The sequence below is a fragment of the Haliotis cracherodii genome, unplaced genomic scaffold (assembly GCF_022045235.1).
Source record: "Haliotis cracherodii isolate W230 unplaced genomic scaffold, xgHalCrac1.p SCAF_4, whole genome shotgun sequence".
Taxonomy (NCBI): domain Eukaryota; kingdom Metazoa; phylum Mollusca; class Gastropoda; order Lepetellida; family Haliotidae; genus Haliotis; species Haliotis cracherodii.
The window spans coordinates 34,122,956-34,267,134 of NW_027266297.1; the positions used below are offsets into that span (position 1 = coordinate 34,122,956).

The 144,179-nt window shown below is 40.8% G+C and overlaps 3 protein-coding genes across 3 annotated transcripts; 1 reads left to right on the forward strand and 2 right to left on the reverse strand.

Annotated features, from left to right (window-relative positions):
• Positions 1-13,175: 13,175 nt before the first annotated feature.
• Positions 13,176-13,694, reverse strand: LOC139479388 (angiopoietin-related protein 1-like). The gene has a single exon (XM_071262242.1). It carries the CDS (start codon positions 13,692-13,694, stop codon positions 13,176-13,178), a length of 519 nt encoding a protein of 172 aa, XP_071118343.1.
• A 23,535-nt stretch (positions 13,695-37,229) lies between these two features.
• LOC139479389 (serine-rich adhesin for platelets-like) lies at positions 37,230-48,530 on the forward strand. The gene is made up of 10 exons (XM_071262243.1): positions 37,230-37,240; positions 38,520-38,643; positions 40,848-41,017; positions 42,010-42,124; positions 42,982-43,145; positions 44,095-44,294; positions 45,329-45,634; positions 46,031-46,111; positions 47,213-47,494; positions 48,475-48,530. Exons 1-10 carry the CDS (start codon positions 37,230-37,232, stop codon positions 48,528-48,530), a joined length of 1,509 nt encoding a protein of 502 aa, XP_071118344.1.
• A 6,071-nt stretch (positions 48,531-54,601) lies between these two features.
• LOC139479264 (histone acetyltransferase KAT6B-like) lies at positions 54,602-86,199 on the reverse strand. Its single transcript, XM_071262130.1, has 8 exons — positions 85,482-86,199; positions 65,278-65,446; positions 62,641-62,753; positions 61,706-61,787; positions 61,461-61,565; positions 60,833-60,932; positions 59,195-59,366; positions 54,602-58,169 (listed from the first exon to the last, which is right to left on the reverse strand). The coding sequence occupies exons 1-8, from the start codon at positions 86,079-86,081 to the stop codon at positions 58,029-58,031; spliced, it is 1,482 nt and encodes a 493-aa protein (XP_071118231.1). The 5' UTR covers positions 86,082-86,199; the 3' UTR covers positions 54,602-58,028.
• Positions 86,200-144,179: the final 57,980 nt, after the last annotated feature.

Sequence of the window (144,179 nt, forward strand, 5' to 3'; positions counted from 1 at the left end):
GATCAGCCATATGTTGGACGGGATAGGTGTGGGGTTCTGGTCCGCAGCTGGTGCTGCCTCTCGGAAGCGTTTGAGAGAGAGCATCGGCAATAGTGTTAGCAGTGGAAAAGACAAACTTTGCCTTAAACAGAATATTATATCGGAGGCACTGCAGGATTAGGCGGCGGAGTAGGCTTATCACTCTGGGGGCCTTGGTAGACTGTTTGTTGATTATTGCTACGACAGCTTGGTTGTCGCAGTAGAAGAGGACCTTTTTGTTTGCAAGTTGCTTGCACCAGAGTTGGATGGCCAGTGTGATGGGGAACAGCTCCAGGAGCGTCAAGTCCCATATTGTTCCATCCGTCACTCACTGGGTTGGCCATGCGCCATTAAACCATTTGCCCTGCATGTAGGCCCTTAAGCTGGCACCACCCACTGCGTCTGAAAACAGCTGGAGGAAATCGCTGTCTACCCATAGTTGGTCCTGAAACACTGAAATGCCGTTATAACTCATGAGAAATGTTAACCACAATTGTAGGTCTTCATTGACCCAGCTGGTAATCCGAATGTGGTGAAATGGTTGCTTACCTTTGCTAAGTAGATCGATTAGCCTTCTGCTGAATGCCCTTGCCATTGGTATAGCCCTGCACATAAAGTTAAGCTTGCCTATGAGGGACTGAAGGGCCCTTGTTGTGACCTTGATGTTACCTGTTGACAGGATGTCTTGGATTTCCATTGTCGCCTCCTTGATCTTGGACTCTGGGATTCTTATCTGCATTGCATTGGTGTCGATTTCCAGCCCTAAGAATGTCAGTTTGGTCGTGGGGCCCACCGTCTTGTCATGCGCAATAGGGACCCCAAGCTGTTCTGGTGTATTCACGCATCCGTCGATCTGACACGTTGGTAGATGTGGTTGCATGCACCATTGCAAGAAGGTTCTAAACGTTTCAAATATGGCGCAAGTTATGGAGCAGCCAAATGGTAAGCATTTATCAAAATAGAACTCACCTTCGAATCTGATGCCTAGCAGCTCGAAATCGGATGGATGGGTTGGTATAATTGTAAAGGCCGACTGAATGTCGACTTTTGCTAGTAGTGCTCCCTTTCCCAGTTGTTGAACCATATGAGTAGCTTCATCAAATCTGGCATACACAGCGGAGCAGGCCTCTGTGTCTATGAAGTCGTTTATAGATTTACCCCTGGGATAGGATAGATGGTGAATTAGACGGAATTCCTCCGCATGCTTACGCAGATGCTGACCATAGCCTGGCTGCTTCTTGGGCACCATGCCCATTAGGGATACTTGGAGGTTGTCCAGTGGGGTGTCCTTGAAGGGGCCCGCCATCCTGCCAAGGTCGACTTCCTTTTGTAGTTTTTGTTTGACCACCAGTGAGGCTTCCCTAGAACTCGAGCTTAAAACCAAAGCTAAAACCTACCCCTAAATAATTTGCATCTCTGTAATTGACCTTAGCATATCGGTGTAACCAGGGTACCATTTCATTGAGATCCACGGGGGAAGGGGCCTTGGCGGCTGGTTTCCTGTTAGGGAAAGGCTGATTGGGCTTGTGTGGGGTCGGTTGGACCCCATTCCCTCGAAAGCAGGTCCTAGAGCTGTGGGAATTTTTGCCACACTTATCGCATTTGTGAGTGTACTTACAGTTGACCCTGCTACAGCCAAATTTATTGAAATCCCAGCATACCTGACTGGCGATGTCCCCCTGTACGCGTGTCATTGCGCCCCGTCCGCCTGACTCTGGTTGTCGTACCGGCTGTGTGACCATGTACTTCAGCCACAGCTCCCGTCAATGTTGTCCCAGCGTCGTTAGGGGTCCCTTGACATTCTGTGTCAGAATTGTTGGTCGTAGGTTGACCAGGCATCCCCCCCGAATCGAAGTGCCGCCGTTCTTATGGTTTCCATGTAGGACAGCAACCCCTGGGTTGTGCGAACCTCGGAGTGCCTACTAACATAGATATATATTATTTTTCTTATAATGTGGAACGCTGAAGTCCAGCTTACCAGGGACAGGCGCTTTGGTTGCTGCTTTATTTGTTTAAAAATTACCTTCCATGAGGAATCGTACGCCATGTCAATCGTACCATCCTCGTGGCTTTCCTCGGTGTTTGGTAGGATTGTGCCGAGGTCGACAAACTCGCCACGCCAGATTTTTTTCCCGCACCTTCGATATTTCCGTAATTGGAAGACTCACCATCAGCTGTTGCCTCCTGTATAATGTGTACTCCCGGGGTTTGTCTCCTGGTTGTCCTGGCCAGCTTGGCTCCCCTCACAAGCTTGTGGTTGACGGCATCACGGAAGGTCGAGGTGGTGAGTTGGTATTCCACAAGAGTAAAATGTCCCGACGATGAAGTTCGGGAGTAGAACGAAATAAATGCGATACGGCGAGTGCTGAAATAGGTGGTATTCGAAGCGTAATCGACGAAACGGTCGCGATTGAGTAAATGCGATAAGGCCAGTGTTGAAATAGATGTTATTCGAAGCTTAATCGGCGAAACGGTCGCGATTGCGTACAAAGGAAACGTTCAAAGCGAAAGCGATTAGATACAGCGAAACACGCTTGTACTTGAAGAGAGACGGTGCGCGAATGATGGACTATAACAAAGGCGGGATGATGCTTGGGCGGGATTATTGCCCCGGCACGGTGCAGGATGCTGACCCGGGGGTGATTCAGTTACAAGGGGTGATTGGGTTACGGGCATAATTAGCCAATGGTTTGGATACGCGCGATAAAGTCATTTAGTAGTTAGTACTAAATGTAAATATTTGGAAAGAATGCATAAAAGAGTAGACTATTAGTGTGGGTATTCCACTGTACGCATGTTTAAAGATTTCGAATAGCCTCAGCATTATTTGGATGCAGCTCTTAACGACTAATGATTGAAGTAGGCATTTGTAAGCAATGTGATTTAATTGTAATTGAAGATGACTTTCATTTTCTGTTAGTCTATCCAGGAACAACTATCCAGGAACAACAATATGTGGAACTGCTCTTTTATGTACATCCCACTCACCCCAAAAATATATCTATCATGTCAACAACAGTTAATTGTACCCTTAAAGAAACAATCAGTGTTCATTATTTATGATATGTTAATTAGAATATAAACTGTAAAAACAATTGCAACCACTCCCCAAAATAGAATTATACTTTGGGTCTGTGACCTTTCAGTGTGGAATAAAAGGTATCCTTATCCTACCCCTATGCTTATCCTAACAGCGCATCAATTTAACATTGTCCTAATGTAGATGATATAGCCTTACTTTGGTAGACAGAACAGTCTGGTTCGGATCCTGGTATGAGTTCCGTGCAGGTGGGCCCCCTCCATCCATTATTACAGACAAAGTCGCCGGTGTCCTTGCTGCATGTGTAGTGGCCTTTACAGTTGTCTGCCGGTATACAGTACTTCGTACAGTTGGCCAGGTAGTAGTACCGGTCACACGACGTCTCCACGGACAGAGTAATTCTACAAAACATTGTATGTGGAACACATATAACTCAATGAGACGACAATAGTCCAATGGTATTGTGTTCAAAATGGAGAAAATAGTTAATGGCTATATTAGAAGATTTAACCTACATTCAACATTCTAATGTAATAGGAAATCGAATAGATTTAAAGATTATGTTCAAGAACAAATCAGTTCTGGAACATCTAATAAGAAGAGCCATATTTACGTGGTTGGATTCTTCTGTCTATTGCCCAGTGTTGTAAAGTTCAGTCTGATGTCGTCTCTCTTTATGTCGACGTTGATGATGTCTACAGGAACTTTGCCTTTGGTGTTCATATCAGTCACGTTTATTGTTAACGTATAATATTCCTAAAAGTAAAAGACATGATTTAAAAAGCAAAAAATACTCTCTCTTTCTCTGTCTGTCTGTCTGTCTCTCTCTCTCTCTCTCTCACTCTCTCTCTCTCTCTCTCTCTCTCTCTCTCTTTCTCTCTCTCTCCCCCAGTTCATTACATTATTCAACACCCTGCCATATACGTGTAAGACATACGATGTAGTAATAAGAAAACTGCATGAATCCCTACCTCACGAACATCAAGAGGAACCGTTTCTGCATAATCATATGTTATGCTGTTACGATCTGGAGGTCCGTCAACTGTGAAGCACTTGATCTGTTTTCTGTAAAATTAACAGTTCAATAATAAGCCATCGACTTTTGCAGTTGGCGTAAAATGGCTGCATTCTGCATTCTTACAATTATGCATTTAATTTAATAATTTGTTTGTATTAAGCTTAAAAATAATCTGACTAGATGTTATTGGTTTTCTCAATATTAAGCTTTTTACCAAAATATTTCACCTGGTGTGTTTTTCTCATTGTTTTTATTTTTGTCAAATCAAGCTAAAAGGATTCAAAGCAAATGTTATCGGATGTTTACTGAGAAAAGAATATGTGAAATGCTGGACTTCCTCGTAGATAACATTTGTGTGGAATTTGGGGACGGTACATCCCCATGAGCACAATTGTGCTCACCTCTATGTTGATCTGGTTTTTTTATGCATGCTAGACACATTGCTCGGATTGGCAAAATCAAAATAAGGGTATTTGCCAAGACGTTTATCTTAAGCTACATATACATCGATTATCTAAAATCGTTTATCCGCCTGAGCTAGAAATAAAAAAGATCAAGGAAACCGCCTCAACCGTTTCGAGTTTAGATCTTAAAACATCGTCAAAAATGTATGACAAGAGGGGTGACTTCAATTTGTCAATACTTAACTATTCCTTTTTCTCTTTTTCTCGAGCACTGTTCCAGCTACTTCAGCCTTTGGCGTCATATGCCTGTTGTTCAGTTGGGGTGTTTAATTAGGGTTACAACATTCAAACCCTCTGTAAAGCTTTCAAAACCTTTTGAGGTTGTCAAGTGGAGTACATTTCTACATTTGATGCATCAGTGACAAAAAGGATGTCTGATGTAATGCACTATTTTATCATATCTTCCCGTGTGTTGTCTTCTTTTAGGTGAACAATTGACATCCGTTTCGGTGTTGTTGTCACCGACGGGGCAGGGTAAGCACATCTGATATCATCACTATTTGATAGTGATTTATTATTAATTTTCAAGATACAACTATCAAGTTACAGCCAATGATCTCCTGGCGTTGTGACAGCAGATAACATTCCAATGTTACCAGATTGGTTGCACATTTTGGGGCAATGGTATTTGTGAACTATCAAATCGTGTACAGGGTGTGCTGACGCCAACAAGATAACACAGAGTTTTACACAGCCTATGCTGGTACTGCCTGTTTAAAGCCGCACTCAGCAATAGTCCAGCAACATGAATGTGATGACGTCAGGTAAACAGTCGAGTCTGGACCAGTCAGTACAGTATTACTAAGAGCTATCAGCCAAATCATCGAGCCATACGGTCATCACCTGACCCTTCTCGTACGACTAGCATACATGTGGGTTGCTGGGTACTTATTCTAACTCCGAGTTTCCACCTGGTAATCGTTAATACAACTCCACAGGAAAAAAGGATCTTTGTGAATGAGAAAAAATATTATTTGGTGATCTGGTGATTATTTCTTTGATGCGCTTTGATGTTTATGCAAATGCAAGTGTGCAGTTAGAGGTTAACTCGAACCATGTTACAATGTTAATTAATATACATGTGCAATTGATAGTAAGTTTTCATTTTGTTGGGTGACTTATATAAACATGGTTTGTAATTTGTGTCATCACTAATTTTCATATTCATAAATTGTTCACCACTATGTAGCCTTTTACGCCGGATGAAATGTTTCGGCAGATACTCGAGACTGACAATTTTCTGGCGTTGGAGTTTTATCTTTTGTAGATCTTAAAAAGATAATTTTCAACTGGTAATGTTATTGAGTTTTAACAGTTTTGAACTGTAAAGAGAAAACATTTCAACCCGAAATAAAGGAAATATCAACTGGTAACATTTGACTTTCAGTTATTATTAGTTTTTAAAGTTTTCCTGTGACTAATACGTCTATTGTATATTTGTGTATTTCATTACCCTTGCATGTCTGTAATACAGAACTCAAAGCTATGATCACACTTTCCAACTGGGCAGCCTGGTCTGTCTATCCCGTCACAACAGCCGCCATCTTGTTCCTGTCCACTCGGGTTGTCATATCCCAAAAAGGTCACCTTGATCTTCGCTGTACTCCATACCGTAGTGGTCTGTTAATCACAAATTACGCATTAACTAAAGCACGCCATACGTTTACTAAAGTCAAATATTCATCTTAATATTCTTTGCAAGATTAAGTGAGTATTGTTTTACTCCTCTTTTAGCAATATACCAGCAATATCACTGCTGTGAACACTAAAAATGGGCTTCACACATTGTACCCATCTGGAGAATCGAACCCAGGGTTTCGGCGTGTCGAGCGACCGCTTTAAACACTAGGCTACCTCACTGTCCCGATGCAGGTCAGTGATATGTACGACATTGGTATAACCCACGAGCCTGGGTATGATGCCACCGAAACGATGGTCGTAATCAAGTCTAATCTTAGATTCGAACCCACCGTCAGCGCATCCTGACACGACTAAGGGAATGCAAACATCTCTGCAGTAAAACATATCGACAGTCTTCGAGTCGACTTGACTCGAACAATGAATAGAAGACTGTTATGTCTTGTGTTGCCGCTTTAGGCAGCCAGAGGAAGAAAACAAAGGATGAGGAGTGATAAAGACCCGTTTTAGCCCACTAGATATAGATGATTTAAGTAATGAGCTAAACTATTAGACATTTTTATCAGGTTTGTTTTTCATGTGAATAAGAATTAGAAGGTATTCTTTTCAACACCAGTTGAACTGTTTTAGGACCAAAAGTGGATGTATGGATCAAATGCTCTACTTTCCGTTTTATTGTTTCTTTAAACAACCTTTAAAATCTAAATAACGTGTCATTCTTACTATTCATTTTTGTGCGAAAACAGTAAAACAAACACAGTAATAGACAAGACAATTAAGTATCTTCATTTTACAAAAAAACCTCAACTAATGATAAACTTGTGGACTAAACAAAATACGTAAATGTGAAACAGTAAGCAATTCCACACATGAATTTTCAGTAGAACATTCGAGAAATACTTGCATATTCACATGTGTACGTGTCTAGTACCTACATGCCGTCTTGATGATAACAGAAATCATGACTCCTAAAATAACTCGTGATTGTAATACGTAACACTGACAACTTAGTTCATGTCATTTCAAAAAGGACTGCCCTACGACCCACACGTTGTATGGTGCACTTGAAAAGTACATGTACTACACTATGAAGGCAAGAATCCTAGATACTGTCTTCCGACGTTATAAATTGCTTGTTTCTACTGGGTGGGTATTGATTGGTCAATATTGATTCTGTCAAAGTCGTTGTGTGATTGATAACTCACAAGCAAACACCGCGTTTCATTTTCCTAATTGACTTCTCTGAGTCCATTTCACATTCTGAGAAAATATGTTTTATGTTCCTATTTTGTATCGATGTCGTGTGATTATTTCATACAAAGCCCCGATACAATATTTTTATTTTAGTGGATATATCATGAAACACTAAACACGTTAATAATGACATAACCAATCCTACATGTACGTTGATCTGTTACTTTCTGTTTGCCTGATTCAAATCAAGTCTCAACAACATGTCCTCAACAATAGCGACTTGTAGCCTATCGGCAAAACGGTCGTTTAGACAAATGTCTAAAAGGTTGTTTAGGCGTTAGGCAAAAAACATAGACTTACTTATTATGCAAAAAGAGTCTGCTCCCGCAGAGCAGGGCATTCACAGCCTTTTGCTAACCTATTTTCAGTGATCCATCCATATCATTTTCACTACTGATTATTAAAATATTCCTCTGGCCCTGCACCATGAACGTGATCATTTCGTTGAAAATGTCTGCCTGTGAAGGCTATACGCCAGGTGCATGTTCCTAAACCTAGCCTCCATTTCAACTGCACAATTGTATCTGTACCTGATTACCATTGTATTTGTACCTGATTACCATTGTATTTGTACCTGAAGACTCACTGAAGTATTCGTCAATATAACCTAGAAGTTCCCACAAAGGCATCATTGTCACTATGATAACATTATCATTATATAAACAAAATTGAAATTAAAGCTAAAGATTAAAAGAAATAACTATATAAATGTCCAATACTTACACACGAAACCAGAAGAAAAAAACATAATCCCAATGCTGGTGTCATTCTAAATACCATCCATGAAATGTAAAAAATAATCCCCAGAAAGGCGTGCGTTCCGACCTTCTATCCAGAAACCTCTACACCGTTATCAGTAACTCTTGCTTGCACGAACAACAAAGTATGAAATGTCTTTGAATATTCCCCTCGAAGGATTGCTATGTTTACCCCACCCAAGATAAGTGGCTGGGGTGTGTCGCTGGTGAGTAAGGGGTACCCAACAGAGTAGGTGATAAGGTTCTTTATCCCGGGGATTATATCGTCAATGTACAACTGCATTGCGACATAGAAAGTGCGAGGCATACTGCAAATTGTGGTGACTGATTTCGAAAGGTTATATGGTTTCTGCGTTTCTGTGTGTGACAATAATGAAATATGTATAGTGTTCAGTTGTTCAAATATGGTTTTCGTTATGGGATAGGTCATTGTTTTATCATATAAGGACATGGATCAATTTATCATGTTTTGATCTTGCGACAAACGTACCACCTCCGTTATGTTCAATGTTAAATCGGATACACATGAAAACAGTCTCGGTTACAAACAATAGATTTACCTTCAGTTAATGGGCAATGGTACAATTATGTATTCTTTTCTTGAAATGTTATTATATTCTAATCTATTTCGTTATGATCAGATCCTAATCGCTATTGATTTTCTTCTAAATAGCCATATTGATTGAGTCTCTACTCCGATACATGCTCTCTGCTCAAAGTCCACCTGATTAGGTGAACCGTCCAGCATAGATACACATGCATTGTGGCATGTGGAGAAGACTGCACCATACTTCTTTTAAGGTACAGGCGAGTGGATCAGAAAATCAAATTAAAACTACTCATATATTTAGAGGGTAATAACTATTGCACAAGGCATGTTGAAATGAATGTCAAAGTAAACACGCTTGAAGTGTTGTGCTCTTTGGTTTACCAGTTCGTGGTCGCACTGCGTATTAATGTGGTCGCACTGCGTATTAAATGTTTCAATAAATATACAAAGGCGGAGTTTGTCTCTCCTTATCCGCACCTAGTTGACATGCAGGATATCAGAGGCATACATTATTGGTAACGGCGTCCCCTAAGCCTTGGAAAACATTTTTTATGACATCATTTTGTGTAGGTTGCCTTGGATACGGCGCGAAACTATGTACTGACGCATTGACACACCGACTCAGTTGTGCAGGGACGCACTGACACACTGACACATTGACGCATTGACGCATTGACGCACTGACACACTGGCGCACTGTAACATCATCACACTGACGCACTGGCGCACTAACTCCTTGACAAACTGACACACTCTCTCGTGTTGACTAATGCCCAATGACAAGCGATCTAACGTCAATATGATTATAGTCATGTTGGGGTCCTATGGGTATATAATGCTAAATTGCGACAGAAAAACTCAGTCACTGTCACCCTCATTCTTGTCAGAGTGCAGAGCTCCAAATTGTCTCATGGTTACTTTCGCATTGACACATCTCTGATAATTATAAAGTAACTGTCAGCACATTCATGCCTCAGTTACGCCCTAAGCATTACATCAGTATAATATAACACTTTCATAATTTGGACAAACACTGAAGATGAGTGAATGAGTGAGTTTGGTTTAACGCCCACTGTAACAGTACTACAGTACTGACGTGGGAGCAAAACTCGAAGTGATGCACGTCTTTGACTTGCAAGTCAACTGTCACGGGTATGGTGCTGACAAACCCAGAACCACAATCAGTGCGAACCTGGAATTGGGCCCACGAACATAGGCTTCTGATTAGCCCAAGGGACGCCGCTGTGTGTGTTTGAGTTGCGGCGCCTTGCTGATTGGGCCTCAGTGAAGAGGAAAAATTAAACCCAACTTCCTGGATCTAAAAAGTACTCTATTGCCTTGATCTTAAAGTCTAAAGGAGCTGTAATTCCTTCACACAAGGATCCACTGGAATGTAACTCTCTCACTGGATGATGTGATATGCTTTCGTGACATCCAAACAACCCGGCTTAACCGAAGTTTGAGGAAAATGTACGATTGTAGTTTTTCTGTCAAATATTAACCAAGCTGTCTAGGTGATGAACACAATATGCATGTTGGCAAGAAAACAGAGAATAAAAATTATCCTCTTTGGTGACCAAGTTAGTTTGGAATAAAGCCGCTTTGAACAGTATTTCAGTTCCATCACAGCGTGCCAGGTTCATGTGGGAGGAAATCTCGATGTCCGAAGGCCTTAGATGCTTACCACTTTAGGGAAACCCTTTAAGAATAGTCATGTTGCTGAAAAACGGATTGTCGGAGCGAATCTGAGCGAATATGGTACTCAAACCCACGATCACAGGTGACGCAACTATACACAGCGAATTCCGACGTCTTGGGCAATTGGCCTCCCGTGCCACCTTAAATGAATCCAAATTAACAAATGTTTTTCAACCAATCATATTGCGGCACACCTTTCGTTTAATAATTTATTGTTAACCACATATGAAACCAAATGGAATAACACATTCATTTTTTACGCATCATGGTGTCATTTTGATGTTTGAAACACAAACATCGAACATATCAATGATAACACAAGCCGACGGCCAATAACACTTTACCATAGTTTAAAATCACTCTAGCTTACAAAACACCAAAGATAGATGTATGAAGTAAACTTATTGAAAAGATCAAAATTTCAACGAAATCAACATTTAAAATGACAGATATTTGCATGACAGCAAATGCAAGCTTTCAACGAAATGGACAAAGGGCACACACATCGATATCTAAAATCGCTCAAGTGCGATGACACGTCACATTAATAGCGTGTATGACCACCCACTCCTACAAGACACACAAAAACTTTCCGGCGCACAAAAAAAGTCAGTCGTCTGATGACGTCACGTGGGATACGTCGCCGTTCATCTTGGAAGGGTGTGGAGGGTGTGGTCGGTGTCGAACACGAGGATCCATGACATCCCAGAGGTCTCCTATGGGGGACATGTCTGTGGAGCGTGCTTGCCACGGCAACAAGTTGACGTTGTTGGCTGCAAGGAAGTTCTGTACGATTCGGGCTGTATGGGGTTGTCATGCTGATAAAGGACACACGACGTGGCAGCTGTTGTAGAAGAGTGTCACCCATGATATACGGAGCTGTTAAATTTCCTTTAACGATGACAGTGGTGTTCTCTCCTGCCCACAAATTCCTCCCCACACCATAACACCCCCTCCAGCATAAGGCACGACCTCCTGATCGCAACATGTCGCCGTTCGTTCTCCCCTTGGCGGTAAACACGGTGTCTTCCATCAGCTCTGAACAGGCCGAACCGGCTTTCATTAGTGCAGACGGCCCTCTTCCGGTCACGTCGCATACAGTCCGGACCCATCTCAATCTCTGACGACGCTCTGTTGTACTGTCAATAACTGTGCGTCTGCAAGGTGTGTGAGCACTAATTCCTTGAGCTCTGAGTCGCCTGGCCACTGTCTGTCGACTAACCATATCCCCTGAGGTATTCGTCGCTGATGACGTCACTATCAGGAATCGATTCCGGAGATGCAAAGTACGCAAGTACCGGTCTTCATTGGGCATAGTTACCCTGGGTCTGCTGTTCCTGACATGTCTGATGTCTGCCCAGTCAGTCTGTAACGTGCATCAGGTTAGTTACAGCAACACGAGAGCGAGGGAAAGCTCGAGCATTGTGAACATGGGTGGCTCCCATTTGTATCACAGCCAGGGACCGCTCGCGTTGTTCGAGTGGCATTTCGTGGCATTTCTGTGGTGGGTTTTGGTCAGTGTGAGTGTCTGGCATGCCGTCCGTATCATTTATATACCCGTATTGTACGTGTATCCCAATCGGCACGTATTTTTAACTTTTTCTCATTTTCTAAAAAGAAAACGTGCTGTGACGTGTATCACTTTCTGCATAGGTCATTGTTGTGTTTGGATGGAGTGGTTCGCATTAATTTACTTTGAACTTTTGTACTTACTGATTTTTTTTTGGATTTTTTTTTTTGGCCGTCATTGTTTTATAGATAATCTCTTTTCATAAACGTCGATATTACTTCTTTCAGTGGCATTTAGAAGTTGGTGTGATGAAGAAAGACAAGTTCTAAGGATGAACAACTTCTTTATTACAATCATCTTAATCAGCTCTCTGTGTCCATCAATCAATTTACTGTATAAACATTGATGTTAATAAGTATATATACCTATGTTGTCCAGCACTATCCATCACTTGCTTGATAAAGGTGTTAGGATCTACATCGAAACGTCGCACTAATTGTAATAAAGAAGTTGTTCATCCATAAAACTGGTCTTTCTTCAACGTCGATATTGTAGAACAAAGAAATGTCATTAACTAAGCCTAATAAGGAAAACATGTCTTATCAGAAACATCCCCTTTACATTTTGTGTCTTTAAGGTATTTAATAACCACTTTACTCGTCTTTAAGTCTAGTAATGATTGGCCACTCGAACTAAAATTACTATTCAATTACATACAAGTTAGTATTAATCCTTATTCAAAACGTCAACGCCAGAGAATAACCAGTCTCGGTTATCTGCCGAAACAAATTCCACTGGGAGAAAAGGGCAAAATAGAAGTGAAAATTATATGAATGGATCACTGAAAATCAATGACGACACCGGGAGTTTGCGAAAAAGGTAAGCATGTCCTACTCTACCGGTTACACCACCACTCACACATTTTTATAGTATAAAAGTAAGTGTTTGTTGTTCCCTAACTACACACCCAGCAACAGTCCTGTAAACAACCGAGTCTGGACCAGACAATGTAGTGATCAGTTCCATGAGCAATGATCCACGTCGTGATATGACGCCACGCGGTCAACAAAGTCACAAACCTGACAACCAGAACAATTAAAGTTAGTGTTAGTGTTTAAGGAGCGGTGCTCAGGCTTAGACAAGAAATGGGCATCAGAAACTCGAGAAGGAAGCCATCGTTATTTCAGAAAATCCGAAGAAACGTTCTTTATTTAATATCAGGGAAGATTAGATCAACCACATGCCATTGCTAAATGACCCTTCGTCGATATCTCTGAAGAATATTTCTGCGTTAATGAAGTCATGTGTTCCACCTGTCGGCTTTGTCATTGGCCCGTTAGGATTACAAGAAGGGCACGATCCATTCCACACACCCCCAGGCATCATGGTACAGTGGGTGCAAGAGCCAAACCACCAACCACTCTGAAATATAGCAGCACAGTTTCCACCAACATCATCGTCGTTGTCTCGGTCGAAGGCGCTGAAGGACCTCCCGACGGTTTCCGACATGCACGCACCTTTCTCGTTCCTCACAATTTGCACGGTGTAGTTGGAGTCGTGGTTGCCGATTCGGAACAGATCGGTGACTTGCCGTGTGAAAAGTCTTTTGTTGTTATTGGCCTCGTACAGCAGCTGTTTAGGTTCACTGTTGGTGAGGTAGTAGATCTTCTCAAGTCCGAGCCAGTGGCTGCTGTGGATATGGCCGAAACCGTATCGATACTCGTCCCAACTCCGATTGAAGTTCATGAATTTCCTACCACGTTGTTGTATGTAGGTTCTTCCGCCTTGCACGAACCAACATAAGACTTGGAATGGGGTTGGGGATGAGGTGGGGTGGATGTTCATGGGGACACTCCCTCCGTGTCGATAGTAATGGTACTTGAAACCCTCAGCGCAGTCTGAAACCAAGAGGAATTAATTGTTATATCGATGCGTGGATTATTGTCTAAATTCGCTTCTCGCGCGTCCAGGGTGTTTTGTCTTTAAAACATTTTTGTCAGTTTTATCGAAAGTTACTTCTTCAAAAAGGAAGAACCTGCTAAACTGAAAATGGTCAATTCCAATGGGGTTTAAAAAAAATATTTATCACTATATTTGCTTGTTGATATGTGATAACGCTATGTGATTTAGTTCTATAGATATGAAATACACTCCTTGATATATTATTGAGCGAGTGAGTGAGTGAGTGAGTGAGTGAGTTTGGTTGAACAGTATGCCAGTTATATCACGACGTGTCAGCTTGATGTGGGAGGAAAGACTGAAGTGATGCAGGTGACAGATGTTTACCACTTTGGTGAAACCCACGAGCAAGGTTCTGGTGCTGACATACCTAGAAACATAATCTAGGCGAACCAGGATTCGAACCCATGACCATAGGTTTCTGGTTTTCCCAAGGGACACAACCCTGCACAGCGAATTGCGGCGCCTGGGACGACTGGGCCACCTACCCACCCTTGATAAAAGTAATTTTGATTCAACAATCGATTAGCAAAACCCGAAAAGTATCGATACACCGAAACCAGAGATCCTTGACAAATCGCTATAACCACGAACCGTTGACTGCACATGAAGAGAACCTACTGATATTGGCTTACTTCCAACAAACACCACGCCCATTCGCGTATCATGACGTTAACCAACTGCCATGTTATTGGACAAAAGTAAGAAGTCAGGACACGTAAATACCAACTCAACCTTAAAATTCCAAAACCTATCCCAGTTTAAACAAAGATTGAACTTTTGAATCTTATCAGGTATCGGGTCACAATGTTCACACACATACTGTCCGGGGCAACGTCCGGTATAGAGGGGAACATTTTTATTGATACTATAGTTGCTGCGGTGACAACATCTGTGATATGAAGGAAGATATCTAAAGAAAATGACCACATGTTCAGCGTTGTCTGTTATTGACATTGAAAGTGACATCTTTGAAACACCTTTTGTCAAATGAAGGGGGGAGGGGTTAGGATATATGCGCCCGACTCAATTAATCTGTGTCTTGCCGTTTCGATGTTTTGTATCACTGGAAATATGCCCTGATTAGTGCTTTTGATGTCCTTTTGTCCACAATGACCACGACGAAGTATTATAATCATTAGCGTCAAAACATTTTTCAGAACAATGAGGAATCTCTACCTACAGCAGCGTCCATTGTACGAGTCCGTAGAGGGGGGTGTCCGAATAAATAAGTTTTTAATAGAATGAGGAGTAACGAGGATATTCCTCTGCTTAAAAAAACATCTCTACTCATACTTTGACAAAACATTCTAAAGATCCGTGTCCCAAGCATTAAGATCATCTCGCGACGGAGCACGTGCAAGAGCGGTATAGAACTCAATCAACTGTCCATTCCGGAATCTGTTCCAAATATTGGAGCTCTCAAACAATAGATTGACGTCACAGAAATGTTTAAGACCAGCATGGGACTGACTTCACCCCTTCTTGTCTGTAGCCGCATTACTTCTGGACAAGTAACATGCATGCATGGTAACAGTCATCCCGCATGTACATTCAGCAATCAACATAGATTTCAATCGTAGTCAGCTTTGCAACAAGGCTTAAATTCTTCTCTTGATTAATAACTCGGGTCTATTCTGACACCTCATTTCAGCCAACACGGACAGGGATCCAAATAACATCCTGAGAAATATCTTTGGAATTCAGGTTAGAATCTATTCCCATGACATTAAAATAAACTTCACTTGACCCAGCTGCTCCCGACTTGGAACTTCAAACAGCAGGCATTGAGTTCCATCAACGTGCCCCGAGGAAGGATAATGGCTCTGCTGCCACTAGTACAGGTTACCGGAAGCGTAGAGGAGACCATAGCTTCAGAGAACTCAGGTATTCATTCATTCATTCATTCATTCATTCATTCATTCATTCATTCAGTCCATGGCTTCAGAGAACTCCGGTATCACAATGCTTCAGAAGTCTGATTGCTCGAGAAAGGCTTAGACGTATCAGTGTACATGTATATGATAAGGATAGTTTTCAGGAATAGTCACTGGCTACGGTTTAAAAACATTAAGACTCACGATGTTTTAACAATGCTGTTCTGTTCTTGACCCACTTGCACAAAGCGATCTCAGCGCTAAGACTATCGTAAGTTTATGTGAAAGTATGGGAGTTACTATCATCTTAGCGCTAAGATAGCTTTGTGCATATGGGCCCCTCGTTATATAAGAAGTCATCAAGTAGAAACTGTTTTTAGGGCTGCTGGTCCGCCAGATTAGGATTCCAACATTGTATTACTAGACCTTGAACATCTAGTCCAAAAGGGACTTAACCAAATAGTATATTCCAAATACTCATTGAAGACATCATCAGGAAATGTTTTAAAATTTGGAGATTTGAGCTAGAGATGGTTTCTTAAAGACTTCTGACGGCGGAGGCATAACGTCATGATAATAGAACATCATATATTAGCAATGAAATTAGAATTGTTTGAAAGTATCCTGTACATACTCTCGATGCCTTGTGATTGTGTAACGCCACGTTTTGACGGATGTCACCCTGTCGTAAAGCAGGTATTTAGATACTAAACACAAACCTAGGCACGCCCTTCGTACCATAATTTTAACTTGTATCAAATATTGGCCATGGCACGTGCTTTGGTTTGTCCACAAACCTAAAATTATGGGACAAGGGACGTTCTAAGGTGTGTGTTTAGGATCTAAACGTACATTTCACAAACATGTATATAAGGGGAAATAATAATGGTAAAAGTATTACTGTACTAAGAACCAAAATATCAGAATAATTAATGTCCATTATGAGAATGGTTTGTGATCTGCTCCGTAAGTTTACCGCTGTTTTATAGAAATTAACTTTTAAGCCCCACTTTGAACAAAATTTCCATAATATATGTATTTTGTTTTGCAAACCAATAACACTATGAGAAAACAGACCTCTTTAACCATGATACCGACACTCCATCAAACACTGACCTCTTTAACCATGATACCGACACTCCATCAAACACTGACCTCTTTAACCATGATACCGACTCTCCATTAAACACTGGCCTCTTTAACCATGATACCGACTCTCCATTAAACACTGACCTCTTTAACCATGATACCGACGCTCCATTAAACACTGACCTCTTTTACATGATACCGACACTCCATCAAACACTGACCACTTTTACCATGATACCGACAATCTATTAAACACTGACCTCTTTTACCATGTTACCGACACTCCATTAAACACTGGCCTCTTTAACCATGATACCGACACTCCATTAAACACTGACCTCTTTTACCATGCTACCGACACTCCATTAAACACTGACCTCTTTTACCATGTTACCGACACTCCATTAAACACTGACCTCTTTTACCATGATACCGACGCTCCATCAAACACTGACCTCTTTTACATGATACCGACACTCCATTAAACACTGACCTCTTTTACCATGATACCGACGCTCCATCAAACACTGACCTCTTTTACATGATACCGACACTCCATCAAACACTGACCTCTTTTACATGATACCGGGGGTACAACGTGTGTACAACAGGTACAACGTGTGAAGCCCATTTCTTGTGTCCCCCGTCGTGATATTGCTGGAATAGTGCTATAGCGGCGTAAAACCATACTCACTCACTCACTACAGGATACCGACGTTCCATCAAACTCTGACCTCTTTTACGTGATACCGACACTCCATCAAACACAGACCTCTTTAACCATGATACCGATTTGGTCTTTCGACGTTGTAACATTGTTTTGTCATAATGGAAACAACTAGTAAATTAAAGTAAAAGTGTTTAAAATAGACTTTACTAAAACTATCACCTTGGTATAATATGACAAGGTCATTAACGATTAGGAATAATTTTCTTCACCCAAATATAAATTCTATCAATGCCCCTAACTTTGGTCCTCATGGTCATAACCTGCGACCCTGGGTCTTTAGTCAATGACGTGGTTGGGGGTAGCCAAATGGTTAAAGTGTTCGTTCATCACGCCGGGGTCTCAGGTTCCACATGGGTACAATGTGTGACCCCCATATCTTGTGTGCCCCGCCGTGACATCACTTGAATAGGGGCGGTCGGGTAGCCTAGTGGTTAAAGCGTTTGCTCGTCACGCCGAAGACCCGGGTTCGATTCCCGACATAGGTACAATGTGTGAAGCCCATTTCTGGTGTCCCCCGCCGTGATATTGCAGGAATATTGCTAAAAGCGGCGTAAAACCAAACTCACTCACTCACTCACTCATCACTTGAATATTGAGAAAAGTAACTTTATACTTACTCACTCCCATGGTTACATGTAACAAGGGATCAGATTGTGTATATTTTTTGTCCTTGGGGTATCTATCTACCTCAAATTGTGGTGTGTTTTTATCACTCTCCTATCTATCCATATAAACTATGCATGAATATCACGTTTAGTTCCGATAAAACCCTTCCCTTATTCTTTTAAATAATGTATATATGAGTATATCTGATACAAAACTCTTCTATCTATCCATCTTAAATATGAATGAATATCACATCTTAGTTCCGATACAAACCCTCCCAACTGTTCTTCTCAATATAGTATTTTAAATATGTCTAATCATCTTTTATTTAAGAAATAAACGACCAGTGGGAGTTTTATGGTTTTATTGTTCCATAAACAACGACCACGAATCGTTTATTTCTTATATGAGATATTATAAGTTGAAGCAGAATCACACGGGATACATGGGGTTTTATTCGTCCCTGGATAGGTTTTACACTTCTCGCCTCACGCTCATGGTATAAAACCTCGCGCGGGACGCATAAAACCCTATGTACCAGAGTGATCCTGCTACAACGAATTTATCTAACCGACATGTTTTAATATGACTTTGTAAAATTATTCAAACAAATTCAAAATTGATCGAAAACAGCTGTTCGATTTAGCTGAGGTTAACCTGCGTTATGTTACGTGACTTTCATTGACTCGGAAAAAGCGCGCGGTTTTTTGCATCGAAGCGGGGTATAAAGGATTTATTCTGCCTCTCAGAAATCCACGTGCAGCCTGTTTTGCTCGTGGCGGGAAATTAGGGATTTATTCCCCGCTGAGAAATGTATTCCATTCCAAGGAGGGATACACAGTATTTTCTCAAGATCACGTGGACCACTCAGATCTCATCATTGTGACATGGAGATATGATAACATCATTTTGTACAGCTTCTTTAAGGGTGTTAATAAACTGTACAAGCTTTTACAAAATCTTTACTCGTATTTAAATAGTGATGACTCCCTGAATACAACCCGACCTCCTCGGCAGTGTCAGACAAGTCTACTGTATGAACAAGGGCTGGGGAGGGGGGTGGCGGGAAGGGTTGGTGGTTTTTCTCGTTTTTTCTCAAAATGTTTACGTCGATTACCTGTACCTTTTCCCCAAAATACCGATTGTCACACCTCTCACTTTTGAATGAGATCGTTCGGCCATCGCGTTCATCTACCTTACCCAGCTACATCTATTCCAAACAACTCACTGGAAACTCCCTTCTCAAAAATAACGTCGTCCAATTTACGACGTCATCAAGTTGCGAGCGTATGTTCGAACTTCCAGAAATGACGTCATGATAGAACAATGTTTTATCCAGAAATAAACCGCGCTTTATTCTTCATTCTTCTTTGCGATTTATCGCGTATCTCTCTCATATATTTCCTATACAAACACTTCATTGTCCTTCATTCCTAACGGTTATATATAAGAGACAAACCAAACCTCGCCCCCATAGTCCCTAGTTTAAGTTATGATATACGAATGTCGTTTACAATCGATACTTTCTACCGGGGTAGAGTATTTTCAATACACAAGCCAAGACTCGATTATTTAAGCCATTCCGTGAAATACAATGTAGTTTAAAAATTACTGAGTGCCAAGCAAATTATTAACACTCACTCCAACATCGAACTCATCATGAATGATCAATGCATGGCAGGTGATGTTTTTATTACTCCATTATGCCAGATAACTCTAATGTAGAGCGACCGCCTCCATGGTCTAGTGGTAGAGCGTCCGCCCGGAGAGCGAAAGGTCCGGGGTTCGATTCCCGGCCGCGTCATACCAAAAGACGTTAAAAGATGGTACTTGTTGTTACCCTGTCTGGCGCTCGGCATTTAGGGGCTAAAACAAGGCCTGGTTGGCTCGGAGTATACTGTGTCTGAGTGGGGTATTCATGTTAAACTGCGGCATGGTATCTCAGTGAGCTAGCACTATAAATCGGCATCAGTCCGGACTAGTACAAGCAGCCACACAACCAAACACGTACATGCACGTCGCTGTATAAGTGCAATAATCTTGGATGCGACGTTAAATCCCATTTCACCTCACCTCTAATGCAGAGCAACGAGGAATATCACATTACAGAAACCATGCGAAGAACCTTATCGCACCCCTCTTCCCACAGAGGGTATAACGCCCTTCCCACCCGACGCGTTCTTATGTATCCAGCTTGAAATAGATCGACACATGATTGGACGGCTTTGAACCACATGCAAGGTGTCTCAATGTAACCTCGTTTGCCTGTACCATACCACGTCAAACACAGGATCAATATTGACTCGGTTCATGACGTGAAGAAAAATGACCTATTCTTTATCTTTGGTCTTACGACTCTCTGGATTGTTACTGCTATGACTGACGGCCATCACGTGATTTACTGTTACCGTCTAAGTATTAGTTGGCATGACAGATGTATCGCTTAATCACAGAACACGTATTTCAGGACATAACAACAGATATATATTTGTTAAGCCGAAAAGATATCTGGACATACACCAGCATGAACGGTACCGATAAGGGCGAAGGCTGCACGGGTTAACCGTCTATAGGAATATGTACCGCTCGTACGGCGCATACCACATGCGCTGCCAGTTTAAGGTCAGACCGAGTCGATCAGCGCACTGAGCGGATTGGTGAAGGGAAGAAAAATTGAAAAAGATCTTCCATTGTACTTTTAATGCCCATCGTACCGCGTCTTTCAGCCGTGTCTAGTTCTCATGTATCCGTTTTCGTCCAGGTGGAAAACTAGAGTATCAAACTTCTTAATGAACCAGACAGTTCCTCCATAGATTATTAATGAAAACGATTGTTTCCCATTATAACTCTATAAAATTGAGTGAATATGGTTCTACGCCGTTTGAGCAATATTTATTTAGCTTGACGAGCGAACTTTGTAGCCACTAGGCTACCCCACCGCCCAAAATCTATGATAAAATATATATTTTGCCTAATTTGTAACAACACTCTCCAACAAGGTAGGGGATATTTGAAAAGAACAGATGATTACAGTAAATACGATTGTTTGTTTGTTGTTTCATGCCGCACTCAACAATATTCCAACTATATGACGGCGGTCTGTAAATAATCGAATCTGGACTTGACAACACAATTGAGATACAATGACATGCATCAACCAAGTCAGCGAGCCTGACCACCCGATCCTGTTAGTCGCCTCTTACGACAAGCATAGTCGTCTTTTACGGCAAGCATGGGTTGGTATTCTACACCGGATCTTCACGGGGCCTGTTAATACGAAGAGATAAAGGATTGACTAGGTGTAACATGACAATCAACAGAACATTGCATTGTACGATATAAACAACCATGGATGACGACAGGGGTGTGTAGTATAACATGAACGTTTGAGATGACTTGATCAATACTGAGTCGTTCCCCCACGATTCGGTTATAGGGCGTGGCATGGTCCGAGTCCATCTGCCAATGACAACTTGATGGAATCTTGTCCATTCCTCTTGTGGGGGCTTAAATGTTCCAAGCAACTTTTGAGTAAGGGTCATATGACGTTCTTTGAAACTTTCGTAGAAACAGCATGCTCAATTTTGCCACAAAAGCTATGGAAAGAAGATACCAAAGGTTGGAGCTGAAAATTGCTTGACGTAAAGTCAGCCCGCTTGTCATACAGTCTTGTGGAGACATGTTTTTTACTGTGAATCTTTATATAAATCTAAAATATGAAACAGATGAGGTGGTGTCACTTGTCTCTTCTATTTCTCCTTCAGATTGGCAAATCAATGGAAGGGAATTTGCTATTTGACCGTTATTGAACGATATAAGATCATCGATATACCTGAAACTCAAGTGAAACGTCTTGGCCAAAATTTCCTGCTTTATTTCTTGTCCCATCTTTAACACAGTGTCATGCAAATAAAAGCGACAATAAACACTTTTATGATAGTAAGCAATCTCTACTAGAACCAAACTACGAACTTTCATTGGACGATTCCGATATTATCATGAGCATGTGTTCATGAATCACTATCAAATAATGATGATGCTAGGTGTTTCCTAAATGGTGAGCGTATCTTGGCCCCCTCACCCAAACCCCACCCCCACCCCCACACACCGCTCCCCACCCCCCACTCCCACCCACTGCCACCCGTCACAAACAGTTCAAGGACAAGTCAATTGTTCACCTGAACAAAAAACCGGGAATATATGGTACACATCGATCTTGTGAATTGCATCAGACATCATTATGATCCCTGGTGCGTCAAATTTGAAAAGTCCTAATAATTGAGTCTGTTGGCAAACCGAGGGTTGACAGCTTGATCAACTTCCCAAACCGTTCGGGTACGATGACACACAATCAGCCACGTCTGGCCGACATTGGTCGTAATCTTATTTTGTACAGATTATGTGACACACATTACTGGCACTTAAGTTCGATAGGGTAAAGTCGCTTGAAGTGCCTTCCTCTGTCCACATAACGTCTGGGCAGTACTTGAATATTCACGCCCGTGTCTCTCATCGATTGGATCTGTTAAGTATGGAATACTGTTAGGGACATTCTTCGCATTCTCGGGATCTCGACCTTTGGAAACGAGCTAAATGCAAAAAAACACGAGAATGCGAGATCGCGAGAACGTCCCTTACAGTAATCCATAGTTAAGTGTCCGAATTCCTATAACATCTTCTCAATAACAATCGCTTCTCGCATCCACCTGTAATTCGTGGACCTACTTCGATTCATGTCAATCCTCTAAGTAGATTTGACAGCTGTTGTATCCTCGTTATTCCGAAGGTAAACTGCCCGGTGAAGGAAAGTATGCGCTGGAAAACTAGATTTGACTAAAACATAACGAGCATTATCAAAACGTTACTTTGAAGCGAAACACTGCAAACATTTATAATACAACTATGACACCCGTATCAAATACATCACCATCGAATAACAATTTCTTGTTTGTTTCGTTTTAATAATGGATGCCTGGCAATGTAGTTCGTTTTATTTTGAGGTGAGGTGATATGGGGTTTAACGTGGCGTCCAAGATTGTTGCACTTTTGTGTGTGTGTGTGTGTGTGTGTGTGTGTGTGTGTGTGTGTCTGCTTGGTTTAGTCCGGACTACCGATTTATAGCGTACTGTGATACCATGCCGCAGTTTAACATGAATACCCACTCAGACACATTATTCTGACTCCGAGCCGAGCCTTGTTTTAACTCCTTTTTTTAGTTCTTGTTTAAGCCAAGCGCCAGACAAGGTAACAACAAGTACCATCTTTTAACGTCTTTTAGTATGACGCGGTCGGGGCTCGATCCCCGGACCTTCCGCTCTCCCGGGTGGACACTCTACCACTAGACCACGGAGGCGGTCCGTTCTATTTTGAATTCAGCAAACGTCACATCCTGCTCGTTAATACATTATTTGATAAGGAGTAGAATTCTTTATGGATACTATCTGTAAATTTCACAACCGCGGGGAAAGTAAAATGTTAAATTCCATAGCCTCGGGAACGAATTTCTATGGTTCGGGCGAAAAACTGACGTTCTATATTTTAGTGGTTGCACACCTTTCTTCGAAGGTTACTGCCATGACAGGAAGAAGGGGACCCATGAAGATCCGGTTAGAATAGGTCTTCAGCAACCCATGCTTGTCATAAGAGGTGACTATGCCTGTTAGAGGCGACAAACGGGATCGGGTGGTCAGGTTCGCTGACTTGGTTGATGCATGTCATCGTATCCCAATTGCGTGGATCGATGCTCATCTTATAAATCACTGGATTATCTGGTCCAGAGTCGATTATATGGCTGGAATATTGCTGAGTGCGGCGTTAAATAACAAACAAAGAAAGAAGGGCGGTGGCCATCTGATTTCTAAAGTGATCACTGCGCTGTTGTACAAAGAGAACCTTAGCGCTTAGACTGTCGTAGGTCTATGATAAGGTATGGGAGTTACGATCACCTTAGTGCTAAGATCGCTTTGTACAACGGCACCCAGCTCTTCTGAGAACGTTGCCTTCCTGGGTACCCGTTTGACCGCTTGTCATCTAAGGCGCCCCCATTCGCTGTGCTGAGTTGCGTCCCTTAGGCGTGCAAGGAACCTACAATCGCGGATGTCACATCATACTCGACTGGATTATATTTACAGGTCTGTCAGAACCATGTCACTGCTCGTGGTTTTCACCAGTGTAGTTAACTTGCATTACATCAGGCTTACCGCCCACACGCAATGATATAACTGAAATATTCCCCCCAGGGCATAAGCCGGACTCGTTCACTCACTCTTGAAGTATGCTCTATCAACACAACATAGGAATACACACAAAAAATAACATGCTGACTTGCAAGTCAATTCCTCGAGACAAAAAAAAGTTTTGCAGACTTGTAAAGTGTCACGTGGACACTGCGTAATTACACAACATCTACAACAGGTGCTTGCGGCGGACAGGAGATGCTCGCCTATTTTCATAAAATCAACGCCAGAGAATAATGAGTCTCGATTATCAGCCGAAACAGATTCCAATTGGTGTAAAAGGGAAAAGAGTAATAAAAACATATGAGCGGATCACTGAAAATCAGGCGTTCACGGTAAGCGTGTCCCGCTCAATAACACCATCCCTGTAAGTTAACAACGAATTGACCGCCTCTGTGGTAGAGCGTCCGCCCGGAGAGCGTAATACCACAAGACGTTAAAAGATGGTTCTTGTTTCTCTGTCTGGCGCTCGGCATTAAGGGGCTAAAACAAGGACTGGTCGGCTCGGAGTCTATACTGTGTCTGAGTGGGGTATTCATGTTAAACTGCGGCATGGTATCTCAGTGTGATAGCACTATTAATCACTATAAATCGGCATCAGTCCGGACTATTACGAGCAGCCACACACATACACACATACATACGTACATGCACGTCGCTATATAAGTGCAATAATCATGGACGCGACGTTAAATCCAATTACTCCTTACCTCACCTACAACGAAGTGTGATTTTAGGTTTATCGATTCCATATTGCGACCACATAACAGAGACACACTGGAATAGTTCAATGGTTTGGACGTTTTAATTTGCCTTATTTGCATAGTAAAGAATAATCCCCTCCTTTTAATACACAATGGATAATATTCTCATGGGGCATTGTGTCTTTCTCCAAAGTGGCTCAGTGCTTCATCACTTCGGAATAACCTCGAGCCACCCACGATCCCAAGCTCCTTCCCAGCGCGTGACACCTTCGTTACACTCTCGGTAACATCGCTGCCATCAGTGTGGGCGCGGCCATTACAAGAATCTTGAAATTTGCCCTCTAACCCCATACATAGTAACGTTTATACTTTTGTTTATGTCTTTGGGAATGCCATCATATTTCGTTTTGAAAAGGTTAACGACTGACCATGTTTTCCAGATGAATTTACTTTGTTGTTTTAATAATCAGATTGGTTCGAAGTTGCAGTCTAACGGAAAATCAACTTCTCCCTTACATTCTTACTATATCAGTTAAAGATGATACTTTTAATGACAGTCGTTGTTTGTAAACATAACGGCCATTCGGTTGCGAGTTCAACTCCAAGCATGGTTTGGGCCACCTATCGCAGTGGGGAGTTTTGACTGGTTGCAGCGATATGTAGAGAGTGCTCCGTGAACGGACTATCGCTGTGAGGAGCTTGTTACAATCCTTTGAAATATGTCAACGTTCATGCGATTTAGGGTAACACGACATACATTATTTGACGCAACAAGGGCATCCTTCCCTAGCCGAAATGGAACAATCCAGTTTGAAACGCCTCAGAATATGTTGATCACGTGTGATACATAAATGTTAACAATTATAGGTTTTCCTTGGCAATCTTTCACACATGGACCCGAGAGAAATAAAGGTGTGCTACAAGGGCGTGCCCTCACTAAGAATAATTTTCAATAGTCAACATGATCTTGCTCTTGAGATAATGACCTGAAGCTCTTGTGCAATTCTGTTACGCCCACAAGAAACAGTTCCACAAGACATATTTAATGAGTAGATATTTATGACAGCCCCTTCAAGAAGAAGGAGGTGCTGTTCTGATACATTTTGTGCTTGTTGCTTGGCATATTTGCGCAGACAGGCTGGTTAGCCTCATCAGCTCAGGGGGCGGTCGGGTAGCCTAGTGGTTAGAGCGTGTGCTCGTCACGCCGAAGACCCGGGTTCGATTCCCGACATGGTTACAATGTGTGAAGCCCATTTCTGGTATCCCCCGCCGTGATATTGCTGGAATGTTGCTAAAAGCGGCGTAAAATCACAATTAAGATCTCTTTATTGTCTTTGGTAATTTATACAGAAATACAGATTTTTTTCGAAATAAAAGGGGGGGGGGGGCGGGGGTGCGCACCCCGCACCCCACACCCCACACCCCCCTCTGTATTCACCCATGCTCAATGTCAGAACACGCCACAGACACGTTTACAGACACGCGTTACAAGCCACAGACACGCGTTACAAGCAGAATGGCGCGGAATTCCGCGGGACAAAATTCGTACACTTATCCAGTCAGTGCCGAGGAGATGCAGAGCCGTGATTGCTGCCTGAGTTCAGCGCAACCTTGTGGCCTTATGTGACATGACAATGAACAGTTTTCAATGCCTTTGTACAACGACAACATGTGACTATCGAGCTCTAAATTTTCATATATGTATCTATTATATTAAATTAATTATATCGGCTTTATTTGGTACAATAAATTTACTAAAAATCTACCTGTGCGTTTCTTTTTTGACTCTAGAGTGTATGTTAAAACGGTGAGATTTCAGAGTAGGTATTAAGAAACACGTTACTGCAACCATGCCTGTCATGTACCATTTATTTGACAGCTCTCGTGTAATAATCTCTATTTCTAATTTAAAAAGACTCTCAAAAGACCTTATTGATTACCTGTAAAAAAATGCTATCTAATTACCAATTTGCAATATGTTTTTTGGTAAATGTTTTTTTTGTTTTTTATATTTACTTGACCTTCATCTTGTCGTCGAAAGCGTTCCAGTAATGCAGATATGGCTGAAACATTGCCGATGTGACGTAAAGCATTAACTCACTCACTCACTCCAGTAATGCAGTAACATCTGTGAACGGCGTCCACATGCACAACGGACCCTTCTACTGTGGCGACGGCTACGTGGGGGCTACTTGTGAACGTCTGATGCACGCTGCACAGGCTATGAACCGGAGAACTATTTTGTCGTTAATATTACCCGGATACACATGGTTTAGATACGAGAGGTGGCTTAGCAATTTCAAGCCTAACAACGAAGGATGTGTAGTATACCCTTAACAATTTGCATGTATTAAAATATAGGCGAAAACCTTTCCATTTTCACTGAAAAAAATATCTGACAAAAGCGAGGTCCATTGTACGATTCCGACTGTATCATGAGCATGTGTCTATGAATCACTGGTGATGATATCAGGTGTTAACGAAAAAGGTTAGCGTATCCTGCACCAACGCTGGCACCAGTCATAAACACTTGCAAAAGCAAGTTAAATGTTCACATGAAATATCACCAGAACATATGGCACAAGTCAAAACAGGAATTGCATCGGACATTATTTTTGTCACTGATGCGTCAAATTTGGACGTGCCCTCCACAAGTCTACCTTTTGAAAGCTTTACTGAGGCCTTCACTGTTGTAACCTTGATCAAACGACATCTGATCAAGAATTGTATGATCCTCTTTGAAATCTTGGTAGAAGGAGTATGCTCGATTGTACCTCTAAAGTTGTGAAATGTACTGGTATATTTCTTGACATTTAGGATAAGTTGCCCATTGGAAAGTTGAAGTCATCCCTCTTGTCATACAACCCCAAACCAAAAACCAACACAACCACCAGGTGAAGCCATAGGGTGTTCTCTTTTAATGAATAAAGACAAAATTGGCTAACACGCTGTCGTCAATTATCTTCAATTAAAAGGGCTATAACATGAACTTTAGGGTATGATGTTCCTTTGCCTCTGTTAAGAGGTGAGGCCGGGGAACTTTAAGATGATCCAATATCAAGAAGACCTTCAACTGCAACCACAAAGAAAAATGTTGATAAAATACATGATATGATTATGGATGGATGATCGCCACAACGGCACATAGCCAATACAGTTGGCATCTCTCATGAGGGACTTGAGAACATTCTGAGAAATGAGCTGGGCATGACAAAGGTTTCAGCACGCTTGGTTCTAAGGCTTCTGGCTCCTGATCAGAGTTCATCATCTGTTGTCTGAATTTTAAAAAGTTCTGAAGCTGACCCAGCTGATTACGTTGATCGGTCGGTAACCATGGACTGAATACCGCCATGGCTTTGGTAAAGTCCTACGTAGGACTTACTATCTCCTACATACGACTTACTATCTCCTACGTAAGACTTACTATCTCCTACATACGACTTACTATCTCCAACGTAGGACTTACTATCTCCTACATACGACTTAGTATCTCCTACGTAGGAGATTTTTCACGGGTATTTTTTCCAGGGTATTTTTTCCAGGATATTTTTTCCAAGGTATTTTCCAGGCTTCTTGAATTAATGAACCTGTGACTAAAGTTCACAACATGCTGGCAGAATGTGTCTATAGGGTTTCATCCTGACACAGCATTAGTTACACGTCTTACACATTACACGTTACCGATTGATCACGAGAGATTACATTTCTGACATGTAATCAATAATACTCCTTCAACTCTTAAATCTCGATCGATCAGTTGGTTAATCACACGCCCACACCCCTGTTGATTCGTGACGAATCTCCTTCACATATTTTCATGCATTTTTCATATTCACAGTGGAATATGTACGCTTAGAACTCCGTTAATCCGGACACCTTCGTTACGCAAATAATAGAAATGTCTAGATTGCCGAGGTTTATACTTACCTGATTTAAGGAATGAATGTAACATTTATTTAATAATGTCCATGTTGTAATTTCCTTTTCTAATACATATAACATTTCATGGATGTTTGTACTTTATATACGCAATCAGCACACGAAAGCTCTGTGAGCAAAATATATCTTCACATAACGTCATGCTTACAAGTGTCGCGATGCATCCATATCATATTGCGAGGAGATCTTACATTTCCGGAGCAATATGTAGTCATGTATTATATTTACTTGATTTAAATGTATATTTGACTTCTAAAACCGAATCCTGATTGGATAAAATAACTTTTAATTATTTAAGTGTTTGTGATATAAAACGTCAACACCAGAGAACAATCAGTCTCGATTATCCGCCGAAACAGCTTCCATTGGACGTAAAGGTGAAATAGCGGTGAGAATCATAAGACTGGGTGGATCATGACACCGGATGTTTCTGACTTAATGTGTAACACAGGCCAGAAGTGAATTTACTGTCTTGCATGCCGTGGAGAGAAGGGGTATCCTATGCAGTGAGTGAGTGAGTGAGTTGGGTTTAACGCCGCTTTTAACAGTATTCCAGTTATATCGCGGCGTGTCAGCTTAATGTGGGAGGAAAGCCCGAAGTGATGCAGGTCTCAGACGTTTACCACTTCGGTGAAACCCACGAGCACGGGTATGGTGCTGACAAACCTAGAAACATAATCGGGGCGAACCGGGATTCGAACCCACAATCATAGGTTTCTGGCATGCCCAAGGGACGCAACTCTGCACAGCGAATTGCGGCGCCTTAGGCGACTGGGCCACCCGTGCCCCCGTATCCTATGCAGAGGGGAATGTCCAAGTAACTCTCCATTCCTTAACAATAATGGAGCCGCGGCTCCCCGTATAATCTTTTAAAGCTTAAAACAATAATATGTATCTTGTGGTGAGTTACAGAAGGTTACTACGGAAGGATTAGGGCCATTTATTTTGTCTTGAAATGTTAAGATACTAAGTGGACATTTTAAGATACTAAGTTGAATTTTTTAAGATCATGAAATGTCCACTTATAATCTTGAAAGTTCATCTAAGTATATATCCTGAAATTTCAAGGAAAGAAAAATGGTTCTAAAGGACTACCATAGTTCTGGTTTATTTTCAACAAGACAATGTTTCGCCAAAGTGTAAAAGTAGGGGCCTCGGTTTCATTATTTTTAAGGAATGGAGAGAATGACGTTACAGACATGTTTTAATTCGGTGCCATTCCTCACTTCCGCCTTGGTCCCCGTCCGGCTCGCCATTATGAGACAACAAGTAGATTATTAGTCAGAGTGTTAGGTATATATTGGCCTTGTAATTTTTGAATGTAATTTTTGTATGACTCACAAAATTTAGGACTTTATCGCGTGTACTTAATGGACAAGAAGTGGGGTTTATTAGGTGTACTAGTGTGATACAATATTTGTCTTTTTTTATTTACATGTCGGTTACTTTTTCGTGGTATTGTGTAAAATAAAATAAAAATATCACTGCAAATCATTATATGTTATCTTTCATCCGTATTGTTTATGTTATTTACTTGTTTTTTCTTTTTACAAATTGTATTGAGCAGCTGTCAGCAGGGATCGCAAAACGACCGAGAAAGTTGCCTTTATTAAAGTATAGTTAGATTAACTACAAGCTATTGGGGTTCGTAAAATATTATTAGAACATTCTAATCTAGATGGATAGTAATCTCTACTAACTTATCAGTTAATTGTACTAGTCTACGATAGGCCACCTATACTAGTCTAATTAGCAAGTATTTACCATCTGATTAGTAAAAGTTAGTGTCTGAATGGACAGTGAAATTCACGAAGTAAACTTCACTAACTATTTCTGTCAGTGTAGACTTTTCAAACAAAAACTGCAGCACCTACATAGAAACTAAAAAAATGGTGATGAAATATAGCCGGTATATGGTCTCTGCAAAGAGGATTTTTTTTAAATACCATAATGTTCTAGAGGGAAATAATAGAACCGTATTCAACTGGGTTGGTCAAATACACCTGTCATGTTGCCAGGTTTGGGAATTAAAGGGACAATACGCCGTTTTGTGAGTCTTGTCACTAGTTTAATGATGGGCATTAATCCAACATTTTATTATTACCAGTTTTACTCAGACACAATTGCAGGACACAAACACCACATCGCATTGATTAGAAAGTTTAATCTTAGACTTGAACTTAGCGTCAGACTTGTCCTTTAAGACAACGCGACACCAATGGTGGGCATGGCGTTATGATTATTCCAAGTACCTCCGTCACTCACAATGGACAGGGAAGTGGTCACAGACAGACCCGAGTGATTTCAATGTAATCTCCAAACAGGCGTGGCACCTGAATAAAGGTGTATAGTCTATTCAGTATTTATAGCGTGTACTCATCTGAACGTTTCACAGAAAATACTGAACGTGATAAGTGCTTGGGGCAGGGGCGTCTCCTTGGTCCCAATTTGTCTTCTATGTATATTAATGAAATTGTTTTTGAGATTAAAATACCACTTTAGTTCATACAGCTCAGCTACGCCCAGAAATAATCCTACATTTTCCTAATACAGATTTATTAATCTCTTATATTCCTCATATCTATTAATACGAAACTAAACAAGACCATGATTTTTCTCATCTTGTTCTATGCAATGTTTCGCAGATACCTGGGTCGTCATATTTTGCCATATTGATTAAATAACTGAGTGGTTTTGTTTAAATAACTTAGGCACTTACATAATATATATATATATATATATATATATATATAATTTTACCATTTATTTCTTTGTATTTCAGGGTTACCATGACTTGTTCATTTTCTAATTCCGCGAATATTAAGGTTCTGGGACAATCCATTTACATATGTTAACATCATTATGCGTAAGAAAACGATTAACTCAAGCTGTTAACTCTAATTCTGTGATTCCACTGGTTGCCTAGGGATCCACATGGTAGAGGATCCTTCGAATGTTCCTCCTATGCTCCATGGAATAAATCCTATTTATAGTGTCCCCACATTTCTTTTCTCAAGTGTGTGTCTCGAGTATGATTAAACATGTACGATTTTAACATGGAAAAGTATGATATATGTTTAGCATGTCAAGACATAAATCCTGAAACTTTCCCGTTGCCTGGGCTGATGTAGACATTTCCAGGATGTGTTTTCTAATATCTGAACATGAGTGTTTTTATTCGAGCTAACCTTTCATCAGATGTAGCTAAATACAGTACAAGAATATGGAGAAGCATTCATCTAGGATTATTTCTAAAAGTTATTTTTTGTCTCATGATGACCGAACCACACCCATTCATCTGTACCTCTTCATCTAACTTTTCGAGGCGCGTTTTACGAAGGAATTGTAGAACTGTGAATGTCGTGAGGCAATGTTAAAGGATGGGAGTGAGTTACGTCAGTCTTAGCGTTACGATTCCTGTGTCCCATGGGTCAGGACCTTTAATCCACACAATTCTAAAACCAGTTGCAGATATTGATTGGGTCGATAGAGTGCCTTGTATTTGCTGTTGTAACGATGAATCGCTGATATCACCATAAATTAATCTTCAAAATGAAGAATAAATCATCCTTATCTTTCGCAATATTATTTTCAGTCAGACGTAATCAAATTCTGCCGACATTAAAGCCCATGAGTCAATTTTTGTCTGGAAACATCGGTCGAGAGACACCATCAGGTCTGCCGACAGACCTTGAACATGCCAAGACTTAAATCCTGAAACTTTCCCGCCATCTGGGTTGTTGCCAAGGCAACGCTTCCGACATAACCTTTCCATACCAACATGGCGGGAGAAAAAGGAAATACTGGGAATGATCGAGTCTGCAGGTACAATATGATTACCAATGGAAATATGTATGGCTGAACAGACGCTTTTTAGCCTGCAGACGTGCCTGACATATTTTACACGAGGTTGGGCCTATCTCAGAATCTGCATGGTGTGACCTGTCAATTTCAAGATTTCATGGATTCCAAAGCCAGCGTGTGAATGGAATGAGACATTCGTGTCCGAGATATAGTGGGTCATGTATGATTTTCTTAATTGTGCGTGTTCTGAAATGAATCTCATCAAGTTTGACTTCAATGATGTAGGGACATTGTTTTCGTGGATTTTCGAAAGGACAAGTGTTTTCTGAGTGATGGAATTTCAAATCCTCTTATGCCAAATCCTTACGATGGTGGTTGACGGAGATAGCGACGAATATCGATCACAAACCGGTTTGTAAACAACAGGTTGTGATGAATAAAGGTTTTTTTCAAACAATTTTTATAATGTTATATTTTACTTTCATTGTCGGTTGTTGTTAAACATAAACATTTCATCTGTATGCAAAATATATGCCTTCGTTAAATCTTTTAATGTCATTATCGAAGCAGTCAGGGTTGCGGCCGAGCCATCGCCCAAAACATCCGATATCAAACTACCGTATTTCCTCTATTTGACCCTATGCCGTCTGTTAATTTCACGAGAGCCCTTGACTCGGCGTGTATTAGAGACCTGGCTGGTATTAGAGACCCAGCTGTATTACAGGAAATACAGATAATTTTTACAGTTCATATGGGGTGATTGATCGGCAGCCATTTTCTATGAATCGATATGTAGGCTATCTATGTATTCATACGCACGTTTTTTTGTGAAAAGGCTTTATATATTTGAAAGGGGTAGGCTTTTAGGTGACCTCCGTGACGAGTCCCGGCTTGGGCTGGAGATGATGTACTATCTCCCGAACAACCAACAAAGTTGCAGATTGGTCCTTTTACAAGAACTTCATCATCACATTACGCCACCAACTTCCGCATTGACAACAGCAACAGCAACAGCAAATACACCGTGAAGACGGTGAGCGGTGATGGTCTGGTTCAGCACCTTCGACAGAGACAACGCCGACGTTGGTGGATATTGTGCTGCTAGGTTCCAGAACAGATGGTTGTTCTTGGACTTCCTGCAACCCGAAAGGACCAATCACAAATCAGACCAGTGGAACCCGGGATTTCATCGAAACTGAAACTATCTATAAGGATTACAATAGAACGTAATCTAGAATGCAAATGTGACTATTTAATCGTGTTTACTCCTAATGATTCCAGGAAATACACTTCAAGGAAAATGTTTTCAAAGAACTACTCTATCTATCATATTATTGTTTTACTATTATATAATATTGTATTATTGTATTAAGCAATGATTTCACACCTAATCCACACAAACATCAGAAAACCTGAAGAACTTTTCAATATGGTTTGAACTTTTATTGAACTTGATTGACGTCTCTATTGATCCCAATAGAAGCCACTACAACCGTATGTCCGCAAACAGAACAGTCCTCAGAACAGAACAGACCGAGATCAGACTGTACGCAGCCAAATGTCCGCCTTATACAACCCATTCAGTAGACGCCGGGTGACGACTGTCACACAGCATACCGCCACCGATAGCTGCCTGTCGGTGGGGGGTAGGATATTAGCTGCAATCGAGGAGTTAGAGGCCAACAACGTATAGAGGTCATGGAATGTGAATAGTAAACATCTTCTTCCGCTAGGTGGTCCGTTATCAGGGGTCATATTTGTGAATGATTATGTTGACCTCTACCAAAACTAAATAATAAAATTATTTTGTTGAAATTTCTTTAAATTGGCTTTATTTGGGGGCTCGTTCAATGTTTTTAAAATGGATTAAAAGAAAATAATAATTTCGGATTTCTTAATGTTTTACATTACATGTTACAACTTTACATGTTACAATGAACATTGGCATTAGTTTTTGCTAAAGAAATAGAAACAATATAGTTGTATATGTAGTCAGCTGTATATAAAACATTGAGAACTACAATTGATCTACAGAATCTGTTCGCAATGGTTACGTACGATGTTCGTTATTCACATGAACAATAACATAATGCTTTCACCTTGATGGATTACGAACTGGTTCGTTGTAGCCGAAATTTCGTTACATCTGTAAATATTCGAGTATGGAACAGACACATTAGTGGTTGATAGCATGAGCGGCGATCAACGAGTACACACAATCACACACTGACACTGCCCGGTCCTAACTGAACAGGCTTTTTTATGTTTGTTTGTTTGTTTGTTTGTTTGTTTGTTTGTTGTTTAACGCCGTTTAACGCAATATTCCAGCTATATGACGACTGTTTGTAAATAATCGAGTCTGGACCAGACAATCCAGTGATCGATATCATGAACATCAATCCACGCAATTGGGATACTATGATATGCATCAACCAAGCTAGCGAACCTGATCACCCGATCCCGTTAGTCGCCTCTTACGACAAGCATAGTCACCTTTTACGACAAGCATAGTCGCCTTTTACGACAAGCATAGTCACCTTTTACGACAAGCATAGTCACCTTTTACGACAAGCATAGTCACCTTTTACGACAAGCATAGTCGCTCACACATTGTATCCATGTGAAGAATCGAACACGGCTCTTCGGCGTGAGGAGCGAACGCTTTTACAACAAGGCTACCCCGTCTCTTACGACAAGCATGGGGTACAGGTGACGCATTCTACCCGTAATCCCCACGTGGTGGTTTATGCGGTAGAGCTCCTGACACCGTCCCCCACCCTGGAGGCTCAACGGGTGTTGTCCTCTCACTAGCAACATGTTTTACACTACAATGTGACAGATTGGACAGTCGCGTTTATTGAAATGGTTGGGGATGTTTACATTGTGTTTTAATGAGCGACTAAACCCGCACTTGTGCACACAGTGTCGGTACTTGTGTAAACATACGCCCACACACGACACGATACTGACGTTTCACAGTAACCTAGAATTCAACGTCAGATGGGATGTCGTAACAGTTTGTGTAAAGTACACCAGTTGTGTGTTTTTGGAAGAATGCTTTCAGCGTTCAGAGAAATTGTCGTTGATAATTGAACACATATTTAATGCATACCATAACTTTGAATCTACTTACATTGGCATCGAAAACGTTGGACAGGTCGAATACATATTGCAGTAGAACCCCGTTATCTCGAAAGTACCGATATCTCGAACCTATTCTCCGTGCCGACCGACTCACTTTATAAATGCATATACATTAGCATGCTTATCTCGAATTCGAGACAAAAAGACATAGCGTTATCTCGAACCTTGGACCTTGTTTCTTTTCCAATAAACCTCGTGTAGAGTAAATCAAGTAATGTTCCTTGCATTCATGGTTGAAATAAAAAATATATTTTTAAAAATTCATATAAACCGAGGGGGAAAGAAAGTTTATTTCCCATGTTATTGTTTTTATGTGATTGCAAAATTGAAAGAACTGTTGTTAAATTTGATTATGTCTATTTTATCATCACTCATTCCTGGAGTATTGCTGAGTGGGGTGTTTGGTAACAAACATTTTATGCAAATATGAGCAATAACGACATTTTCAATAATGAAGTGTGTCTCCGTCTCTTTACATTACCTAAAATTGTCTTGATTCAAAGGAAGATGGCAGGTATTTATACACCTACTATAAATAACATAGTATGTAACTATATAATATTCATTTACTCTGACGAACTCGATTGTTCAGCTGAGTCTATTGGAGACATTTTACAAGCGCTTCATCTATCGCTAGCATTGTTGGATAGGTTTTGTAAGACAACAAACAATATCAGGAGGTGTTTCTCGTTTGTTTGTTTTGTTTGTTTGTTGTTTAACGCTGCAAGATAGTATGTTGCTTCGATCGCCGTTGGACATGCAGGAGTCTGCGAAGGGGGAAGGGGCAAGCTCTGGGCGGATGTGTAACTGATTTGTTTGTTTGTTTATTGTTAAACGCTGCACTCAGCAATATTCCAGCTATGTGACGGCGGTCTGTAAATAATCATGCCTGGACCAGACAAATCAGTGATTGACATCATGTGCATCCATCCACGCAATTGGGATCGATGACATGCATCAAACAAGTCAGCGAGGCTGACATCCCGATCCCGTTAGGCGCCTCTTACGACAAGCACAGTCGCCTTTAACGGCCATCTTTTTTGTGTGCCAGTGTTTATCGTGCATCAAAGTGTCAACCCAACATTGTCCTTTAACGATTCAAGGAAATGTTCCTTTCATCGATTATTGAACACTGAGTATTTGAGTAATTGACAGGGAGTATTCAGTATCGATCATTGAGTATTGATGCAAACATGTCGCGGAGGTAACCACGCCACAATGGTCCGCAAAGCATTGTGATGCAATTTCATTATAGCGAGATCACCCAAGCGATATATCCCGTGGAGACATGTTTGGTTCTATATTTCCTTAGCTCCAACAGAATGGCGACAATATTTAAACAGTACTACTCCGCTACGTGTTGAGCATATCAATGAATCAGTTTGGTCGGTCTGCAGCAAAAGGTAGTCAACATGGAACCTTGATAACTGATTTCCTCACCGAACTTTCTTTCAAAAGGCTTATCTACACGATAGAAGAAACTCGATTTGTCGATACCGTACTTCATCATGTAAATGTAATCACGAGTAAGGAGTCCCATGTTCCTGTTTTTTTGGTTTAAGTGGTTAAGACAAGAATTTTTTTTTAAAAACTGACTTTAATAAGTTTGCGTTTATGGAGTTCGACACGCATAAACAGGAGTGCATACTGTGTAAATCTGCGTAGAAAATGTATGCTAAGCGTGCACATAGCTTTTCCGTTTAAAACTCCATATTCGCACAAGAAATACTGGTGAGTTCTTATAAAGAAATACGTCAGTAATAATAACTTAATAGACTACTTATTTATTCATTAAACACACACAACACTATAGACAACAATAGAGAGAGAGAGAGAGAGAGAGCGAGAGAGAGAGAGAGAGAGAGAGAGAGAGAGAGAGAGAGAGAGAGAGAGAGAGAGAGAGAGAGAGTTTGGTTTAACGCCGCTTTTACCAGTATTCAGTTATATCACGGCGTGTCAATTTAATGTTGGAGTAAAGCCCGCAGTGATGCAGGTCTCAGACAGACGGTGAAAGCCACGAGCACGGGTATGGTGCTGACAAACCTAGAAACCTGGATTCGAACCCACAATCATAGGTTTCCGACTGGTCCACCTATGAACCCTGATACATAAATAGCATGCCATGAATATGATTTGCTTATTAAAAGGGACTCACTTGTTTCTTCGACGCAAATGTATGTTGTTTATATTTTCTATCAGATGTCATATAATGTATGTTTGTTTGTTGTTTAACGCCTCACTCAGCAATATTAATATTCCAGCTATATGACGGCGGTCTGTAAATAATCGAGTCTGGACCAGACAGTCTAGTGATTGATATAATGTGCATCGATCCACACAATTGGGATATGATGACATGCATCAACCATGCCAGCGAGCCTGACCACCTGATAGCCTCTTACGACAACCATGGGTTGCTGAAGACCTATTGTGAACCGGATCTTCAAGGGTCAGACGTCCTATAAGGTATTTACGGTAAACAGTGCAAGCGCCGAAACCACCTTCCAGGCAGGCGAAGTTTCACGTGGTCAGGTCAGTGGCATAAGTCCAGTTTGCTTCAACATGGCTAGATTGTGCCTCCTCGGACTGATGCTGGTGGTTGTAATGGTGAGTAGATGGAGCCTTGCCATGACTAACGCTGAAGGGGTCGTTTCGATATACGGTAAACAGATTTGTACCCGGGGTAACTTTCCTTATGCAGAAAAATACCCGTACCAAAACAAACAAATGTGTCCTATAGCTCATCCACAATGCGCAAGATTTATTAGAGTAGCTTAAGCAGCATCCATGTATGCAAATACACCGGTTTCGCGCATTGGAGAACACACTGGGTCCGGCGACGTACGTCGCCCCGCTTGTGTACGTTGTCTATGCCGATTGTATGGTATATTTCAATACATATAAAGGCATCTAGGTTACATATCTGTAGTAGTCTATATGACAACGACCCTGTCAGTATGACCATGCTGTCACTTCCTGCTCCGTTCCAGAGGTGTGGGTACAGGTGGTGTGCATACCCCTTTTCACTTTTAGAAATTCGTTTTTTTCTTTAGATATATAATGTCAACGTCACAGAACAACCAGTCTCGATTATCCGTCGAAATAGATTCCATTGGGCGTGAAAAGGTAAAATAGCGGTAAAAATGAAATGAATGGACGACTGAAAATCAGTGATGACACCAGGTGTTCGCGATAAGGGTAAGCATGCCCTGCCCCACGGGTAGTACCCGCCCTAGTTTTGCATACAAAAGTAAGTGTTTGTTGCCGGACGCCCACAGTTCTCCTGCCATGCGACGGCGGCATGTAAACAAAATAGACAATAGATTAGTCCAGGAGACTGTTTAAACATTACTTCACTAGTTGTCATGCTTTGTAGCTAGTCATACTTGAACAAGACAAAACTGTTCACTATCTTTACATGTTCTATCAGTTTTTTAAGTTCACTTTGTACAAATGTAGTCTCGTGAAGATTCCGGGTTAGAATAGGTCTTCAGCAACCCATGCTTGTCGTAAGAGGCGACTAACGGGATCAGGTGGTCAGGCTCGCTGACATGGTTGTTGCATGTGATCGTATCCCAGTTGCGTAGATCGATGCTCATGTTGTCAATTACTGGATTGTCTGGTCTAGACTAGATTATTTACAGACCGCCGTCATACAGCTGGAATATTGCGGAGTGCGGCGTTTAACAACAAACAAAAACAAACAAACAAATCAGTTACACTATCGTCATGAACATCTGCCCAACGCTTGCCCCTTTCCCCTTCGCAGACTCCTGTCCAACGGCGGTCGAAGCAACAAACTATCTTGCAGCGTTAAACAACAAACAAAAAATAACAAAATTGTAGCACTGAGAACTGTTTCAGAATGTTACCCAACAAATGTTACACGGGAATTTGGACTACTATTACCATACTATCATTAAATGTTTGCTAGGCCTCAGCACAATTTAGCTGTTTAGACTTACGTGAATTTCGAAGTGTGCCTTTTCCGTCGGTTCTTCAATAGGGTGTATTGTGCACATCTTCCCTACCATGTTTCCAAATCCTGGCCATGTCCCTGTTGCTCTTGGTAGATTCCCCTGAACAGCATGTTAACTGCGACAGCCATGTATACACTGACGCTTTACCTTAGTCCTGCACCATGACCGTGGAATATATTTAATTTATGGAGACAAAAATACAAAAATCTAGAAATGTATACAAAAGCAAGTCTAGCCAGTTCAAGCTAGCTCTATTCCACATCAGAAATCAGCATACAAAAGGAATTTTTTTTTTTTTTAGAGTCAAGAAAGATATTGTGTAATATAAGATTTCAGAGACTAAATGTTAGTCTAGCTTTACCTTTGCGTACCATCAATGCAGTTTAAAACCACGAGTCCATCATACGTCATGACCAATGCTCATGTGACCTGCTGAAATTGATACATTGACTGTGTATTTTAGACCTTTGTAAAAAGGAGGAGGGAAATATTACGACTGACAAATAATTAATGCACATACTTTACAACCCCTCTCGTCACTTCATCGGTACACAACTAGACATTCGATGTGACAAGCGAACACTTTAACCACTAGGCTACCCAACCGCCCCACGAACAACCTGAGTGGAAGGGTAATCGCACAATTTTCTTCTCCAATATACTTGCAAAGTATTTGCGACGTCTCGCAACTGCGATGAAGTATATCTAACTGCTTCCCATAGTGCAACAAAGCCTAATAAAAGCTAGTATTTATAAAATATGGGTTTTGTAAATCCCTCATCCTTATAAGGAACCTGGCTTATTTGTGTCATATATTTTTTACTGCTATAGATTGATACTGTGCTGGGAACGGGCAAGATTGCGGTCAAGGTCACCAGGTTCCTTAACCCGAGTGGACGAGACAAGAACGGCAACTGCTGTGATGGTTTGAATCTGCCTAACCGGTGTCCAACCGGTACCTGTGACGACAGCTTTCTCCTGTGTGGTTCCAGTGCGGTGAGGTAGGTGTATCAGACATGTTGGTACAGTGGGCATAGTTGTTCTTCTTGTTATAAGGTATACTTCGAGAAATTTCATATCCGGATGTCACTTTACACATTCAAAAAACCACTAGGGTTTCCTGTGGGCAATGTCACCGTGATGAATTCTTAGTGGGTGAGTATGGTTTTACGCAATATTACAGCGATATCACAGCGGGGGACACAAGAAATGGGCTTCACACATTCTACCCATGTGGTACCCGGGTCTCCACCGCCTCTTGATGAAATATGAAAATATTAATGAAGACAGAATTGACTTCATCTTCCCGAGGCAAGGTAGTTAACTGACTATAGAAGTCCCTTGCCTCGGGAGTTGACTTATGGTTCTCAACTTCTTTGTTCTTTCAATGCGACTTTTTTTCGCGATCAGTGCATGTGTCAGTAGTACCTTTATAGTTTGCTAAAGATGCTAGCACATGTATCGAAAAGAGTTGAAAAAAGTAAGTAAGTCGAAATAAAAAACCCAACTCAAACGTTGTCTCAACAGGTCTTCAGCAACCCATGCTTCCCTCAAAGGGCGACTGTGCTGGTCGTAAGAGGCGACGTACGCGATCGGGTGGTCAGGCATGGATGATGCATGTCATCGTTTCCCAACTGCGTGGATCGATGTTCATGATATCAATCAATAGATTATCTGGTCCAGACTCGATTATTTACAGACCGCCGTCACATACCTGGAATATTGCTGAGTGTCAAACAACAAACAAACAAATGTCTTCTTCTCAGGCTACAGCTTCTAACATGTCACTTAAAGATATGGAAAAAGTAGTCATGCTGATGCAAATCAGGCGCCTTGGAAGGACAAGCATTGCTTTTATGAATCGATATCCTGGTGAATGGTATTAAAAGTGACACCTATCACAATCCTATTTTAAAATACTTTAATTTTTCCAATTCTCCACGTGTGTGAATGGTGAATGATAGTCCTGTTTGATAACACAACACTATTCCAGTATCGCCAGCGCCACAGACTGCGACTACGGAAGCCACAAGTTTAACGGCCAGGGAGACCATAACAGCAACAACTTCTCCGACGACGTCTCATTGTTCTCTTTCGATACGTGGAAGGTAGGTGAAGAGTTTCAGGTAGACACGATCAAATAATCAATTAAGACAAACCCCCGTGGCAATTCCGGGTTTGAATCTATCCGATGTCGTAAGAGGCCACCTTATGGACCCGGTGGTCAGGTGGTGTCATACCAGGCGGCAGTTTAAATGGTCACCCATTCAGACACAGTTTAATGACTCCGAGTGGATCAGGTCTTGTTTTATCCCCTTTATGCCGAGCGGCAGGCAGGGTACCAACAAGTACCACCTTTTAAATCCTTTTGGTATCACCGACCTTCCCCACTCTGGGAAGAAGCTCCATCCATTACATCACGGATGCAGGTCTGTTACAGTGGAGGTTATGTTAAGTGGAAGTTCATCTTAACTACAAGCTGATTACATGATATTTGGAATGATATCCTTAGCGATGAGGTGTTCAACCGTCCGCCTGTCAAGCCAAAGGCCCAGGTTCGATTCCCCCTATGGGGACAATGAGTGAAGCCCATTTCTGATGTCCCCCACATAGCTGGAATATTGCTAAAAGCAGCGTAAAACCATACTCACTCTCTCGCGCATTAATCGGTCACCACACAAACCCTCACAGACAATCATCATTAACCATCAGTGTTGCAATATTATATTTTCTAGCTCGGAACACATCACCGCCATCCTTGCTGTAAAGTAGGGACAGTCTGTGTGCTGGTCGTGATGAGGATAAAACCTATCGGAATCGGCATTACATAATATGTGTACAGACTTTCGCAGATCAATGAAGAGAAATGGGCAACTGTTCTATGGAACAGAATGTTCTCAGTACAAATCGATAATGCACAGCAGTCAGTCCCGGCTATTGTGAAATGGCAGTTGATTTTTTTCAGGGCAGTGTGACCCTCGGTGTCAACGTCACCGACCTCGACACTGACGGCGAGATGATCATCGACAGCTTCTCCGTCAACTTTACATCCGCAGTGTTCCCTTCCGACAACACAGCTTCCTACAAAAACCTGGACCTAACGGGAGAAAGGACGATTAACCCAACCAGGTAGCTGGAGTCTCCATTCTACAGACTGAGGGGCATTGACAGATACTTCAGATGTCCTCGATATGTAAAGCTCAGAAATAACCAACTTCAATGTACTAAAAAACACTGCGTTCACAGATATAAATATGTTTTACATGATAAATAGAACTAAACTATTTCTAAGAGCAATACTGTTGACATTCTCCACCCTTGAAGATCCGGGGAGGACAGGTCTTCAGCAACCCATGCTTGTCGTACAAGGCGACTAACGGGACGGGGTGGTCAGACTCGCTGACTTGGTTGATGCATGTCATCGTATCCCAGTTGCGTGGATCGATGTTCATGATATCAATCACTGGATTGTCTGGTCCAGTGCGGCGTTAAACAACAAACAGTTGACATTCTCATTACATTATGAGTAAAAACGCAGTTTGATCCCATGCATGACGATGACATGTGAAGTCGACCTACAGCCACACGTTTCTGTTAACCAGTAATCAAGATACACGCTTTCATATCTCTAGAACTGTTCTGCATTGACGGAGACTCATATAAACTCCATCAAGATTGTCAAACAGTCAGTCATCCATTTCATTCATTTTCATTCGATTAATCTTGGTTTGATGGAGCCTCGATTACCCAGGGTATTAAATCTCCATTCTATTATGCTGAATACATTAGCCTGGATAATCGAGGATGGATCCGATGTAACATAAGGTTGGCAGTCAAGGAATAAAGAAGCCGTTCATCACGCCTATGACCCGAGTTCGATTCCCAACATAAATTGTCGACTCCCATTCTTGATCTCCCCATCTCCCAGGGCAAGGGAGTTAACTGACCATAAAAGTCCAGTTTACACTAACTTTTATCGTCAGTCAACGCCCTTGTCGGGAAGATGAACATAGATTCTGTCGTCATAACCCTTACCAACTCGGAGAAACGGGATTTGTATATGCTACCTATGTTTAAGCTTGAGAGTGTCAATCACGGCGTATTGTGACAGATACTACTACAGGGAAGATTGCTCCAAACGCTGTGTTCAGCAGGACAACTGTGACGGCCACTCCGTGTGTGACAGCAGCGGCGACATCGTCTGTAGCCATGGTTGGACGGGACCTCGGTGTCGTCAGCCTGTGGCTGGGTCAGTCACAGACTGTGACTTGCATGACGGTATGGAGACGTACAGTAGTATGATATTAACGTCAACACATTATAAGGCAGCTAGCATAATTTTCCTGTTCAGTTAACATGTGGATAAACAATACTTTAAACTCATTAAAATCAGATCTTTTGCTCCGATACTGTACCTGTATATCTGCGTCAAGATCTGTGACATCTCGATCAGTAAAAGGTCGCGTCAGGTGAACAATATCCGAACTTTGACCGCCCAATCAAAAAGAAGGATGTTTGAATTCTTGAACCAGTCAGATGTCAGCTTTCGAAACAATTCGACTTTGTCTACCGCCTCGATTCCGAAAGTTCTTCCTCTGCCAAATAAAACCGCCACAGGACTTAAATATACTCTACATAGCATAAACATTATGGTGTACAATGGAGAACATCTTCACGAGATAAACGCATCCAGTAGCCTGTATCAAGTCTAGAAACTTCGATAAAAAGGCTAGTCGAGACTCTTGCCTCGGAAAGATAAATGGAGTAAGGTTACAATTGAGTTATCAGATGGATATAAGCATTGGGTTTAAAAGATGTGAAGGCCAATGTGCTCTACTGCGCGCTCAGCCAGTAGTTTTACGTCGGTTTGGGCAATAACATAGTGTTTAGCGACGGGGGGCAAATGTGTTTAATGGTGTACTCATCCTGAAATTTGAACACCACTGACAGGTTGATGCATTTACCTTTACACCAATACATAAATATGAAACGTTATGATGTTTCTCAAGGGGCACGGGTGGCCCAGTCGTCTAAGGCGCCGCGATTCGCTGTGCAGAATTGCGTCCCTTGGGCACGCCAGAAACCTATGATTGTGGGTTCGAATCCCATTTTGCCCCAATTATGTTTCTAGGTTTGTCAGCACCATACCTGTGCTCGTGGGTTTCACCGAAGTGGTAAACGTCTGAGACCTGCATCACTTCGGGCTTTCCTCCCACATTAAGCTGACACGCCGTGATATAACTGGAATACTGTTAAAGGCGGCGTTAAACACAACTCTCTCACTCACTATGAAGTTTCTCTTGCATGTACAGGTTTAGCAAAGACGTCCTGGGCGGGGAATGTCTTGTGCAACTCCACGCAAGCCATCACCTTAAACATTGCAAGTCAGAACAAAGATGGTGGAGTGTCAGGGTCAATGAAAACCCAAGGGGAAACAATTCCGATTGGTGGGAGTTTCAACACCACTACAAAGAAACTCATTCTGTCTGTCAACAAGGACAATACGAGTAAAGTTGATATCCAACAGGTTTTAGCAACGAGGGAAAACGACACCAAATTATTTGGGAATGTGTACGGAGAGAATGAATCATGCAAACTGGAACTGCTTCAGTCCTCTGGTAAATACATTTAGGATCATTAAACTGCTGATCATAGGCATTATTAAACAAATGAAGTACAAAGTGAACATGACACAAAAGTGAAACACAAGAAAAATTTTGAAAATTATTTGGGTTTAGAATATAAACAACAGCGCGCCCAACATAAATCTGTTGTTTCTTTATATATAGAACCATCATGGAACAATGTCGTCAAAAAGTCAGACAGAAGTTTTTCGATAAAGATTTTGAACATGGCCGCCACGGCCGCCATTTTGAAAATGCAAATTTATCGTTTACTGGGGCATAAGTGTAAAATGTATGCACTAATGTTTGGTGTAATATATGGTGTCTATTTGAAGCATTGTGTTATTAAATAACCCATGTTGACCAATCTAAATATGTCTTCCCCCCTAGGCGTGTTCGACGCGTGCGGACAGGGGAGGTGCATACGGTACGGACGGAAGATGGACGACTTCTACTGCTGCTGTGATGACGGTGAGTCACTCGAGGATGGTGTCTATTGTACAGTTTGTGTGTGGAAATTATTCACATTTTAATCCGACGGGGTAATATCCTTGAAATGGCGTAGTCACAGTTGTAGCCTAGTTTTATCACGACAACCTGTAATATGTCATCTGAAATAGATCAGACAATCTATTTGTGGTCGACTATGTGTGCATCGAACATTTTCAGGGGTTGTTTGTTGGTTTGTTGTTAAACGCCGCTTTCAACAATATTCAAGCTAGAGGTTGGTGGCCTGTCAATAATCGGATCTGGACCAGACAATCCAGTGATCATCACAAAAATTGATCTACGCAATTGGGATATGATGATATGCATGAACTAAGTCACCCGTTTCCGTTGGTCGCCTCTTACGACAAGCATGGGTTGCTGAAAACCAATTCTAACCCGGATCTTCACGGGTGCTTTCAGGTGTCATTGTTGACTTGGAGTGGCATGGTCCAGGACACCTTTGCTTTGGGTCGAAAAAACTTGTTTTGAATTTCCAAACACACTGTTTTACAACGCAGATGGCGGTTTGCCCCGCATCTTGCCCAGGCAAGGGAGTAAAATTTCTATAAAAGTCCAGTTTCCACCCGTGCCGAACTAGGCTGGAATTCCGGAGTTACATTTTGGCTGGACTAACAATTCTATGTATAGTCCAATCAAAATCGCGTAACTAACTAGACATCTGTAAACAACATGCATTTCAACGTGGACATTTCGGTCGACTGAAGGATTTGCAAAGCATGTGTACCGTCAACTGGGCGTCGACAGATATTTTGCAAATCATTTCATGTGTTTAATCAAGGTGCTTAAGTGATCGGATGCACTTCGCGGGGTAAGGCCTGTTATGTTACAATATAGATCTTGATTATCGATCAGATGTCTTGACTGGGCGCCGCCATTTCGTTTGAAGCAACTGCAAGTGATATGAGAGGTGGAATCTGATTGATCAATAGGAGGGACATAGAAGGGACATAACTCGTTATGGCCGCTTGTAGCGCTACGAGCCTGGAAATTCCAGCCTAGTTCGGCAAAGGTGGAAACTGTACTAAATGTTTTAAAACCACAATGTTCATTCCCTGCTCATAGGAACAACGTCTGCTAGCTGTAATGCATCGACGACAACGACAGTGACTACACAAACACCAAGCTCAGAGATGACGTCACAATCCGCAAACTCGACCGTCACCACAGCAAAAACGTCGTTACCAACATCATCTCCCTCCACTACTGCTACTACAGCAGGACCCACATCGACATCTAACAACTCCTCGACACAAGTTTCTACTCTTCATCCTTCTACGACTGCTACTACTACGTCGGCTAAAGTTCCAGCGACATCAGAAGTGTCGTCGTTGATCACACTCGCAGGTATTGCCTTTCACTGTTGCAACGTGAATTGTAAGATTCAAAATAACACAAGGGGTTATGAAAAATCACATATTTTGTGATGGCTTTGCAGTTTTAAACAAGGGAGATAATTCTATGGATATACACTTGGTGTCACTTGCTTGATAATGGTGTTAGTATCTACACCGAAACGTCGCATTTATTGCAATAAAGAAGTTGTATATCCATAGAATTATCTCCCTTGTTCATCACACCATCTTCTAAATGCCACTTAAAGACATTATGTACCTTTAGTCTCAGGAAATGCCCCCTTTTACATATTGAATAGATTAACACCTAGATTTAAACGGTTTTCACCTGTATGTGTATGTGTAAATATTAATTATCAACCATTTTACTATGCAGATTGCCTGATTACTTATATTGTATATATTCGTCATATTGATTACTTCACTCATATTGTAGAAGAGAGTTGACGAAAGCTTTTTATAATGATTCATGGCTGGTTCGTTTGTTTTCAGACAACTAATATAAAGTTTCAATTTTATTCCTGAAGCAGCCATGTCATTTCAGCCACGCCATCATCACATCTATCATGTTCATAAATGACACAACGATGTTTTCATTTATTCTGTATATTTCGTGTTTCACCAATCGCATATTTTCCATGTTTCGCTTATGGTGTATTGTGTTTTTGTCCCGTCAGTGGGTGGGTAGGATTATGAAGAAATAACACATCAAGGGAAGTTGACATGTCTGCTTTTTGTTTGCATTCTTGATATGTTGACCCCGGCTGGATCATGAACGGGTCTGAAACACTTCTGAACGTGGCGCAAAACAACATGCACTCAAGCCATGAAAACAACGCATGGCGTAAATTACTGGGTAAATTACTGGATATGTTAGTAAAGCACTGTTTATTTATTTACTCAGGATAGCATTTCTGTATGTACATTCAAATCATAACACTATTTTCTGCCAGAATTTTTTTTATTTTGCAGATTTATTGGTTAAAGAAATCGGACAAGCCCGTTTGATCACGACATTAAAAGAATAAAATAATGATAAATGTTTTCTGTGTTATTTGCTGAGGATTTCCTCCCACACTACGAAGACATTAAGTCAGCGTTGTTCTTCCGCTAATATCCTCGATAATTCAGGGTATATGTTCATTCTGTTGTTAATATAAATAACAGGACACATTCGCCACCATTGCTTCTTTTGGTGAGGTGAGTTGAAATGGGGTTTAACGTGGCGTCCAAGATTATTGCACTTATATAGCGACGTGCATGTACGTGTGTGTGTTTGTGTGGCTGCTTGTACTAGTCCGGACTGATGCCGATTTATAGTGCTAGCTCACTGAGATACCATGCCGCAGTTTAACATGAATACCCCACTCAGACACAGTATACTGACTCCGAGCCGACCAGTCCTTGTTTTAGCCCCTTAATGCCGAGCGCCAGACAGGGTAACAACAAGTACCATCTTTTAACGTCCTTTGGTATGACGCGGCCGGGGATCGAGCCCCGGACCTTCCGCTCTCCGGGCGGACGCTCTACCATGCTTCGTTTGGAGTTCGACTCCAGAAGGCGACTCTAACAATAGCCGGCCATTCAAATTGCATTCGCTCACGAGCGAGGCGACTTCTGTGCGAGGTTACGAGCAGAGATAGGGATTGAGTAGGAGATGGTGACGCTACGGTGGCGAATGGTTGTTTGTTTATATGCATGTTGTTTAACGCCACACGCAGCAATATTCCAGCTATATCACGGCAGTCTGTAAATAATCGAGTCTGGACCAGAAGATCCAGTGATTGACATTATCAGCATCGATCTACGCAATCGGGATACGATGACATGCATCAACCAAGTCAGCGAGCCTGACCATCTGATCCCGTTCGTCGCCTCTTACGACAAGCATAGTCGCCGCTTACGGAAAGCATTTATTCTGTATATTTCGTGTTTCACCAATCGCATAGTTTCCATGTTTCGCTTATGGTGTATTGTGTTTTTGTCCCGTCAGTGGGTGGGTAGGATTATGAAGAAATAACACATCAAGGGAAGTTGACATGTCTGCTTTTTGTTTGCATTCTTGATATGTTGACCCCGGCTGGATCATGAACGTCTTTGATAAGTCTGAAACACTTCTGAACGTGGCGCAAAACAACATGCACTCAAGCCATGAAAACAACGCATGGGTTGCTGAAGAACTATTCTACCCCAGGTCTTCACGGGTCCGGTGGCGAATGGGTACAGGGTGTTTTATAATGAAAGAATGGGGATGTGATGTCCCCCTAGAAAAAGAAAAATATTGATGCCGCTTTCTAAATCAATTGAAATAATATGTTTTAGTTTGGACATGTTAACGTCGAAACATCTCTGTTATTATGACGGGGACTCTTGAACAATGAGAGATTGTCATTTAATCACGTGGACCACATTTATATCTCATTTTAATTCTACACCACATTTGAACACCGAATCTATATAACACTTGCGCAGATTCTCTGATTGAAGGGGTTGCGTGATGCACGTGCATTTAATGACAGTAGCTTCATCCTAACAATGTGCTACGCCGCTGGTTCTCTTTTAATTCAAATTCGTAAAAGAAACTCAACTCCATTGCTAATTTCATGAAGCTCAATTTCCAAACAGTGCCCGTTCTTTGTCTTAATATCCTGCAGCAAGCCGGTTGGTTTTAAATACGATGTTACCTGGTTGGTTGGTTGGTTGGTTGGTTTGTTGTTTAACGCAGCAATATTACAGCTATATGACGGCGGTCTGTAAATAATCGAGTCTGGACCAGACAATCCAGTGATTGACATCAAGAGCATCGTTCCACGCAATTGGGATCGATGACATGCATCAACCAAGTCAGCGAGCCTGTCCACGCGATCCCGTTAGTCGCCTTTTACGACAAGCATAGCCACCTTTTACGGCAAGCATGGGTTGCTGAAGACCTATTTTACCCCGGAATCTTCACGGGTCGATGTTACCAGGACAGAGCGCGAAGTGTACGACTAAAATTCTCGAATACTGACTACTGATATTGACAAAAACAGACCGGGACTGCAAGTTGAAAAAGACTTATTCCAGCATTAAATCACTTTCATACGAAGGTCTACCAGTCGTGGATATTGATTTTGTGAAACGTTTTTCTGATTTGGCAAGGGTGGAAACAAGACTTTGATAAATAGGCGCTCTTGCCTCCGGTAGATGCCATACCGGTTGTGCTTCAGCAGGTGTTGCCGCGCGCTTCTGTATGGCCAATTTGCGCCAACATTGCACCTCAAGTGCTGTTAGAGGTTTCCCCATTTACAAGACACACTGGATCCATAACGTGGCGATATTCTGGATACTCAGTGTGACAACTAAAGGCATATTACCGACATGCATAACTGCGATATGGGTTTGTTGTTACTTCTTTGACATGACTTCTCTGTTATTTCAATTTTGAATGTGTTCTTGACATAATTTTCAAGTTAAAAACGAAAATCGTGTCTTTATGTTAAAGTGTTGCTCTCTCATTTCATTTGTGAGGATTGTTTCATCAAAATTGGGATATTCATTCTTCCTATCATGTTTTTGTCCTTTTTCGTTTTTAAGCACTGGGCTTAAATTTGGATAAAATGTTAAAATACACAAAATCCGTCATTAAGCCCAGGGCTTAAAGTCTGCAGTCCCGGTACATGTATATCGCATTTTTTACCAAATAGTATTCTGGGCTTTGCTTGGCTAGGAAATTAGACTAGCACTCCTTAATCCAGATATAAGAGATGCCATTCCAAACACGGGTTATAATCACCATCTATGCATGATATGATACAAAATAGACAGAATCGTTTCAACCTTGGTCTACTGTACATTCTTCTAACTTCTTTCAAAAAATGGTGACTTGAGCAAAAATATCTTATTAGTCCTGTAAATTGAAAATATTAATCCATTTGCAAAATGTTTCATAATCTGATTTATCTTTTATAATACGAAAGAACTCTTATTAAGAATATGACCATATTCTATGACAATTCCACATTTGGCATTCAGTATCTGAACGTCTGCTAAAAGAGATGCAAAATAAATAAATTATTATTTCCTACGCCTTCTTATGTCTGAACAGTAATGATTGTCACTATCACTTTTCACTTTCATATATTCCCATATTATGTCCTCCGATACTGGAAACTAAACGTGTGTTTCACGATAGCATTATCTTCCTGTGACAAAATTCAACGCCAAAATGTTGATATTGAAATAATTCCATACTTGATCTGTTAACAATACAGAACATCAGTCTGACGGAGTGGTGTCATATAAAGGTCATCGCCATTCATACAGCATTGTACGTTGATGAATACGTGTCCTGGATCATATTCTTTTCCGCCATCCCTCAGAGCTGAGTTCACCAAGACCTGACATTATTCGGAGCTAGAAATCTAAGAATAATTAGTCTGTTCACCAGATTGACCACCGTCATAACAGTGTTGAGCAAATAGAAGGTTGTCGCAATTTAAACCTTTCCTCATTACTTCACAAACTGTCTGCAGCGTACAAAGCGGATAACGCAAAATGACCAACCATCTGACATTGTGCCACATATTCAGGTCTTCTGTACTACTAAAACAGTGAGTGAATGGTTTTACGCAGCCTTTAGCAATATTCCACCAGTATCACGGCGGGGGAACACCAGAAATGGGTTTCACACATTGTACCCATGTCGGGAATCGAACCCGGCTATTCGTCGAGACGAGCGAACGCTTCAACCACTAGGCTACCCGACCGCCCCACTACATTTTTAACAAAACAAAACAACAAAACAAACAAAAAATGCTCAGGACCAAACGTGGGATGAAAGGCATCTATTCCACCGTGCTTCCCTCTGTGAAATATGGGTGTTGTTTAACGTGGGACTGGGCAATATTCCAGCTATATGACCGCAACCTGTATTTATCGAGTCTGGACCAAACAACCAATGAGTGACATCATGAGCATCCATCTACACAACTAAGAGAAGATGTATCAAGCAAGTCCGGGCCTGAGACCAATTCTAACCCGGATCTTCACGGGAGTGTGAAAAATAAGACAGACGAGCTGTATGTGACAATTCTAACATTTATTTACAAGCTTTAAGCATTGAAATAAATAAAACAAGTGAAATACGACTTCATAAGCCTTTCTCTGTTATAATCATGCAACAATCGTAGTTCCTTTTCTTTATAAAAATAAAATCTATTCACATGCCAATAAAAAGTGCCCTTTGTTATAGAGTGATCCGTGTGTTAGACTTGACCTCTATAATTAACACAGTAGCTAGTCAAGCCAGTTATATGCTACATAATACTACACTTCAATAACTACTCCATCCTGGTCCAGTGTATATCTCGATTCTATAAGCGGATGTACTTAGGACCCAATTACCTCCATAGCTTCGTGTCTGAAGTGACATCACGGTATTATTCTCTTACCACAAACTTCACACCGAATTCGGCTTGTTCATGAGCTCACTATCAACAACCAATCAAAATGAAATTCTGATGTGGGCGATTGTTAGACTAAAAGTATGCTATGGAACCGACCATTTGATTTTCAACAACCAACAACCAATCAAAATGAAATTCTGATGTGGTCATGGAACTACATTCAAAACTGAAGGACTGCCTCCCTGGTCTAGTGGATAGTACAGATGGAGCGTCTGCACAAAGACGGAAAGGTCAGTGTCTGGACCCCTCGTCATACTAAACAATGTTAAAAAGATGGTACTTGTTGTTACCCTGGCTGGGGTTCCACATTCAGGGAATCAAACAAGGACTGGTGGGCTCCAAGTCTGTTTACGGTGTCTGAGTGGGGTATCCATCAAAAGATATTTTGAGTATTCAAAGATGAGAAGGAAGTCCTATTTCTATAAGATAGTGCAGTCAGGTCAAATCTACTACTGTTAATGTTGCCCCAGTTTTCAATCATGAACAATCTGAGGAATTTCATTGGATGTCTAGTTTTAGTGTTGTTTGATTCCAGCAAGAGTGAGGGAATGAGTGAGTGAGTGAGTGAGTATGGTTTTACACCACTTTTAGCAATATTCCAGCAATATCACCGCGGCACACACCAGAAATGGGCTTCACACATTGTACCCAGTTTCAAACAAGAAGGCATGGTGGCAAGTAGGTCCAGGAAATGTTACAGTATGTTTATACAACGGAGACAGAACACACTGGATATTGGAGCATGTAATTAGTCAAGCAATTCACATAGCCACGGACCGCCATACTCTTTGTACAGCCTATGTGCATAAATACAAAAAACGTCTGTCAAAACAAATGGTATGAAAACACAGACACAACAGTCTCTGGATAACTTAAGTCCAAAACTTTTAAAACAAAACAAAATGAAATATTGGATTAGTATTGGACAATATATTAACACCAGCTTAAACTAAATTTAAGCCAGTTTGTGATATAAGGTAGAGTGTGTACTTAAAAAGACCACCCTTTTATTTGTGTCGGTTTATATATACAGAATCTTCCTGGATTGACACAATTTGATATTATGGCATCTATTATTACAAGAATTATTTAAAATTCAGTCTAATAATCATTCGGCCACAGAGCCACCACTTAAATTCGCGGATAATCCATATTTTGGACAAATAATACCAAGATCAGAGGAATATTATGTTGTTGCATAACCCATATCTTGATGAACAAATCCATTCACTAAAAATGTACATGTGTTAGGCTAATATAATCAATACTACACCATTCTGCTGCAAGTCATACGCCATATCACCCATGTTTTCTCTCAGTCTAAAATACTTAACACCCCTTAGGCCTTTTGTATATTAATAGATGGCTTACAAAACCAACCAAAATAAAAACCATTTAACTTAGAACGGAAATAGAATGACTTTTGACTTTTCCTACGAGGACTGTCTATGCCACAATACTTATTGCTATTTTGGGCATAAACTAAAGGTACTTCTGAAGAGGAAATGGAAAGGATCTCCTCCAGTTTCCCAGCAAATATTTATTGATGTTATCAACGATGACAGAATATGCAGAAACTTCAGCTCAAACTGTTGTTTCTTCCCCCCCCCCCCCCCCCACAACCCCCAAAAATAAATTCTCAAAAAGTCCTTAATTTGGAATTTTGGGGGTTTTTTTACTACCCATATTTTGGGCCATTAATAACTTATATCAACACATGACAGTTATAGTTTTTAACTCACTAGACTACTAGAGACACCAGGAATGATTTTATATAAATCTGAACTGCATATGTCAAATATCACAAGGTTATGTTCACACACTAAATTTCATTCTCTGATTTAATTGATCTGCAACCAATCAATGACAATCACCATCCCTATATATACATAGTGAAACCTCATCTTTCTGATGAGTACTCCGGAAATGCTTATATGCATACAAAATGAAATTATTCCATAATCGGAAAATATGTTTATCCGGAGCATTTCAAAGTAGACACAACTTATGGATAACAATTTCTTTAATATACTATTCAAAAGAAGTTAAGAACTGACATGACAGATTAACAATGGTAATATAAAAGAATCGGATGGTCCTTAACTTCTTTTGAGTAGTTTTAACCATTACAGAGATAACCATTTCTGTATGGATCCTTACACCGTATTTCAGCGAAAACGCTACCGTTTGGATTAACAGGGTTCAACTGTATACATAATTCATCTAAATAGATAGCACAACTCAATGCTGCCCCTAAATAATAACAGCGAAATCAGTTATTTACGGATAATCAAATACAGATGCCATTGTTGACTGAAACCAATGTAAATTTAAACATACAAAAATAAATTCATTGTCAACTGAACAATCCTAGGAATGCCGGACCAGTTTTTGTCTTGAGAGACTGATGAGCTTACCCAGAATTCTACAAATCCAAACTTTATGAAAACCCGATTGTTAGACTAAAAGTTGCTTTGGAACCGACCATTTGATTTTCTGAGAGGGGTTGGGACTTGATCGGAAAAAATATACTGTCCCAGAAAATACTGGAACAAAATAAATAATAAATAACTATGCTTCAGATTTAATGGTTTCATTGGCATTTTTAAAGTGTTGAAAAAAGAATGAAATTGTCAACCACAAAAAAAACATTGTTGCAAGATGGAGTTTTTATATAAAAAAAATAATATTTAAGCTCATAGTGTTAAAAACAAACATATCTGGGTTTTCAGCTTTCAGCTATAGCTGAATATCTATCTAGTCTCCATACAAAGACAGGTCCCCCTCCCCATACCAATTGGTCGGTCCCATATCAGCATCAATCAGTAGTAAGATGCAAGTTTGATCTTGCAGAATGTATGTCTACTGTGCTACTATGGATCATGAAGTCATCTCATCTCATACAAAATCATACAAAATATAGAGCCCCCTGTCCACTTTTTTTACGAAAATCTAACAAATAATTTACAGTGGCCTTACCTACATTCTTTGTATTATGGAACTATTATGGAAATATGGTGAACTGCATATCCTCAGAATCCACCCCTAGACTGGCTAGTAACAGTCCCTATCCCATTCCTTACACTTTCTGAAACTCCTTTCATTGATCAACTGTTGCAAATAGTCACAAGAACCATTCCAAGCTCCATCCCAGCGTGTGACACCTTCGTTACACTCTCGGTAACGCTGCCGGCAGTGTGGGCATGGATATTACAAGAACCTTGTAATTTGCCCTCTAATCTCAAATGTAGTAAGGTTTATACTTTTGTTTGTCTATGGGAATGCCATCACAGTGAAGTTTGAAAAAGTTTACGACTGACCATATTTCCCAGATGAATTTAACTTTTTGTTTGTTTGCTCAAATTAATTTGAGATTGCAGACGAACGGAAAATCAACCAACTTTCCCCTCACATTCTTACAATATCAATTACATGAGAGTTGCAATCACAGAAATCAAATTGACAAACAAAGAAAACAATTTAGCAGGGGTAAGTGTATTCGGCATCACGGCAGTCGTAACTTGTTTGTAAATAAAACAGTTGGGTGTGAGTTCAACTCCAAGCATGGTTACAGCCACCTATCACAGTGGGGAGCTTTCCCTGGAGGCAGTGATGGTATAGCGAGCTCCGCAAACGGGCTATCACTGTGAGGAGCTTGGAACCACTCCAACAACAATGGCGGTCATCCAGTGCAATTTCTTCCTTTTTAAAAAAACATGTTTCATTGATACTTAATAAATTTAACTAGCTTGCATAATAACAGGTGACTACTCCACTCATTCTTCATCGACCTATAATATTTTTATCTTATTTGGACAAAAGAAACCTTTCGAATCATTTCCCAGAAAACATACAAATTCCCTGAAATAAAACATTTGACTTCTCCGACCCAAGATAGCTGCTGAGAAGTCAAAAGGCAATCACACACCAACTATAATTGGCTACCACATGCCCGACATGATTCCCAGGTTCACCATCCCGAGCATGACTTGATTCCGTGAATGAAGTAAGTACTCCTCCCAAGCCTTCCCTACGTCTTCTGCCTACCTCCACTTGGTCTTGCATCAGAGTGACCAAAGTGTAAGAGTTTCCATTATCTTTCAATATGTATTCAACACCATCCCTGACATTTTCTGTGTATTCGTAATGGGTATTCAAAACAAGATCAAATACCAAGAAGCATCTATTATAAGTGGAATGCAGATGAATGAAGCAGGATTATGCAAATAATCTCCATCGGTGACCATCACTCAGTAAAACCTGAGCACTGCTCCCTTTAGTCCTCCTAATACCATAGCACTAACAGTTGTTCAACATACAGTCTGGTCATATCACTATCTTCACTATACACGGCACAAGCACCTGTTCAGTGCATGGCCCCGCTGTCCAATGGTCTCTACACAGCACAAACATTCAGTGCATGATCTGACTTTTCCCATGGTCTCTCCACATCATACAAGCACCTGTTGAGTACAGTCTGATCTCCCATTGTCTGTACACTGTACAAGCACCTGTTCAGTACATGGTCAGATCTGCCACGGTCTGTACAAGCACCTGTTCAGTACAGTCTGATCTCCCATGGTCTGTACACTGTACAAGCACCTGTTCAGTACATGGTCAGATCTGCCACGGTCTGTGCAAGCACCTGTTCAGTACAGTCTGATTTCCCATGGTCTGTACACTGTACAGCACCTGTTCAGTACATGGTCAGATCTCCCACGGTCTGTACAAGCACCTGTTCAGTACAGTCTGATCTCCCATGGTCTGTACACTGTACAGCACCTGTTCAGTACATGGTCAGATCTCCCACGGTCTGTACAAGCACCTGCTCAGTGCATGGTCTGATCTCCCACTGTCTATACACAGGACAAGCACCTGCTCAGTGCATGGTCTGATCTCCCACTGTCTATACACAGGACAAGCACCTGCTCAGTGCATGGTCTGATCTCCCACTGTCTATACACAGGACAAGCACCTGCTCAGTGCATGGTCTGATCTCCCACTGTCTATACACAGGACAAGCACCTGCTCAGTGCATGGTCTGATCTCCCACTGTCTATACACAGGACAAGCACCTGCTCAGTGCATGGTCTGATCTTGTCCTGCAGTCTGAAGACACTCAACATGTCGGTAGATCTTGAGGGCGGGTCCTAGCTTGATTGACAGACCTGTTAACACATCGCTCCTCTTCATCAAGAGCAAAGACTTGCCATCAATCTCCTGAAAAACAAGGGTGTGTTATTAGTGTGAGTGAGTGAATGTTGTTCTACACCATCACTAACAGCAACATACCTACTGTATGACGACCCGTAAATAACTGAAAATATGTCAGGCAATCAGTTGTTGATAACATAAGCAAGAATCCATGCCAGTTACGAAATTCACAGTCAGTCAAGTCGACCATTGAGAAAAATCTGATCCTCATTTCAGTCAACTCTTATGAAAGTGAGTGAGTGAGTATTGTTTTTCATCACTTTTCGTAAATATTCCAGTAACATCACAGTGGGGGACACCAGAAATTGGCTTCACCCATCAAACAGGTGTCTTCGGGGTGAAGAGCCATTTCCTAAACTATTTGGCTACCCTGCTGCTTTTTTGACTGGAGTCCTAACCGGGCCTCTATTTGATATTGTTGTACCTTCTACACTGGAATCCCTATGGGTAGAGAATTAGGAAAGAGGGGCTTGCACCAACTTCTAGGATCAATAACCCTGAATACTTTATTCCACATCGTAGCAGCTGCAAACAGTATTTAAGTTATAACATGGTATGTCAGCACAAGTACAGAAGCAAGGGAAGGGCAGAAGGTGCTCTTATTACCACTTTGTTGACAAACCAAAGAACAAGTGACGATCAAAACCATCGGCTACTGTCATAGGAAAGGGAATTACTGTCGACAGTGAACCAGTCATAAAAAAATTAAATAAAACTTTAGAAAAAACAACAACAAAAGTACCTACAATCTATCAATGTTTATTGAAGGCATATATAACCTTAAACACAAGTAGTTCTGGGGACTGCAATTTCCTTTCATTCCCCAGCATTATAAGAGTAAATCATAGGATCTGGTGTGACAATCTTAACTCTTCCGTAATTTCACACAGACTCACAGGCTTACAACACTAGTCATAGCGCTGTGCTTGCTTTGTAGACTTGGGCCGAGGTGATTAACAGACTTACAACGCTAGTCATATTGCTGTGCTTGCTTTGTGGACCTGGGCCGAGGGGAGTAACTTTGACCCTACCTGTTCTCGAAACGCCTCCGCCTGCGCCTCGAAGCCCACAGACATGAAGAAGAGGACCACTTCATCTATTGTCCAGTCCGAGGCGTCTGGGTACACGCTGTCCACTAAACAGGGCTCCTTCGGGAGGGGCTCTGTGGATTTCTTCACCGGTTTCACCTCCTCCTTAAAATAGCTGAGAAGAAACAAACACTTCACTTGTAAAAGTTTCATTAAAACCAGAGCTGCGTAATGGTCCAAAAAATTGTATTGCAATATATCGCGAAAATTATTTCCACATATTGGGAGCCAAAGTAATTGTTAAATTGTAATGAGTATGGTTTTACGCCGCTTTTAGCAATATTCCAGAAATATCGTGGCAGGGAACACCAGAAATGGGTTTCATACATTGTACACGTGGGGAATCGAACCTGGGTTTTGCCGTGACGAGCGAACACTTTAACCACTAGGCTACCCCACCACCCCTGTAACATTGTAATTTCAGTCACATGTTAGAACATTTTTAAACAACATCAAGCATAATGGAGACAAGAAGCTACTTCTGCGAGGAGTGTGTGGGAGGAGGAAGGACTAGTCTATCTGAACAAGACTGACCTACTTTATATAATAAGCAGTTATCTCCCTTAGACCAGCATATGTAGGTTTCCTTATATATCAGTTTCACTACAGTGCAGGGACATTAACACCGGTATATCCTTAAATTTGAAACAAGAAAATTTCCGTCATGAGACCCCGAGTAATGTATTCATACTACAACTGCTCCACAGAATAAAGAAAAAACTATGAGACCTCCACAGATGCATGACGACACCATGGCTACAGGAAGCCATACTTGCTGGTGAGTAGAAGTGAAATTGGGTTTAACGTCGCGTCCAAGATTATTGCACTTATATAGCGACGTGCATGCACGTGTGTGTGTGTGGCTGCTTGTACTAGTCTGGACTGATGCCAATTAATTTACAGCGCTAGCTCACTGAGATACCATGCTGCAGTTTAACATGAATACCCTACTCAGACACAGTATACTGACTCTGAACCGACCAGTCCTTCTTTAGCCCCTGAATGCCAAGCGCCAGACAGGGTAACAACAAGTACAAACTTTTAACGTCTTTTGGTATGACGCAGCCGGGGATCATACTTGGAAGAAAGGTATCGCGCATCTAAGTAGTCAAGAAAAGCTCAGGGACTTATCAAAGAATCTGACTATATGACCTTGGCAGACAAATTGGGGAAAAGTGTTCTCACTCTCCTAAATTCAGAAGTACGGAAACTTTAAATTTTAACATTATATTCAATGCGATTAAACCTCTCCCTCTGTATTGGGCCTGTTGCCAGTGAACTACAAGCCGGATCTACAAAATTATAACCACCACAACATGAACTGGGAAATATTTCATTCTAATTTGGGAATTTGTATTGACATAGCTGCTGACTTGGGGCCAATTATCAGCCTCTGGCAGGTCCAGAGAAATCCCAGTGAAAAATAGACATCTTGAAGTGAAATAGTGCAAGAATAAAGTATCTAAATTCTCTTCTTTGTCTCTAAGGAAAAATACACTTCTGCTTGCAGGACTTGTGTGAAAATGGATACGATACCCAAGAATAAAAGACAAATACCATCCCAGAACTGCACTGACGTACCTATTGTTGTCAACCTCCATGTTTTCCACAGGGGAATCACAGGGCGTATGGAGGAAGGACGGACCCGGCTCTGAGGTACACAACTTGTCTGTTTCAGTGTCTGCAACAGATGACACACTCCCTATAATGAGGCTACATGAGATATCGTTCTATAATAAAGACATCTGCAATCCAGATCCAAAAACAGTTCAACATGCAGAGCCTACTTTTCTCAAGCCTGTAGTAATGTGGAAAGAGTCGTGTTAAGGACAGGGACTCCAGGTACTCGGTTACGCTTCTGCAAACAGCATGGTCAGCAATCACCCTATCTCTGATCCTACCGGGTACCCATCTAATGCTGGGCAATGAATGTCATCTCCCTGAGGAGTATACAATCAAAGCTGCCAGATAAATGGTAGGTCATGAAAAACAATATCACTTCCTACCGGGTACCCATCTACTGCTGAGGAATGAATGTCATCTCCCTGAGGATTATACAATCAAAGCTGCCAGATAAATGCTTGGTCACTAAAAACCATATCACTACCTATCGGGTACCCATGTACTGCTTGGGAATGAATTATCAACTCCCTGGGGAGTACACAATCGAAGCTGCCAGTAAAGTGCTACTGCTGGGGGAGTAACTCACCTGTTTTAATGGACAGCTCCTTGCTGGCTGCCTTAGCTGCCTCCTGTGAGTCGAGAGCCTCCGCCGAAACTCCGTCTGTCTCACACTCCATGCACACCCACTTGCCTACAAACATGAAGTGTATTTTGTAAACAAACATCAGCTTTTCTTTTATTTCAACTCATGAGGAAACATATTTTTTTTTTGAAAATCGTCCATGTTAAAAGATATATGACTGAAAAATTAGAACTTGTTTGTATCAGTACCTGAAGGTTTTTCTTTGACCTGCGGTTCATGGCAGTTGGTGTGATAGCCCTTGTCACACCCATCACAGAACAACATCAAATCCTGCAACATCACCGTCCAAGTCATTGCATGTGCAACACAGGCCTTAAGGCTAAACTTGTCCATATATGAACTTGCTTTTATAAAAGTTACATTCAATAACAAATTATATGGTATAAGTGGGAAAATAATGTTCCGATCAAGATTAATTTTATCTTCATAAAAGTTGCACTTTCAGTTTTGAACGAGGAAATATTCCGAGTATCACAACCATACACACAGATACACAATCACAACCATGCAGTACACCATCAGACAGACAAACAGACACACAATCAGCCACATGCACAATCAGACATACAGACACACAGCTAAACAGACAATCAGCAACACAGACACAATAAGCAACCCACAAACAGACACACATTTTCAGACACAAAGACACACAGACAAATAGACACACAATCAGCCACACATACAGACACCCGATCAGCCACAGCTACCTCAACAGACAGACAAACAGACTTAACAAATCCCCACAGACACATCAAGACAACAGACAGGTTGAAGGACAGACAGCCAGACAGCCAGACAGACTTACCAAATCCCCACAGACAGACACGTCAAGACAACAGACAGGTTGAAGGACAGACAGCCAGCCAGCCAGACTTACCAAATCCCCACAGACAGACACATCAAGACAACAGACAGATTGAAGGACAGACAGACAGACAGACAGACAGACAGACAGACAGACTTACCAAATCTCCACAGACAGACTTACCAAATCTCCACAGACAGACACATCAAGACAACAGACAGGTTGAAGGACAGACAGACTTACCAAATCTTCACAGACAGACACATCAAGACAACAGACAGGTTGAAGGACAGATAGACAGACACACAGACTTACCGGATCCCCTGCGTCATCACAGATGTAGCAGGTCTTACAGTCAATGCACTGCCAGGGGATCTTGCGTGCCCGCCGAGCCAGCGCCAGCGAGTAGTCCATGCATGATGGGTGAGCTGGAAACACAGGATTTCAGAATGAAATTCACTTCTTAAGCCCTGTCCTTAGGACTAGTGAAAACCTTATTTCCCTGGTCCTCAGCATTCATAGCTGGCTATATAGTCCTGCTTGAACAAGACAAAAATGTCCATAATGATATCATTTTCTGTCAGTTTTATTCAGTTCAAACTAGGAAGCATTTAGGACTGGTTCAGAACCCTCAAATGCTACTGGTCAATAAGAACTACCATAAGTGACCTTTCACTTTCACTTTCACTAATCCTCAGCACAATCTAATAGTCTCAGGTTCGTGGACTATTGGCCAAGTACACTAGCGTAAATTTCAAAGGCTGCTTCATCAACTATGCTCGTGGAGGGAATCAAACTTGAGCCTTTTGTAGACCAACAAGACATTCACTACTGGGCCTCAGAGAACGGTTTCATTTGAACAGTCACCAACAGCCTTACACCTCTTCCAATGTGAGTGAATGAGTGAATATGGTCTTACGCCGCTTTTAGCAATATTCCAGCAATATCACAGCGGGGGACACCAGAAATGGGCTTCACACATTGTACCCATGTCAGGAATTGAACCCGGGTCTTCGGCGTGATGAGCAAACGCTTTAACCACTAGGCTACCCGACCGCCCCTTCTTCCAATGTGGATCACAGCTACGTTACATAGTGACTGTCAAATCTTGGGACAAGATTTACATACATCCACACCATCGATCTGGTCACACATTCATTAGTACAACTCAACAGCTATATAGGCCAACCAATTCTCATAATGAAACACTAGGAATCCGACTTTTGCTCTTCAAATATCTGGAACATTGCTAATTTATCTTCAAACTGCAGTAGAAGTGTCTTGGTTATCAGAATGGGCTTCCTACACATGACCTCATTGTCTCAGATATTAGAATGGGGTCCCTAGATCTGACCTCATTGTCTCGGGTATCAGAATGGGGTTCCTACACATGACCTCATTGTCTCAGATATTAGAATGGGGTCCCTAGATCTAACCTCATTGTCTCAGGTATCGTAATGGGAATCCTACACATGACCTCATTGTCTCAGGTATCGTAATGGGAATCCTACACATGACCTCATTGTCTCAGGTATCGTAATGGGATTCTTATACATGACCTCATTGTCTCAGGTATCGTAATGGGATTCTTACACATGACCTCAATGTCTCAGGTATCGTAATGGGATTCTTACACATGACCTCATTGTCTCAGGTATCGTAATGGGATTCTTACACATGACATCATTGTCTCAGGTATCGTAATGGGATTCTTACACATGACCTCATTGTCTCTGGTATCAAAATGGGGTTCCTGAATCCTACACATGACCTCATTGTCTCAGGTATCATAATGGGTTTCCTACACATGACCTCTTTGTCTCAGGTACTAGAATGTGGTTCTTACACATGACCTCATTGTCTCAGATATCGTAATGGGATTCTTACACATGCATGACCTCATTGTCTCAGGTATCATAATGGGGTTCCTGAATCCTACACATGACCTCATTGTCTCAAGTATCAGAATGGAGTTCCTACACATGACCTCACTGTCTCAGGTATCAGAATGGGATTCCTTCTAATGACCTCATTGTCTCAGGTATCAGATGATTCCTACACATGACCTCATTGTCTTAGGTATCAGAATGGGATTCCTACACATGACCTTATTGTCTCAGGTATCGTAATGGGATTCCTTCTAATGACCTCATTGTCTCAGGTATTAGAATGGGGTCCCTAGATCTGACCTCATTGTCTCGGGTATCAGAATGGGGTTCCTACACATGACCTCATTGTCTCAGGTATTAGAATGGGGTCCCTAGATTTGACCTTATTGTCTCAGGTATCAGAATGGGGTCCCTAGATCTGACCTCATTGTCTCAGGTATCAGAATGGGAATCCTACACATGACCTCATTGTCTCAGGTATCGTAATGGGGTTCCTACACATGACCTCATTGTCTCAGATATCCTAATGGGAATCCTACACATGATCTCATTGTCTCAGGTATCGTAATGGGATTCCTACACATGACCTCGTTGTTTCAGGTATCGTAATGGGAATCCTACACATGACCTCATTGTCTCAGGTATCAGAATGGGAATCCTACACATGACCTTATTGTCTCAGGTATCAGAATGGGAATCCTACACATGACCTCATTGTCTCAGGTATCGTAATGGGGTTCCTACACATGACCTCATTGTCTCAGGTATCGTAATGGGAATCCTACACATGACCTCATTGTCTCAGGTATCAGAATGGGAATCCTACACATGACCTCATTACAAGAATGGTTTCCTCGACATTTGATGTGGATGCACCACCATGTTTGACAGAACGATGTTACCAAGGATATGCTAGAACAAAGGGGAGGTAATTTGAATAGTGTCATCTTGTCGGCCCATTATGACAAACTCAATAAGCATACTTTATTGCAGGATTGAGTACTGTCGGTGTCTTTAATCTTTTAACCAAGTATCCTAGATAACTACCCAAACACAACCTCACCTTTTGCATTGCAGTCCTTGCATATGAGTAGTTTCTCTGGTCGGCCCCTCCGGTTGGTGGCGGCAGTCAGCTGACAGAAGTCACATCGGTTCTCCAGCACCGGCGGGGAGGCGTTGACCGACTCCACCACTTCCTCCTCAGACCCATAACTCTTCCGCACCTTCGGAGGCTGAAAAAGGACAGATTCATCATTCTTTGTTTGGAAATTGATAAAAGCACCAAAACCTTTCCACATTCATAAAAAAATCTATCACAAGTACAATTGTACAATTCGGACTATATCATGAGCATGTGTTAATGACTCTACCAAATAGTGATGATACCTGGTGTTCACAAACAGGTGAGCATTTTCTGCCCTGCCAGTGGCACCCATCACAAACACATGCAAAGGCAAGTCATATCCCATAACAAATGAGCTATAAAGATCTGTATCTCACATGATCTGATTATCGGTCAACCAGTTATGAAATGAAGCATGTCATATGAAGTTGTAACATGGAAGAGTAAGTGTGTGAAATCACATCATAATGACATCATATATATGATTTTTGTTTGTTTGTTGTTTAACGCCGCACTCAGCAATATTTCAGCCAAATGACGGAGGTCTGTAAACAATCGAGTCTGGACCAGATGGTCCAAGGAATTACATTACGAGCATCACTCTACACAATTGGTTGGTTGGTTTGTTGTTTTACACCCCACTCAGCAATATTCCAGCTATATGACGGCGGTCTGTAAACAATCAAGTCATCTTTTACGGCAAGCATGGGTTGCTGAGGACCTATTCTACCCTGGATCTTCACGGGTCTTCATGACTATGTAAGGTAAATGTGAGTGTGTGTATGAATGTGTGAGTGCGGATGTTGGTCAAAGTACTATTCAATGTGTAGGCTACTTTGGTATGAGGAAGTGAAATTAGGATAGTAATTCGAAGAAGGTTTTTTAAGTAGGCCAAAAACACCATTTAGCTAAATGTTGCTAAATAACATTAGCAACCTCTGACAAATGAGTAGACTAACATTTAGTCTCTGAAATCTTATATTACACAATATCCTTCTTGACTCTAAAAATAAAAAAATTCCCTATGCTGATTTCAGAATAGTGGAATAGAGCTAGCTTGAGCTGGCTAGACTTGCTTTTGTATGCATTTCTAGATTATTATTTTTTCATAAAATAAATATATTCCACGGTCATGGTGCAGGACTAACAAATGAGCTGTAGGCTCTGTATCTCACATGACCTTATTGGAACCTACCATCCTGTATGGGTGGCGAGGTGACAACAATGATAGGTGTCAATGTATTCATGTTCTGAGAAAATTGAAAATAAGGCACTTCAATTCACTTAGGATGATTTAGAATATTATCCAGTGGAAGGAGATAAGATCACTGGTATTTGTTCAGTGGATCAGGATGTTTGCTAAACCTTGGAACCATATACACCAAATCAAACATTTGTAGTGTACAATTGTTGCTTATATTGTGAGTGTTGGTGAAGGCTACTCAGTATACATTTTCCCGAGGCAAGGGAGTTTACTGACTATGAAAGTCCAGTTTCCACCCTTGCCGAACTAGGCTTGAATTCCTGGGCTCGATCGCAAAGCCACCAATGGTTATTACGAGTTATGTCCCTTTTAAGCCTCTCCTTTAGACCAATCAGATTCCACCTCTCGTATCACTTGCATTTGTTTCAAACAAAATGGCGGCGCCCAGTCAAGACGATCTGATCGATAATCAAGATCGATATTGTGATAACGGTGCACAATTTTGGTTGGACCATGCATAGACTTGTTAGTCCAGCCAAAATGTAACTCCATAATTCCTGCCTTGGAAACTGGACTTTCAAAGTCAGTTAACTCCTTGCCTCGGGAAGATGCTGAGTATACAAAATGCAGCACAATACAACATGTGACATGTTTCCTAATGTTTTATTGGATGCTTTTTGTTGTCTAATGCTGTGCTGCACTCAGCAATGTTCCATCTACCATTATTCCTTCATAACATGTCCAGGTGTACATTTCTTTTAGACACTTTTTACCCCGTGTGTTAAATCGTAAAGATAATAACGGGTAGAATTCCACACATAAAACCTAATCCAGGCCCAGCAATTACTCAAGGCCCAGCGTTTAATCGGGAAAATATGGTATATGACAGTGGCATTTAAGTAATAGAGTCTGAATTGGATACCCAGTGATTCATCGATGCCTTAATAACAAATTATTATCTGACGGATACATGGTGATATGTAATGGAAATGTGTAGCAAAGAAAGTGTTGTGATACATACATCCTAACTCCAGTATCCCAGGGGGCACGGGTGGCCCAGTCGTCTAAGGCGCCGCGATTCGCTGTGCAGAGTTGCGTCCCTTGGACACGCCAGAAACCTATGATTGTGGGTTCGAATCCTGGTTCGCCCCAATTATGTTTCTAGGTTTGTCAGCACCATACCCGTGCTCGTGGTTTTCACCGAAGTGGTAAACGTCTTAGACCTGCATCACTTCAGGCTTTCCTCCCACATTAAGCTGACACGCCGTGATATAACTGGAATACTGTTAAAAGCGGCGTTAAAACCCAACTCACTCACTCACTCACTCCAGTATCCCAATAAGTCTGTCTTACAGTCCCTGAACCATATTATTTGCCCTTACTGTAATCCTATAGCCCTAGATAAAGCAAGTCTTAGATTTTCCACAGGTTTCCCACTCCCTAAACCCTATTACCGTATTCCACGTAAGGCACTCTCAAAATTAGAAATAGGGGGCTCTTATTAGAATATTATTAAAAGATTATGCTGACAGCCTGAATTGTTTATATACGACAGATATATTTTTCCAGAATTTAATTGCCCATAATTAAGGGTGCATATAACACATGAGTGCGTATTATACACGTATAAATAAGTCTTGTGTACATTGATCAATCGGAAGGGGTGCCAATTGGGATTGTTCACAAGCAAATATATTACCAAATATCGCCATGGGCGCTTATTACGACGAATATGGTACTTTCTCTTCTCCCCAGCCCTTACTGTAATACTCTATCCCAAAATGAAGCAAGTCTAGATTTCACTGCACCTTGTCTCTGTGGCTTCTTTTCAGTTCAAATTTAGTTCCTTGTTTTCATTAAAATTATATATTTTCACAGACTAAGTGACACCCTATTTTAGTTGGGTTATTAGCCTTAGTCTATCAATATAAGTTAGACCTAAAAAGTAATATGAACATCACAGATTTTCCAACAAGATATATTTTCAACAAGTATTTGTCATAAAGTGACGAAATGTCCCCCTCCTGTATATACACCATAGTACCAAATATGAAGACAATCCAGAGATTAGTTCTTGAGATATTGCGGCAACATCGTTTTCCAACTCCAAAAGCAGATTTGCCTGCTGTGACCTTGAAATGGGGTCAAGGTCACCAAAACCAACTGGTGTCTGCGGAGTCTGTATATACACCCTAGTTCCAAATATGAAGACAATCCAGCAATTAGTTCTTGAGATATTGCGGCAACATCGTTTTCCAACTTCAAAAGCAGATTTGCCTGCTGTGACCTTGAAAATGGGGTCAAGGTCACCAAAACCGACTGGTGTCTGCGGAGTCTGTATATACACCATAGTTCCAAATATGAAGACAATCCAGTGTTTAGTTCTTGAGATATTGCGGCAACAAACAGGTGGGACGTACGGACGGACGTACAGACGGACGGACAGTCGTGAATACTATATCCCCCGCTCCACGCTTTCGCACGGCGGGGGAAAAAAAATGGAATAAAATAAACTAAGTTTATCATTATTTTTTGGTAACAGTTCAAAACTTTGAAAATATGGGACGCTTTCTAGGCTTTAAAGATTGACACTTAAACTAAAGGCTTTTCAAGAGGGAACTTAAAATTCAAGGCTTTTTCAAGCCTGTATGAACACTCTTGTTAAATGCCAGTCAGGAATCTTCCGGACATATTGTGATGGCCTGTAAAAAGACTAGTCCATGAAAAAAGGTGGACAACAGAATGGGCAATGATACATGTTTTGGTGGTGAGATGACAACACTGTAGCCATCCAGTCCTTGTTATTCAGATCTTATGATTTTGTTTGTTTGTTGTTAAACGCCACACTCAACAATATTCTAGCTGTATGACGGTGGTCTGAAAATAATTGAGTCTGGACCAGACAATCCACACAATTGGGATACAATGACAACAACCAAGTTACCGACCCTGACTACCGATGTATATAGTTGCCACATACAACTAGCATAGGTTGCTGGTGACCCATATTCTTACCTAAAATTCCTTACAGATTCAGCCTTTATGTAGTACTGCTCCAGAATACCCACAGGGGCCGAAAGAATAAACTGTGTTTGCAGGCATGTTGAAAAAGAATTCTTTTGTCCCTTCTGCTGCCAAATACATGATGTATACTGACTGACTGAGTTGGGTTTAACGCCGCTTTTAACATTATTCCAGTTATATCACGGCGTGTCAGCTTAATGTGGGAGGAAAGCCCGAAGTGATGCAGGTCTAAGACGTTTACCACTTCGGTGAAACCCACGAGCACGGGTATGGTGCTGACAAACCTAGAAACATAATTGGGGCGAACCAGGATTCGAACCCACAATCATAGGTTTCTGGCGTGCCCAAGGGACGCAACTCTGCACAGCGAATCGCGGCGCCTTAGACGACTGGGCCACCCATGTCCCCCTTGATGTATACAGTGAATCCCAGCAGACTTTGTGTTCTCCGAGCTATTTCTTACCTAACTGGGTGGGTTTTTTTGTGATAATAAAAGGGAATATAACTGAAAATAATATCAAACATCACAATCAAAGATAGTGAGTGAATAGGGACGGTCAGGTAGCCTAGTGGTTAAAGCGTTCGCTCGTCACACCGAAGACCCGGGTTCGATTCCCAACATGGTTACAATGTGTGAAGCCCATTTCTGGTGTCCCCCGCCATGATATTGCTGGAATATTGCTAAAAGTGGCATAAAACCATACACATACACACACTAGTGGGGTAGACTAGGTCTTCAGCAACCCATACTTGCCGTAAAAGGCGACAAACGGGATACAAGCAAAATGTCTTCAAATTAAAATAAACATGGATCATATTTACCTGCTAAGATACATGTCAATGAACTTGAAACTAGTGACAAAAGTCAAATAACATTTCACTTCAATACAAGTTTCCAAGCACTCCATATTGTCAACATAGTGTCAGGAGAGATTCTATTATGTATCAACACTGAGCTTACCATGTGGCCATCAAAACACTTCCTGAATGTTAAACATTGCAGTGAGCTTCAAAAACTGGTTCAAGGAAAGTCCTGTTAAACTTTCTGACCACATTACCAAGTATTATATCCTTACAGCAGTTTCTTCCCTTAGAATAAGTCATCAGGCGATGACTGTTGTTGAACACTATCAGCCTACTGGTGATAATCTGGAATAACAAACTCCAGTTATTATCAAATACTATACATATTTTCTCTATGTTCAAACACACCTAAGCCATGTAAATTTAACAGTGCTACCGTCCTGCTCAAACCTTTAGCCAAACAAGAATTATCCCCTTTAAAGCCCTTATCTCTTCGACAAAATGTTAAATTTCTTGTGTGGTCTCTCTCATAACAGTGTCAGTCTCACACTGTCGTTAAAATCAGCTACAGGAAAATCCTAACATCACACAAGTTTTCATTAGTAATTATTTTTTTTATTTGCTCAATCAAAAGATTTCATAATACAAAGTCTCCCCAAATATTTCTTTTGCATTAAACAAACTTGACCTTAATCTCTCAAGTCAAAGGTCAGTCAGTCAGTAAACCTGCTAGCCAAACACAGTAAACTACAGTGATAATGAACTCAAAGGGACCACTAATTTTAGTTCATTATAACGTTATAAGCATATATACAGCAAAAGGACGGGATCAGGACACATTTCTTTATATCCATCAGTTCGTTATAAACATAGTTTACAGTACATGCTTCCCTGTTTATTTGATAATGCTGTATTATGAACACACCATCAGGGTCTTAACTCCGAATAGATTCTGCAAATACCTCATTACAAATTGATACAATTGTTTGTTAAAATGTCTTGTATTTTCATTACTTTCAGACCACACTTCCTAAACAAACTGCATAAAAGTACCAGCTCTTCATGCATAAGCTTAAAATAGTTTATACATGCAATATCATGATTGACAGAAACGGCCACCCCACTACCCACTCTCTCTCTCAATACTATCCCTCACAACAATATCAACAGAGGTCAACCTTCCCCTCCAAGACACTAATGTATCTTTTTTTAATTCAATTTATTTTACTACTGAATCTCTGCTAAACTCTGTACTGAATCTCCACTAAACATTGTACTGTATCTCCACCAAATTCTGTACTGAATCTCCGCTAAACTTTGTACTAAAACTCCACTAAATTTTGCACTGAATCTCCAACAAACTCTGTACTGAATCTCAACTAAACATTGTACTGAATCTCCTCTAAACATTGTACTGTATCTCCACTAAACATGGCACTAAATCTTCACTAAACTTTGTACTGAGTCTCAACTAAACTTTGCACTGAATCTCCACAAAACATTGTACCGAATCTCCACTAAACATTGTACTGAATCTCCACAAAACATTGTACTGAATCTCCACTAAACATTGCACTGAATCTCCACAAAACATTGTACTGAATCTCCACAAAACATTGTACTGAATCTCCACTAAACATTGTACTGAATCTCCACTAAACTTTGCACTGAATCTCCACTAAACTCTATACTGAATCTCCACAAAACATTGTACTGAATCTCCACAAAACATTGTACTAAATCTCCACTAAACATTGCACTAAATCTCCATTAAACTTGGCACTGAATCTCCACTAAACTTGAATTCGATAAGCAAGCGTCCCCATTCCTAAAACATATCCCAAAAGCACCCATTTGATCTTCAGGCTATGTTAACAGCCTAATTACATGAATACTAGTCCGAGAGCTTACCCTCTTCTTGTGGCACAGAGCATCACAGGGCTTCTGGACTCGCATGTTCACCCAGCTCAACAACACACAACATTAAGCTGTACACTACATGCTCTACTTCCTCAATCACAACTGTAGAAGAAATGTTGTGTTGGTCGATCAAGTAAGCAGGAAGGCATTTTACCCCACAACTATGAACATCCTGCTTAAATACATTTTTAAGGATGGGCAATAAACGGTCTAAAAGAAGCAACAACGAGTGAGGCAAAGAAATTTGAAATTTGAAGTTTTTATTGAATAAATCAAATCCAATGTATTTTCATTTTTTCAACTAAACCTCTTCAGTGTATTCACACTTTTTAGTAAATAATACTAAATATAGAAATAAATTCCAAAAATGACATATTTGTCATATTCTTGTGTATTTTAGTTCAAAGTCATATTTCAAGAGTTATTCTTGGCAATGAACCTGGATTTAATCCTGGCATCCCACTTTGCCCCTGGCTCGTGACACACTGACCACAACCGTTTTCCTCACATCGATGAGGTCTGATGCAGTCTGGTGTACATGGTGTAGGTAATAGTGGCACTAACGTGTTGAACAACCCTTCTCTTGTTTCACTTGGAGAATTCAACTGACCAGAGGGCGATGGGGTAGACTAGTGGTTAAAGTATGCGCTTGTCTCGCCGAAGACCCAGGTTCGATTCCACACATGGGTACAATGTGTGGGGCCCATTTCTGGTGAACCCCACTGTTATATTGCTGGAATATTGACAAAAGCGGTGTAAAACAATACTCACTTACATGACCAGAGACAAAATGTCAGACAATCAGAAAATGTTTCACTGTGCCCCACCATGGGTCACATTGGAATGTCGTTTGTTTACATAGTAGTGTAGAGCGGTCGGGTAGCCTAGTGGTTAAAGCATTCGCTCGTCACGCCGATTCCCGACATGGATACAATGTGTGAAGCCCATTTCTGGTGCCCCGCTGTGATAATGCTGGAATATTGCTAAAAGCGGCGTAAAACCACACTCACTCATTCATATAGTAGTGAATTGTATGGAAGTTCATGTTAACTATACAAAAAAGAGTCCTATATATCTTTAAGAAGAGATAGGCACTGGATATGATCTTAACTCGGTATTGAAAGGCAACCCACATAAATCTAAAGAAACTAACACAAACATTCTTCAATCTGTGCATGATTTTATCTTGTTTTCAGACAGATTTAAACTACAATAATTTGATTTCTTACTATTTCTTTCAAACACACAGACTATACCATTGTATTCCTGGTCTCTATGGCATGTAGCAAGCTATAACCATGTTATCTGGTGAGTCATTCAAACATGCCCACAAAGCTTGCTTGCTGATCCGGACATGAAAATTCTCATGGAATTATAAATATGTTTAAACCGCCTGTGGTGGTTTTACGTCATGAGAACATCTGACTGAATGTGAAATTAATACACACAAAAGGCCTTTCCTCCAGAAAAAAATAATTCATGTCACCAATTTTCGAATCTAGTCGAAGCTTGCAAAGTTTCATTCATGTAGCTTAAGTAGTTTCTGGCAAAACATGTCCCCACTGCACATACTATGCACAAAGTAAAATAACATGGATCGAGGGCCATAACTGTGTATGCACAAATACTTCTTTTAGAAATACAAAAACATCAAAAGGCACCAATTCAGATGGATTTGATACATATGCAAAATTTACTTATGTGTTTTGCATTGGAAACGAAACGTGATGGACGGACGGACAGCACCCAGTCCTATATCCCCTCCCACTTCATGAGGGGGTAATAAGGTTGTCTCCGGTCACAAGACACCTGTCTTGAGAAACACTATACATCCTGCACGTCACAGAGAATAGCTATAAAATATTTTCCACTAAACCACCTAAAGTTTCAAGCCAAAAGAAACCACAATACAGAGCAACCTAATTGCTTTTTTTTATATTTGGATTGACCAAACGTGCCTTCTGGTTGGCATTAAACCTGTAAACCATACCTTCATCCAAGTGTGGCCTTACATACCGGGTTATGGAAATTCCATACCCAAACCATCCCTCGTGGTATTTTAGAATGTTGGACAAGTAGATTTCTGCAGTTTATTTTTTGATGGTTTAAAATCTGAAATTATCTTAAAACCAAAATTGACATAAATACACAATGGCAGTCTGAAATTAAATGTTTAGTAAGGTTCCTTGTAAAAGGATATATCTAGGATTCCAATAAAGAGACCTTGGCAAGCAAATTGGATTTTTTTTTGTTAAGATCACATTTTCTTCGAGTTCTTTTAACTTTGTATATTAACATTACATTCAATTACATACAATCAGGGAGTCTATATATAGAGGGAGTGGTCACTCAGTGATTTCCGTTCAATCTCATGCACAATTTCTGCGCTTGTGCAGTAGCATCAGAAGATTTAAATCTGTGGTGACAAATTTACGCTCTCAGGGGATTGTGTATGCTAACTCAGGAAAAGTGATACAAAGTGTCTATTTCACTACAGAAAAGGCAAGTTATATTTTCTGTTTTGTGACATATATAGTAAGTAGTTGTCATGAAACTGCTTTCTCTATATTTGCAGTGATTTGTCATCAAATTCATCCATCTCATAGATGTGTTGCTTACAATGTGACCAATCGTACAAATGGCTTTTTGTTCAAGAAAAAAACACTTTATAACACTTCCCTAAATTCCATATTTCAGAAGCATAAACTCATATTGTTAAGAGAACATTTTGTGCAACTTTGGTATCCAAAAGATTGCATAGTTTTTTATGAAAGTAGGACATTTCCCAACATGAAAATTTTCCCCACATTGAACATAAAAATGATATAATTTATATCACAGTTATACATTTACAATCTGACAAACCATAATGATATAACCATTAAAATTCATTCACTTGTCAAGTTCGTTTAAATATCACAAGCCATAATCTGTGACTGTTTCTTCCATACTATTATACCAGCAGATAGCTAAGAGAGGATCTTCAAGATGATGAAAGAATTAAAAACATTGTGTTAAGAATTCAGTACCAATTTCCTCTGATTAAAACTGTTACCTCTGGCACCAATACTCAGCATGCTCACTGGGCATATGTCAACATCACAGTCCCTAATGAGATCCTGTCTGCATGGTTACGCCCAGTGATTAAGATCACAAATCCTATCTACAGTCAGACAACATGGCACTCAATAGTCATTCCCAATATCCTCTTATATTTAGTGGCAAATGTTAGGAGAGCACCTTCTGCACAGATATCCAGAGTCCCACAAAACATCCTCTTATTCATTCTTACAAAAATATAAAAAAAATGTAGGGTGTGCGGAATTGTCTGGACCATTTTTTTACATAGCACTGTGGCTACATCAGCCCATAGCATTACATCTTCCCAAGGCAAGGGAGTTAACGGACTATAAAAGTCCAGTTTGCAACCTTGCGAATTAGGCTGCAATTATGGAGTTATATTTTGGCTGGACTAACAAGTCTATGCATAGTCCAATCAAAATAGACATCCGGTTTGAAAAGTGAGGTGCAGATTTCGGATGATTGCAGGTTTTGCAAAGCATGTGTACTTACAACTCGGCGTCAACAGGTATTTTTCACATCTTTTCACGTTTTTCATCAAGCCTAACATGATTGGATGCACTTTGCAAAATAGGACCTCATATAACAAAAATGATTTTGATTCTCAATCAGATCGTCCTTCCTGAGCACCGCCATTTTGTTTGAAACAAATGCAAGTGATACGAGAGGCGGAATCTGATTGGTCAGTAGGGGGCATATAAAAGGGACATAACTCATAATAGCCACTGGTGGTGCTACGATCAAGCCAAGAAATTCCTGCCTAGTTTGGCAAGGGTGGAAATTGGACTTTTACAGTCAGTTAACTCCCTTGCCTCAGGAAGATGATAGCTAAACTTTATTCAGATATTTTTATTAATTCTCATAGTTCATATTGATTTTTTTCTCTTGGTTCATATTGATATCCGTCTTGAAATGTCTTCTGTTTTCGATGTAGCTAGAATCCACAGAGGCATCAGGAGCAGGAAAACATAGAGCGATAAAGGGACACGACACTATCGGATTCAATTTCTGCTGTTTTCTCTGGTTCCCGGCGCTATCCCGACTGTGTTTTCATGTATTTTCAAGCAGCCACAGAACCAGTGAACAGAGATATTCCCATTTCTCACTATCTCGCACTGAATTGCCATTGAGTGCACTGGAGCGTGACCACTGGTCAGCAAGGAACACACTAATTACCGGCTCCACGACAGATTGTAGATGTGGTGCTAATTTGTGCCCACTCCCTCTTTGTATAGTCTTCCTGATAAGACTAAGCAGTAAAGCATCAAAAGTGACTCATCCTCTTTATTGGTCCTGACACTAGTGAAATACAAGTCAGCCCGACCAAGCCCTCACATGATATGAATTTGGAATGTCTTAATTCCAATTTGGGAATTTTTACTGACATTTGCTGCACACTTGGTAGAGGTATAAATGTTGAAAACAATGTGCAAACTGTATACATCTGTGTAGCACATCAGTGTTTACGTTTATAACTCCATAAACTCCATAAAAGTCAATTCTTACACAAAAAAATGTCAACAACAATAATTTCAGACTGCTCATTTAATCTATAAAACTGCAGACAACAATCATGCAGTGCAATAATGAAAAAAAAAAACGCCCATTCTACTATCAGCCAATCAGGAAACAGCACATTGTTTGTGGGCGTGGCCTAATTATATTTCGGTTAAAAGAAACACAAACACAAACAAAATTGCTTGGTTAGCCAATCAAATGCCCTGGAATCGCCTGCACTTTATTTATGATGCTATACGAACACAAAAGAAGAACTGTAGATGAGGATTCAGTCAAGTCAAAAGATTGGTTGGTTGGTTTGTTGTTTAACGCCGCACTCTTGATCTACTAGACACACGCTGAGAGATGCACACCATCAGCAGATACACGTATTGAGAGAATGCATCCTCTGTGTAAACATTGTGCAGCGTTTGGCAAACCTCGGCTGCTACTGTACACCAATGTAAATGTTTGTTTGTTGTTTAACGCCGCACTCAGCAATATTCCAGCTATATGATGGCGGTCTGTAAATAATCAAGTCCAGACTAGACAATCCAGTGATTGATATCATAAGCATTGATCCACGCATTTTGGATCAATGACATGCATCAAACAAGTCAGCGAGCCTGACCACCCGATCCCCTTAGTCACTTTTTACGACAAGCATAGTCGCCTTTTACAGCAAGGATTGGTTGCTGAAGACCTATTCTCCACCGGATCTTTACTGGTCTCAAGTCAAAAGAAGCCTCACAAACACTTACATAATGAATACTAGTTTCTTACTCTGGGAATCCGATGACTTCCTTCAATAAAATGAATTTTAATTATCACAAACTTTGTTATGAAATATTCAAATATCCTGATACAAAATTGTATTGTGTGTGTGCATTATTTGACAACACCCAGCAATATTCAAGCTGTATGACATGTCAAAGAAAGGTTGCAGCAGACAATTCAACATTATTTTAAACAATGTTCCATGCCATTAACTGGGTCACCAAGTCTGACCAGCAGATCCATTAAGTCATCTGGGGGTCGAATTTAACCCACATTCCACACGGGTTCTCCCTTGATATTGCTTGATTGTATGATGTCTAAAGTAAAACTTTATTAAGTTATAACTTAGAACATATAGAGCAATTGAAGTGTTTTATTTCAGGTGTTTTTTGATTTACTATGAATTATATCTTGCAGAAGTCTCATGATCTTTCCTGTGTGACCTTGGAAAGGTCATACTTATCCAATCATGAGTGAGAGAGTGAATTGTGTTTTACGCCACTTTGAACAGTATTCAAGTTATATCACGTCACATCAGCTTGAAAGCCCCAAGTGATGCAGGTCTCAAACGTTTACCACTTTGGTGAAATCCATGATTAAGTTATGGTGCTGACAAACCTAGTAACATATTGGGGAGAACCGGGATTCAAACCCATGATCATAGGTTTCTGGCATGCCCAAGGGACTCAACTCTGCACAGCATAATGCAGCACCTCAGTCAACTGGTCCATCATTGCCCCGATCATAACAAGTAAAACAATGTCCACTGTGCACATACTCGTGTGACATACAGAATTAATACCTCACCATCTGCCTCTTTAGTGTGTGGTAATAATATTACCACACATGTAACTATTGATCAAAGTATGAATGCTCCCAGCTGTCCTTGACCCAATGACAATACATCAATGACAATAGGAAATATATCTCTGCCGCACTATGTTATCGATAATAGTGATCGATACAATAACATGAACAAAACACTGTTAATCATGTTCATAAAATACTGTTTTCCCATTCATTCTTATCCCAGACACATCTTATGTGAAGAGTGAGTGAGTGAGTGAGTGAGTATGGTTTTACGCCGCTTTTAGCAATATTCCAAAAATATCACGGCGGGGGACACCAGAAATGGGCTTCACACATTGTACCCATGTCAGGAATTGAACCCGGGTCTTTGGCATGACGAGCGAACGCTTTAACCACTAGGCTACCCGACCGCCCCTTATGTGAAGAGACACATGATAGTCTATGAGTATCCAGTCAAACTTCATTACTTCCTTCATGCTGTAAAAAAGGAACCTCCCTTGCTTCTCAAGAAATATGATATACCTCAGACTTGGCGGATGTTTTAAGCACATATATAGAACAATGCAAGGAAATCAACATTGTATTTGGCCCGTGAAGATCCGGGTTAGAATAGGTCTTCAGCAACCCATGTTTGCCGTCATAAGAGGCGACTAACGGTATTGGGTGGTCAGACTGACTTGGTTGATGCATGTCATCGATCCCAATTGCGTGGATCGATGCTCATGATGTCAATCACTGTATTGTCTAGTCCAGACTCGATTATTCACAGACCGCCGTCATATAGCTGGAACATTGCTGAGTGTGGCGTTAATCAACAAATAAACAAACAAACAACATTGTATTTGTTTGTTTGTTGATTAACGCCACACTCAGCAATATTCCAGCCGACGGTGGTCTGTAAATAATCAAGTCTGGACTAGACATGAATAATACAATGAGAATTGTTGTACACAACTGAGATACGATGACATCCAACACCCTGAAATGACACAAACAACATTGTATTTGTTTGTTAGTTGATTAACGCCACACTCAGCAATATTCCAGCTGACGGGTCATCCATCTCCCTGAATTGACACTAGTCCTCTTCTATGACTATAATGTGGTTGTCATTATATGTTATAACTTCAGGCCAGTGAATGTTTCAAATAAACTTGCACCCTGGGTACAGGCTCTTATCAATACTATTGCAATAGTCACTCCTGGAGGTGGGTATTGGCAGGAACTCCCTATTGCAACAGCCTTCCTGGTTAATTTTCTTTGGCTCCTATGGTGGGCATGGGTGGCCCTGTCGTCTAAGGCGCCGCAATTCGCTGTGCAGAGTTGCATCCCTTGGGCACACCAGAAACCTATGATTGTGGGTTCGAATCGCGGTTCGCTCCAATTAAGTTTCTAGGTTTGTCAGCACCATACCCGTGCTTGTGGGTTTCATCGAAGTGGTAAACGTCTGAGACCTGCATAACTTCGGGCTTTCCCCCCTTATTAAGCTGACACGCCATGATATAACTGTAATAATGTAAAAAGCGGCGTTACACCCAACTCACTCACACTCTTTGGCTCCTAAGAAAAAAAAACTTCGGAGCCACCTGGTCTTTTCAGTCGCCAGATTTATCTTATACATAATGTCATGTGTTTTTCTTTTATACACCTGTAAAGAATAACTCATTCATTAATATCATTAATGCTTATCATATCTTTATAGAGTGACAGTTTGAACTTTGTGAAAGGCAACTCATCTTTGGATAATGTGTATACAGTGTTTATTTTGATATAAAGATCAGACTTTTTTTTCCGAATCTTTTCTCATCTGAGTGTCAAAAGCTCTCAGCAGAGATTTTTTAGACTCCTTTGGGAGGAATGTTACATCTCTACAGTGTCTGTGCCTGACGCTTTGTGAATGTTTGACAATAGTTTCTGGTTAGTCTTTCAGCCAACCTTCATGAAATGCATGCTGCACTGGCCTAGTCCACCCGTTTGGTCGTTTTTCATTATCTTTGTTATCCCTGCACTCATTAGCGCCAGCAGACGAAGCTTTGGCAGTTACAGACAATTTAGCACTGATACTCCTGCTAGATACAATAGATTTGTCAGTTGAAACATTGCTAGTTGATTCTAAACATGCCGGTTTCGATCCTGTTAGTCGCCTATTTGTCATAAGAGCTGTATTGCGACACATATTGCAATATGTATTGGGGCACAAAAAATCTTTTATTGATATATATTTGTACTGTATAAATGACTCAACTTGTCAATCCAGGAATCCAGTCCAAAATGCCTCAAAATAGTAGATATAATTTATATTATTATGTATCAATTCTTCAGTGACTGCATCGGAAAATATTGATACACAAGGGTTGTATCACGATAAGTCTATTACTGACAGCCGTATTGCACTATACAGGTATACCGGTTACATCCCACATCCCTAGTCGTACCTATATTGTAATAGTATCCAATGTTATTTAAATCTGAATTTTTACTCCAATAGGACTCCTCCCTGCCTAAGGAAGTGACAAACCTTTACTTGGCTATCACACCACTGGAGGATGCCTCATCATGGGAACCCAGAGCGAAAGTTGACTGACCAATCTAAATGATAGATGCGTGGGTTCTTGAGCCAATCAGATGACAGCTTTTCTAAATTTTCAGCTTCATTTTTTTAACACACTGCTCAGGAAATTTATACTTCAACAAAAGGAAACCAACAAGACACACAAACATATTCCATCAAATCCTTTTCCTCTTGGTGTACATGCAATGGAAATATCCAAATAAGTATGTTTTTGTGCAGCCTTAATTATTTCCATTCAGAACTACCTATTTAAATTCATTTTTGCAACAGAAGTCAGATATGCTGGTCTTAATGCTTTCCTCTCTTGTACTGAGAATTTAGAAACCGTGTCACAAATTGGCTGATAGAAAAGTTCACCTGCCGTGACCTCCTAGGGATAGTTTGTTAGATCCGCACGCAGAGGGGTATCGTACTTAAGTGAAAAGATCTGATTCTAATGAGATTGCAATGGTATCACGAAAGTGTTTTAACTATCACAACACCTCTGAAATAGTAAAATTGCCCTCAATAATCACCACTAATTACTACCAGTAATAAAAAGGACTTATTTTCACTCAACTTTCCAGATATACGTTGGATGTCACCAGTTAAGGTATATCTGCCAATGACAACATAAAGACAATATGATAAGAGATACATCATATTACATCCATCATCAAGTTGCCATTAAATAATTAACATAGAACTTACCTCATGCTGTAGGCTAATATCAATATGATTTTTTTGGCAAACTGCCTTTTAAATATATAAAAGAAAGGAGGCAGAGAGTCTTAGATTCAGACCTGCCAAAGTACTGTAGATTTGCTTGGCAGTTTCGGTTGTTTTCGTCACAGTGTCTGTACAAGAAAATTCATTCAGCTCAAAGGAAGACACTATATTGTTTGTCATTTCAGTTTTCCAAAGCAGTGTCTGAAATAGCTGCCATTGCTATCCTGTAGCTGGTAACATCAGGATAGGTGAATATTTATTCCTACCTGTGAATATTTATTTCTACCTGCCAGTCTTGGAGAAAACATCATCACTTATTATTGAATTCCATGTATTTTGACAGTCAGTGCAGATTTACTGTAAAGTATACATTGCTTTACAGCAAATCGCAACTGAATTTCACTTCGTGTTAGCCTGTTTGTCAGATTCCATGTTTCTGAACATTTAAAGTTGCATCTGTCATAAGCAGTGTCGTGAATGTAAAAGTTACTGCAAAACATTCTGGGGCATAGTGAGTGAGTGAGTGAGTATTGTTTTACATCGCTTTTAGCAATATTCCAGCAATATCACGGCACGGGACACCAGAAATGGGCTTATCACATTGTACCCATGTCGGTCGGGAATGGAACCCGGGTCTTCAGCGTGACAGGTGAACGCTTTAACCACTAGGCTACCCGACCGCCCTCTGGAGCATAGAGATTAGTGATGTCATTTGAATGTGACATCACTGTAAAAAATGACATCACAATGATCTGCAAAGCATTGTGATGCAAATTTATTGCAGCTAGCCGTATCTCCAGTTTTGGATAATAAATTTCTATTCAGTATACCCATTGTTAAGTCTATTCTATTTTTCAGGATTATAAATAATAAACGAGTAACAACTTTGATGCATCACTTGGTGTATGGTTCAAGCGTATCCGTGGGACAGCCATATAACTACACCAGCTACATTCATGTATAATTGATGTTTCTGTTTAATTCTAAAGCCATAGGAGGTGATTTGGATTGTAAGGCATCAAGAGCCAATAAAATATTCTCTTCCAAAAAAAGTAATAAATATTGAATTTTTAAACAACATTCAAATAGAACACAATATGAATATCTGTGTCTGCCTACACATAATTATCTTTCTCCAACAGATCACAAATAATGGACGATATTGTTTGTTTATTTGTTGATTAACGCCACATTCAGCAATATTCCAGGTATATGACGGAGATCTGTCAATAATCGAGTCTGGACCAGACAATCCAGTGATTTTCATCATGAGCATCGTTCTATGCAATTGCGGTACGATGACATCAACCATGTCAGCGAGCCTGACCACCTGATCCCGTTAGTCGCCTATTACGACAAGCATAGTCACCTTTTACGGCAAGCATGGCATGGGTTGCTGAAGACCTATTCTAGCCCGGATCTTCAGAGGTGGATGATATATTTTTCATGAATTACTGGTGCCTCATACAGGTTGCCTGCTTGCCGCAATAGTGTTTACAATCCAGAAATACTCATGTTTGTAAAGAGCTTCAGATTTATTTGAATAATACTGGACCTTTCAGAAAAGCAGGGTCATCTTCCTGAGGTAAGGGAGTTAACTGACTTAAAGTTTCCACCCTTGCCAAACTAACCTGGAATTGTGTAGTTATATTTTGGCTGGAGAAACGCGTAACGATATCGACATCCGGTTCAGTGCAGATTTTGGTCGATTGCAGGAATTGCAAAGCATGTGTACTGCCAACTCGGCGCCAACATTTATTTTCCAAATCTTTTAATGTTTTTAATTAAGGAACTCAAGTGATTTATTGCACTTCGCAAAGGAATTTTTTTTTTATCACAATATAGCTTTTGATTGTCAATCAAATCGTCTTGACTAGGTGCCGCCATTTTGTTTGAGGCAAATGCAAGTGACATGAGAGGAGGAATCTCATTGGTCAATAGGAGGGACATAGAAGAGACATGGTCATAATAGCCACTGGTCAGCCAAGACATCCCAACGTGGAAACTGGACTTTTACAGTTAGTTAACTGCATCGCCTTGGAAAGAAGTTTTTAAGATTGCAATAACATAGGCCTTTGTGAAATCTGTAGTAATGTATGTATGTAAAATAATACACTTGAATAAAAACATATATATCATGTTCTGTATATGGCCTGAAGATGCTCTTTAGAACTGAAAGTGTTTGCCTATAAACAGATTTAATTTAGCTCAAAGTTTGTTTTTATCATATATATTAAAATATAGGAAATATTTTATAAATACTCTATTTTATATGCAAAGTCCTTTCTCCTTTCTGGAGTTCATCAGCGTATCACTGTTATGATGTAGCATCATCATAATGATAATAATATAAAAAGTCTTTTGACATCACTGTTACTTTTTTGCTATTTATTATGTATGTGTGTGTGATTTAATTATCTCCAATTTATCTTCTCCATTAACCCTATCCCCTTTCTGACCCTATTCCCCCCACCCCTACAAACCCCCCACCCCTACAAACCCCCCTTCCTATCAACACCCTTTCCTTTCAGGAAATACTTTTTCCGATGACCTTTTTCCAGTGATCCTTAATAATGGAAGTGGCCACAGCCTTTAGTTCCAGTGATCCTTAATAATGGAAGTACCAAAGAAATAATCTGTATAAAAGATTAAAATAACAGGTAATTCTGTTGGAAACAGAACAGTTCATTCAAATGAGTTATTGATTTTCAGGAACTGAATATCGCTTGGTGTTGTGCGCTGTGGTCCCAACGTGAACGAAAAAGCGAAATGAGGACATGTTTGTATATATATCCGGGCGTGGTCGCCATACCGGCACTTGCTTGTTTCATTCAGTTCGTAATGCTACGAAATTACCCTGATTATCTTTCCCTGGCTGTAAACGACTTACACCATCATACTATTTTCCGGCGACCAACTTACGTTTTAAGCCTGAAATGTATTAGAAACTCGGAAATAGAACAAATTCTTGTGCCGGCGAAAATAACCCACGTTCATGCGCGACTGTCCGGAGGTAACTAGCATCGACGAAAAATTTCCCGATAAGAATCGGGTTATGTATTTTAGCTCAGCGTTATTTCAATTGACAGCCGCGACCTACAACTGTACGTGAGGGTATTCACGCTTGCACCGTGTACTCGCTGTCATTCAGAAGTAAACAGTTATCGATTATTGTTTCAGCGGAGAAAAGGAAAACGATCGACCCATTTAACGTTAATCAGCTACGCACACGTGTAAAAAGGCTGGGCCCTTCCTGTGGCAGTATATATATATCGGTTTGTTATCAAAGATGTGTTTCCTTTCAGAGAACACGGATGAATAACAACTGTTCTACGTTGAAATATACGATATGTCGTTGAAATGATAAGTTAAAACACAACACCGGAGCGCCGGCGCTGAAATTCCATCAGTGAATGAGTGAGTGTCCCGTATCCCAGTCATCGAAATGCGTTTCGCGGTCTGTCCGTCACAAAAAAAAAAAAAATTGTTTTGACTAAAGTTAATATTAACATGTAAAATATCAATATTAATTCAGCTGAAAAACGCGTTTACATTATTACAGAATAGTATGACCATATCAATATCTGCAATGCACTAAAACCTAAAATCATTAAAGGCGCGCAACATCATTTAAAGAAATAATAGAAAATTAAACTTAACCCGTCCAATGAAAAGGAAGTAAATATCATAAAGTAGAATAAAAGAAATTATCATGATAACACCTTAAAAATTGTAGGTAGAACCGACCTTTTTAAAGCCAAGGTTCTTGTTTTTCGGGGGCCGTCCTCTTCTTGACGGAGTGCCGGCGATTTGTTTAACATCCAAAGTTTTAGGCCTCGTCACTTTATGCCCAGATGACGGTAAAGAAAAATTCCCATTCTGTAATTTTTCAATCCTTCCTGCATCAATTTCCCTCTGAAGCACAATATTAATTGGACTTTTCAGTGGCACTTCGTCGTCAAAATTCGATTGCAGCCAGTTTTTAATGTCACGTATACTTATCCCGAACCGTTCCGTTTCCTGATTCTGAGTGGGTTGGCTATGACTGAGTTCGGTGATCGCATCGTGAAGTCTTTTGCTAGCTGTGCTGGAATTCAAAACAACCCCTCCTAAATGACTCTTCTTCCATTTGGCCCCATTTCTATAGCTCGTGTTGCCTTTATAGTCTACTTTTATCACTATTTCTGAGTCAACCAGCTTTTCTAGTTGCGCTTCCGTCTCTCGCGAACTCAGCCCGTGTTTTCGTTCTACCATGTGGCAAATGCGCTCGAGGTCCGGCCGAGCTTTTCTCTTCCGCAGCTGATCAATCGTCTCTAGAATCCAGTCCCGGTATTTCGGGTTAGCCATACTTGTTTCTTCTACCGTAACACCACCCTTGTCATGCCTTACGAGCCGGGTAAACGTCAAAATCCTGCATTGAAGAAAGTTAGGGCCTACCGAGAAATGCGACCTAGGACATCGCTTTCGTCCAGTGCGCATGTGCAGCTGCGCTCAAAGTTGCATTATGGGATAGGTCAGACGCTTTGTCAGAGAAATGCGTCAATGCACAACGCGACTGTCCGCACGTCTTTTATGTTCAATATAGCGGTGAAAATGCTACTGCAGGCGCATATTGCTAGGATATATCCTATATTAACATGTGGTATTCTGCATATATCGCTACAGAGTCAGTCGTCGTGTTATATACGTGTATATTATCACGAAACACGTCTGCCACTTCACCCCACTATACGGCTCAGACACCATATATACGTTTTGTAGGTTAAATTGATAAATACTTTACTATTGATTCGAACTTTCGATTGAAACAAATCATACATTATGTACCTTGTGACAAAAAGAGGGTTACAAATACAGATCTAGAACAGATACATAGTGTGGAGTTGTAATTTGTGAAGCTGTCTCTGCGTCGGTTGTATAGCTTACCTATGCTCATGCAGTAATCTACAACGGCAGGAGTTACTCGTAATAAACATGACATACATAATTTCCCTGACGTGACAGATGGTTAATCGGTTAAAATACCACGAACAGCTACATAACCTATACATGTTTATAAAAATGGTTTATTCATTTTCATTGGGACCTCCCCACTTGAAATAGACAAATATGTCTGCTGTTACTTGTAAATAATAAAACAAAACAAAAGAGCTATATATAGGTATACGCCTAAATGAATATTTCACCTAGTACAAAATAATGTTGCGTATTGGTTTTAATCCTACACTTGTGCGTATGCCAAACAACACTCAAGGCGCTCTCCTACCGTAAAGCTCCTATTTATTTTTCTTCAATAATATTGTTTTGTGTGTTAAGTCTTACCAGAGATTAACCAATTTGACCATTCAATCTCTCATCGCATATTTAAAAGTAATCATTTGATCCATGATAAAATAAGAATGTTTAAAGGGGAGTAGCTATAATTATTATCATCTGCGCGGCCAAATGCGATCCTTGCAAATGGTGAGAATGCATGCAATATGAATAATATATATTGGTGGTATACTCCCCAGGGAGATATATGGATAATATATATTGTTTGTTTACTCCCCAGGGAGATATATGGATATTATATATTGGTTTTATACTCCCCAGGGAGATATGTGGATAAAAAATATTGTCTGTATACTCCCCAGGGAGATATATGGATAATATGCATTGGTTGTATACTCCCCAGGGAGATATATGGGTAATATATATTGGCTGTATACTCCCCAGGGAGATGTGAATTAAAATCGAGTTCACACTGATCCATTGCCCGGGGTAATAATTATCAAATTACGAATATCATATTGTATATTATAGCTAAAATGGATATACTTATCATTAAAACGCCCGCATGTTATCAAAAATGTGCGGGCCACTGTAACTTGATAATGCCCGCATATTTCTTGACGACGGGCCATTATCACGCCCGTTGTTAGGTGACGTCATAAGATAGGGATAGGTGACGTCACGTTCAATAATGACGTCATCTGGTTTGTTCTATGACGTTTCCATATTTGTAAAAGAGGGTCAGTAAGTGATTGCAGTGAATGTTTGAATACCGATATTGTTGTTTCTTTTTATTTGATAACAAATTCCATCCATTTTAGCTATACTAACGGCAACGCTATTCTTCAGCCCTCGGTCTTTTCACGGACCCACAAGTCCGTGGTCTTTTCAACTGCCCTCCTTCGTCGGCAGTTAATGGAAGACCTCGGGCTTCTGAAAAGGATAATGTCCTGAAAAATAGCGTTACCCTCATAATATTATAAGGGTAACGCTATTTTTCAGGGCATTATCATTTGCAGAAGCCCGAGGTCTTCCATTAACTGCCGACGAAGGAGGGCAGTTGAAAAGACCGAGGGCTTCTGCAAATGATAATGCCCAGAAATATAGCGTTACCGTTATTATAGCTAAAATGGATGGAATTTTTTATCAAATAAAAAGATCGTCATATTATAAGGGTAACGCTATTTTTCAGGGCATTATCATTTGCAGAAGCCCGAGGTCTTCCATTAACTGCCGACGAAGGAGGGCAGTTGAAAAGACCGAGGGCTTCTGCAAATGATAATGCCCAGAAATATAGCGTTACCGTTATTATAGCTAAAATGGATGGAATTTTTTATCAAATAAAAATATCGTGTTTGAAACATTTACTGCAATCAACACGAATGTCACTTACCCACTTTTACTATATGGAAACGTCATAGAACTAATTAGATGACGTCACTATTGAACGTGACGTCACCGATCCTATCCTTTGACGTCACCTAACAACGGGCGTGATAATGGCCCGTCGTCAAGTAATATGAGGGCATTATCAAGTTACAGTGGCCCGCTCATTTCTGATAACATGCGGGCGGTTTAATGATAATTCTATCCATTTTAGCTATAAAACAGTTTATTGACGCATAAACAACTAAACGCGCGTCTGTTTTATTCACGTTTGTCGTGCTTATGTACACCCATGTGCACGCGTATATGTTGTGGGTGTTTGTTTATTGCAATTTCAGTATAACTATGTGGTAAAATGGTATATTATAATACATGTACAATGTAATCCATGGCAACATGTTATTGTAAATACGTACACGCAAAAGCACAAATACACCATGTCATGATATTCCATGTGCACGGGAACATACAATGGAACAAAGTGGGTATTTCGCGGGTTAGAATATAGGGTGCAAACAACCAATGCCGGTTGTAAGTGAGTGAATTGGGTTTATCGCCGCTTTTAACAGTATTCCAGTTACTTCACATCGTGTCAGGTTAATGTGTGAGGAAAGCCTGAAGTGAAGCAGGTCTCGCACGTTTACCATGCATTTTAGTGAACACGGGTATGGTGCTGACAAACTTAGAAACATTATCGTGGCGAAACGGGATTCGAACCCATAATCACAGGTTTCCAGCGTGCCCAATTGGCGAAACTCTGCACAGTGAATTGCGGCGCCTCCGACGACTGGCCATGGGTCACCGTGTTCCACATCAGGTCGTGAGAAGCGACCAAATGGATCGGGTGGTCAGCCTCGGTGACTTGGTTGGTTGCATGTCATCGTACCCCATCGGCGTGGATCGTTGCTCACAATATCAATCACGAGATTGTCTGGTCCAGACACGATCATTTATAGGCCGGCGTCATATAGCTTGAATATTGCTGAGTGCAGGTTTAAACAACAACAAAACCAGACCTACATAAATCGGGCTAAAGATTTGCGGAGCTCATGAAGCATCATCATCATCATCATCATCATCATCATCTTCATCATCATCATTAAATTAACTCACATTCTTCATTGGTGTACATACACTGTGCACAGGTTTTCATCCAATCTCATTAAAACCAGATCTCTTAGTTCTCGCTACCGCTAAATAAAGATCTGAGGACATCCCATTACGGGTCACGCCAAAACGACCTTTCATCCGACCAACCAAAGCGGCGCTTACCAGATCATGACAGTCGGAATGTGTTTTTTAATAATGCAATCACGAAAACGTTAACACGGTGTATTCCGAACGACAGTAACGGCCCGTACGACTGATTCCGGCAAAATTATCGTCTGTCTCTCGCTTCCTTGGGATATACATTTGAACGGAGGAGGCGTTGCACAGTACGTGGGAAGCACTGCCATACAATCTCAACCATATATTAGACATTCGGGAATGTTCGTTTGTTCAGCTTTCAAAATTGTTATCGAGAACTGTGTCAACATATTTTTCAAGCGTATTCTGAAATGGAAGCCAGGTTGAAACGAGTGCCGTAAAGTTCAAGAAAGCTGCTTTCTAATTGGCTGATGTCGACTTCTTGTTAGTCGTTTCAGTGGTCGGTCAAAGTTCGCGAAAGTTCGTTCTGACATGACCCGTAATGGGATGTCCTCAGATCTTTGTTTAGCGGCAGCGTGAACTTAGATCTGATTTTGATAAGATTTGTTTCCATCTAGTTAGTGTGCCCCACCAGGATAACACAATCAAATGAGGTTTTGCAAATATGTCTTTAGTCCCGTGGGTATTCCCCGAAAGTATATGTCCCCAAGTATTCGTCACCCCTCGGGGATCATGGAGAAGAATATTATCCCAGTACCCCATGCATGTTAGTCACGTCTCGGGGATCATGGAGAAGAGTATTATCCCAGTACCCCATGCATGTTCGCCACCCCTCGGGGATCATGGGGAAGAATATTATCCCAGTACCCCATGCATGTTCGTCACCCCTCGGGGATCATGGGGAAGAATATTACCCAAGTACCCCATGCATGCATGTTCGTCACCCCTCGGGGATCCTGGGGAAGAATTATACCCCAGTACCCCATGCATGTTCGTCACGCTTTGGTGATCATGGGGAAGGATATTACCCAAGTACCCCATGCATGCATGTTTGTCACGTCTCGGGGATCCTGGGGAAGGTTATTACCCCAGTACCCCATGCATGTTCGTCACGCCTCGGGGATCATGGGGAAGGATATTACCCCAATACCCCATGCATGCATGTTCGTCACCCCTCGGGGATCCTGGGGAAGAATTATACCCCAGTACCCCATGCATGTTCGTCACGCCTTGGTGATCATGGGGAAGAATATTACCCCAGTACCCCATGCATGCATGTTCGTCACGCCTCGGGGATCCTGGGAAAGAATTATACCCCAGTACCCCATGCATGTTCGTCACGCCTTGGTGATCATGGGGAAGGACATTACCTAAGTACCCCATGCATGCATGTTCGTCACGCCTCGGGTATCATGGGGAAGGATATTACCCCAGTACCCCATGCATGTTCGTCACGCCTCGGGGATCTTGGGGAAGGATATTACCCAAGTACACCATGCATGCATGTTCGTCACGCCTCGGGGATCCTGGGGAAGAATTATACCCCAGTACCCCATGCATGTTCGTCACGCTTTGGTGATCATGGGGAAGGATATTACCCAAGTACCCCATGCATGCATGTTTGTCACGTCTCGGGGATCCTGGGGAAGGTTATTACCCCAGTACCCCATGCATGTTCGTCACGCCTCGGGGATCATGGGGAAGGATATTACCCCAATACCCCATGCATGCATGTTCGTCACGTCTCGGGGATCCTGGGGAAGGTTATTACCCCAGTACCCCATGCATGTTCGTCACGCCTCGGGGATCCTGTGGAAGGATAGTACCCCAGTACCCCATGCATGCATGTTCGTCACGCCTCGGGGATCCTGGGGAAGGATAATACCCCAGTACCCCATGCATGTTCGTCAAGTCTCGGGGATAAAACAAAGAGAAATACATATATTTGCCCCAGTGTACCCCATATTTGTCGAAAGAGACCTGGCTGATTGTACGTCACAGAAGTTGACCGTTGCTCATGTTATGCATACTAAACTTTGCATGCGTTATGGTCCAAATTAGAAAGATGTAATGAATATTACTTATGTAGCGTCATCAGTGAATGGCATCCGAATGCATTGTCGGCTTCTGTAAGTGTACTCCGTGCTGTCATGAGGCATTATATTAAAACAGAGACTGATCAAGTCTATACTGCATGTAATCCATGACATAGTTCACACAACACACGTTAATGCATGTTATAAAGTAGCCAATGCCTGCTTCGCAGCATTATGCTCGGTGCTATATATATTTATATTGTACATGACAATAGACGACTCCCTCTACATGCATGTAGCAGCTGTGTGTACATTTTCCGCATCGTGAACGAAAACGTGCCACGGCCGTCTGATATATTTGAAACTGAAGGTAGAACATACAGGTTTCGGAGGCATAGGATGCAAACGGCGACCCTATATGCAGCATACTCATAAACACGAAAACAGGAGACATGTTTTTATTATTTATTTATTTATTTATTTATTTACAACAAAACAATCCTGTGAGGTTTCCTGGGTAAAAATGGTCCCCAGCGACTGCATGTCTTCGTAAGAGTCGACTAACACTGAGTCGTGGGTGACGTGGTTGACGTTATCGTAGCCCAATGGCTGGATCATAAGCTGCAGGGGTAAAGAAAGTCTTCATCCATGTTTGTTTGATTGTCGCTAAAAGTGAAACAAGCGAGAAATAGTTACTCGATTGTCAAGTATCTCACAGCAGGCGACTGTTTTCAGCCGAGTAACGTTTGTTATTTCCTTTTGCCAGATAGTTTACATTGTTCTTGATTTCACTGGTTTACCTTGTGGAATATATGCAGGTTGCCGTCGTAGAGTTGGAATATTGTTCTCTGTGGACTTTGACAGAGTCAGTTCCTGATGAATCCAGGCCTAATGGTGTTACTGGTATTCACATCTTTAACATAAGGTTACTGGTATATATGCATGCCTTATAACATGCCTGATGTCTACAGACGTAATAATGCTACTGATATAGATATGCCTAATACTGTGCCTTGTTTGCACAGCTGTAATAATGGGCCTGGTATGCACAGCTGTAGTCATGGGCTTAGTAGGCACACCTGTAATAATGGGCCTGGTACGCACAGCTGTAATAAATGGCCTGGTTTGCACAGCTGTAATGATGGGCCTGGTATGCACAGCTGTAATAATGATCTTAGTATGCACAGCTGTAATAATGGGCTTAGTATGCACAGCTGTAATAATGGGCTTAGTAGGCACAGCTGTAATAATGGTCTTAGTATACACAGCTGTAATAATGGGCTTAGTAGGTACAGCTGTAATAATGGGCTTAGTATGCACAGCTGTAATAATGGGCTTGGCATGCACAACTGTAATAATGGGCCTGGCATGCACAGCTGTAATAATGGGCTTAGTATGCACAGCTGTAATAATGGGCCTGGCATGCACAACTGTAATAATGGGCTTAGTAGGCACAGCTGTAATAATGGGCTTGGCATGCACAACTGTAATAATGGGCCTGGCAGGCACAGCTGTAATAATGGGCTTAGTAGGCACAGCTGTAATAATGGGCCTGGCATGCACAACTGTAATAATGGGCCTGGTATGCACAGCTGTAGTCATGGGCTTAGTAGGCACAGCTGTAATAATGGTCCTGGTATGCACAGCTGTACTAATGGGCCTGGTATGCACAGCTGTAATATAACGACTTACCAGGCACAAGTAGCTTGAATAATGCTGAGTGTGGCGTTAAACAACAAACAAACAAAAATGTCGTGAGTGAATGGTACGCTACGTAGTTTATGTGTGTTGAGTTCTAAAATCAATCGAAGTAGCCTAAGCTGTCACCGTGCATTGAGAGCATGTATTGTAGCGGTAAGTTTCAAATGTTCATAATAAAGATGGGGCAGCGGGGTAGCCTATTGGTTAAAGGGTTCACTCGTCAGGCTGTAGGCCCGGGTTCGATACCCCACATGGATACAATGTGTGACGCCCATTTCTGATGTCCCTGGCCGCGATATTGCTGCATGGGATATTGCTAAAAGATGTGCAAAACCCTACTCAATCACTCACTCAATCACTCACTCACTCACTCACTCACTCACTCACTCACTCACTCACACACTCACTCACTCACTCACTCACTCACTCACTTTATTATGCAAGGCCTTTATTGAAATATATACAAGTACATATATATATATAAATGTTGCCATTTCTCATTGTCATGTTCGACATGTCGCATGTTTAAAAAGACATGCACGGTGAGTACTTTGTTTTATCTTTTCAAAGAATTATATAAAATTCGAAAAAAAGAAATATTAAACGTTTCACACAATTATTCCCAGAAAATAACATGGACTAGAAAACGAAATCGAAACCTTCCTGTAATCAAAACAGTGGTTGTTAAACTGAACTGTTTCGGTGGTCAATATAAAGATTTCTTGTCCTGTATAAAACTCTCATATAGTTTGTTATCAATATCATTGTTGGACACGCATATACTGGGACATATTCGCAAAGGTGTTAGGGTTGACTGCTTTCCTCTGTCCAGAAGCCCGAGCAATAGGTAGGACGCCATGATGGATACCTGAGACAGGTTTACGACGGGTCAGACCATGTCTTAATTATTTGTCTTAAACTTAAGATAACTCGGCGCTAAGATAGCTTCGAGAATAGACTTAGCTAAGACGTTTTTCGCTACGACACATTTACACCAATCTTAGCGCTAAGACAGCTTCGTGAATAGACTAAGCTGAGAGGTTTTTACGACACATTTACACCAATCTTAGCGCTAAGATAGCTTCGAGAATAGACTTAGCTGAGAGCTGTAATAATGGGCTTAGTAGGCACAGCTGTAATAATGGGCTTAGTAGGCACAGCTGTAATAATGGGCCTGGCATGCACAACTGTAATAATGGGCCGGGCATGCACAGCTGTAATATAACGACTTACCAGGCACAAGTAGCTTGAATAATGCTGAGTGTGGCGTTAAACAACAAACAAACAAAAATGTCGTGAGTGAATGGTACGCTACGTAGTTTATGTGTGTTGAGTTCTAAAATCAATCGAAGTAGCCTAAGCTGTCACCGTGCATTGAGAGCATGTATTGTAGCTGTAAGTTTCAAATGTTCATAATAAAGATGGGGCAGCGGGGTAGCCTATTGGTTAAAGGGTTCACTCGTCAGGCTGTAGGCCCGGGTTCGATACCCCACATGGGTACAATGTTATCTTAAGTTTAAGACAAATAATTAAGACATGGTCTGACCCGTCGTAAACCTGTCTCAGGTATCCATCATGGCGTCCTACCTATTGCTCGGGCTTCTGGACAGAGAATAGACTTAGCTGAGGCGTTTTTACGACACATTTACACCAATCTTAGCGCTAAGATAGCTTCGAGAATAGACTAAGCTGAGAGGTTTTTACGACACATTTACACCAATCTTAGTGCTAAGATAGCTTCGAGAATAGACTTAGCTGAGACGTTTTTACGACACATTTACACCAATCTTAGCGCTAAGATAGCTTCGTGAATAGACTTAGCAGAGACGTTTTTACGACACATTTACACCAATCTTAGCGCTAAGATAGCTTCGTGAATAGACTTAGCTGAGACGTATTTACGACACATTTACACCAATCTTACCGCTAAGATAGCTTCATGAATAGACTTAGCAGAGACGTTTTTACGACACATTTACACCAATCTTAGCGCTAAGATAGCTTCGTGAATAGACTTAGCTGAGACGTATTTACGACACATTTACACCAATCTTACCGCTAAGATAGCTTCGAGAATAGACTTAGCTGAGGCGTTTTTACGACACATTTACACCAATCTTAGCGCTAAGATAGCTTCGAGAATAGACTAAGCTGAGAGGTTTTTACGACACATTTACACCAATCTTAGCGCTAAGATAGCTTCGAGAATAGACTTAGCTGAGAGGTTTTTACGACACATTTACACCAATCTTAGCGCTAAGATAGCTTCGAGAATAGACTTAGCTGAGACGTTTTTACGACACATTTACACCAATCTTAGCGCTAAGATAGCTTCGAGAATAGACTTAGCTGAGACGTTTTTACGACACATTTACACCAATCTTAGCGCTAAGATAGCTTCGAGAATAGACTTAGCTGAGACGTTTTTACGACACATTTACACCAATCTTACCGCTAAGATAGCTTCGAGAATAGACTAAGCTGAGACGTTTTTACGACACATTTACACCAATCTTAGCGCTAAGATAGCTTCGAGAATAGACTATTAGTAAGCTGAGAGGTTTTTACGACACATTTACACCAATCTTAGCGCTAAGATAGCTTCGTGAATAGGCCGCCTGGGGAATACTATTACTGCTGGAACTGGCGTGTACTGAACACGTGTATTTACTTTTTCCGGGGATGAAGAAACTTCAGGTTATAAGATATTGTGGTGTTTGAAATCTCCTATTCCAGATCACAACATGCATACAATCTTGACATCGGCCATGATCTGTGAAGAACGGAGATATAGCGTGCTCCCAGTGAGGTCCGGTGAGGTGTTGTGGGGATTAACATGGTGTTCAAGATTTGTTCACTTATGTAGCAACGTGCATGTTGGGTGGTTGGTTTGTGGTTTTAACGCCGCACTCCAGCTATATTACGGCGGTCTGTAAATAATCGAGTCTGGACCAGACAATCCAGTGATTAATATCATGAGTATCGATCCACGCAATTGGGATCGATGACATGCATCAACCAAGTCAGCGAGCCTGTAATGCGAAAATGTAAACACGGGGTATTCCGAACGACAGTTACGGCCCGTACGACTGATCCCGCTTCTGTGCATGGATAAACATTTGAACGGAGGAGGCGTAGCACAGTACGTGTGAAGCACTGCCATACAATCTCAACCATATATTAGACATTGCGGAATGTTCGTTTGTTCGGTTTTCAAAATCATAATCGAGAACTGTGTCAACATATTTTGCAAGCGTAGTCTGAAATGGAAGTCGCCAGGTTGAAACGAGTGCTCGAGAAAGCTGCTTTCTAATTGGCTGATGTCGACTTCTTTGCTTTTCATTTCAGTGGTTGGTCAAAGTTCGCGAGAGGTCGTCCTGGCGTGACCCGTAATGGGGTGTCCTGAGATCTTTGTTTGGCGGCAGCGTGAACTTAGATCTGATTTTAATGAGATTGTGTCGAGCGCCAGACAGGGTAGCAACTACCATATTATTAAAACGGCATTTGGAATGACGCGGTCGTGGATCAAACCGCCGACCTTCCGCGGCCTTCCGCACAATCGCTCTACCAACCAGAACACGGTAGTACAGAGCACCCTGTCTCTCCGGCAACAAATCACTGCTTTAAATCGATAATATTGTTACATGCATGTGCAGTTGCCAGGACGATATTCCATTTTCATATTCCTTTAAAAGATCCTTTTGCAAAGATTATGATTAATAAAAGAAATATAAGCTTAATATTATCAGGATTTGTGTTTGTATTTGTGTTCAAATAATAGAGACACATTTTCATGATAGTGTGGACACTGTTATGTTTGTTGTGAGTGTCTGTATGTATATATGCATTGGGTGTTCAATGTAGAGCAATGTTACCTATGGTTTTATAGGCAATAAACATAACATTTCAAAGCACGGTCTATACTGTAAAATGTAGCAGGGACGTATTTATTTGAAAAGAAAACAATGTAATGTTAAGTTTAGAACTCGTATAATACAGTATTCTTCTTCTTTCTTTAAATACAATGTATATCGCATTGTGTTATTGACCACAACCATATGTGTTGAACACAATAAATAACACAACAGTTGATAGTCCAGCAATGTGAACGTGTTCACTTTCTGAATCCCACCAGTATAATCATGTTGCTAAGCAACACACTTCCGGTGAATGCATCCTGGTCAACCTTCACCCCTTCAACACAACAGAATGGCTGTTTAGCCCTGCATATATCCCATCCATGAAATACAATGAATACACTGTTTGACTGATTGTGTCATCCAGTCTTGACCGCTTTGCCTGGCCCACTTTCCTTTGTGCTCTTTCCACAAAGATGTCAAAGTTGTTTGATCAGGGTTACAACATTCAAGGCCCCAGTAAAGCTTTTAAAACGTTTTATGGTTATGTGGACGGCTTTTCAGTGACAAAAATTATGTCCGCTGCAAATCTCTATTTGACTGTGACCATGTGGTTTTTTCTCAGGTGAACAATTGACTTGCCTTTGGTTGTGTTTGTGACGGGTGCCATCGGTGGGCATCATACAGGTAATAAACGAGTCTGGACAAGACAATCCAGTGATTGAGCATCTATCTACGCATTTGGGATACGATGACATGCATCAACCAAGACATAAACCTGACCATCCGATCCCGTTAGTCACCTCTTATGACAAGCATGGGTTGCTGAAGACCAATTCCAATCCGGATCTTCAAGGGTCACATTATGTCCTGGAACCATGACACAGCAGGGCCTGAAGTTTGCATTTGAGCGGTGTTCTCATCCACACCGTGTCCTCTTCTCAACGGCCATGTGTTGATTCGCCCTGTGTTCCCTGAAACTGATAAATGTGATCTCATTGTCTTCTTGTAGTGATTGTTTGCCTCCGCGGTGTAGTGGATAGAGCGTCCCTGAGAGTGGAAGGTTGGTGGTTCGATCCTCGGGTGCCACCACCAAAATACGTCAAAAGACTGTACTTATTGTTACCCTGCCTGGTGTTCGACTTTAAGGGGATACAACTAGACTCGACTTTCACTTGGCACACACACGCTCGCAATATTCTCTCTGGTATTGACAATATGCTCACCGGTCTGAACAATATCCCCACTGACCTCGACAATATCATCACTGGTCTTGACAACCTCCTCACTGGTTTTGACAATATCCTCACTGGTCTGGACAATATCCTCACTGGTCTGGACAATATCCTCACTGGTCTGGACAATATCCTCACAGGTCTTGGCAATGATATATCTGGGCATGTCAGTGTCCTTAGTCTTGACAATGTCCCCTGGTCTTACTAATAATATACATTATTCATTCTGGTCTAGCCAGTATCCCATCTGGATATGCAAATATCCCTCCTAGTCTTGCAAATAATATTATCCCTTCTGGGATGGCAATTTCCCTTCTGCCTTCGTGGCTTTGGGAGGAGGATATAGTCAGTCCGTACCGCTTTCATCACCAGGATTCATTGACCTGGAAACACGAAACTGATATTGGCAAAAACACGTTATTTCACTTGAAAAAACCTCCTCCGTTCAGTCTGGCAAAATTGATGTTTTCATGACACGAGTAAAAATGTCACATGGCATACATGTCGTTATTACCTATACTATTCATAATGTTCGTGTGACATATATCGCATCCTCGTCAGACCCAACAATGTTTTTGAAAGATACAGTATTAATGATACAAGTAATAAAAATGTTTGACGTCAATCTTTCTATACGTGGACAGTCACGGCTTGGTGACTTCATGGCCGGTCTTGACCGGATCGACATACAGTTTGTGGTGTGTTTCCCAGGTGTGTATGCGTCACGTGATTTGCTTCGTCGGTTATGTTGAAGTGGGTGATCCTTTGCATTCTGTTGAACTAGAAAAATATAAAACACGTTGCATTTAAGTTTGAAATAGGTTGTTGAAACCCGATTTAGATGTGACACGGATGTATCCGATTCGAAATGTATGCACCCTCTTAACAGTTTCTTCATATCGTCCAGGACCTTTGTTTTATTTTTAAGTAGTAGATGTGCGTGTGCGCGCGTTTGTGTGTGTGTGTGTGCGTGCGTGCGTGCGTGCGTGCGTGCGTGTATGCGTGCGTGCGTGCGGGTGTGTGTGTTGTGCGTGGTTGGGTATATACTGTGTTATGCGACAGGCACTATAAACTATGCAGAACAGCAATCTGAAAGGTTAAGCTCCTTCAAAACATAAAAAAATCAATCAATGATAAAATAAACTGACATATGAAAATATAATGTTTTATCCAAATCGTATGTCGAATTTATACCATCAATAGGTAATGTTATGGCGAGATAATTTATATCTAAGTGAAATAAAAGTATTTAATCGCTAGCCAGCATGCATCTTCTCGAGACAAGCGTGTCCACTAGCCTATATCAAAGCCTACTTTGATAAAAAGGCTAATGGACGTTCTTGCCTCGGGAAGAAGGCCTGCACGTTTCATGGACACATTCTGTGGCTTTCTAACATTGTTCGAGTGTCACAACGTGTATATGTGCACACTATGGTACAGACAGTGCTGGTGGTACAACTACTCTCAGTGCGGCTAGGACTAGAACTAGGACACTGAGTGTGTACAGCTTGACTGACTGTAGGAAAGCCGACTCTTGCAGCAGTGACCTATATCTGGGGATATTGCTGTGTCACCACTGTAGGCCCGCGGTGTTACAGGATGCTCTCTCCTTTGACGACCCCTGAATCAATTACGCACTGTGTAATTCTTAAAATGGGAGAATGCTGAAAACAGCTTGAGACTCACTCACTCTCAAGGGGTGGAACCCGACACTTGAACAAATTCTATGAAGCGCACGTAAAATCAGTATCAGGTCAGTGATAAACTCGCTGTCGTATTGTGTTGACCTTGTTGTGATACACGTTCATAACGATCTCGTCAGGTCATATTAATATTTATGTTCATACAGCTTGTCGGCTCACACGGCAACCAGACCGAGTACATCTGTGTCTGACTTGGACATATCCGTGCGCATGCTTCCTCCTTGAATAGGGTTATTCGCACGTACAACGTTTAGTTTCAAAAATATGAAAAATAAATTAAATATAAGGAAGAGAATTTATGAATGTCAACTTCTATGTTATGAGGAACACAGCGTTTCAGGGTATATATACTTACTCCTTCATCAGGCTAAGTGTTAGCTTCCTTTTGTCCATTGCTAATCACCTATCTGTTGGCTCCCTTGTTAAGTTTCACCTGTGTTATCTTATTACTTTTGTTGTTCTTACAGGTACATATATACGTTCTCTGTCTCATAGCATTTATTCGCCTGATGAAGGAGTAGGTATATAACCCGAAACTTGTGTTCGTCATACAAGTTGACATTCATATATTCTCTTCCTTATCTTTATGACTTCTAAATGCCTTTCAAAGACCTAGGTAAAATATGCTCTTGAAATAAACACGAGAATAACAGCCTGGTTCCCTTGGTGTGCTGCGCTGGCGCTACGCTGAGCGCGAGCGCAGCATAACCAAGGAACCAGACTGGATTTTTCTCAGATAATCGTCTGAGGGGAGACAATGTGACTACAAGGAATAGCGTCATTTGTGACATGTTCAGCACTGCTGTTGTTTTACACAAGCAGCCGGACACAAACCTTCCTTGTCCGACTTTGTATCGCGCTATGATTTGTTTGTTTGTTGTTTAACGTAGCTCTCAGCAATATTCCAGCTACATGACGGCAGTGTGTAAATAATCGAGTCTGGACTAGACAAACCCATGATTGACGTCATGAGCATCGATCTATACAACTGGGATACGATGAAATACGTCAAACCCGATCACGTTAGTCGCCTATTACGGAAAGCATGGGTTGCTGAAGACCTATTTTCTACCCGGATCTTTACGGGTCTCGCATTATGAGCTGCATACGAACTGGATAACACAATTGCATTGATACACGTGAAACGTTTAATAGCTTGTGTTATCTGGTAAACACCTGTGCCCAGCAATCCCCCCCCCCCCCCTACACACACACACACACACACACACACGCACGTCCATCCCACCCGCCACTCCCCTCGCCCCCTCCCTCCCTCATGTATACTTATTCAAAATTGTTGTATAAACTTAAAATATGATCAGTGCATATAGTTAAAGACTTCTTGAAACAAAGAGAGGTTTTCAGACTTCAATATTTTTGTAATGTGTATATTTATATATCCCATCTGAGCCTCAAACTTCAACAGTCGCCATACACCACCACCATCAACATTCTCTATCCGGCAATAAGATTACACTTTCGCATCGTCATACTTAAATACAAATCAGTAATTTATTTGGCACTGTTTATCGCAGCCTCGTAATTGCGGTTTATCAGCCAATATTTATACAAAATGTTATAAACGATCCCATAATTCCCAGATGAAAGCAATTCCCGGAAATAAAGAATTCAGATAACGACCGAGGTGAAAGGTCGCCGCAACAGCTTGAAAACGTGTTTTTAAAATCTATGCATCCCTGCGAGGCATTGTTGGGTACATTCAGTCGTGCTGTATTCCTGACTCAAATCAATAGCAGATGTAAACATGAATACAACAGCGTCGATGTTTCTTTAAATAACAAACTCCCAAAGATACAACATATACCCATTTGCTTCGCATGATTGGTTTGTGTCTCACGACAGTTGTTGAGAGCAGATGTTGAAACTCGTAGTACCTAACACACTGACCTACTGTATGGAGTATGTATGTGTGAGACACAGATATGAACGCAGTGGGGTGCACGGGGGAGGGGCGGGGCTGGAACAGGGGGAATGACCCGCGTCAGCTGTTTCACAGCTGTGACCCACGAGTGAGTGAGTGAGTATGGTTTTACGCCGCTCTTGGCAATATTCCAGCAATATCACGGCGGGGGACACAAGAAATAGGCTTCACACATTGTACCCATGTCCGGAATCGAACCCGGGTCTTCGGCGTGACGAGCGAACGCTTTAACCACTAGGCTACCCGACCTCCCCCTGTGACCCATGAAGTGAATTCAACTCAATATACACAGAACCATGAAACAAATATTATATACTAGTTTGTTAGCATAGAGTATTAGTTACACGGTTCTTTGGGCAATGCGACAAATATATAGATCTATAGTTATTCTCTGACATAAATGTCGTCACACATCCAGGACAAGTATTTTTGTTGTGCTTTCACTATTATAAAAACTACTTAATACTAATGATTGAAACGTGATACATCTGAAGCGAACTGTTTTCCTTTCGGAACAATTTGCAGCAAATTACAATATCACACTAATCCGCTCATATACATATATGACATAATTGTACAGTCGACACAAACTTACGTTACTGCAGAAATAGTAGCTGAAATAAGTTTTGCAAAATACATCTACCAAAACATGCAGAGAACTAAAGTTTGAATTATATATAAGCTAAAACCCTTTGTCTTGTTCATCACAACTGAGCAACAATGGCTGGCAACGACAAATGAGCGTCAGTTAGAAACTGAATGAAACATTGGCCCGCTGACAAGTCAGTCCCGATTACGTCTAACAGAGTTAGCTCCCTTGGTAATAAATATCTCGTGTTTAGAAGCGGTCGGAAACAGTCAACTTGCGGTTTTCTATTGGGATATGCTTGTGTGTCGAGTCTGAGAGGTGGAGGGTATCCATAGCGCTGAGCTGTCGACGGATATCTAAAACTTGCAGATCAACAACCATGCAGTAAGTGCTTGCAATATTTATTAGTGAGTAAATAATATAGTTGTATATACTTGAATCATAATGATTATTTGATGTTTGTTCCTTGGAAGGTATAGCCGAATGAAAACTTTTACAAAAAGTTGCTTCAAGTTTTGATTTTGGAGTAGTTTTATTGTTAAATAGGGTATTACAGCTTCGTGACAAAGTCCTGATTAATGATAAACATGTACATGGAAATGTTTCTTTATCAAATTATCTTAATTTTTAAATCTTGTTGTTAAGATTGGCTTTATAGGTTTATGGAAGCTGCCTGCATTAGTAATCAAGGAATAAATCTGAAAACTCGACAAAGACATTAAAACACTGAAAGAATAGATGCATGTATACTAACTGTGTTTGACATTATTGTATACACATCTGAAGTCTACGTTGTTTATACTCAATGATATAACTGTCAAGTCTACACGCTATCTTAGATCAAACCAACCGCTGTTGATAGTATTCCCCCCATCCACCAACCCACCCCGCCTCACCTTAACACCTCATGCATTAGGGTATCACAGTCAGCTTCAAAAACAGCAAAAAAGTGTTAACCAACTTACTTGTTATACATAATTATGAAGTCTTTGAAAGGCATTTAGAAGCGATACACATAAGGAAGAGAATATATGGATGTCAACTTCTTTATTAAGAGGAACACCTCATAATAAAGAAGTTGACATCCATATATTCTCTTCCTTACATAATTATGCATATGCAAATGAAGCGGTTTCTATATCTTTGCACCATCATATACAGGACACTGCCGCACAAAGACCCCTAAGACTACACCCACGGGGTCTGCAGTACTTAGAATCTAAATAGGTCAACGAAATTTAATTTACATAATATAGTACTATCATGTGCAATGTCAAGATTTTGGACCGCATTGGAGAAGAAAAAATATTCTCATGACTTGCAAAACTATCATATATGCACAGGCGTTCTACAGTTGAATTGTCAACGGGGGTCAGCGCGGTTTTAGAAAGTGTTTTACTTGGGGCATATCAGCATTCAAACTGAACCCCAATTTCAATTACATTAAGTCTCGTGCTGCTGACGTGGGCATCAGTTACATGTGAAAACATATATGTAGTCACTGGAGCATGTACGCGTTCCAAATATCTATGCATATACATGTTATTAGAGTCAGCTTATCGTCTTTGTGATTACTTAAAAAAATAAGTAAACAAAAAAGAAGCAATTTCACAGCCTGTTCACAAGCGTGCACTGCAATAAACAGACGCAATGCAAGTACGCCATTCACGTACGTTGTTTACGAATATTGAAATGTATGATATATTATATCTGTATTTTTTGTCCATTAGACGGCGATGTATGGGCATTGTTGCTCCACAGTGCGTCGTTAAACTCGTTAAGATCCAGTTTGTATAATTGCTTTCTGTGGACGTCACAAATTCCGTTTGTTGTGCATGACGGAGTTTAATGAATTTTACCGTCAAAGCATTTATCAAATTCGGAAGCATGGCTTCTTAGGGACGTTGTGATATCGAGAATAGTACAGTCAGTGGCTGGTTGTATACAAACAGTCTAGTATAACGTCCTTGTTGAAAGTTCATCTGAATCCTAGAACGTTTCAATCCAATGAAAGTTATATCTGTACATCGCATTAACAAAATACAAACTATATTTGAGGGGACTTTAGATCCCAGATAATCTTTCCATGTTCAAATGACTGTGAATAAAATTATAGATACAGTCATCTGTGAATAGTTTATCACGATGCGTTCAATACGCCATTAAGAGTGACGTCACCTGACATTTTAATTGAAATAGTTGTATGTATGTATGTATGTATGTATGTATGTATGTATGTATGTATGTGCGGGTTGTTCAACACAGCGCTCAGCAATATTCCAGCTACATGTACATGCCGGCGGCCTGTGTATAATATAGTCTGGACCAGACAATCCAGCGATCGGGATACGAAGTCGAAATCAACCAAGTCACCGAGCCTGACCACCAAACCATTGCGTCGCCTGTTACGACCAGCATACGTTGCTGGGGACCTGCTCCAGCCTTGTATCCGGGCCCACGGAGGTGTTTGATGTATGTCCATGGCCATCTTCCCGAGGCAAGGGAGTTAACTGACTTTAAAAATCCAGTTTCCACCCTTGCCGAACTAGGCTGGAATTCCTGGGCTCGATCGTAGCGCCACCAGTGGCTGTTACGAGTTAAATCCCTTCTATGACTCTCCTATGGACCAATCAGATTCCACCTTTCGTATCACTTGCATTTGCTTAACAAAATGGCGGCGCCCAGTCAAAACGATCTGATGGACAATTAAGATCTATATTGTGAGAAAACGGGTCTTACATTTCGAAGTGCATCAAATCACGTGAGCACCTTGATTAAAAGCATGAAAAGATTTAGAAAATATCTGCTGACAACGAGTTAGTGGTACACATGCTGTGCAAATCCTGCAATCGACCGAAATCTGCATGACAGTTTACGAAACGGATTTCGATTTCGTTGCGCGATTTTGATTGGACTATGCATAGACTCGTTAGTCCAGCCAAAATCTAACTCCATAATACCAGCCTAGTTCGGCATGGGTGGAAACTGGACTTTTATAGACAGTTAACTCACTTGCCTCGGGAAGATGGTCCATGGCGTACATCGTGAGAAGAATTTGCTGTGTAGAGTTGTACGTGTTCCTTTTTCACACCAGGTGTCGCTCCTCGTATTCGCCCCGATTAAAAAAATCATTGTTTTTTAAACACCATATACCCACCCCATGAGTTTGATTTCAGAAGTAAACGTGTGTACGACCTTGGCCAGTTTGGTAACTTTGGACGTTCAACTCACTCACTCACTCACTCACTCACTCACTCACATATGTTCATGTCAAAAGCTTATGGTATGGTTCATTTCCAGTTCATTAAAGGATAAATGACCATAACAACCTTAACTGTGTTACATAAGTACAGTCAGGCTCGCTGTATGTCATCGTATCAGAGTGGCGTAGATCGATGCTCATGATGTCAATCACGGGATTGTCTGGTCAAGACTCTATTATTTACAGACCGCTGTCATATAGCAGGAATACTGCTGAGTGCTGCGTTAAACAACAAACAAGCATAAGTATGGCCATTCAGTCTGTTGCACAGACAGTATCAAGATGTTTGCTATACAATAGCATGCCGACATCTCGCTTCGCGCACGCACAACTTATCTAAATCGTATTATGCGATCTCGGGCGGTGGGGTAGCCTAGTGATTAAAGCATTCGTTCGTCACGCCGAAGCCCGGGTTTGATTCCCTACATGGACACACTGAGTCCTATTTCTGGTGTCCCCCGTCGTGATATCGCTGGAATATTGCTTAAAGCGGCATAAAACCATACTCACTCACCCTTTGCGTTCTCTACTTGTAATGTAACGTGCCTATTAACCATGTAACAGGACACCGTCTTTGACCGTGCTCCATCTTCTCGACGTGGTAACCGATGCAGTCAGTACCTGTATATCAGGGGAAACCTCACTTACATATCTGTTAAAAGCCGTTCCTAGTATCTACAACAAAATATCTTCTCGCAATTACAGACTCTCCATGTATCAGTGTTATTTCCTATCGTCGGCCAGCATGGCACGTGTAGGGTAATTGCTGCTGATTGCTAGTGTATAGGCTGCGGATGTGCAAACTACACACACCGCAGTTTAACTTAGTACTTTAATGTGCCCAAGACTGGGTTCGTAGACTGAGTTAAAGTTTGTAATTTAACAATTTAACCGCGCAGTGTACACAAGAGTAAACTAGTCGCGCTGACCTGATGCATGACTAGAATACTGGTCACTCGCGCATCGCACATACAACCTGAGATGTTTACAATGTTACAACTACTGTTGGTTTTAAAATCCCCAACTGACTGACCCAATGGAGTGGAACATACCGAATACCAACAGAAAACTATTAATACCCAATGTGAATGATGACAGGTGAGTAGGTACTCAATAAATGGCTCAAAATAGTATATGTAGTCCTGGGTGCCGTTGTAGAAAGCGATCTTAGCCCTAAGGTGATCGTAACTCCCATACCTTAACATAGAATTACGACAACCTTAGCGCTAGGACTGTGTCGTTGTATATAACACCCTGGGTGCCGTGGTATATAACAACCTTAGCGCTACGACTGTGTCGTTGTATATAACACCCTGGGTGCCGTGGTATATAACAACCTTAGCGCTGCGACTGTGTCGTTGTATATAACACCCTGGGCGCCGTGGTATATAACAACATTAGCGCTACGACTGTATGGTTGTATATAACACCCTGGGCGCCGTGGTATATAACAACCTTTGCGCTACGACTGTGTCGTTTTATCACTTGCCCGTGAAGAGATCACCTGTTTAATAAACATTGTTTAATAAACAGCTGTATTACACATTGTGTAATACCAAAACGCGTGCTTATGTACTCTCGGAACACGTTTCACGAACAAATATTGAAAGCTCTCAACATCCCTTGGCTTATTCAACGACATTGCGTGTGGAGATGATAGATCACTGAGAGGAGCTTATGCACGCTCGATGACCCCAGCAACCTTGTTGCTAGGTTGACGTCACATGGCATTGTTTCGCCGAAGGATTTTGCAACAAAATTCCACAAATTACGTCATCGGGTATTATGACGTGTTTGTAAACTTTGAGGTGCAAGGCCCCGTTCCACAAGGCGATCGTACGGTAGCGCAACGACAGTCGTTGGTCCAAGTTAAAGTATATAAGTTGCGATAACCTTAACGCTACGATAATTTTGTGGAACGGACGCCTGAATTCTAAAGGTGGACCGTTGGATGGTATTAAATTCATACGTTTCATCTTTTGACGTATTTGAATTATTACTGTGTTAAACTCATTTGGATATTGCTGTGGATCGTGTAGGTGTCAGTCTATTCACACTCAACAGTATAATTCTAAAAACGTTATAAATGGCCAGTAATAAATAAAATACTAAACTCGCTCCCGTGTAAAACCAATTTTATGAAACTCGTGAATAAATCACTCGCTAAAATCACTTTGTACAACGGCACTCTGCTGGACTATACCTTATATCCTATATACTCCGCCATAATCACTAAACTGCTGGATGTGCACTTTACACCCCACCAATAAACTGTTCATATAACCTACATGGCCCTGAATGGGCTTTCCACGGGACTTGAACCATCTCTGGACAGAGGATTTGGATAGCTTATTTTGCGCCACTTCCGTTATATTTCGCTTGGGCTAGATAGACTGCCTTATGGTCTATAAAAACCCGTTAATGCAGAATGCATATCTCTCCTATAAAGCTGATTACTGAGGAATGTAACCAGTTGAAATTGCTTTTTTTAACCTAGATTGGTGTTGTTTTAAACACATATATTCCAAGAGTCATGGTCCGGAACTACTTTGAACATTTTCCCGACGTTTTAAAACGCATGATAAAAAAATTGAAACAAACAGACGCTAGTCTTAATGGCTTCTATAACAAAACCAATAAAATCGGCCGTATCTGGTAGTGTGAATGAACCGAAGTCTGGATAATGCATTAGATCCGTAACGGAGATACTATCAGAACTATTGAGTGCAGAGGACGTAAGTTGCGTCACAGCCAAAAATCGGTAAACGTTTTAACAAGCATTAAAAACGTTCACTGGCCTTGATGTTTGCTGAGTCTGTGTAATATCGCGGCTACAGTCACAATTCATTCATGAAGCGAGCGAGCCTGGCCACACACGGAATGACACCATGAAAAAGATCCCTGCCATAGATATTAACATTAACTGTCGATAATGAGTTTCAGACACTGCTCTCTTGGGAACATAGCGAAGTTTCCCTCTGCAAAAACAATCGTGGGGAGTTGGAGATTATATCTATTGATACGGTAACCTTGAGAAAAGAACCTTGGCGGTAGCTCTGGACAAAAAAACTTTCCGAAGATTCTCTAAGTTTTGATTTTGATTCTAGATCAATTCTAGGTGAGGTGAAATGGGGTTTAACGTCGCGTCCAAGATTATTGCACTTATATAGCGACGTGCATGTACGTGTGTGTGTGTGTGTGTGTCTGCTTGTACTAGACAGGACTGATGCCGATTGATAGTGCTAGCACACTGTGATACCATGCCGCAGTCTAACATGAATACCCCACTCAGACACAGTACACTATCTCCGAGCCGACCAGTCCTTGTTTTAGCTCCTAATGCCGAGCACCAGGCAGGGTAACAACAAGTACCATCTTTTAACGTCTTTTGGTATGACGCGACCGGGGATTGAACCCCGGACCTTCCGCTCTCCGGGCGGACGCTCTATCACTAGACCAAGGAGGCGGTCAGATCAATTCAAACGGAGGTGCCAGACTCTGCGGTCTATGTTCACTTCATATGTACTTAACGTTTTTATTTGGTAAATTTGAAATATTGTCTTTGTGTAATTTGGATTTTCTTTTGGTGCTGGACTGATCTTGGTCTATTTTATGTTGTTGTTGTTGTTGTTGTTGTTGTTGTTGTTGTGTGTGTGTGTGTGTGTGGGGGGGGGGGGGGGGTTCATTATCCCGATTCAAACCTCACTCGTGTTGGTTCTGGGTCAGAATAGGCCAGAAATGTCCGATGCTTGTCATAAGAGCTGATTGAATTAGCTGTACGCTATAACTATACAATATGTTGATGTGCGTGTTATCGTACCCCGATGGCGTGAAGATGCCGTCATTCTGTCAGTCACTGGTTTGTCTGGTCCAGAGTCCAGACACATTGCAAGCCGCCGTGATAAAGCCCGAGATACATCTCACTCACTCACACAATCATTCATTAACTAACTACTACGTAACTCACTCACTCACTCAATCATTCATTAACTAACTACTACATAACTCACTCACTCACTCACTCACTCACAAATTATCCAGCTTTATCTCGTCGACATGTTTTAATCGAATCTGGACCAGACAATCCAGTGATTGTTATCACCGGTTGCTGGGGTCCAATCCAACTCGGAATATCCACGGTGTTAACTCGCGTTGTGATTTCAAACTAAAGAATTGTTATATAATACTGATATATTTATTAACTAAATAGTTTTGAAACAATTCTAAATTGGATGAAAACTATATTCCAATATGCTTCAACACAATTTGTTTATAGGGCAAGCTGGTAAAAAAACCACTTTGGGACACATGGTAATATGGTTAGAAGTGTTATTTCAGTTTAATTTTCCATGCCTCGGCAAACGTTTATAAGATACGAACGTTATCAAAAGACTATTAGGTTAAAAACAGACGCCAAATCACAGCAAACTTAAAATTCAAAACACAACTAAAAAATAAGGATGCTCGTATCAAATACACAAATAACATCGAATAACCAAATACGAACGTTATCAAAAGACTAATAGGTTAAAAACAGACGCCAAATCACAGCAAACTTAAAATTCAAAACACAACGAAAACATAAGGATGCTCATATCAAATACACAAATAACATCGAATAACCATTTCTTGTTTGTTTCATTGTTAGCCACCTCTACACATAGGTGTACATTTTCCTTCTTCCGACAGTGTGTGACCCTAACTGAAGGGGAAAACATTAAAATCTAAAATTAAAGTTCTTATCATTCATATACCACCCGTTGATGAGATAATACCTTCCAGACAGGCTCCGAAAATTATTATTATGTTAAAAACCGTTAATGTATCTTAGTTTAAGGGGAAATTTAAAAAAAAATAATAACCATATCATTACAATCATTATACATATGCATTTTACCGTTAATATTAAGTTTGTGTTATTTTTATAATTTAAATGTATAAGGAAAAAACACCACTCTGTGAGAAATAATGCGCAGTTTATCATTGTTCAGGGCCGCCACAGTCAAGCATACAAAAGTGATGTGTCAGCAATTTCATCCAAGTGTTAAAACGTATGGAGGAAATGCGCCTGAAAATGCTTCTGTATCAGGTCAGGGGTCAGTTCAGCATCCGGGATGGCATTAACACCAACGTCGTGTCGCGACAGCAGCATCAACATGCCCTGACTGACACACGTCTACCTGCACCGCACGCGAAACTCCTAATGTCAGATATCCTCTTTTTTTTATTTTTGACACAGTGAGTATATATTCGATAATAGTGCGAACCTCCGTGGATTTGGGAGATTATTCTAAAAAAAATCTCTGGGTCATATATATTCGAGATACAGCATTTGAAGTGCTTCCTTTTCGTTGGATCGCCTCCGTAGTCTAATGGTAGAGCGTCTGCCCGGAGAACGGAAGGTCCGGGGTTCGATCCCCAGCCGCGTCATACCGAAAGATTGTGCTTGTTGTTACCCTGTCTGGCGCTCGGCATTAAGGGGCTGAAACAAGGACTGGTCGGCTCGAAGTCAGTATACTGTGTCCGAGTGGGGTATTCATGTTAAACTGCGGCATGGTATCTCAGTGAGCTAGCACTATAAATCGGCATCAGTCTTGACTAGTACAAGCAGCCGCACACACACATACACGTGCATGCACATCGCTATATAAGTGCAATAATCTTGGACGCAACGTTAAACCCCATTTCACCTCACCTCACCTCTTTTTCATTTTCTTCGTATACGTAATTGCTTCAACGTTTACTCATCCAAAGACGCATAGATCAATATACGTCTTTGGACCATCTAATGCGGGATAGTTTTAAGTGTTAAAGCAGGGACCCAGTTCAACAAAGCGATCGTAGCGCTAAGACGATCGTAACTCCAACACTGTTGCATTATCTTACATCAGTTTTATAATATTTAACAAACACAGACTGACAAACTAATTATTAGAATAACATTATACCATAGCACATCCATCAAGTCTAGTTTCTTGGGCGTTAGGGGATGCTGACGTTAATACTAACTACCACTATAACTATAACAATGAAACCTGTGGTTGAGCATCAACCTTAACCAGCACAAATTACATGCCCAAGCATTGGAAGCAACTACCCTCATATAGTGCCGCATGTATAGTGAGTGAGCATCACCGGAATGAGTGAGTGAGTGAGTGAGTATGGTTTTACACCGCTTTTAGCAATATTCCAGCAATATCACGGCGGGGGGACACCAGAAATGGGCTTCACACATTGTACCCATGTCGGGAATCGAACCCGGGTCTTCAAGCGAACGCTTTAACCACTAGGCTACCCGACCGCCCTCACCCAAATGAGAAGCTGCTTGACTGACCATCAGTCATTACTGACCCCAACAGGGCGTGCAGTCGAGTATATGACTTACGCTTCTGAGCATCAGAGACAGTATTTGACAGCATGTCATTAACACATAAACATGTACAGCAATGAATGATGGGGGAAAATATCCCCAGAAACATTATGGATATTTAACTGCCTATGGATATTTAACTGCCATTTATCACTGGATATTTAAACACGTACAACAATGAATAATTGGAGAGAAATATCCAAGGAAACATTATGGATATGTTTTAACTAAATTCTTTGAATCATCATGAGACTCCCTGTCCCTATTGACAGTTACAGCATTACGGTATGATTGGTAAAGACAATGAGTTGTACAAACAACAATGACGGGGAATAATACAAATTCCCAAAGGACTTTAACGGAATTAAACTTCTAAAGCACAACATGACACTGTAAGCGGGAGGGAGGTGGTGGGATTTTCTCGGCTGATCAAAAAAGCATACACATGTCGAACGAGAACATTGCTATTGCGCATAAGCGGAAATACGAATGTAAACACATGTAACTAAAACGAGGCTTGCTTCTCAAACGGAAGTAGCATGTAGTGCGCATGAGCGGAAGTAGTGAATGTAAACACACGTTATTGAGTAATAACACGTACAGAACACAACTGAGTTAATATGAAATAAAGCGTTGCATACCACGTTAAACGGGTTTCGTAAATACAAGTTGTGTTGCTTATATGACGCAGTACTAGTGCTGAAGTTGTGATTACCTGGGACCCACGACGATCGTACTACGTACCTGAGACAAGACTACCAAATTGCAGTAATAAAAATGCGATCAATCAGTTTGTGTTATTATAAACCCAGTCAATTTCATTGACAATCAAGTACGCTACGATCGCAATAAGTGCAACGGAGCCCGGTCGAGTGAGCAGCGTCTTACATCTCATGTAGAAATGATATTTAAATAAGCGCTGATGAGGCCTCCTTATAGCTCTTCAATCAATTTCATTAAAATCAGATCCTAGCTCTCTCTTCCTCTAAACAAAGATCTGTGTTAAGCGGTAGCGAGGACTCATATCTGATTTTATCGAGATTACTCTTTTCTCTGTATATGTACACATGTACATATTGATGGTTAAAACATGTCATTACAATGAAAACTGTGTCGATAGTGATAATCAATATGTCAAATTGAGTTTTGTCACAAAATCAACATAAATCCCCTAACTAGTAAGTGAAAAAAGATTAAAAAACTATGGTCCTAAAAAAGAGATATGAGATGTAAATAATACTAGACCGCTAGAAATATGTTATTGTCAATACTTTGTTGAACACACCCGTGAAGTGTTGACAAAAGACTGACCATATGTAACGGAAAAGCGCGCATTTAAAAGGCTGGATTCGAACTTTGCTCTTCATGGTGAAACCCACTTTGCCAACTTCCACCAACCTTAAGAGACTACATCAATGACAGGGCCAAGTCCCCCCGTGAAAGGGTGCGTGTTACTCTGCATTGTGGCACGGAAGGTGTTCACAGTTCCCACGCTAATAACGTGTACATCATGCAGGAATCGGAATGTTTATATTCTGTGCATTTTCTGGCGCTTTCTGCCAGCAACCAGCTACAGGGTAAGTGACGTCGCCCTCCCACTTGCCAGAAACCTGCAGCAATATTAAGGGCAGACCTTGTCCTCCGTCAACTCTAACAGACGGTTGATATGGGAGAGAATAGCGTCATTGTTCTCACTGGTTCTGTAAGGCCGACAGTAATGAAAATGGCGTCCTTGACATGATATCTGGAGGTGACAATGGCACCCTTGTCATCAGAGGCTCGGTTAGAATGGTACATGGATTCTGTAAGATTGGCATCGGGGAGAATGGCGTCTTTGTCGTCATGGGTTCTGCAAGAATGGCACCGGGGAGAATGACGTTTATGTCATTGGAGGTTCTTTGAGACAGGCACTGGAGAAAATGGCGTCTATGTCGTCATGGGTTCTGCAAGAATGGCACCGGGGAGAATGATGTTTATGTCATTGGAGGTTCTTTGAGACTGGCACTGGAGAAAATGGCGTCTATGTCGTCATGGGTTCTGTAAGATTGGCACTGAAAAAAATGACGTCCCTTTAGGCAGAGTTCAACAATGGAGGGAAGGGAATTGCGTCAATGTCGTCATGGGTTCTAAGGCATAGGTTTTCAGTAAGAAAGGCGCATGAGGAAGCGACGTCATTGTCAGCAAAGGCACCAAAAGACTGGCAGTCTTTATCGCCACAAATGGACAACTCGCTCATCATCCTCTACCCTATAGACATGGGTCCGAACAAAGAGGAGACTTAGGTTCTTGTCTGCTAACATCGGACATACGGCCTCTATCACCTAAAACTGAAATCAGAAAAAAAGAACTTTTTAAAGTTGTTTTTTCATTAAAAAAATGTTTACCCGTCTGAAAAAATCGGAATTGATCGGCACTGTTATTGATACAACCCACTTCCTCTATTTCAACAAGACAATAATGAAATATATCATGTAGCAGTGACTCGGAATCGGGTGGGTATGACGTGTCACGTGGTTGATTGTGTCATCATACCCCGACCGCGAGGTTCCAGCGTGGAATTAACTTCTAACATCCATCAAAATCTAATTATTTACCATATTTAGGTATGTGATGATTAAATAGTCGTCCCAAAGAGAAACTGTGCATAATATCTTCAAAACAATTATGATCTTTTACCAAACATTAAAAAGTTCCGATAAATCGTCAAAAACGTTGTACGATTCCGACTACATTATGAGCATGTGTTAATGAATCACTATCAAATAGTGATGATACCAGGTGTTCGCGAAAAAGTGAGGATATCCTGGCCCACTTGTGGCACCTATCACAAATACATGCAAAGGCAAGTCAACTATTCTCCTGAAGAAGAAAAACGGGAAAACACGGTACAAGTTAAAATAGGGATGTGCATCATAGTTACAGCGTTACATCTCTCTTTCGCATACGCCATGAACTGATGGTAAAATATACATCAAACAAAAATTCGTTAGACGGAACCCAGTTGTTTGTACATATGCTAACTTATTTCAAGAAGCATCAATGTGGTATCGAATTTAAAACAAATTTCAAACCTCATTTACATGAACACATCACACGATGATCCAACGGTATATACAGGCTATATACAACCAACCCATGCTCGCACCAGTATTTGACCTCAGTGGAGGTCCCCAGACCTCACATATGCTCTTTATTGCCTTACTGGTAGTTCTGTGAAGGTGCAGTTTGCTACTGTTAATGCCAGCGTGTCTGGTTTATGTTGAAACATGTGCTGGGTGAAATACTGAATTTGTGCTATTTGCAGATTTCCCACACACGCGTTGGAATACTATGTTATTTTCGTTTTTATGTTTGTATTTGTAATAATTCAGATTCGAGCTTCAAGTTTTTAGAGATGATATACGTTGATACTTGTCTTTAAAGACCAGCTTGATATTGTCAAGCTTTTTCTTTTGAATATTCAACACGCGGTAGAGCTTGATATGGGACAAATTTAGCGAAGATGGATCTTGTGACTGGAGCATATTTCTACACTGCACCACTCACTCCTGATTAACATTATACATCTAGTTGTAATAAAAAACCGATTGCTCTTAATTTTATAAATGGCTTTCACGTCAGGGGTGACCGAGTTAATGGTCGTCAAACAACATGCACGGAGACCAACGTTTTTGCCGAGCTACATTATCCTTCGTTGTGACGTCATTGCATGTGTTTGTGTTTAACGCCGGACTCCCTGTATCCCCGCTATATGACGGCGGTCTGTTAATAATCGAATCTGGACCAGACAGTCCAATGATTGACATCATGAGAATTGATTTAAGCGGTACAGATACGATGACATGCATCAACCAAGTCAGGAGCCTGACCACCTGATCCTGTTGGTAGCCTCTTACGACAAGTGAGTGAGTATGGTTTTACGCCGCTTTTAGCAATATTCCAGCAATATCACGGCGGGGAACACCAGAAATGGGCTTCACACATTGTACCCATGTCGGGAATCGAACCCGGGTCTTTGGCGTGACGAGAGAACGCTTTAACCGCTAAGCTACCCGACCGCACCCTTACGACAAGCATACAATAATCGAGGACATAATGCATGCGCAGATATAACTGGATATAGTACAGTTTTGTACCAGCTGTTGGTCAAATAACGACCTACCAACGTAAATAAAGTATAAATGGCTTAAAATGAAACGAACAAGAAATGGTTATTCGACGGTGATGTATTTCAAAGGGGTATCATAGTTATGTTTCGGACTTTTAGATTGCAGTGTTTCGACAACTGTCTTCAGTCTTGTAACGTTTTGATAACGCTTGTACTTTTTGGTAAAATACAATTTTTAAGTGTATAAATTATACTTTCTTTCGCCCGCCGTTTACCAAGATACATGTTAATCGTTTAATATTTTGTATTTACGACGATATTTAAAACGTTGTGTGTGATGTTTTGGCATTAAGCATTAAGCATTTACACCAGCATGTAAAATATTCCCCAATCTCATGTAAGTCTATCTCGGTGCATCGTACCTCGATGCCTTCCAACAATGTAGCGGGAATATACCCACTCTGTTCCATGCTGTTGTGATTAATCTATTTACAGTTTCGCAGTAATTACCCACCAACGTGCACCATCATCACCTCCTGTCATCCATGCTATCTACTGCATCTGAATAATCTTCCAAACAGTAAAAAGTGAATGCAAAAATCAATACAATTTCATTACACAACACATTCACTTGGTTAATTTTAACAAAGTTGTCTCAAAATATCTCCCACCTTCACGGTATTCCGCTGTCCAATTTGCACCTGTGTGCATATATATTGTTCCATTTATCTACAAACACACATCCGTTTTTTTAAAGTATTGTATGTACGGAGAATCTGTGGAAAATCGTAAATAAGGAGAAAATTAAATTCTAAAAATATGTGATTCATAAACACATGCTGATGATATGATCGGAGTCCTATAATAGAATCTGCTTTTAGCAGAGATTTGTTATGATTATGGAAAGGGTCGTGTTGCTTATATTTGTGAAGTAATTTCATTTAAGTATTATCGGTGGAGTGAAACATAAAACCGTTTATAGTGATGCAGTGTAAGGTTTTTTTCATTACATCGGTGGGGAGAAATCAGAATGTTCTCAAACATCTAATTTTATTTAACATTTTGCGAATCTGTAAAGCCTGATACATAAAAGCCCCGCCCTCTCCCATGCTCTCCTGGCGGCTTGGAATATAATGGGCCATCTTGACACTAATGTCTAAATCAAGCGCAGAAACAACTTTGGGGAAGGAAGGGTGCATTTGGAGTCGATAAGTTAAAATAAAATTATTGCAAGCGATGAATGTATGCAAAAAGGCCTGGAAGCAATGTCCGATTGGTATCTTTTTTTAACTTATCACCAAACTATCGCCCTGAAACACCTTTACGCTTAGTACATCCGATCTACTTTCGCCCTGAACTACCTTTACACTTAGTACATCCGATCTACTATCGCCCTGAACTACCTTTACACTTAGTACATCCGATCCACTTTCGCCCTGAAATACCTTTACACTTAGTACATCCGATCTACTTTCGCCCTGAAATACCTTTACACTTAGTACATCCGATCCACTTTCGCCCTGAAATACCTTTACACTTAGTACATCCGATCTACTTTCGCCCTGAAATACCTTTACACTTAGTACATCCGATCTACTTTCGCCCTGAAACACCTTTACACTTAGAACATACGATCTACTTTCGCCCTGAAACACCTTTACACTTAGAACATACGATCTACTATCGCCCTGAAACACCTTTACACTTAGTACATCCGATCTACTTTCGCCCTGAAATACCTTTACACTTAGTACATCCGATCTACTATCGCCCTGAAATACCTTTACACTTAGAACATACGATCTACTATCGCCCTGAAACACCTTTACACTTAGTACATCCGATCTACTATCGCCCTGAAACACCTTTACACTTAGTACATCCGACCTACTATCGCCCTGAAACACCTTTACACTTAGTACATCCGACCTACTATCGCCCTGAAACACCTTTACACTTAGTACATCCGACCTACTATCGCCCTGAAACACCTTTACACTCAGTACATCCGACCTACTATCGCCCTGAAACACCTTTACACTTAGTACATCCGATCTACTATCGCCCTGAAATACCTTTACACTTAGTACATCCGATCTACTATTGCCCTGAAACACTTTTTCTCTCAGTACATCCTATCTACTATCGTTCTGGAAGCCGATCTACAAGACAAAATCCGATGTATAAATGTTATGTATGAATCCAAGGAGAAGGGACTGGGGAGAGACGGAACCCTGCACCCCATCTCTGGATCCATCAGTGAATATCCGGGCTAGAATTGGTCTTCAACAAACCATGCTTGTAGAACAAGCTGACTAACGGATCTAGTTCTCAGACTTGCTAACTTGGTTGATGTATGTCATCGTATCCCAATTGCGTAGATCGATGTTCATGATGTCAATCACTGGATTGCCTGGTACAGACTCGACTATTTACAGATCGCCGTCATAGCTGGAATATTGCTGAGTGCGGCATCCGCGAATGTTCATGATCACGTTGTAAACGTAAAACCCATGTTGGCCCATGCTGCCATGACGTCGCCTGGCGCTCTATGTCTAGATAGCTTTTTTATTTTACTTTATCCTTTATCCTTTATCTTTTATCCTTTTTAATCGAGATAAATGTGATAAGAGGGGTATGAGAATTTCATCACCAAAATTCCGTTAGATATAGGGATGATTCTTCATTCGGCCCCGTTCCCAAAAAAGATGTTCGAGTTACGACTGTCCACCCTCTCTGCGTCGAACTGTAGGAGTTGGGTCCTATTGCTCTTAGATGTTTTGTGTCAAGTTCAAGGGAGTACTACGTGGTCGTTGTCGACAGGGAAGGTGTGGTTCTGTGCACATGACGTAGCTGCCCAGGGTTGTCAGGGCAGCGTTACAGGATTAGACCGGTGTATGTTGTATAGAGTACTTATCTTCACGATACACATAAAGCTACCACAATGCTACTCTTTACGTGACTGCTTTATCACTTGGGATATTTTCAGACACAGAATCTTGATCCCATCTCACAATTATAACGCCATGGTTGATAAAAATAATATGACGTGGTATAAATAAACTGCTGTACAAACACGAACATGCCCTGATGAGTATATCGTTGAATAGAAATTGTTACATGTGATTGTAAGAAACTCGACTGCTATCTTGAGTGTCAGTCTCGGAATTTTCGAGTAGGGGGATATTTTGGGTTAAACATGATGTTATGGCATTAAAAGATAGACATGGATGACTACCAAAGGTTTACAAACAAGTGAATTGTTTTGGATAAGGAAAAGGGAGATTAGTTTTTCAACAAGGTATCGTCAAGAGTCCTAAAGCATGCTGAGGGTGTGGTAAAAAATTATCACATTGACAAAACATCGTCTCCGTAACATTTATGACTATTATGTATGTATATTATGAACAACAGCGGCTCTTCAACCAAAATAGGCACTGAATATAATATACTTATAAACGATTTCAAAACGTTACTTGGTTGAAAACAGTCGCAGAAACACTGCAAGGTCCAAAACACAACTATGATACCTGTATGAAATACATCACCATCGGATAACCAGTTCTTGTTTCTGTCATCTTCAGCCACCATCAAACATGGTTTGTACTTTCTTTTGCCGTACAATTTTAAACCATTATGTAAGAGTGTTTGAGCGCAGGAACCAGAGTTTATCTCTCTATACAGAGGGGATGTTTGACACTAAATTAGGAATAAAATATCATTAATTTAGCCTAAACATCGTTTTCCTGTCACAAGAGCTAACGTATAATATACGTGATAAATCAGCACTTCACTTAATCGGGTTATAGCTAAAGGGGAATCTCAGTAAAACGCGTACGTCACCGAGAGAAAACGGCTCCGATTGGCGAAAACCTCACCTCGCCTGAAGCGAAAAAGTGTTACTATTACTTGGCGAAAACGGCACCTTACTTTATTTTTTACCTTGGTACTCAAAACAAGTTTTACATTAGGAATTACCCTCTATTCCAATTGACTCGCCGACTCTGATTGGGAGGCGCAACTAAACTTATTGTGAAAACATCACATGCTTTGAAGTTTTAATTACCCTTACACAAATTAACTCAATGGCAGTTTGGCGGAAATGTCAAGAAATTGGACGTTTTCGCCCGACAATTAGTAGCCGTTTTCGCCAAATTAGGTGCCGTTTTCGCCCGAGAAATCGCCAACGTTTTGCTGAAGTGCCGTTTTATCCGCACCCCATTTAATCAGGATGGTGTATGTTAAAGGGCAAGTAATCTGCCACGTTAAATTGCTGGCCCCCTGTAGAGATGCATTACATGTACAGCTCATCCAACATCCAGAGTCCATCTATCATCAGCCTGTTTAATGTTACATGTGTCATTCTACCCTCCACACAATGTCCAGGCGCCTCTAGTTGCCACACTGTGGAAACATCCCATTACATTATACACATCCGCACTATATAGATACATCAAGGTCATTCGTGGCCACTCGTGTCATTCCGGAACAAGCCGAATGGCGACTAGTGCCCTTTTAGCAATTATTCCAACTTGGTTCCGTTTCCGCGCAAAGGGACAAAGTGAAAAAATAGTCAATTGCTTTTTCACATCCGTCTTTGCTTTGTGAGGGTATGACATGCTTACCCTTTCTGTAACATCTGACATCGCTGATTTTCCGATATTAATATTAGTTTCACCCCTATTTTACCTTTTACGTCCAATGGAATCTGTTTCGGCGGATAATCGGGACTGGTTACTCTCTGGCGTTGACGTTCTATATATACAAGGGTATTATCTAAATATAACACAGGTGCCTTTGACGACCACTTGTTATTGGTCAGTATGATGAAGCTACTGTGTTTGTCCCGTTGGCGTGTAGATATAAATTATACCTATAGTAATAACTTATCAAGGAGTGATTCTTGGACCAAAGCTCTTACAGACAAACGCGCATTCTCATTGGTTGCCGTGTTGCCCTTAACATTGACCGATATGGGGCGTGTTCTCGTTCCTTTTATGTTCTTGTCGACAAATGTGTCGACATTTCCAAATTTGACGCATGATGTCATCAGTTACAAAAATGATGTCCTTTCCAATTTCCTATTTTGGCATTACTGTTTGTCTTTCTTGGGTGAACAATGGCTTGCCTTTGCATGTGTTTGTGACGAGTGCCACCGATTGGACAGGATACATTCACCATTTAGCGAACACTATTTATTAATGATTTATAAACAAATGCTTATGATATAGTCGGAATCGTACAATGGACTTTTTGTGGCTTGTATTGCAATAAGCAAAATTCACATCCTGGCAAGATCTTGCCACACTGGTGTTTCAAAAATGCCTTCAAACGAAGATAAACCACCGAGCGAACACAGTAACCAGGCGGTTGTCCTATCCAGTAGAGTCCAAGAAGTGACGACAACCTTCTACAGCCATGCATGGTTCACACAATGCAAGGGAGGGAGTGTAAGGCTAAGTCAGTTAATGAATTGCATGTGAAGGTAATCTGCTGGTTACTTGAGTCCTAGGAGCCCAAGAGTATTCCAAGCGTTAAACTACAATGGCATACAGTCAGGGGTGCATGTCACTGTGCTACTGCTCGTATATCAATCTGGCATTGTCTTCATCGCGTGCGTGACAGAGAGTGTCGGAGTACAACAATGGGCTGCTAAACCGAGTTAGGATAAGCTAAAGGAATGTTCATAAACTTTCACAAAACAGCCAAGGATTTAATGTAAAGTCTGTTATACGCAATACGCAAGCTCTAGTCAAGATAGTTGTAGGGGCGGTCGGGTAGCCTAGTGGTTAAAGCGTTTGCTCGTCACGCCGATGACCCGAGTTCGATTCCCGACATGGGTACAATGTGTGAAGCCCATTTCTGGTGTCCCCCGCCGTGATATTGCTGGAATATTGCTAAAAGCGGCGTAAAACCATACTCACTCACTCAAGATAGTTCAAACACTTGCCTTTTTGTACAAGTCTGTCCTTTCTTCATGCTTTATATTTTTAGGCCTTTTAGTGTAACAGGATAAACCGATGAATCATGAATACAATATTCATGCATTAAATTACATCCACGTACATCTACGTGTTCACACATATTCATGTGGACAAATAGTATCAAATTCGATAAGAAGCGCCGAGCTCTTAGTTCATTTCATTACACGTTTACAAAACAGGATGTTCCTATCTGTTAAGGGTGCGGATCTTCGTATTGATAAAAAGAAATACACATCACTTTTCCTTACGGAACCACTATCGTTTGTTTCTGTTCACAGATAGTATTAGATGATAAAGTGTTTGTAAGTGTAAATATCCGCCGTCACAATTTCCCCCATCGAGTATCTGTGTTTCTCGTGGACACCTTGCATCAACAAGTTATTTAAATGTATCGTTTAACGTAATTTAGTACGTCTGGAAGCTCAGAAGTCTCCATTTATACCCCTCAGTATCAGAATATGTCTCACGTTGTGTTCACTTCTGCTGAAATGCCGGCAATCATTCACTGCCACACATTCTGATAATGGCGGAATAGCTGCGGTGTCAATTTGGTTTCTGTAAGGACCGGAATCGATAAATAAGTCGTTCCTCCTAGATCAGACCCAAATCTACTTCTAGGACGCTAGGACGCTAAAGAGGAACGCCATTAAATATTTAAGAAGTTACTGAGAATGATGACTGACTTTTCCTTGGCAGGTTACGTATGCGTAGGAAATACATTCGCAAAACAATATTTTGTAGTTTAACTTCACACATTGTACCCATGTGGGGAATCGAACACCGGTATTCAGCGTGGCGAATGCATGCCTTAACCACTCAGCCAACCCGGAATTTTGATTAATTGGTAGAGTTTGTTAGTACGTATTTAGCCATGAGGCAAATGATGGTAAGAAGACTTTCTTAAATTTAACTCTTGGACATATTCTTCACGCAAATCTTCATACTAAGTCTACGACACTATTATTTATTCTTTTGATTTTTATCTTTGATATTTTTGTTTCAAAATAAACATGCAACATAATCTATCCATTCTACGGGTGCGTTTCCGCGACCACGAAGTGTGCTTTACAACTTCTACATCTCGAAAATGATTATTTAATGACAAGTGTTTATTATATGCAAATGATACATTCAAATTATCTATAATCTGTCGTGTTGAAAGTAGTACTTTAATGACAGTTGTGCGCGTTATGTTTTTTAAACTTTGTCTATACTCTTTCTGTCTACGCAGGGATCTTTTTGTTTTACTTTATGTTGACCCTGAACACAGATCCACGAAATGTCTAATGTTGTATCCAACAAATTCCTGTCATGCAAATCAGTCAACAGACACATCGGCCCAAGATACCCTCGTGGGACCCCCCTACACGAGCCAGGACAGACTGTCTATTCACACGCTACGTCCGCTAGCTGACAAATACCATGGTAAACGTGTGATCAAACCACCGTATGCCGGTTGTCAATACTCAAATAGCCATTAGGAAAGCATTATCTTGATTCAACAACGGCCATTGACGATTCGCCAAAACGCAGCCAATGTTCAAATGGATTGCCCGTGCAATTTCTTGTTGCTGAATGCTCCACCAGCTCGTTAGTCACTGTCAGAGTAAAGTGGTAGAAGGGTTATTTTCCATCTGCTATCCCAAAACACAATCTAAACTTACTGCCTCGTAACAAAACACATAGTTGCTTGTCTGAATCAAAGTCTCAATTTTCGTTTGCAACTAAAGCATCCTGCCATGGCGCCAAGCGAACCCCGTACCTCATTAAAAATGAAATTCCAGCTTTTTCGCATGATGAATACGTAAAGCCTTGTATTTTTAGACGATGCTCTAAGTTTATCTTTAACTCAAGGAAGAGTTCGGTATATGCAGTAAAATTGTCAAAAAATAGATACCTTCTTTTTTCTTATGATAGGGATTCAATGATACACTGTAATGCAAGCCAGTGACTGCAAAAAACTGTTTTTCTATTAAGTCTCTCCATTATTTAACGCATAATTTATTGTTTGACCTCATGATTTGATTACAATTAACAATTTAAGGAAACTTGTTGGAACTGAGACATCAAACAGGTGTTATAACCGCTCAATCTTTGCCAAACGAACCAGAGAATGTTTTCATTATGATGTCCACTCTTATGTACGTCATGGTGGTTTATTGTGGGTTATTTGGGGTATGGTAGTTAAAGGTATATTGGCTCCGATAATTAGACTGGGCCTGTCTATAACTGACTTCAACAACCGAAACGCCTTCTTCTCTGATACCCAAGAGAGATAGAGTAGTTCCTTTTAGAAATCATTTGATAACCTAGATTTGAAAACAGTGTTGTAAATCCTAGCCTAGCCTAGTCCTTAATCATTTATAATTGAATTTAGTGTCATTATTGTTGCTCATTGTCTTTTAGCCTTAGACACGCAAAGGAATTCAATGACCATGCCGAAATTATATCAATCGTCATGAATGTAAATCATATATACTACACAAAAGAAGTTAAAGAACACGCGATTCTTTCATATTACTATAGTTAATCTGTTATATATACTACAGTAAACTACGGTTATAACGAACTGCAAAGCGACTACTAATTTTAGTTTGTTATAACTTTAGTTTGTTTTAAATCTATATACAGCATACCGCAAATGGCCGGGACCAAAAAAATAGTTCTTATATCCACCAGTTTCTTATAAGCGTGTTCGTTATAAACGTAGTTTGCTGTACTCAAGAGAGGTTAGATAACACCTGATATGACAGTCATGGCATGGCATGACAGATAAACTATAATCACGTGAAAGAATGTTCTGGTGTCCTTAACTTCTTATGAATGGTATAAAACGTCAACGCAAGAGAATAACCAGTCTCGATTATCCGACGAATCACTATCCACTGGGCGTAAAATCGATATAGCGGTGAAAAATATACGAAATGATCACTGAAAATCAGTGATGACACTGTGAAATAGTAGCACCCGCCCCTCACACACCTTGCATAAATGATAAACGGAAATGAAATTTGTGCCAATTCTCAAAACAGACTGGTAGTGTGTCATCTCATCATCAGGTTTGTTTGGTCCCGACCTAAAACTGTGGCACAACTGTAAACTGTGACACAACTGTAATACTGTGGCACAACTGTAAACTGTGACACAACTGTAAAACTGTGAAACAACTGTAAACTGTGGCACAACTGTAAACTGTGACACAACTGTAAAACTGTGAAACAACTGTAAACTGTGGCACAACTGTAAAACTGTAATACTGTGACACAACTGTAATACTGTGGCACAACTGTAAACTGTGACACAACTGTAAAACTGTGAAACAACTGTAAACTGTGGCACAACTGTAAACTGTGACACAACTGTAAAACTGTGAAACAACTGTAAACTGTGGCACAACTGTAAACTGTGACACAACTGTAAAACTGTGAAACAGCTGTAAACTGTGAAACAACTGTAAAACTGTGACACAACTGTAATATTGTGACACAGCTGTAATACTGAGAAACAACTGTAAAACTGTGACACAACTGTAATACTGAGAAACAACTGTAATACTGTGACACAAATGTAATACTGTGACACAACTGTAATACTGTGACACAACTGTAAAACTTGGCACAGCTGTAAAACTGTGAAACAACTGTAAAACTGTGACACAACTGTAATACTGAGAAACAACTGTAATACTGAGAAACAACTGTAAAACTGTGACACAACTGTAATACTGTGACACAACTGTTAAACTTGGCACAGCTGTAAAACTGTGAAACAACTGTAAAACTGTGACACTGCTGTAATACTGTGACACAACTGTAATACTGAGAAACAACTGTAAAACTGTGACACAACTGTAATACTATGACACAACTGTAATACTGTGACACAACTGTAATATTGTGACACAACTGTAATACTGAGAAACAACTGTAAAAACTGTGACACAACTGTAATATTGTGACACAACTGTAAAACTGTGACACAACTGTAATACTATGACACAACTGTAATACTGAGAAACAACTGTAATACTGTGACACAACTGTAATACTGAGAAACAACTGTAATACTGTGACACAGCTGTAATATTGTGACACAACTGTAAAACTGTGACACAACTGTAATACTGTGACACAACTGTAATACTGAGAAACAACTGTAATACTGAGAAACAACTGTAAAAACTGTGACACAACTGTAATACTGAGAAACAACTGTAATACTGTGACACAGCTGTAATATTGTGACACAACTGTAATACTGAGAAACAACTGTAAAAACTGTGACACAGCTGTAATATTGTGACACAACTGTAAAACTGTGACACAACTGTAATACTATGACACAACTGTAATACTGAGAAACAACTGTAATACTGTGACACAACTGTAATATTGTGACACAACTGTAATACTGAGAAACAACTGTAAAACTGTGACACAGCTGTAATATTGTGACACAACTGTAATACTGAGAAACAACTGTAAAACTGTGACACAGCTGTAATATTGTGACACAACTGTAATACTGAGAAACAACTGTAAAACTGTGACACAACTGTAATACTGAGAAACAACTGTAATACTGAGAAACAACTGTCATACTGTGACACAACTGTAAAACTTGGTACAGCTGTAAAACTGTGAAACAACTGTTAAACTTGACACAGCTGTAAAACCGTGAAACAACTGTAAAAACTGTAATACTGTGACACAACTGTAAAACTGTGACACAACTGTAAAACTGTGAAACAACTGTAAAACTTGACACAGCTGTAAAACTGTGAAACAACTGTAAAACTGTGACACAGCTGTAAAACTGTGAAACAACTGTAAAACTGTGAAACAACTATTGGTTGATGCGTTTCATGATATCCCAATTGCATGGATTGATGCTGATGACATCAATCACTGGATTGTCTGGTCCAGACTTGATTATTTACAGACCGCCGTCATATAGCTGGAATATTGCTGAGTGCGGCGTTAAACAACAAACAAACAAACAAACAAACAAACACAACTGCTAAAAGCTATAACCATTGACTCACCATATCATAATATATTTTTATCAAAACCAAACGATTTAGGAGAGTTTTTGTTTGTTACTCTTTTTTAGTTAGCCAGTTCTGACAGTTTGAAGGTTAATTTGTAGTCTAATCTTCCTGCCATGTCGTACTATTGTGATGACTGATGTGAACGCTTTGAAGATTTCCCAGAAAATAAAGTTTGGAAAGGAAATGATGAAGTGTTGACGTGTTAACTTCAGAATAGAGTAAATTTAGTGTAACTTTAACCAGGTACTGACATTGTCAAAAAGATAATGAGAATATGCTTGGTGCGAGATAGACAAAGTGCTAACGGGGATGAAATTGAGCTTATACATCCGACAGCTTTGTTTTCTGCATCAACCTTTTCTCAAAGAATATATTTGTGCAAGGAAAATCTTTAAAAAACCATATGTTTCAACCAAATCGCATGGTTCGCTCATTTGAATAAGGATCAAAGTTATGTGTATGTATTGTGTCAAAACAAGGACAAATATTCATAGCAGACATTCCACAGCAGACATTTGAAATAATCGAAAATATTAATGCGTGTATCATTCAAATTTGTTGGAAGACAATTCCATTGCAAAGAGTCCTTATGGCGCAAATATTATGTTCTTGTTTCATTTGTGCTTGTTCGAACCTTATTTACATGTCTAGACCCAACCATGGTTTCCAAGCACCAGACATATGAGTTGACAAAGAGTGAGTGAGTGAGTGAGTGAGTATGGTTTTACGCCGCTTTTAGCAATATTCCAGCAATATCACGGCGGGGGACACCAGATACGGGCTTCACACATTGTACCCATGTCGCTAATCGAACCCGGGTCTTCGGCGTGACGAGCGAACGCTTTAACCACTAGGCTATCCGACCGCCCCTTTAGTTGACAATGAAGCAATGTCCGAATGAAATTGTATCCTATCAGACACGACGTGCCTCAGAGCCAATAGTTTGTTCTTCTCAATGGCGTAATGTATGTTTATAATCGCCTTGTCATAATCACACGGATTCCAGAGTTACCGAGGTAGGTGTCTGTTCACCAACATGTTGCAGGGCCCGGATGAAGAGCTACACCCAGCATTTAATACCTCCCATTACCTTTGCCAGTGCTTAAGTGCTTCTATACTTGCCCGGCAGATGCAGAAGCGCAGGTCATAAAACTGCATTTGTTTGTATACATGGAAACTTTCAGTGTCACTTCTTGTATATGTAACTATTTTTCACACCACGGTCGATCTTATTTCAACTGGGGAAATCTTGATCTACTAGACACACGCTGAGAGATGCACACCATCAGCAGATACACGTATTGAGAGAATGCATCCTCTGTGTAAACATTGTGCAGCGTTGGGCAAACCTCGGCTGCTTCCGTACACAAACGTAAATGTTTGTTTGTTGTTTAACGCCACACTCAGCAATAGTCCAGCTATATGACGGCGGTCTGTAAATAATCGAGTCTGGACAAGACAATTCAGTGATTGACATCATGTGCAATTAGGATACGATGACATGCATCAACCAAGCCAATCCCGTTAGTCGTCTCTTACAAGCATAGTCGCCTCTTACGACAAGCATGGGTTGCTGAAGACCTATTCTAACCTTGACCTTCACGGGTGACTAAAAGTAAAGGTAACTCGGTGGTTGGTGTAGCAGCGGAATGTGGGAACGCCGTTGTGAACAGTATTTCAGTTTCAAGTTATTGTTGGGGGAAAGCCCTACCTTTTGTAAAAGTTGTGTCCCTTAGAAATGTCAGGATTCGCTGGTCGTTGGTTCGAATCTCGTCTAATCAACAACCAGCAGATCCTGACAGGGCAAAGGGGCGTAACTCTGCACGGTGAACAGCGTCACCATAGCAATTATCTCCAAACCATTGGTTCTCAGGTGGTGTGGTCTATTCCGAGTTGAAATATGTGGTGAGGTGAAATGAAATTTGGTTAAACGTGGTCGCGTTCAAGATTAATGCACTTGCGACCGTGGACGTGTGTTTATGTGTGGCTGCTTGTGGTGCTAGATACCATGCGGCCGTTTAAGTATGAATACCTCATTAAGACACTGTAAGACTCCAAGCCAACCCTTGTTATATCCCCTCAACGCCGAACGCCAGGCAGGGTAACAACAAGTACCATCTTTTGGTATGACGCAATCTGGCATCGAACCACCGACCATATTCTTCAATTATAATCAAATATGATATGCAGATACATCCGATATCGGAATTATTCAAGGTTTGTTTTTATTAATTCACTAATTGACCTTTGACCTGACCGACTTAGACGCGCATCCTCACAACACTATCCGGATACTAATTGTATTATATCGGCACGTGCAACCGGGGTCATCTGAGGTCAAACTCCCTCAATCGGTACTTAGGCAAAGTCGACAGTTCATAGTTCATAAAAGAAGAAATGTTTGATCAACAAAAGAAACGGAAACGTACAAGGAAATGTGTGATGACGGAAGCCTGCGAGTGTAATGGGTTGCTGTGAGGACCCTTAGCCTTGAGCTGAGGATGTACAGCAATAACAAATGTGGAAATATCCGCGCCAAGTGAGACGCGACTGTTCTCTTTGTATGTCTGACTAACTGTGCGTCGTCAGGCAACAAGCAAACGCTTACTTTGTTATGCAAATTAGGGCTGGGACGGGTAGCTCGGGAACCCGGGTCGGATGGGTCCTGAGTAGGACCCGGGTATCCACAGAAATACTAGGACCCGTGGTTAGTCACGTGATACATTGTTTAATGACAAAAACTCACTATAGCTCATTGGTTAAACTACAAGTCGCTAATGTTCTCATTTCTTTCTGACGATGCACACATTCCTTTTGACTTGTATATGTTTAAGTAAAGATAAAGCTTCAGTCAACTTCAGTGTATGAATGATCTGATTGTTTGATACATGTATCTAAATAGCTTTAGCCAGGGCTGCGGTAAAACAATTACCAATCAGACATTTTGTTCCCAACTCTTGAAACTTGCAGTGGATACCCGGGTAGGGTCGGGTAATAGGGGGTCGGGTACCCAGGTAGCAAATTGCAAATTGTGTGAATGGCGGGTCTACCGGTTGAGCAGGATATGCTTTCCTTTTCGTCGCTGATTTTAAGAGATCCACTCATACCTTTGACTTTTACGCCTTTCGGTAAATTTATTTTCAAGACATTTTTCTCCGCGTTGTAAATTTAGCCGCGACGTATTCCAGTTGTATCATACACGTCGGACTGAACATAATCGAGGATACGTTGCCACTTAATCAGCCAGGTAACTCATATCAATATTAACCATGGACCCTCATTAATAAGTCATGCGCAACGACCGTGGAATGGATATATGTTACTAAAAGCCTGGGTGGGTCCTGATCGAACTAGTCCCTTGAAGATCCGGGGTAGAATTGGTCTTGAGCAACCCATACTTGTAGTAAGATGCGACTAACGGAGTGAGTGAGTGAGTGAGGTTTTACGCCGCTTTAAGCAATATTCCAGCAATATCACGGCTTCATTACATTGTACCCATGTTGGGAATCGAACCCGGGTCTTCGGCGTGACGAGCTAACGCTTTAATCACTAGGCTACCCGACCGCCCCGCGACTAACGGGATCAACATGGTTGATGCATGCCATCGTATCCCAATTGCGTGGATTGATGCTCACCGATCAATAACTGGATTGTCTGCTGATCGATGCTCATGATGTCGATCACTGGATTGTCCTCGATTATTTACATACCGACGTCATATAGCTGGACTATTGAGAGTGCGGCGACAAAACAACACAAAAACAAACTAGATCAAACTAAACCAAGTCTAGTTTCCTTATCAAAACAGCGGAGAAGGAAAGAATCTTTTGAGAGAAAAAAATGACAAATATATTTTCATCGACTAAGTGTTTGTCTCATCATTAATCAACTCAAACGACAAGCAAGGGATGCTTTGGTGCTATTTAGCTCCATTATCCCGCACGCGCATACTAGTCTGCAGAAGCATAACCCAGACATTGACACACGAATACATATAATTATGATGCTTAATTGCCAAATAAAATTTCAATTTGTTGACACATCTTGTACAGATATGTTTCGTAACCGCAATTATATGAGCATAGAATGCTTAATTGCCAAATAAAATTTCAATGTGTTGACACATATTATACAGATATGTTCCGTGACCGCAATTATATGAGCATGGCTGCCCCATTACAATGGCGGCCTGTTGTCCGCGTCTTGAAACGTCATGATGAAGGCGCTGTTCCGCGCACCGACGTGACAGCGCCATGATAAACGGCAACGTCGACTGTTTTTTTTACTTTCTCAATAGGCCGTGTAGTGCATCAGCTCTGCACAAGCAGAACCCCCAGACACGGAAATAAGATGTTTACTGGGGGTTATATACTTGGGGGGGGGGGGGGGGGTGGGGGGGGGGGGGGGGTTGTATATACTGTGCTTTTGTAAACGTACGTTGCATTTGGATGAATAGTTCAAGTAGTTCAAGGTTGCCCCTTCTTGTGTACGCCGTGCTGTAGGGTACGAGCCGGTCACGGGTTTAGGGTAATCTAGAGGTTAATCCAGGCTTTACTGAAGTAGTCTAGGTGAACTATGTACATATATGTGTGTCCGAGTTTGGAATGTTGTCTGTTGTTTGTTTAATGTTTGTGTAAACTCTTTCTATATATCATTCGTATCCCTGTGAGAATTCCGATTCAGAACAGCCCATCCGTATTTGTTGTAAATAAAAGCGACAAAAAACATTTCCATAATCATAACATAACACTTCTACGACAGAGAACAGTCAGTCTTGCTGACCATTGTTTTTATCAGGATATTTGTACAGGCAGGGAATAATCTCAGAGAACACACAAGATACTTCCGTTCATATGGTTGAAACGATTTATTTTATTGCAGTTGTAAACATTATAAGGTAAAACTTACTAGTTTCTCTCGGTATGTATGTGATCATATAGTTTATGATTTTCTTTTAATTCATTTTCAATGAAATGATGTTATTTCATGTTTTACGTTAAGTTTTTCGAGGTTTATTCATTAAACTCGTCGCTTAAAGACAAGCAAGGTTGTGGAAATAATTCCTTCCCCCTTCCCCATGCGTTGTTGCGTCTTTCCCTACTTTTTGCCATGCCCAGGACCTAAGATCAACCACGATTAAACGAAATTGCAAAAATTGCACTGCGAAAAACTGCCGCCATTTACTTGCATAACCGGAAATAGCCAAAACGAGGCTTCTGACTAAATTCTTTAAAAAACGGGCTGCGAAACGAAACCTTCCGTAAAATGAATTTTATGACAAAAATAGAATTAAGTTCTCGGGAGGATTAAAACAACCCATGTGTGAAGACTGAGTACAGACCCATAGTGGTTGGTCTTGCTCTGTTGCCAGCCTGGTACCCTGGGTGTGTAGCGCCAGCGCAGCATGCCTAGGGAACCAGGCTACTCTGGGGCCTGCCATATCAATATAAAACATGATGTTTGTCTTAGTGATACCTCCCAAGGTCTCCCCGGACTGAGTGGGGACAATCCATGTCTCGACCCCCTTTAACTGATTGTGTATCAACGTGGGAAAACTCTATAGATACATTGTAACCCTTCGCACATCTGTGTTGAAGACGAATAATCTGTCTTCTTTTAAATGCAATAGGTCGTTGTGGCAATAGTGTTGTTGCATATCTCATTACAGTGTTCAGTTCTGTGGCTAATAAGTGTAGCTGACCCTCGCTTATTCTAATTATGAAATATTAACGAGCGTATCCAAGTGTAGATCATAATAGATGATGGGTGAAGAAAAATAGATACATGTAATGCCAGGAACAGTGAACTTAATTATCTATCTTAATTACTTTCTGGAAGTACAGCCTTGAACGGGATAATTCAGTTTCGGGGAGACACTGGGTGTATGTCTGAGAAAGAGCATACAATGCCTACCTTAAAATATCAAAGTAGTTCTACCGTGCGATGGCTGTCATAATCCACGCGCAGCTTGTCACCTTCATCGCCTCTTCACCTATCGTCCAGGTGAATTTTTCGGAAAATAACGCTCCGAAAGAAACTGCGTCTGAAAACAAATTAATTTTTAGTTCTAAATATATCGTGTTAATTTGTTTACTAATAAAAGCAGACAAATGATTATACGTAACTGATAATAAATTAACAAGCATTTAATGAGTGAGTGAGTGAGTGAGTTGTATGTCGCTTTATGCAATATTCCAGCAATATCATAAAAAGGGCTTCACAGATTGTACCCATGTGGGGAATCGAGCCCAGGTCTTCTGCGTGACGAGTGAACACTTTCCCCACAAGGCTACCCCATCGCCCCAAAGAGCGTTAATGGATGGTTATTAATTGTTGCACAAATAATAAGAGAAAAGGTTTGTTTTGTTTTATGTACTATGTTGAACCATGCATTAAAACAAGAATAAGATATTATATCAGTATTACTGTCCTTAAAGTTATCATTAAACATACAACCACGTTTTTTTCATATTTTCGAGAACTCATATTACTTTTTTGAATAGTTGCATGTCAAGAGTAAATGAGAAAGCATATACACCGACACGTTGTGTTCCTCATAAAAAAGAAGTTAACATCCATAAATTCTCTCTCATGTGTATCACTTCTAAATGCTAGTTGTATTCTATTTTGTCATTTTTGACCAAAGTAAGCCATAAATTCCTCAGTTTATTGTCTCCTATTCTTCCAGAAGTGGCCATGAGGAGCATCATTTACTTAAGTACTTTGCCACACACGCGTCTTTTTATCATTGACGTAAAGCAGAATACCAATCTCCCCAGGACAACTTTATGTACGATAATGAAACCTGTTTGCACAGCAAGAAACAAGAAATTGTGTGTACATTTCCATTCATGCATATTGATGACATATTTCAACACAACAACTCGAGCCCATCCCACCAGCAGAGCTAGCAGTTGTTTCCCTTTGTTGTGTGTAGATCGGGACTGAGTTCGAATAGAAATAGCGCCAGCAAACCTCAAGACAATGGCTGCTCAAAAACAGAGCATCTTGTTCAGTGCATACATTAATTAGATATATATAAAATTGGCATTGGTCAGAATTATAATAGGGTTTGCATTGCTATAAACCACGTCTTATAGTATGCAGAATTTGTGTGAACATAACACTTCCTATCTTGCCTACCGGAAAATATATTTCTGATTGTTTTAATTTTGTGATTGTGATTGTGTCAATATCACACTCTCTCAAAATATGATGGTCCATATATCAATCCAAAGGTCGTTGTTTGATTCCAGGGTAAATATGTGCTGAATGCTCCGAGAGGCGACTCAAATGGAGATTGATTGGCCACAATGGCTATTTGGTCTCGAACCAGAGTAAGCATGCCCTAGTACCCTGACGGGTGGCATGGTGATCTAGGCTGTTTCCGTCAGCCGTGGATGGTGCACCCCGATTGTAGTCAGCACTACGACCGAACATTCGTGGGCTTCACCAAATCAGTAAACGTCAGTTTGGACATTCCTCCAAAATTAAACTGAAACGCCGGAATAGAGTTGAAACACACCCACTCAATGGGAGCCTGGTGCCCGCCGATTGTTTCAACATATTCTGGTGCAATTGTCATATTGGCGACTACAGTATATCAACGTTTTCAGTAACTTCTTTTACCGGTGAAGATCCGGGTTAGAATAGGTCTTCAGCAACCCATGCTTGCCGTAAACTGGGACTATGCTTGTCGTATGAAGGGACTAACGGGATCGGGTGGTCAAGCTCGCTGACTTTGTTGGTGCACGTCATTCTATCCCAATTGCGTGGATCGATGCTCATGAGACCGTGTCCGTGGTCTAGTGGTAGAGCGTCCGCCGGGAGAGCGGAATTCGAAGGTCCGGGGTTCGATCCCCGACCGCGTCATACCAATGTTAAAAGATGGTACTTGTTGTTACCCTGTCTGGAGCTCGGCATTAAGAGGCTAACACAAGGACTGGTCTGAGTGGGGTATTCATGTTAAACTGCGGCATGGTATCTCAGTGAGCTAGCACTATAAATCGGCATCAGTCCGGACAAGTACAAGCAAGTCATATAGCTGGAGTAATGCTGAGTGCATAAACAACAAACACACAAAGTAACAACTTTGTGGCCTATCTATAAACTATTCCACCCGAACGCCACTCGAACAGCGCAGCGCGTGCCGCTTGTCGTACGAGTTAGTGATGAGCATGGGGGTTTGGTAGCAATTTCACAACTTAATAAGTGAAGAAAGGGTCACCCTTTTACACCTGTGATTTTAATGAACAAATGCAGAGTACGTTTTAAGTTAAACTATATAAAAGAATGTGTTGGGGGTAGGTGACCCTCCGGTTAATCTCGGATTATCGCGGATTATGAAGAAAACATGTCGGAAACATTGTAAGTACGTTCGTTCGTTTACTGATTTATTTAAAGACATTTTTAGAATGTTTATGTGATGCACTGTTGCCAAACCGAACATGAGTAGACCTTGAACTCTTGCGCTTACAGTAGCCAATTCCAGAGATTACATGAACAATGTGTATTTACAAGTGGCATTTGTCCTTGACTGAGGTCAGTGATCCACGGTCAGTGGAGGCTTAATACAAGTAAGTACAGGGAATTGGTTTTTAATTACAATTAAGAACTTCTACCGTATATATCATGCCCGTCAGAAATTGTGTCTTAATAAATAAACAATCCTTTTCTGAAATTATTCCGTTATATAACAATGAGAACGTCAGACAATGGATGTGGTATGGAGCAATTATACACTTTCCACATTCACGAAATAACGCACACAGTCGATATATTTCGGCAACAGTTGTACTGCGGCAACAATATATACAGTCCATGCAACAATGTATTTCAGTTGCAGTTGACGTATTGTGGCAGCCATGTATACAGTCGATGTAATGTTGCAACAATGCATACAGTCAATGTAATGTTGCAACAATGTATACAGTTGATGTAATGTTTCAACAATGTATACAGTCAATGTATTGTTACAACAATGTGTATAGTCAATGTAATGTTGCAACAATGTGTATATTCAATGTAATGTTGCAACAATGTATACAGTCGATGTAATGTTTCAACAATGTATACAGTCAAATGTAATGTTGAAACAATGTGTACAGTCTATGCAACAATGTATTTCAGTTGCAGTTGACGTATTGTGGCAGCCATGTATACAGTCGATGTAATGTTGCAACAATGTATACAGTCAATGTTATGTTGCGACAATGTATACAGTCAATGTAATGTTGCAACGAAGTGAACAGTCAATGTAAACGCTTGCAACAATGTATACAGTGGATGGTATGTTGCAACAATGAGTACAATAGATGTGATGTTGCAACAATGTATAAAGTCAATGTATTTAGTTGTCGCATTAAAGAAACCACGCAAACAGATGACGTATTGTAGCAATCATGTATAAAGTCAATGTAACGTTGCAACAATGTGTACAGTCGATGTAGTGTGGCATTAATGTGTACATTCTCTGCACTACGGTTGCAAAGTATACATTTGTCGTAAGTGGGAACAGTTCAGGATATATTTTATTCTGTATAGATATGACTTTTGTTCAGCTGATGTCGCGGTAACAATGTGGAGTTGATGTTATAACGAGTGCATACAGTCGACCAACTGTTCAATTCTCATTGTAGTTTGTTCTTATGACACTATTCAGTTGAACTATAATGTTAGTAATTATAATCTGTTATACAACTGTACACAATGTACAATGAAAGTAGATAGTTACAGTTGAACTGACTTTCAGTCCCAGAAATAAAGTTATTTCTATACTATTCCTTAATTAGTTGGACTCCATGTTTAATTTATTCTGTAGGGTCTGACAAAGTTACAGTGTGCACAGCGAGATCGTGATGGCACACCGCTGTCAGGGAACTACTCAGTTGTTGAACATCTACTACAACCATGCAGCACTAAGGACCCGATTCTGCCTGTCAATGACATGATGACCTACAGTGACAATGATATTCTGCATTTGGTACACTGTCATTTAACGTTGACATTTGCTGACAAACAAGTACAAGATTGTCTGGTGCAAATGCTTCAAATTAAAGAGTTGGCGAGCAAAACAAGAGTATAAGATCGCCATATTCAGTCGACGAAAGAATAGGTTGACAAATTCAAGCAAGGAGCCACTTTTTACCTTTTTTGCGATTTGAAACAGCTTAAATCAGCATGTTATGGTTTCACAGACATATAAAACATGCGCAGTGCGATATGAAATAATAAAGTTAATGGGAAGCATAAACACAGTTTTCCGCGTTAACGCATGATAGCCTAATCTATACAGCCTACATGATGTGTGAAATGTGTGTATCTACCCACGGGTCTTTGCGATATATGGCTGGTGTCAAACAGTTTTTCACTACTTCAAAGCTGCTGGATTCCTCTAGTATTTTACCTTCAGCTGTTGATGTTGACATTGAAAGGTGTTTTCCTAAAATCACGAGTGAACGTATTCACGTTAACAGAAGTACATGCCAGTGTGTGTCCGAGGTTTTGAGGGTGTGTATCGTTTGATGTCAATTTTAGCAATATCAGGGCCTTGTTTCACAAAGCGATCTTAGCGCTAAGGTGATCGTAACTCATACTTTAACATGGGCTACGACAGTCGTAGCGCTAAGATCGCTTTGTGGAACTGGGCTTTTCGCGCGACAAGCTTACTCCGGACGAATCCAGCGCGTCCTGGCTGTTTGGCGTGTATGTAAGATTCAGCTTGAATGCAAGAATAGCTCTGTCATGTAAAATGAAAGTGCAACTTTCTTCAGCAAATAAAATGGGTTTTGTGATTGATTTGTGGAACAGTGTCGTGTTTGGTCACGTTCTGCATCGTCTCCATGTCAAAAGCAGCAGCAGCAGTTACGTTTGTGGTAAAGTAGTAGTAGTAGTAGTAGTAGTAGTAGTAGTAGTACCAGTAAGAGTAGTAGTAGTAGTAGCAGCGGTAGGCATAGGGGTAGTAGTAGTAGTAGTAGTAGTAGTAGTAGTAGTAGGGGTAGCAGCAGCAGCAGCAGTAGTAGTAGTAGTAGTAGTAGTAGTAGCGCAACGTGGCACGAGAAGCAGTAAATGTTGTAACAGCAGATTTGTTATGTTGGATTATTTCTCGAGTCAGTGAATCATCTGGGAAGCCAGCCTAGAGAATAGTAAACGCTGAACGAATCGGAGGTTTGTTTACTCCATATTTTGTGCACCCTGTATCACCACGGAGAAGATAGTTTGCGTGTATGAGTATCTGGGAGAGACGAGATGTGGCAAGCTTCCATTTTAGAATGTGGGAGATAGGAAATCAGTGATTCAATCTCAAAACTCTTCATCACTCGAGGGGTTCACGTCGGATGAGATTGATTGACTACTCAAGGAGCAGAGGCGTCGCTCGCCTTCAGATATATTCCCTGTTAGGAGCAGGGGAGAGTGAGGTAGGGGAGATAACTTTCAACAAGTACGTAGTTAGAACCAGACGGTCTGTCCTTGTCAATCATATCTGTCCCGACAAGCTGGCCTTTTTATCATAAAATTGTTTTATACATTGATATTAAGCGCAGATAATGGGACGTGGCATCTCTTGTAATTTCTTATGACGATTAAATCTCGATGTTTATATACATCCTGCGCATGCGCAGGCCTGGTCCATCCGGTGGAATAACACAGCGTAACTATGGCAGTTCCAGCAGCTTTTTATCAAAACAATGAGCCTAAATGAAAATAACAAAAACACATGTTGCAACAATGTATTTTTCAACAGTCAAAAGCATAATTCTTTTCTGGGACAATATATATTTTTAGATGAAATCCCTATATGTAATGGTTGGCCCCTAATATTTCTTTAAGGAATGGAAAGGGTCAGATCACATCGTGGTTGATACTCATTTACTTGATTTGCAATCAAAATTAACCTGAGTATTGTATTTTCAAATTGCAATTCCGGGGTGCTGTAGGCAATCTTATTCTGACATAATAATCAATTTGACTGGAGTTGTCAGTTCCATGTCAAATTATGCATAGACGGAGCACTGTTTGAATCAGAGGATTTCATGGATATTTACTCTAAATGAGACACCTGCCTTCAGAGAAGTCCGCGGACAATGAGCCGTAACATAATGTCCGTCAAGTCGATTCATTTACGATGTGCTGCCCCTGTTTCTGGTCAAAATAGATTTCCTCTCTTGCTCAAAACATTTCTCTTCCTACATTTCCGTCTGTTGGAATTTACTTACTGCTGCCTCCATTCTGATGCCCCGGTATACACGCTGGGTCTTGTTGGAGAATATGTTCCTCCCCGAACGCTAAGATCAGAAACGGGAAGCTCTTAAAAATACCCAGACCCAAACTGAAATCGTTTGGCCACAGGCTTTTAGGTGTGTGGGTCCTTCTCTCTGGAGCAGTCTTCCATTTCACATCAACATCGAGGCATCACTGGGCTGTTTCAAGTCAGAATTCCAACATACCTGGTCCGAAAATAGTACTGACTGTTAACATACTGAATATAATTCATGGACATGAAGTACTTATTTTATCAAATATTTACTTTACAAAAAGGGTTATATTTTCATTATATAATGTGTTTTGAGAAAGGCTGGCATCGAAAATACGTTGAAAATCTACACCTTCATAGAAACTGATATTACATTGTACCGAAATGTATTGACAGGGCTTGAAAGTTCACATCCAAATGTATTTATTGTAACATCTAGACTAAGTATAAACGCCAGGAACATTAATTATTAGAGTATAAACCTTCAAAACAACGATGATGTTCATAAGTTAATGTATAGATAGATAGTTTGGCAAAAAAAACAACGTTATGCCTGATCACCTGTCAATTGCATGGATATATATACTAGTATACCACACAATGTGTTGTTTCAGATGGGGGTGTAGCCATGCTCTGTTTACCGTGCATGGTAGACTGTTCTTCAGATGTTATTCTTATTGGAACAGACACGTTGAGGAGATATTTGTGACGGGAGTCACGGTAACATTGGTAAACCCCAATCTACTTGAGAATTCTAGACCTTGTCATTACAAACACCTGGTTTAACGATAAAAGTGATGACATGAAACAATCAGGGCAACTCCCACTTTACAACAATTGTTTTGATTAAAACATCCACGTGCGTATGTTGACATGTATATGATAAATCAAGACAAATAACACATAGAAATATATCATGTAAACTCACACTGAATTGTACAAACAGAGGCATATTATCTCAGCTATGGGGATGATATTTTTTGCACTGTGAATCCTATTTTTTATGAAATAGCCACTGAAAAAAGTTATTTTCTAACTATGTCCGACGGTCAAGAAATCTTTATCTTTGAATGCCAACGGTGAAGATGAAACCTTTTCTACGCGAACGGCATGTTAGTGGAGAGAAGCGAGTCGTCAATGAGCGTCCTTTCACATGGCAATCTCCGACAGCTTCTGATTGATACGCCGAGATGGTACGGAGCTATGTCGGAGATTTACGATGGTATCACAAAGCAATCGGAGCACACGATTCTAACTTCGCGATAACTGAACGAATTGAGAAAGGAGTGCCAGTCGTCATAATCAATCACTAATGAGCTAAAATTCCGTTCATGATCGACATAACCGACTAATGTTTATGGTGAACTTGTGCAGGATTCAGTTACAGTTTATGTTGAAACGCAGTTAAAGTGAGACGCAGCGCGTGAAGGTATATAATTGCTCACGTCTGAACCAGTTCACCCTGTTTCTGAGTCAAGTCTATTATGGAGACTGTTAACGAGATTTACCGAGTGGAACGAAGACTTTCCGGAACAGACTAAAATAAACCATATTGTTTCAGTTCCTCTTACTGTCTCCCATAAATCGTGAAATAAAATGGCACTTTCACAACCCTGTGCAGTAAAAATGATTAGTGGTACCAAAGACGTATATACGTCTTTGGTGGTACTTATTTTAAAACCGTTGTATCATTCGGGCACTTCCATCGGTACTTTCTGAAACCCCTGGTCTGGCACCTATACTACACCTATAAGGCGACTGAAATGGCCGTGAGCAGGCTGTACATGAACTTAGCTTCGTACTGAGTGTATTGGTAACATGTGTCAATAGCGAGCTGTCTGGGAGTTTACGAGCTGGTGGGGCCTAACACCACGAGACCGTGCACAAGTTACAACGCGCTGCTTGGGTGAACTATTTCGGTGTAAGAATCAGATCCTGCGGACGCCAGCGGACTCAAGAGTAATTGTGACGTCACAAGCACGTGACATGTTTATACAGGACGGCGACTGACCAATCACACATTTCACATAGAAGATAACTTTGATCCAGAGGATCAACGCGACGTAAAGAAAATTTGTAGCATACCTACCTATTGATGCGAGTGCCAATTCTGTCATAAAACACATATGTGACATATCAGTTTACAGTTGGTACCTTCAGAATGAGGAATGAGAATATGGCACATTTCCGTTTAAATATTTATGTCATATAAAAACAGAAAACAAACATAATATGAAAACAAAACTAGTAATAACTATTTTAAGATAAGGATTTCCTGAAACATTTGTTATTGTTTTATAAGGAACATGGGGTATTAAGCTGAAACAATCATGTGGAATACATGACACTGTTGACATTGATATATCCGGAAGACCTATTCTAACCCGGATCATTTCGTGTGGCGATATGCGAGGGCCTGTCCCCGTTCCTCTCAACGCGCAACACGGAAATGTGTCAACGTTTCACCGCAACGAAATGTTGTGTGGGGAAATAGGCTGAATAGAGCTAGAATGATACACCCTGACCTTCGTCTCCTAGAGGCTGTAGTTGAGAAGAGCAAGCGCTCTACGGCAAGCAAACCAGTAAAGGACAGAGCGTGCCTCCCTCTGATGATTGTACCCGAATAGTACAAAAGTGTTTAGGGTAATACTTTACAGTTAGGAGTGTTTTAAGATGATATTTTCATGATTATTTATGTATTTTGTATGTACCCATATCATAATACATATGTGAAACAAAGATAACGTTTCTTTGAAATGTTTGTTTACATCTTTCCAACTATTACTCATCCCCATGTACCTTTCTCACACCAAAATCAAATAAAGCATGCCACATGCACCGTGCAATGTTGTGACTCTCGCTCATAATATGTTTGGTCAAGGCTTCAGTGAAGCTTTCAAAACGTTTTATGATTGACATGTGAGAGACATTTGAAAACTTGACGCAACAATGACCAAAATGTTGTAATGCAATTCCCTATTTTGACATGTACCGCACGTTCCCGTTTTTTTCCTCAGGTGAACAATTGACTTGCCTTTGCATGTGTTTGTGACAGGTGCAACCGGTGAGGCAGGTTACGTTCACTCTTTCGAGATCACCTGAGTGCTGGCTGATATGGTGTTATAAGGACTCAAGTGAGATGAGTGCATCTAAAAAAAACATAAGTCAACGTCCGGAAAACAAATTATCTATGCCCGATGTCTGTAATTGTATACTGGACTGAGAAGTGTTTATGTAAGATCGAAATGTCGGGGTTTGAATCATAAATCTCAGTCACAATGTTTTCACAGTGTTACCTTATATACCCTTTCCTTGCTGTGTGTCCTCCTGTTTTTAGTGGGGGGAGGGGGAACCGTAGGTAAATGCGGATTAAGTTTGTTCGTATGTTGTCTAACGCCGCGCTCAGCGATATGCGAGGTGACTGACGGCCTTGGGTAGTCAGGCTCGCTGACTTGGTTGGTGCATGTCATCGTATATCCCAAAAGCGTAGGTCGATGCTCATGATATCAATCACTGGGTTGTCTTGCCCAAACTCGATTATTTACAGACCGATTTCATATAGTTGGAATATTGCGGCGTTAAACAACAAACAAACGGGAATGCATGTAGATAAGGGGTACGTACCCTGGAATACCATGAAGGTTAATGCAAGTCACCCTAAAGGATATATACATTCACAAACATAAAACGCTTTTAAAATTCAGGATCCCTCTTTAAACCTAAAGGTCATGTAACAGTGCGTAGTTGCACACGAACATCCTCGATCATACTCGTCATGAATGTCACTGAGCGATAGCAGATCAAACATCCATGGATGTGCCGCTCTTGAGACGGTCCCGTTAGGTAATAAGACCTCTAGGCTTCCCCTTTCAGCAAAGCATACCGTTTTCAGGGGAGAGAGATCTGCACTTGATGAACGCGAGAATCATGAAAACCAATCTGTTGATTTCTTTAAAACGCCAAGGCGTGCCTTTTCCATTTAGAATCATAGCATGACTTGCCTGGCGAAGACTAAATTTGTATACACTTCAATCTGAATGTTAAAAGTGTTCACCTCATCGAGAAAAGGAGTGATGCCAATTGAGGTGATGTTCATTAATGGCTGCGAATTATGCAATCCCGTTGAAATCAAGTTCATCAAATGCCGCGTGACTAATTTGTTGTTGATCTAGCACTTTTTGGTCCAGATACCGTTTATGTTCTTCATATATACAGTAAACTACGTTTATAACGAACACGCTTATAACGAACTGACGGATATAGCGAACTTACTTTTTTGTCCCGACTATTTGCTGCAATTATGCTGTACATATGTTTATAACGAACTACGGTTATAAAGAACTAAAATTAGTGGTCCCTTTGAGTTCGTTATATCCGTAGTTTACTGTACTACTCAAAAAAAGTTAAAGAACATCCGACGTTTTCGTAATTATGATTACATTTAATCTGTCATGACAGATTAACTATAGTCATCAAACTTCTTTTGAGTAGTATATTCTGCATCTTCCCGAGGCAAGTGAGTTAACTAACTATAAAAGTTCAGTTT

What these genes read in the sequence shown, in the direction of transcription:
- LOC139479388 (XM_071262242.1), bottom strand. Translation starts at nt 13,694, where the DNA reads ATGAACTTCAATCGGAGTTGGGACGAGTATCGATACGGTTTCGGCCAT.
- LOC139479389 (XM_071262243.1), top strand. An exon ending in GGAACTGCTTCAGTCCTCTG is followed by an intron (nt 45,635 to 46,030) that starts GTAAATACATTT and finishes CTTCCCCCCTAG; the next exon opens with GCGTGTTCGACGCGTGCGGA. An exon ending in CTACTGCTGCTGTGATGACG is followed by an intron (nt 46,112 to 47,212) that starts GTGAGTCACTCG and finishes CCCTGCTCATAG; the next exon opens with GAACAACGTCTGCTAGCTGT.
- LOC139479264 (XM_071262130.1), bottom strand. Translation starts at nt 86,081, where the DNA reads ATGGCTAACCCGAAATACCGGGACTGGATTCTAGAGACGATTGATCAG. An exon ending in CAAGGACTGCAATGCAAAAG is followed by an intron (nt 62,754 to 65,277) that starts GTGAGGTTGTGT and finishes CTGTGTTTCCAG; the next exon opens with CTCACCCATCATGCATGGAC. An exon ending in ATGGAGGTTGACAACAATAG is followed by an intron (nt 59,367 to 60,832) that starts GTACGTCAGTGC and finishes GTTTCTTCTCAG; the next exon opens with CTATTTTAAGGAGGAGGTGA.